This window comes from Haliotis rubra, unplaced genomic scaffold, assembly GCF_003918875.1.
Source record: "Haliotis rubra isolate DU_JTF1 unplaced genomic scaffold, ASM391887v1 Scf28, whole genome shotgun sequence".
In the NCBI taxonomy this organism is placed as follows: domain Eukaryota; kingdom Metazoa; phylum Mollusca; class Gastropoda; order Lepetellida; family Haliotidae; genus Haliotis; species Haliotis rubra.
Genome location: NW_025766891.1, coordinates 1,099,225 through 1,243,403, shown reverse-complemented (window position 1 = coordinate 1,243,403; position 144,179 = coordinate 1,099,225). Strand labels below are relative to the sequence as shown.

General features: G+C 41.0%; 2 protein-coding genes and 1 long non-coding RNA gene across 7 annotated transcripts in view; all 3 read right to left on the bottom strand.

Moving 5' to 3' along the window:
• LOC124281186 overlaps positions 1-16,885 on the bottom strand; it is a 17,237-nt gene extending 352 nt beyond the window's left edge. Inside the window, exons 1-2 of the long non-coding RNA XR_006899866.1 lie at positions 16,704-16,885; positions 1,895-1,899 (exon numbers count right to left, since the gene is read on the bottom strand). This is a non-coding gene — a long non-coding RNA (uncharacterized LOC124281186). The remainder of the gene's footprint in view (positions 1-1,894; positions 1,900-16,703) is intronic.
• Positions 16,886-42,857: 25,972 nt separating this feature from the next.
• Positions 42,858-117,385, bottom strand: LOC124281122. 3 transcript variants are annotated; one of them, XR_006899852.1, is made up of 8 exons: positions 117,275-117,385; positions 61,148-61,407; positions 59,500-60,704; positions 52,522-52,596; positions 50,353-50,442; positions 48,205-48,320; positions 44,201-46,078; positions 42,858-44,141 (listed from the first exon to the last, which is right to left on the bottom strand). XR_006899852.1 is itself a non-coding variant. In XM_046717138.1 (8 exons), the coding sequence occupies exons 3-8, from the start codon at positions 61,390-61,392 to the stop codon at positions 45,881-45,883; spliced, it is 1,929 nt and encodes a 642-aa protein (XP_046573094.1). In that variant the 5' UTR covers positions 61,393-61,407; positions 64,080-64,084; positions 72,791-72,794; the 3' UTR covers positions 42,858-45,880. The 3 variants fall into 3 exon arrangements, 2 of the variants coding, with proteins under 2 accessions (XP_046573094.1, XP_046573093.1); XM_046717138.1 differs by lacking the exon at positions 117,275-117,385 and adding exons at positions 64,080-64,084; positions 72,791-72,794 and having other exon boundaries at positions 42,858-46,078; XM_046717137.1 differs by having other exon boundaries at positions 42,858-46,078.
• A 12,336-nt stretch (positions 117,386-129,721) lies between these two features.
• LOC124281121 (sodium-dependent glucose transporter 1A-like) lies at positions 129,722-140,067 on the bottom strand. Of its 3 annotated transcripts, none has more exons than XM_046717135.1 (4): positions 139,994-140,067; positions 135,623-135,774; positions 134,390-134,681; positions 129,722-131,656 (listed from the first exon to the last, which is right to left on the bottom strand). In XM_046717135.1, the coding sequence occupies exons 2-4, from the start codon at positions 135,743-135,745 to the stop codon at positions 130,560-130,562; spliced, it is 1,512 nt and encodes a 503-aa protein (XP_046573091.1). In that variant the 5' UTR covers positions 135,746-135,774; positions 139,994-140,067; the 3' UTR covers positions 129,722-130,559. The 3 variants fall into 3 exon arrangements, with proteins under 3 accessions (XP_046573091.1, XP_046573092.1, XP_046573090.1); XM_046717136.1 differs by lacking the exon at positions 139,994-140,067 and adding an exon at positions 139,828-139,896; XM_046717134.1 differs by lacking the exon at positions 139,994-140,067 and adding an exon at positions 139,608-139,793.
• Between the last annotated feature and the right edge of the window lie 4,112 nt (positions 140,068-144,179).

Sequence of the window (144,179 nt, the reverse complement as noted above, 5' to 3'; positions counted from 1 at the left end):
ACGCCGAAGACCCGGGTTCGAATCCCCACATGGGTACAATGTGTGAAGCCCATTTCTGGTGTCCCCCCGCCGTGATATTGCTGGAATATTGCTAAAAGCGGCGTAAAACCAAACTCAGTCAGTCAGTACAATAAACATCAAAACTTTTAAAGCTTTGCCTAAAATTTCACATGTATTGTGTCATAAGCTAATGTATAACCATAGGCGTATCAAAAAACAAATAAAATTATTAAAATTTGTACTTGAGTAAAATAGAAATAGAAGATGTATCCACGAGCGAATACGGGTAGTGTAGTTACATTGTTACACAAGAGGCTTCATTATTGAGATGCAATATACATACTTCCTGCTCCAGGGTGAGCGGAGGCAATGACGAGAAAATCAATCGTCTTACAAGACACTGACAGACTGATGAGTTTCATGAGATTTTTGAGAAGGTGAAATAGATTTTAACGGCGATTTCAAGATCACTTCTCCTTGTCCTAGTTCAAAGCTATGTCCGTTTTTTAAGGTTGCCCACTGTGATTCCAAGCCGAAGGTTTATGATATTAGTACACGCAGACACCGAGACATCTTTTAAAGTTTTCGGGTTTGACCCCACCCTGGATCGAACAACTAGCGCTCTCTTTGCAGACGCACTCTCCATTACACCGGTACACCACAGAGGGGAGACAAGAAGATAACTTGTTCACTCGGTCCAAATACTATAGGTTATCATTTTGTACAACAGTCTGGGTGCAGGCGTGATTGATGTGTTAATGCTGCTTACATCTAATTTATGTTTACCATTAAGTGTTGTCCGAACTGCGGGTGTATGTGATGTGATAATTCGGAAAGCAGTTTCCAGTAATAGTAATAGTAATAGTCCATTTGTAATGTGCATGCCCGAAGCGCCCAATATTCAAACTCACACATCACAGGATTAAAATAAGTTCATTTGATACACTTCAATGTGTATTGTAGGCTTTTTGGAACAGATATGTTTTCAGATATGATCTGAATGCTGAGTATGATGGTGCAGTTAAGAGAGTGTGGGGAAGGCTGTTCCATTCCGTGGCTGAATAGAACACAAAGGATCTTTGACCAAACCTGATGGTTCTGACTCTGGGGGTTCACACAAACTGTTCTGTGAAGCGGATGATCGATCTGGTCAATGTCCAGTGAACATTTGCGCAAAACTATATCAGCCCTCATAAAATAGGCATTGTCCATTTAGCGATTCCGACCAGAAAACGAGCAAATCAGTGTTTATGAATCTCTCTCAAACAGCGAAACCCAACTGGGAACCGTTTTAATCATAAGAATGCGTGCCAAAACGTTGTTCTAAGTGTTATATTGTGGACTAAACCGAGTGGGTCTGAATGGGATTACGATGTTACTAGGATTACACAGAAATGTATTGAAGCTCATAAACTCACCCTCCAGCGAAACACGAACAATCGGGGTTGGCTCCGACGTCCCTGAAAATGAGCAACGTTGTGTTTCAGTCAGGTGTTCGTTAATGGTTGGATGAGTTCGTGGAGAAACGTTTACATAATCACATCAGTTGGCACAAGATAATAATAATAATAATAATAATGGCATTTATACTGCGCATTCTCCACGCCATGAAGGTATGCTCAAAGCGCATTAACACATTATCATCCGGGATAACCCAAGCTGCCTGTTAGGCGCTAGAAGGTTATAGTCACATGACTTATCCCACCGGGTACCCATTTTTTTGCTGGTTGAACAGAGGTAACTTTGAACAATCTAACTTGCTAAAGGTGAGACCACATCATGTATCACATGTGCTTCGTTGTGGGGCAGGACTGAAGTCCTGGAAACTCTCAGGAGTCAAGCTGCCAAACACGGTCACCCATCCAAGGACTCTCCGCGCCCAACGTTGCTTAACTTCACCTGATTTGTGACCTGAGCTATATGCACAGGACCACACACCAAGATGGGTGCATATTTCACCAAACTGGCAGCCCTTCCCCCCTCACACTCTCAACCACGAGTCTCTGGCCCAGATGGGGAACACTCGCACGATAACGATGTTTCAGCGTTATATTTCAAGCCTCACCTCAGCTCCACTACGCGACACCCGTTGTAGCGCTTCCCATACTCGCTGTCGAGAAAATAGGTATCCATCTGGAAATAAAATACGTTTGAACGCCAAATGATGAAAAGGTTTATCCCTCGACGAAGCAGCTGAATATTAATGATAATGATGTCAATAATAACATGGGCTGTTATCCGATTCAAGCTGTAGAAACAATTTTTAGCGGAGAGGTAATGGGCAGTTAGCTGATTCACAAAGTATTTGTACTTTTAGCAAAGACATTAGTGAACTAGACTGTACATTCATATCTTCCGCATTCTGTTCGCAATATATAGTTAGTGAGTGAGTGAGTATGGTTTTACGCCGCTTTTAGCAATATTCCAGCAATATCACAGCGGGGGACACCAGAAATGGGCTTGACACATTGTACCCATGTGTCGAATCGAACACGGGTCTTCGGCGTGACGAGCGAACGCTTTGACCACTGGGCTACCCCACCGCTCCTCGCAATATATTGAAACACTGAACTGTTAAATATGTACAATCAGCGAAAGCTCCTTTCTATTGTCGGAAGGGAACTTATTTCTGGTTTTAACGTTATATTTATGACATTTAATGGTTTTCTTAACTGGGTTTCGATACACTAACCTTCAAAAATACATCCTAATTAAAGGAAATTATTTTTATAACAACATTTTTCTCGACGACTGTCATTATTGTAAATCACTTCTCAGGAGGACAATAAAAGAAGTGATGCATTTTATTACCACCACTTTTGATTAAGTTTTCACATTTCTCATCTGACCAATTACTCTTCTAACGGACTAGTTTAACATATACCTTCCCATATAGCCCATGATTGCCTTAGGGGTGGTGGGGTAGCCTAATGGCTAAAGCGTTGGCTCATCACGCCGAAGACCCGGCTTCGAATCCCCACATGGGTACTATGAAGCCCAATTCTGGTGTCCCCCGCCGTGATGTTGCTGGAATATTGCTAAAAGCGGCGTAAAACCAAACTCAGTCAGTCAGTCATGATTGTCTTATGTGGTAACTAACATGGTCAGGTTCGCTGAGTGTGTTCACAATTGCTTTGACCGATGCTCATTATGTCGATCACTGGAATTTCAGATTCTGTTATTTACAGATTGCCTATTTTTAGTTCGAATGTTTGTAGGTGCATAGATAGAAATAGAAATAATAATTCGCCCACTGATCCTTATATGATCGTCCATTTCAAATAATCCATCAATAAAAAAAAATTATATAAAAGAATATACCATTATGATCAAATTGTATTTTACACGTTAGGGACATGTAGAACTAATTATCTGTAAAATTAACACCGTCCATGGTGCTTCACTTTTAGACGTAAGTTAACTAAAAGAAGTCACGAAAGAACTAAAATAGGCTCATCCTGTAAAGGATTAGAAGGTTATATATGGACATATTTTCTATACATAAGTACGCACAACCAGATCTGACCGGCGTGTTACAGGCGTGTTACAGGCGTGTTACAGCCTGCAACCTTGCATGTCAGCGTTCTCTGCAGGTGACGAACTCTCATCAACGTGACCTCATGTAATTTGTAAGCACCTGATAGTGTTTCATAATTGGCAGTGTGTGCCGATCCAGGCTTCGCAGCCGCTGAAAGGCATCCTCATATAGATTTACATATTGCCTCTGTACGTCCAGCCTACGCCCGTCTCTATATTAGGAGTCTATTATTGTGTACAATCCTAGGGGTAGAGTTCCTTATGTGTGAAGTTAATGTAATTTACGACCTGCGTCGTGCGGGCGAGTGGATGTGTTGACTGTCTACTGGCTTCATGCGGCGAGGAAATTAGTATGTTTTCTGAATATGCTGTTTATGGAATGAGAGACATATCCAGCTTGATGTCATGGCACAGTCATTAATTGCATGTGCGCAAACAAACATGACACAGAGTAAGGTCTTTGTTGACAATCTGAGTTTAGTTTTTCGCCGCTTTTAGCAATATTCCAGCAACATCACGGCGGGGGACATCAGAAATGGGCTTCACACATTGTACCCATGTGGGGATTCGAACCCGGGTCTCCGGCGTGACGAGCCAACGCTTTAACCACTAGGCTACCCCACCGCCCCCTTTGTTTGTTGAAGTGCCGTAAGTGCTTGATCAGTTGTCGAGAACAAATGACGAGCTGTCACAATGCTGTTATTACATGGGTACCTCTAAAGCAAAGCGTCGTAACTGTGTTAACAAGTGATTAAAATACATTATAAATATGTGTTCTTTTAACTCAACAATGGCATCGCAATACATTTACAATAGTTTCACTGATATTGCAAAAGTGCTGTTAACGATCCTCATTTATTAACAATAAGTGTACTTTTAACTCAATGATGTTATTAGGTTTTTCATTATAGTTACAATAGCAGGAGTGTAGCTACCATTAATAAAAAGGCCGGGCTTACACATGATTGTTGCTAGAAAATTCTAAATCTTGCCCAAATACCTACTAACACGGAATCAGACAATTTTAAACTTGGTAATCCCACCATGCATCATATTGACTACAATATTCTTTGATAACAAAGCATTACTAATACAAGCACCATGTACAGTAAATATACTTAGGGAAAAAATATGGGATCACATGAAAGCACATATGTTCCTTTATTTTTTTCCAGGTTTCTTCACAAGTGTGCCATACAAAGCTTGTGAAGAAACTTGAGAAAAAAATATAGGAACACTTGTCCTTTCATGTGATCCCTTATTTTTTTCCTTCAGTATATATTATTCTTCTTTCAATGATGATTGTTTTTCCATCGACATGAATGTTTTGTTACAGTCATGATTACATGTGAATCATAACTGAAATACAAATATTTACAGTCGTCATTCAACGAAAACTCCATTCTTTACTTATCTCTGCAGCCTGTTAGGTGTAACCTACCGGGCTTACACGAAAATATTAGCTTACTGCGCGCCTGAATAGGTGTACAACGAATACGTGTCTACAGTTATCATATCATTATTGAATATTATTGACAAAACTTTTATCGTCATCAAAATAAATTTGTTAAATATCTGAATAAGGTCAAGGTCATAACCTGTGTACTGTTATCCTTAGTATTTTAGTCACAATACGGTATGTGTACTGTTAGCTCTGTAGTGGTGGTCCGATTAATTGAAATAATCGAAGATTGGTCGCAGTGCCTAAAAGACCAAGCAATCGATTGTGTTTTCTCATAATCGAACACAACCAATTTTGCATCAACAATATTTTACACAAGATTGGTTTTTGTCTGTGTCATTAAATTAACATTTCATAAGCACTACAAACTCGTTCCAAGTCATGGTTGAATTTATCTTAAAGAATCCAGGAAATCTGTGTTCCTAACATACTAATCATCCTTTAAATATGTGACATTTGCCAATGGATTTTGTGCAATTTGCAAAAGACCCAAAGTACTACATGTGTTTTTCTTTATTTTTTTGTGTGTGCATTAACAAAGATAACAGTTACATTTGATAAATGACGCAAACCAATTATTTTCGATGATTGTAATGAACCAATCATCAATTATGAGATTTCAACCAATTCCCAACACTATAGCTCAGTAGTATCGAATCAGTGTTCTTAACAATCATAAGACTGTTGCATTACTAACAACCAACAAACAACCAATCAACAAACAACCAATCAACAAACAACCCGAGTGTATACACCCACATGGTTATCACGTGTATGAAATGCCATACCTCCTCACAGAACGGCTCTGCTATCCGTCTGAATGCCGGGGAGGTGTTGTTGGACATGGTGGGGGAGTAGGTCTCGTTCAGGATGCGGACGGAACCGTCTGCTAGAGTTCGATCTGAAGACAAACAGAAGTGCATTCAGTGTTGAGATAAAGGGAAATTGGTTAATCGGGTAAAAATTCGAACCCCGGACCAAGAAGTGTATTGGAACACTTGCACATTGATGCCACTGTGCTAAAAGTACGCGTAGTTGATTTAGTTGATCAGTGATTGATGAATTGATCGACGGACAGAATCGATAAACAGGTTCCGCTGGATATACATGTATGATGTTAACGCATGACGGTCAAATAATTATTGAGACTCTAAGGGATAAGGGAACATGTCTACCTTTACGCAAAGATGAGGATTCTACTGTATGTCAGTTAAAGCTAGAAGGCTCATATAATTGTCGGTTCATTCCAGCAAGAAGGTCATTTCATTCTCGTTCAGTTACAGCAAGTATACGCATTACACCGTCTGTCAGTTACAGCAAGCAGCTCATTTCACCGTCTGTCAGTTACAGCAAGCAGATCATTTCACTGTCAGTCAGTTACAGCAAGCAACTCATTTCACCATCTGTCAGTTACAGCAAGCAGCTCATTTCACTGTCAGTCAGTTACAGCAAGCAACTCATTTCACCATCAGTCAGTTACAACAAGCAGCTCATTCACCGTCTGTCAGTTACATTAAGCAGCTCATTTCACTGTCAGTCAGTTACAGCAAGCAACTCATTTCACCGTCTGTCAGTTACAACAAGCAGCTCATTTCACCGTCTGTCAGTTACAGCAAGCAGCTCATTTGACCGACTGTCAGTTACAGCAAGCAGCTCATTTCACCGTCTGTCAGTTACAGCAAGCAGCACATTTCATTGTCTGTCAGTTAGAACAAGCAGCTCATTTCATTGTCTGTCAGTTACAGCAAGCAGCTCATTTCATTGTGTGTCAGTTACAATAAAGCAGCTCATTTCACCGTCAGTCAGTTACAGCAAGCAGCTCATTTCACCGTCTGTCAGTTACACAAAGCAGCTCATTTCACTGTCTGTCAGTTCCAACAAGCAGCTCATTTCACCGACTGTCAGTTACAGCAAGCAGCTCATTTCATTTGTCTTTCAGTTAGAACAAGCAGCTCATTTCATTGTCTGTCAGTTACAGCAAGCAGCTCATTTCATTGTGTGTCAGTTATAATAAGCAGCTCATTTCACCGTCAGTCAGTTACAGCAAGCAACTCATTTCACTGTCTGTCAGTTACACAAAGCAGCTCATTTCACTGTCTGTCAGTTCAACAAGCAGCTCATTTCACCGTCTGTCAGTTACAGCAAGCAGCTCATTTCACCGTCTGTCAGTTACAGCAAGCAGCTCATTTCACCGTCTGTCAGTTACGGCAAGCAACTCATTTCACCGTCTGTCAGTTACGGCAAGCAGCTCATTTCACCGTCTGTCAGTTAGAACAAGCAGCTCATTTCACCGTCTGTCAGTTACAGCAAGCAGCTCATTTCATTGGGTGTCAGTTACAGCAAGCAGCTCATTTCACCGACTGTCAGTTACAAGAAGCAGCTCATTTTATTGTGTGTCAGTTAGAACAAGCAGCCCATTTCACCGTCTGTCAGTTACATCAAGCAGCTCATTTCACCGTCTGTCAGTTACAGCAAATTTCATTGTTCGTCGTCAGTTACAGCAGCTCATTTCACCGTCTGCCAGTTAGAACAAGCAGCTCATTTCACCGACTGTCAGTTACAGCAAGCAGCTCATTTCACTGTCTGTCAGTTACAGCAAGCAGCTCATTTCACCGTCTGTCAGTTACAGCAAGCAGCTCATTTCATTGTCTGTCAGTTACAGCAAGCAGCTCATTTCACCGTCTGTCAGTTACAGCAAGCAGCTCATTTCATTGTCTGTCAGTTACAGCAAGCAGCACATTTCATTGTCTGTCAGTTAGAACAAGCAGCTCATTTCATTGTCTGTCAGTTCAGCAGCTCATTTCATTGTGTGTCAGTTACAATAAGCAGCTCATTTCACCGTCAGTCAGTTACAGCAAGCAACTCATTTCACCGTCTGTCAGTTACACAAAGCAGCTCATTTCACTGTCTGTCAGTTCCAACAAGCAGCTCATTTCACCGTCTGTCAGTTACAGCAAGCAGCTCATTTCACCGTCTGTCAGTTACAGCAAGCGGCTCATTTCACCGTCGTCAGTTACGGCAAGCAGCTCATTTCACCGTCTGTCAGTTACAACAAGCAGCTCATTTCACCGTCTGTCAGTTACAGCAAGCAGCTCATTTCATTGGGTGTCAGTTACAGCAAGCAGCTCATTTCACCGACTGTCAGTTACAGCAAGCAGCTCATTTCATTGTTTCACAAGCGCTCATTTCATTGTCTGTCAGTTACAGCAAGCAGCTCATTTCATTTGTCAGTTATAATAAGCAGCTCATTTCACCGTCAGTCAGTTACAGCAAGCAGCTCATTTCACTGTCTGTCAGTTACAGCAAGCAGCTCATTTCACTGTCTGTCAGTTACAACAAGCAGCTCATTTCACCGTCTGTCAGTTACAGCAAGCAGCTCATTTCACCGTCTGTCAGTTACAGCAAGCAGCTCATTTCACCGTCTGTCAGTTACAGCAAGCAGCTCATTTCACCGTCTGTCAGTTACAGCAAGCAGCTCATTTCACCGTCTGTCAGTTACAGCAAGCAGCTCATTTCACCGTCTGTCAGTTACAGCAAACAGCTCATTTCACCGTCTGTCAGTTACAGCAAGCAGCTCATTTCACCGTCTGTCAGTTACAGCAAGCAGCTCATTTCACCGTCTGTCAGTTATTTCACCGACTGTCAACAAGAAGCAGCTCATTTTTTCACCGTCAGTTAGTCAGTTACAGTTACATCAAGCAGCTCATTTCACCGTCTGTCAGTCACAGCAAGCAGCTCATTTCACCGTCTGCCAGTTAGAACAAGCAGCTCATTTCACCGACAAGCGCTCATTTCACCGTCTGTCAGTCACAGCAAGCAGGTCATTCATTGTGTGTCAGTTACAGGAAGCAGCCCATGTCATTGTCTCTTCTAACAATGGACCACGTGGTCAGTACTTACGGCGCCATGTATCTGGAGCATCTGAAAGTACAGGGAATTAATGGGTCAACTTTTATAAAGTTATGTCAGCTGTAAAAGTTACACATTACAATTTCTCTATTGTTTAGTATCCCAGTTATATGACGGCGGTTTGTAAATAATCGAGTTTAGAACACACACTTTAGCGACAGACATCACATTTCGAGATACGATCACATGCATCAACCATGCCAGTCAGCCCAACTTCCCAATCACACAATTCACCTCTTACGATAATCATGGTTTCCTGAAGACAAATTATAACCAAGCTCTTCATCTGACAATAAGCAAGTCACAAAGCCTGATCAGCTGATCCGGTTAGTCCGCTTTTATGCCATTATCGCAAACATTGGCAATAGAATATCAATTTCAAACCAGAATTTCATTAATTTCATTCCAGCGTTGATTCATGCTTGCAAAAAACTCAAGAAATTCATTTTGTAGAATTACTTCCCTTCCCGCGTCCATTATGTTTCATCGATACCCTTAGAGAGTGTTCGAGGCAATTGGAACAGAGTATGTTTTTGGGTACTTACCGCCAAGGAGAAGATAATATATTAACACCCCAAGTCCAGCCGCTAAAAGAAGAGCCAGCACTAGCAACAGCAAGATCAATCCAAGTCTTTTGGCCGCCCTTTTCTCGGACCTAGCGGAAGCTCCCGAGCTACGAGACAACAGACTTGCAGTATCAGAATGAGTCCCTTTTCCAGTTGCTGTTTTACCACTTCCGGTCTCCTTGGCCTTTGGAAGACTGAAGTTATCGTACCCTGGTTTACCTCCTGTATACCGGAGAGGAAGCTAAAAACAGGAAAACAGAACATGTGAATGTTTAAACTTTGGATTAGACTTTATAATTGGTTATTGACATGGGCTTTTGTTGCTGACCCACATTCAGAAATATATCAACTACATGACAGAGGTCTGCAAATAATCGGTCGCTTGATACTCCAGTGGGTGACATCATGAGCATCGACCAACGGGACAATGAGGCGACAACATGCATCAACCAGGTCTTAGAATCTGACTGCACATTAAGACATTTTAACCAATATTTTATGCTTTGAAGACCAAGTTTGTATAACGCATTGCCGCGGCCCAGGTTATATTAGATTGGGTATCTTCCACATTCTCCTCGCACTACGTGTCGGTTTGCAAACGCATTCCATTACTGAAAATGACTTAAGATCCATGTCATCTCCCTGAAAAGCGTTTACACGCAAGAACGAAAGTAATGGCTGGGATTCAATTTGCTTACAGTATGACAGCCTCAAATTTCCACTCCATGACATTAAGATAAGCACTTCTTTAGAGTAAAAATATTAAGCTATATATTGGCAAAGCAGTGTCTTAATTTATTAAATGAGCTAAAATGACATAATTAAGGCACGTAGTATGTACATCTTTTGGCAGCGTATTAATGCATCATACTTGGAAACAAATCGTCCTATTCATGTACATGATGCTTACATCTACGTAGGCACTATTCATTTCATCGCTGGATGATACTTACATCTACGTAGGCACTATTCATTTGTAAATGGATAATACCTACATCTACGTAAGGCACTACTCATTTCATACTTGGATGATACTTACATCTACGTAGGCACTACTCATTTCAACATGGATGATGCTTACATCTACGTAGGCACTACTCATTTCAACATGGATATTACTTACATCTACGTAGGCACTACTCATTTATACTTGGATGATAGTTACATCTATGTAGGCACTACTCATTTCATCGTGGATGATACTTACATCTACGTAGGCACTACTCATTTCATCGTGGATGATACTTACATCTATGTAGGCACTACTCATTTCAACGTGGATAATACTTACATCTACGTAGGCACTACTCATTTCATCGTGGATGATACTTACATCTATGTAGGCACCTACTCATTTCATCGTGGATGATACCTACATCTACGTAGGCACTACTCATTTCAACATGGATGATGCTTACATCCATGTAGGCACTACTCATTTCAACGTGGATGATGCTTACATCTACGTAGGCAACTACTCATTTCAACATGGATGATACTTTTTACATCTATGTAGGCACTTTTCTCATTTCATCGTGGATGATACCTACATCTACGTAGGCACTACTCATTTCAACATGGATGATGTTTACATCTCATGTAGGCACTACTCATTTCATCGTGGATGATACCTACATCTACGTAGGCACTACTCATTTCAACGTGGATGATGCTTACATCTACGTAGGCACTACTCATTTCAACATGGATGATGTTTACATCTACGTAGGCACTACTCATTTCAACATGGATGATGCTTACATCTTTGTAGGCACTACTCATTTCAACATGGATGATACTTTACATCTACGTAGGCACTACTCATTTCATCGTGGATGATAGTTACATCTATGTAGGCACTACTCATTTCATCGTGGATGATACTTACATCTACGTAGGCACTACTCATTTCATCGTGGATGATACTTACATCTATGTAGGCACTACTCATTTCCAACGTGGATACACTTACATCTACGTAGGCACTACTCATTTCATCGTGGATGATACTTACATCTATGTAGGCACCACCTCGTTTCAACGTGGATAATACCTACATCTACGTAGGCACTACTCATTTCAACATGGATGATGTTTACATCTATGTAGGCACTACTCATTTCATCGTGGATGATACCTACATCTACGTAGGCACTACTCATTTCAACGTGGATGATGCTTTTACATCTACGTAGGCACTACTCATTTCAACATGGATGATGTTTACATCTACGTAGGCACTACTCATTTCAACATGGATGATGTTTACATCTACGTAGGCACTACTCATTTCAACGTGGATAATACTTACATCTATGTATGCACTACTCATTTCATCGTGGATGATACTTACATCTACGTAGGCACTTCATTTCAACATGGATGATGTTTACATCTACGTAGGCAACTACTCATTTCAACGTGGATGATACTTACATCCATGTAGGCAGCACTCATTTCAACGTGGATGATGCTTTACATCTACGTAGGCACTACTCATTTCAACGTGGATGATGCTTTACATCTACGTAGGCACTACTCATTTCAACATGGATGATGTTTTACATCTACGTAGGCACTACTCATTTCCAACGTGGATAATACTTACATCTATGTATGCACTACTCATTTCATCGTGGATGATGCTTACATCTACGTAGGCACTTCTCATTTCAACATGGATGATGTTTACATCTACGTAGGCACTACTCATTTCAACGTGGATAATATGTTTACATCTACGTAGGCACTACTCATTTCAACATGGATGATGTTTAGCATCTACGTAGGCACTACTCATTTCAACATGGATAATACTTACATCTACGTAGGCACTACTCATTTCAACGTGGATGATACTTTACATCTATGTAGGCACTACTCATTTCAACGTGGATGGTGCTACGGCCAAAGTTAACCAATATTTTATGCAGTTTGTATAACCGGTTATATAGATTGGGTATCTTCCACATTCTCCTCGCACTACGTGATTAGTAATTACAGACTTTACCCCAAAGAGCGTTTACACGCAAGAACGTGTACTGCGCTTACAGTATGACAATCCTCAAATCTCCACTCCATACATTAAGATCGGCCCTTTAGAGTAAGAACATATTAAAAATAGTTTCAAAGGCAGTGTCCCTAATTTGTGACAATGAGCTCAAAATAGCAAATAAGGCACGTTTATCCTGCATTAATAACACTATCAACATGCTTTTTGACCAAGACAACAAAATTGATAGTGTGTAAGACATTTGCAAATAACAACCTTTATAGTAACCACTTTTTAAGTGTAGAGAGTAATCCACCACTCTTAAAAGCAATAGTTTTCAAAGATAGTTGATGCGTTTCACATATTGTGTTTGAGATAAGTGCGACATCATCCGCAAATAAGAGAAGAAAACCTTAATTATATCTGGATGATATATCTAGGTTGATACTACTCATATCTACGTGGATAATACTTACACCTGCGTATATACGGCACTGTTCACAAGTACTTGGATATTACTTACATCTAATTGGCACTATTCATATGTACTTGGATATTACTTACATCTACGTAGGCATTATTCACATACTACTTGGATATTACTATTACATCTACGTAGGCACTATTCACATGTACTTGGATATATTTTACATTTACATAGACAGTATTCACATGTACTTGGATATTACTTACATCTACGTAGGAACTATTCACATATACTTGGATATTACTTACATCTACGTAGGCATTATTCACATGTACTTGGATATTACTTACATCTACGTAGGCACTATTCACATGTACTTGGATATTACTTACATCTACGTAGGCACTATTCACATATACTTTGATGATACATGTGTGTATCTACTACTCACATCCACGTTAATAATACATCTACATAGGCACTATACGTGGATGATAAGTACATCTAAGTAGGCAGTACTCACAATTACGTGGATGATACTTATATAGGGTCAGGTACTATTCACGTGTACGCAGATGAATCGTACATAGGTAGGTACTATTCACATTTACGCGGACAGATCTACCATGATACGTTGAGCAACATATATAGAAGTATGATGTACGTACTACGTACACTCTCTACGTAAATCTAAGTACACTACTACGGTTCCATTGCCATTTAATGCCAGACCTTCTCATGAAAGAAAGTAGTTGAATGAAAGTACACGAATACATCTCGAACATGGAAAGACGTCTGTCTCGTCCTTTATCGGAATACCATGTGGATATTTGCTTAATAAGTACCAGGTGTGGCTGCGTGATAATTAATTTACTCGTATTTGCTCCCTGCAAGCTTACCTCTCGAGGTTATATATGCAGCTCTGTCATTACCTGAACTCAAATAGTCAGCTGTTGTTATATTAACGTGCACACCAGGAAGGTGCCCGACAATTACAACTTTTACGTACGTTTTCTGCAAATCTAATGACTTATGCTAAAGATAAGATCATGTTTTCTTGAAGTATCACGGTATGACAAGTTCTAGGTATAGCTATATCTTTACAAAGTTTAAAGTTGTAAGGTGTAAGTTTTTAAGTTCACAAAGTTTAATGTTATATTCTAGAATGACAGTGCCTGAAGTTGAAGTTTGATATAAAATCTATAGCTACGTTCTCGCTTTACGATTTGAATATTTTATGTACAATTTGCTCATGATCGCAAAATATACATAACATGAAACACTTTACACATTTAAAACGTTTAATGTTTTAAGATACATAAGTCCCTTAAAATCAGTTCATATATATGCAGAAGGTTGTTAGTTATTAGTCTGTCACAGAAGTCCTATATATAATATACTCATGCCAATAATGGTTGTCACCCCTTCAATTTTTTAATTGAGAGGGGTTGTGGGGTGGGTGTGTGAGGGGTGTGGGGGTTGGGGTGGGAGAGGGTGACAACCATTATTGGCATGAGTATATATGTGGCGACAATCATGATTGGTGATTGTGCAGCGAATTCGGAATATCATTTTTTATTATATTTTTAAGGGTGAAATAAGGTAAATATTGGTGAAAATAAAAATGGTATTTTCACTGTGTAGAATAACATGTTATTTCACTGAGTAGAACACCACTTTGACCTGGAACTACTTTCTGCTAAAGGGCTAGACTGTAGTTGGGTTGCGTAATAAAATGCACACGTACTCGATGTCTCGATCATTTATAAACAATGATCAACAAATGATAAACAGAATATTTTGTTAATGTTGTCAATTAACATGTATATTTCAACCACGAGTGAACATATCAACTTCGTCCGACCTCTAAATGAAATATACATGTTATTTGACAACATTAACAAAATATCCTCTTTATCATCAGGATATATTGCTTGTGTGTAGATTTTGTAGGATTCCCTGACGTCATCAATTACATGACTCACATTGCTATGACGTCATAAATGTGAGGTCACTCTGCAATGTCTAATGCTGCACTGCAAGTCTACTGGCAGGACCGTGTTCAGAGATGTACACTTTTCAAAAGAAGCGACAAAAACCTTTCCACATTCATAAGAAATATCTGCCAAATTGTGACTATATCATGAGCAGATATTTGTTTCAGCAGTATTACAGTCCCTGTCCCTGTATCATTAGAAAATTAGAAATAAGTCTTGATTGGCCTGCCCCAGGCAGTTGAATCTCCGGGCTTCTTTTAACTGTGAAAATATTTTAATTTTATTTTTGTGTTGAATTTGTTTCATTTTAGCGACTAACGTTACACTGGTCGGTATAAGGGCAACATTCAGACATCAACCCGGGTATTATACTTAGATGAAAGCAAACCACTACGCTTTGAACTCTGAATATTAAACAGAGAACCTTTCTCGTGGCTCTATTAAAGTAAGTTATTTTGTACGTGAGTAATTAATCAAGATATGTAAGATAGCCTGACGCACGCAATCCCTCGCTATAAGTAGAATATAACTCAAAAACCAGCTCAGCCTGTTTGCTGGATGAAAACAACTTTGATCTTGTCGGTAAGTAAAACACTTGGTGACGGCGAAAGGCCGAGGGGAGCGTAATGTCTGGACTTGTTTACAATAACGTCGTTAACGGTTAACCTATTTATAAGTCAACGGACACAGATGTAAAACAGTGATCAGTATAGCCGTAATAACTGAACTGGGCCCCGTTCCTCAAAGCGATCGTAGCGCTACGACAGTCGTAAGTCTATGTTAAAGTATGGGAGTTACGATCATCGTAGTGCTAAGATCGCTTTGAGGAACGGGGCCCTGAACTGTATTTACACTCCGGTCGCGTTCTGCGGGATTAGAGGTACAAGTTTACATCAATGTACAACTTAAATACATGTGAGTGAGTGAATGAGTTTAGTTTTACGCTGCTTTTAGCAATATTCCAGCAATATCACGGCTGGGGACACCAGATACGAGTTCACACATTGTACCCATGTGGGGAATCGAACCAGGGTCTTCGGCGTGACGAGCGCACGCTTTAACCACAAGGCTACCCCACCACCCCTAAATGCATGTATGATACATAAAGTGATCATTTATACATATAGCTTTATTGCAAGAATAAACTGTCTGTACATACATTTAACCAGTTAAATGAACAATGTTACACTTAAACCCAAACAAATGGGCGGGTTATGTGTTTCTGATGAAATGAGTATGGGTTGTCATGGAAGGCGACCCGTGAAGATCCCGGTTAATTGTCCAACAGCAACCCATGCTTGTCGTAAGAGACGACTAACGGGATCGGGTTGGTTGACACATGTCACGTATTACATATATCCGATCGATGCTCATGCTGTTAATCACTGAAATGCCTGGTCCAGAATCAATTATATACAGACCGCCACCATATATCTACATTTCTGAGTGCGGCATTAAACAACAACCAAACCAAACCAATTGTAGGTAAGACAAACACGCCCAAATATAGTTCTGTTTCATGGTTCATCTTCTTAATAAGTTTAATCTCAATACAGATTCCCAAGCATTTACGACAATGATGTTTCTCAGTTACAAGTGTGCTGAATAATGTGTGCAATAAGCTGCTTCATCCGTCTTTGTTGTTTGAACTACCTGGTCAAGGAATACAATACCAAACCGTTGGGTCTGACCAAACATTACCAACGCCATCCCAAATTGAAACAAAAACAAAACACATCATTTAAGAAGCCAACTTTTAAAACTCTACACTGCTGTCCTAATACGTTCTAGCATTCTTTTCTTGTGTATTGACAAATACAATATGGGGGCGGTTGGGCAGCGTAGTGGTTAAAGCGTTCGCTCGTCACGCTGAAGACCCGGGTTCGATTCCCCCATATGGGTACAATGTGTGAAGGCCATTTCTGGTGTCCCCCGCCGTTATATTGATGGAATATTGCTAAAGGTAGCTTACAAACATACTCTCTCACAAACAAAATATTAATGGCACTAATATGATGACAATGGTGTCGAGGGAGAACCATCAGATACCTCTATATATCATTTCTAGAAGCCAAATCAGGGAACATAATTTCTGGATGTACAGTCAGGGAACATAAATCATAGAATCCATATCAGGGAACGTATTTTCTAGAATCCAACTCAGGGAACACAAATATCAGGAGCCAAATCAGGGAACGTAATTTCTAGAAGACAATTCAGGGAACACAAATATTAGGAGCCAAATCAGGCAGCGTAATTTCTAGAAGACAATTCAGGGTGTACACATTCTAGAAACCAAATCAGGGAATATAATTCCTAGAAGCCAAATCCGGGAACGAAATTTCTAGAAGCGAAGCCAGCGAACTTAATTTCTAGAAGTCAAATCAGGGAACTTCAATTCTATAACATGAATCAGGGAACATAATTTCTGGATGCAAAATCAGGGAACAAAATCATAAAAGCCATATCAGGGAACGTATTTTCTAGAATCCAAATCAGGGAACACAAATATCAGGAGCCAAATCAGGGAACGTAACGGTGTCGAGGGAGAACCATCAGATACCTCTATATAGGTGATAGTCTTCCATATACAGACAACGTTATAATTAACTCTAATTTTAGTTCTTTATAATCGTAGTTCGTTATATGCTTTTCGACTATGATATACAGCAACTGGCCGTGTCAAACAAACAAACCAACATAACGTCCGTTATATCCTTCAGTTCGTTATAAGCAAAGTTTCCTGTTTGCCAGGAGTGGGTTGTAGACAGTTCCCCCACTATCCTGCATATCAATTCGAGCTGTGTATGTGTCTATATGTTAAATAATGCCACTGAATAAGGAACGCCCAGAGAATAAGCAAGTTCTGCAGTTTATGATAGAATCAGTTGTACTGAACTGCCATGGCAAACAAAATTAGGAAAGATAATTTTCAAGATGCAAAATCAGGTAACATAATTCCCAGAAGCCAAACCAGTTAACATAGTTTCTAGATGAAGAATCTGGAAAACATAATTTCTAGATCCAAAATCAGAGAACATATTTTCTAGAAGCCAAATCAGGGAACACAAATTCTAGAAGCCAAATTAGGGAATATCATTTCTAGAAGCCAAATCAGAGGACATAGTTTCTGGATGTAAAATCAGGAACCATAAATCATAGAATCCATATCAGGGAATGTATTTTCTAGAATCCAAATAAGGGAACACAAATATCAGGAGCCAAATCAAGGAACGTAATTTCTAGAAGACAATTCAGGGAACACAAATATTAGGAGCCAATTCAGGGAGTACACATTCTAGAAACCAAATCAGTGAAGATAATTTCTAGAAGCCAAATCCGGGAACGAAATTTCTAGAAGCCAAGCCAGCGAACTTAATTTCTAGAAGCCAAATCAGGGAACTTCATTTCTATAACATCAATCAGAGAACATATTTTCTGGATGCAAAATCAGGGAACATAAATCGTAGAAGCCATATCAGGGACGTATTTCCTAGAATCCAAATCAGGGAACATAATTTCTAGAAGCCAAAATCAGGGAACATAATTTCTTGATACATGGTCACGTATTACAATTTCTAGAAGCAAAATCAGATAACGAAATCGAAGACATTGTCTGTACAGGAATAGTATGCGTCTGTTATCGAACTTCAGAAATGTGATAGTAAAGTAAGGTTAAATAGGTTGAAATATACCTTGTAAACCTCGTGACTATTCACTGACTCATATGTATGCACATAAAATATGCTTCTGTGATTAAACTGGGCAAAGTCAAAGTTAAGCATAAAACACAGTTTGTAATTAAACATCATAACTGATATTTCAGTTATATGTGTCTCAAGTCAATATACGTGTGTTTGAAACTGTGATGTCGAGGATTGAAAAATGACACTCAAGTTGCAGTTGGTTAACTAGAACACCCGTCAAAGTGAAACCCTGAAGATTTGTTTTCTAGGAACATCTGCTCAAAGGTTTGAAACCTTGACAAGATATGTTTTCCAGGTTAGGCCTTTGGGTTATTTCTGCTCAGCATAAGTTTAACATGGCTAAGTCGTTTATAACAGTGCCCAAACCATGCAAGGTACTGTAAGTCCCCATGGTCCCTAGTATGGTGATCTACCTTCTGTTGTTGGCAATCTATATCCTGTTTTTATATTGTATTGTTCTATACAAGGACTGAAGGGTTAATTTAATTGTGAATTTAGTTGTTTTACTGTCCTTATCGGGTTTTTATATTATACATATATTATCAAGGTCAAAGATGTTCTCGTCACGATATGGCTGAAATATTGCCGATGTGACGTTAAATAATAACTCACTCACTCACCTATAGCAGTGCCGATTTGGATAACAGATTGAATCTATTTATCGATTGTATGATGACCGAGTGAAAGATTTCAATTTTAGTCCCTCTACCTGAAACAAAGTTTCGTACAGAAGTACAGAGCTGTGTCTTATTGATTCCTTTACATATACTCCAGAGCAACAGAAACAGATGTATAACAAATGCTCCCTCCTATAGAGCACATCAATGTGTTTAGAAGCTTCGCTCGAAAAAGCCAGGTTTGATACCCAACATTGGTGCAACGTGCTAAGCCTTTTTAGGTGTCTTAGATCGTGATATTGCTTTAATATTACTTAGAACGGCATGCACCTATGCTCACTCGTGGTATTGTAATCGTCAGGCTCACTACGATCAACGCAAATTAATGTTACATAATGCCCTCAAGAGGTAAATATGTGGCTTGATGTTTCTACTCTGCCTCAATAGTCAATAGAAGGTAAAGTCACTCTGCTGTATATATGCCGTTATTATTGTTGATGTTTTTATTTATATTTCTACTATTATTAACCTCATTAGACCATTAATGTCCGTATTATTAAGTGTGAAAAAGAAGTAAAACAACCGCCACGAAGCTACTTTTACTTTCACTTTACATTCCGTGGCTATATTTTGTATTATTTTAATTTATTTTTTTTAAACCAATGATATATTAATGATCCTGATTGGTCACTATCAATTGCAGTGGTTGAAATAAAAAAGCTAATCAAATGGTGTTTATGGTATTTGGTCGTTTTGCAACAATTCCAGAAGGTTTCATTTATATACGACGGAAAAAAGCCATGTTAACGACACCCGAATGTTTCATTTGACCACACGTCGGCTTGTCTTGACATGGTCATATGAGCACCTCGAGTGTTCTTCAACCTCGTTTGAGGGGTATATTTTTCCTTTTAAAACCATATGGTACAGAACCATGAATGAGTGGTGAAACTATCTTGAACTGTATCACAGCGGTCGATATAGAGAATGGTTTATCAAATACGCCAGCGCTGATACGTGAAGCTCGGAATTTGAAGATTGGGGGCCTTAAACCCACCCTCCTCCTCCTAACACAAATCTCCTTTTCCAAATTACCATTAAAACGATGCTATTAGCTTGCGGGTGGGATACTGACTAATAGTGTTGGGAATTGGTTAAAATCTCATAATTGATGATTGGTTCATTACAACCGATAAATCATCGAAAATAATTGGTTTGCGGCATTTATCAAACGTTCCTGTTGTCTTTGTTAATGCACACAAAAAAAATAAAGAAAAAACATGTAGTCATTTGGGTCTTTTGCAAATTGCACAAAATCCATGGCAAATTTCGCATATTTAAAGGATGATTAGTATGTTAGGAACACATATTTCCTGGACTCTTTAAGATAAATTCAACCATGACTTGGAACGAGTTTGTAGTGCTTATGGAATGTAAATTTAATGACACAGACAAAACCAACCTTGTGTAAAATATTGTTGATGCATACAAGTGTTCCAAAATTGGTTGTGTTCGATTATGAGAAAACACAATCGACTGCTTGGTCGTTTAGGCACTACGACCAATCTTCGATTATTTCAATTAATCGGACCACCACAACTGACTATGTATGACCTCTGTCCAATACCACGAAACAATTTAAGCGCTAACATAATGTACCTTCCATGGTTTAACATGGTGTCACCGATCCCTGGTTCATTGTGTGCCATCTTGTTCGACCCATCAGTCGAGTCTGCTTGGTTCAGGTTTGATCACTCGGTTTGATTTAATTTACATTGGACAACATTGCATCTTTTCTTTAGCCTGCTTCAGCAATATCCACAATCGTAGTTGCCCAGGTCAACTTTGCAACCCTGTGGCGGGTTGCGCCTCTTTGGTACATCATGTACCTGTGACCGGGTTCGAATCCCGGTTTGTCTAGAATAGGTTTCTAGGCCTATCAGCACCATACCCATGCTCGTGTGTTTCCCTACAGCGATAAACCTCTGTGACCGTCAAGCTCTTCTCTCACATTAAGCGAGCTCGTTGTGATAATTCTGTTCAAAACGGCTTTAAACTCAATTCACTCACTCACTCGTGTGCTTTTGATTAATTTGTTAAAACAACAGACATGTGGACTTAAATTTATGTTATTGCGCATTAAGAAAATAACCAAAAGTACAAACTGTTTTCTTACGAAACGCTCCTGATCCACAGTGCTTAGAAAACAGATGGACATAACTCGAAAACATGTACAAGAATGAAAAAGATATATTACCGTCGACCCTGTAGTCTTCCAGTAGTCGCTGCCGGGCCGCGTCACCGTCCCCTCCATGTGCTGGACCCACAACGGCTTGTCCGACTTCATCGTTACCGTTGTCTATAATGCGTATCACGCACAAATAGTGTTTTTTAAACAAAATATTTGAATTCAATCCACTTCGTCACATCCCTATTCGATCCGTGATGAAATTCCAGTCCGACCACCTTTCCGGGTGTAAATCCGTATGTACAGTCAGAATCGGAAATATGTTACCAGACCTTCACCCCGTATACTCAGTCCACCCTTGTATGAACGTTGAACTCTTTATCCGCTTTGTCTGTAGACGGCGCTGTAAGTATCGCGAGATGACCACGTTGTCCGTGACGAGCACGTTAACACTCCGGTTGTGCAACACGCCCTGGTCCCCACTCCCCTTTGCAGATGCCCTGAGGGTAGACTTTGATTCCTCATCACACGGTACGGAGGCAAGTGCCCCATCAGGATCTGCTGGATGTTTAAACACGATCCGCAGGGCGGAACCGGTCGCACACCGAGTCACGTGATTAATGACTGTCATGGCGGCCAGCGTGCCGTAACTGCAATTTCGAAGTCGGAATCGAGAGCGGTGGCGTTTGATGCTGGAGCAGGCATGACTGCGGAGCCGATGTGATGGGGCTGCTGATGGATGAGGTTGTCGCAGTGATGCTGATAGAGATGTTGATGATGGTGACGATGATGGAATTACATACGTACAATGTCCGACATGACAACTGACAAGGAAACAGTGATTTGTGTTCTGGATGTAACAATGCTGACCAGGGATATGATGATGTTGAAGATAAGATGGGTCGTTTATCGTATCAATGTAACGGTTGAAGACAGATTGAGTGCGTTTTCATGTTGACATACTCTGTACACATCAGCTCTACATAACTTTATGTCTAACAGATGGAACATGATATCGATACTTGTTGCTATATCTGAACACGTAGAGAGAGTGAGTGAGTGAGTGAGTGAGTATAGCTTAAATTCGCTTTTAGCAATATTCCAGCAATATCACGACGGGGGACACCAGAAATTGGCTTCACACATTGTACACATGTGGGGAATCGAACCCGGGTCTTCGGTGTGACGAGCCAACGCTAGCTCTAACCACTATATTGCTAGGCTACCCTATCTCCCTAGACTAACAACTAGTCTCTGAAATGAACATATTTTATTGAAAAAAAAGTTTATAGTAACAAAAATATATATATAATGAAAAGGAGCCCTGAGACTTTCTTCATTTTCTGAAGCTGTGGAAATCTAGACTTGCCACATTTTCTAGACTTGCGTGGGCTTTCTTGGATATATTTGCTTCAGGGTCTGTACGACAGACTACTACCTCCCCTGAACATGGAGAACATTCGGCTTATGAACTCGACTACAGCTCCTTGACATAAGTTGAAGTTAAAAGCAGTAGTAATTTAATAGGATTCCATGACTGTTATGTAGCTTGAATATTGCTCAGTGAAGCCTATAGTTCTTCTCAGTGTTGTTGACAGAAGTATTGAAAAATGAAGAAAAACAAAACATGAAGCACTTGAAATAAAAGATCTTGTGCCTCATATGAAATGTGGAAAAGTGAAAGGCGTTAGTAATATCTGTTAAGGGGTACTTTCAGATCCAAATCGACCCGTGAAGATCCGGGTAAGAATTGATCTTCAGTAACCCATGCTTGTCGTAAGAGGCGACTAACGGGATCGGGTTGTCAGGCTCGCTGACTTGGTTGACACATGTCATCGTATCACAATTGCGTAGATCGATGCTCATGCTGTTGATCACTGGATTGTCTAGTCCAGAGTCGATTATTTACAGACCGCCGCCAAATAGCTGGAATATTGCTGAGTGTGGCGTAAAACTAAACTCACTCACTCATTCAGATTCATACCACCAACTCATTGCGGAAATACATGTAGTTATGTGCGGTAAACCACGGTTATAACGTACTGTCGGATATAACGAACTGTCGCATATATAACGAACTGTCGTATATAACGAACTGTTGGATTATAACGAACTGTAGCATATAACGAACTGTCGCATATAACGAACTGTCGTATATAACGAACTGTCGCATATAACGACCTGTCGGATATAACGAACTGTCAGCTATAACGAACTGACGTATATAACGAACTGTCGGATATAACGAACTGTTGGATAAAACGAACTGTCTTATAAAACGAACTGTCGCATATAACGAACTGTCAGATATAACTAGCTGTCGGACATAACGAACTGTCGGATAAAACGAACTGTCGCATATGACAAACTGGGATGATTGTTTATCTCGAATACTTGCGGTTTATTTAGTCGAACTGCTAATAACTAAATACGATTATAACAATTGAAATGAATGGTCCCTTTGAGTTCGCCATAAGCACAGTTTAGTGTACCAACGTTTCTCCAATCAGTAGATGTAGTGACACTCTCAAGCTGCAAACACTGAGCGCTATCCACATAGAGGCAAAATGGTTATATGTGTGTGTGTGTTTGCGTTTATGCACACGTGTGTGTGTGCGTGCGTGCGTGCGCATGTGTGTGTACGTGTGTGTGTGTACGTGTGCATGTGCGAGTGTATTTTTTGTTTAACGCCGCTCTGAGCCATAATCCAATTCTATTGAGGCGGCAAAATTATGAGGACTGTGTGATCTTGTAGTTTTCAATTAGTCTGAAATGACTACTTTCTGACTTTCTTTCTATTTACTGACGAACGGTGTCTTTTGTATAGGTGTAGCAGAGCAACAATGTGTGACTGTTTACCTAGAATAAAGTACAGAACTGTAAAATGGCCGTTTTATGAAGAAACGCAAACAGAATGTGAGGTCTCTCTCTCTAAATGCAAGTTATGACTGCTGCAGTTGAGCGAAATAATGTACATGTATATGAAATTTAGAGGATATTTCATGTGACGAGTAAAATATTATTTATTCCATTCTTCCAAATTTGCTTAATTAAATTTAAACATTATTTCTCACAGAAAATTGGATTAACGAATTCTCCCAACAGTAAGCTTAAGCCTGTTCTCCTTCTTGTTCAAGCACACAGATTACACATAGTACTTAATTGGGAAATAAAATAAAAATCGAGAAACGTATCTGTATTAGTTGCCATCATTTTATTTATTGTCATTGTTTGAATATGATTAGCACTCATGAAAATATCCATCAAACGACCCTTTCGGTCTCAGTTTGCTCGTCAAAAATCGGGGGCTGATTCACAAACAAACATGGCAAATAAAAACAACAAAATATTTTTGTCATTTGGAAAACCGAAATTATGTTAGCAAATCAATAAACAAAATTATTACAGATAATAAGGAGGAAATTACTGACAGTGATTTGATACTAAATGAGTTAAGAGATATTTATAGAAAACTTTATTCTTCTGATAAGAAACATGAGAATGATAATTATTTACTAAAGGTTTTAACTCCAACTTTGAGTAACCAACTGATGGACAAACTGGAACAGAAATAGACATAAATGAAATATCTTTGGCAGTTAAAACCATGAAAAAATAACAAAAGCCCTGGATTAGATGGATTTCCAGTTGATTTTTTTTTTAAAACCCAAATCACATTATTACACACTGGGCTAATAAAGGAATTTAAATCATAAGAAATTTATGTAATGAACAAGGTTTGTTATCTTTAGGGAGATTCGAAAAATAAATATGATGTAAGGGGTACACATCTAGATCTTAGATATATTTTATACATTTTACCTGAATCTTATATTTTATACATTTACCTGAATCTTGGAAAAAACTTAGAAGGATACAGACATTTACATGGCAACGATCTCATTAATAATAATCTACAAAGGGATTTTCTTACTCCAACAAAAGGCTCAAGGAATTTTTATAATAAACTGGTTTCTGACAGTGTAAAACCATATATATGTCTCAAATGGGAGAAAAATCGGGGCTGATTATTCACACACAACATGGCGGGCCCAGAGAAAGGGTAGAGTGCGATTGAATAAAACATCGGCTATTTACAGTCTCAATAAGTATAAATGCAGGTTATAACTGCTGCAATCGAGTGAAATAATGTCACTTGCACATAAAATGTCAGTTTTGGACGCTGCCAGCTCGTAACGCAAGTGTTCCGAACAGAGGTACACTCGCACGAAGCGAAGTACGGAGTACTCGCTCAGTGTGGGTGCACTGAATGATTCGGCGATGAAATTTCCGTCACTGCAGTGACATATCTCTTTCCTCAAACTGAGAAATCACTGCATTTCATACTTAAGTATATAATATCTATCTAAACGCACTCCATCACTAAACTCAAATCATCATGCTTTTTGTAGTATGTTTCCAAGAAACAGATTTAATTTAAATAATATGACAATAAGGGTCCGTTCATAATTAATTGTTAGGGTGTGATGATGATTTTAAGGGGGGTCACCCAGGAGGAGAGGGAGGGGTGTCATCAATTTTGAACAAATGTACGCGGGGAGGGGGATGGAAAGCAATTTTGTACATGAATCTAACAATTTTGCTTTTGCTTACAAATTATGGGAAGGGGGTGGCATTGATTTTGTACATGACATTGGGGAGTGGGGGCACTTACTTTGTACATAAGCTCTAGAGGGGTCAATCACACTGTACATGCTCCTCCATAAAAATCATCATCACCATACCAAACCAAAAAATTTTAACGGTCTATAAGGAGATATATTTGTCAAGAACTAGCTTTAGTATGTCAGTTACAGTGTCAGCGCACCGTGATACACACAGCATTCAAGACGCCAAAATGGCTGACACGATCAATGTCCCGGGGGAGATTTCCGAAGTCAGCAATGAATCTGTGGCGATTAGGCGCTGGTCATCATTGATCGATTGATCGGTCAGAAATGATAATAGTATAAGTTGAATATATACTGAAGTAATTTAATCTTGCGGTAGATTGCCGTCGACAGTATCTGTCAGCACACATCAACTAGGTAATTTGGATGCTTATGTCTGAGACGACGCGAGGATATTTGACGACAGGTATTTCGCAAACAGGTTTCCAGTCTATGCGAAAACGCTGAGTTAAAGATTGAGGAGTCTAATTCATCAAAAACAACAACGCTTCCGCATTTATTCATGTCGGAGAAATCCCGCGGGTTCCTCTGAAAGTGGAACTAGTTTGTCAGTGTTTACGTAATTTCAAAAATACCAGAAAAAGTTGAACGTCAATATGTGACGGTTATGAATGAGTGAGTAGTGTTTTACGCCGCGTGTAGCACAATTCAAGGAATATCGCGGCATGGCATTCGAGGAATGGTCTTCAGATATTGTACCCATGTGGGGAATCGAACCCGTCGAACGAAGGCTGTAACCACTAGGCTACCCCACCGTCATTAAAACTAAAGTATATCTAAGTATATCTAAATTATATCTTAAGTATATCTATACCCAAGATATCTGATTCTGTTGAAGATGTCGGTTTAATGCTGACTGACTTACTGAGTTTGGTTTTCCGCCGCTTTTAGCAATATTCCAGCAACATCACGGCGGGGGACACCAGATATGGGCTTCACACATTGCACCCATGTGGGGATTCGAACCCGGGTCTTCGGTTTGACGAGCCAACGCTTTAACCATTAGGCTACCCCACCGGCCCGTTTAATGCTGACAAAGCGGGAAGCCTATTCCTGATGACATTTCTGGGATGCTGTTTCGGCAGCAATATACTATACCACTCACTAAGTATTACCCTAATTTACCTAAAGTAGTATTGGCTATAAAACACATTAACAAACACAAGAGCACGTGTCAAATAGTTACAGCTATCAGCTTTGACCTGCTACCAGTCTCAGAGCGCCGGGAAAACATATCATTTCTGAAAGTAATTGCCGTTGTTATTTCCTTTGATCAAACCTTGATCTGTGCTAACAGACACAGTTTCGGCATCATGTGATCTCGTCCAATGGAAATGTGTAAAACAGAATAAATATTAAATATAAACAATCCTCCACACTTAATTCGAGCTGTCAAATATATTTCTTAATCGGCGCTAAACCCATATCACTAACTTATACCACCGCCATTTATCAGTAAGGCCGCCAATACAGACACATCCAATAAACATTAAACACCTCCCATCTATGTTAAAATCTGGACATCACAATTAATTCCGTTTTCCAAATTCCATCTCCTGCTGAAGATAAATCACCACATCCTGAGCCTAATACAGCAACCTTACAACCCAGGACAGCGACATGCGTGCAGAACAAGCAATTCCACTTGAGGATGACTGAAGACTGTTTGCATCTGCGTTTGTTATCTGTGCCCTCTGTGGCCAGTGTCCCCTCGTCAATCGGGGCTGGCCATGCTGGTATGTCTGGATCGATACTCCGACAATTGCCATTGATGGATTGCTGCAGACATTCCGGGATGACGGTCAGTTGTGGAACATCAGGAGACATGTCAGATGCAAATGCTTCAACTCTGCAAACGTGCAAACTCGACGTTGACATAGATGGTATGTTGAGTGAGTGAACGCCGCAGAAAGCAATAGTTCAGCTGTATCATAGCGGATTGTTAATACTCGTGTCCGGTCAAGGTACACCAAATACTTAAATAGCATTCCACTTCAGAGGTTGATAACTCCAAAATTTCATATTCACTTGAAATTTTGTCATTCTCTTTATTTGGCCTTGTAAAATGTCATGTCACTCAGAAGGTTTTCTGTTCTCAATAATCTTCATAAATTAGCCGTTAATTAGAATTCGACGAAACTGACCCAGAATTATATTATCGATTTTGCATAATGCATACGTGGAGCTGTACTTAAAGCTTGAGCAAAGCCGTGTACTCTTCGGGATACGATGACACATAATTTATCACGCCATATAGACGGTATTTCCTGATTTCTACAATAATGACATTCCACAAGGAGGCGGTGGGGTAGCCTAGTGGTTAAAGCGTTCGCTCGTCACGCCGAAGACCCGGGTTCGATTCCCCACATGGGCACAATGTGTGAAGCCAATTTGTAGTGTCCCTCGCCGTGATATTGCTGAAATATTGCTTAAAACGGCGTAAAAAAACATACTCACTCACTCATTCCACAAGAGAGGCATAACGTACCCTCATTCCTTGCTTGCTTGTTCTACGATCATTGGGATTATTCTGACGAGGAATCGCCTACTGTCGGTGGCAAACGGTCGATAAGGATACATCTTTCTGTTGTTTTCAGAGAGAGAGAGAGAGAGAGAGAGAGAGAGAGAGAGAGAGAGAGAGAGAGAGAGAGAGAGAGAGAGAGGAGAGAGAGAGAGAGAGAGAGAGAGAGAGAGACCCCATTTGTCAAATCTGTCATGTGACACACTACACGGGTGTACGAATGACCTTGACCTTAGATGGAATATGGCTGCCAAACGGCTGATCGCTTCGAAATTTTGAGTTGGCGCATACAATTACGAGTATGAACAGAGTAATAAAATTGTTGCCATAATTTCTATTTGTTTGTGTCAATAAGTATATCCCAAAATAAAATGTTTCTATATTTCACTTGGCCTTAAGCAAGATCTCAAATTCGATAATTCTTATCATAAGCTAAGCCATCCCTAGTTATCTCCCTTTATGGCCATTCAGGAAAAATGGCGAAATGTCTTGCGTCTCATTCTGCAGATGATTGAATGTTGTTTTTAAAGATCAGTTAACTAAAGATCTTAAGGGTAATAAATTGAATTACACGGTGTTTTGAAAGGTACGGAACTGTAAGACCATTGTAAATTCCGTAATTTAATATACAGCATTTACAGATGGTCTTACAGTCCCGTACATTTCAGTAAACACGTCTATTTGTTTGTGTACGATGTTTCTATATTTCCTTGGTACAAGATCTCAAAGACATTATACCCCTAGACATTGAAGGCATAATGGTTACAGTTATGACGTCACAATGCTAATGCCTCTGTCACAATGGCATTAGACCTTGCTTGATATGATAGTCATCATACTGAAGGCAGTTTCTATTAATTTATGTTGGAGAGTAATATGCAGAATACTAAACTCACTTCTGTGAAATACCATATTTTTAAACTCGTGAAAGATTTATCATCATCATCATCAACTAAGAACTTATATAGCGCAAGAATCCAGTCAGTATAACTGCTCAAAAGCGCTTTGAGAGGATGCATGTCACATGTATCAGCAATGTCCACTCGGTCTAGGCGCATGTCTTTGAGAAAAAGCGGTTATTGAGATTGATTTTAAAAGAAGCCATGTTATTTATAAGTTCAATTTTAATGGCAGATCATTCCAGAGTCGTGGATCTGTTCTGGCGAAGGATCGATCTCCATAGGTGGTGGTCCTTGCGTGTGGAACACACAGCATGCCTTGTCCCATGGATATAAGAGACCTCGTGGGCTTGTATTCCTGGAGTAGTTCCCGGAGAAACATAGGGGCTAGGCCTGCCCTTGCCTTGAAGGTTAACAGGAGCACTTTATAAGTGATTCTGTTCGCCATCTTCAGCCAATGAAGTTTCTTTGACACTGGAGAAATGTGGCTGACTTCCTTTGTCTTTGTCACAAGTCTAGCAGCACATTTCTGAACGCGCTGCAGCTTTGCTATCAATGCTTTGGTAGTCCAATTAGAAGAGCATTGCATTAATCTAAATGGGACACAGCACAGCACTGAACAAGAGATGTTACGGTCTTTAGATTTACTAATCGACGTATTTGGGCAATGTTACGGATGTTAAAATATGCATGTCTGCATACTTTGTTTACATGGGACTCTGCATTCATAGATGAGTCAAATACAAGTCCCAGATTTCGTGCTTCTGTCCTTGGTTCAATGATGCTGCCTCCAATTTCAAAGGTGGGCAGAGCAAGTTTGCCTCTCGTTGACTTTGAAGAAATAATCAGCAGTTCCGTCTTCTCACTGTTGAGCTTGAGAAAGTTCAGGGTCATCCAATCCTTGATGTCACGATACAGTTCATCAAACTCTCTCGTTTGGTACCAAATCATTAACTCGTTTAATAAACATGGTATAACATGGACGATTGTTAAGTATCCTCTATTAGGGCAAGGCGCCAGGGTAACAACAAGTACCATCTTCTAACGTCGCTAACGTCTAACGTGGCCGGATGTCGAACAAGCCACTTTCTGCCCTTCGAACAGACGTTAGACCACAGGACCATTGAGTTGTTCCTTTAAGTGGATGTTAATTAGGGGATGACAGACAGAAAATATCCCGGCAGGGCCTTTCAGAATGTTTTATGGCGTAAATTCATTCGTAACTACTCGTCCCTTTCCGGCTCTGTCTGAGGGCAAAAGCGCAGAGAGAAACAAATAGTCTAATCGCCGAACTATTTTCAAGGGCATGTAACACATGGCATCCACGCCAAGGAAATACCTGAAAGGGTGTGTTTAACATGCTTAAATACTTTCCTTAGCCATAATGTTAATATACTGTATATATCCTGGTTATAAAAATCCAGGAAACCCAGGAGCACTATGCAATAACTAGAATATACTTGAAGTGTCTGGGAAAAAAATTATGTAAGCCGAAATGAAAAAATATTTCAACTAACTATATATTTTGACCAAACTTCTTCTCTACATACGCGAATTCTGATTGGATGGGGGGAATATTTCTCCCGGACATGGCTACAAGAGGGGTACGAGTCTTCTTTCAGGTTACGGAAAGGGACGAGTAGTTACGAATGGCCGTACATTCTGGTTCAGGATTACACAAATGACAAGTGACTGGTGACGGTACCTGCCGTCCGATCAACTCTATAATTAAAACAAGCAGGTTCACCATCACTCAGGCCGATCCTCCCCAAAGTAGCGGCGATCACGTGTTGTCGTTGTTGACGTCGCGCTGTTTTCAAGGATAAATAAGTTCCCACTCAGCTCTAAACACTAATTATCTGGGCTATCGTCATTAAACACTCAGCGTGCTGCAACGTCACATTGCAGGTGCAAACGTCCAGACTAATCGCTGTTGTGGTGTGTTTGTGTATCGATTGTTCATTGGAAGTCGACGTCAGTGGAGATCTCCTTACAGTGATTTAGAACACGCTTCGCAGTGTGTTCGGGGTCGGGTGGTTCGTGTATTGCAAAGATTTTATTTGGCATTGTGCTGTCAAGTAATGGTTTGCTTGTGTCAAGATATATACGTGTTTTTGGTTACGTGATTTCGTGATGATAAGTAAAAGAGATAAAGATCACTTGCTTGACAACGATATCAGAATCTATATGTCGAAACGTCGCCTTTCACAGAATAAAGAAATAATTATTGTGTTTCCATGAAATTCTAAAACGCCTATCAAAGAAGAAATGGAGAAACTTGTGAAGCGAGGTGAGGTGAGGTGAGGTAAGGTAAGGTGAGGTGAGGTGAGGTGAGGTGAGGTGAAGTAAGGTTTGTTGGGTGATTGGCTGGTTGTTGTTTAACACCACACTCAGCAATATTTCAGCTGTATGGCGGCAGTCTGTAAATAATCGAGTCTGGGCAAGATAATCCAGTGATCAACAACATGAACATCGATCTATGCAAATGGGATACGATGACAAGTCAGCGTGCCTGACCCCCCGATCCTCTTACGACAAGCATGGGTTGCTGAAGACCAATTCTTTCCCGGATCTTTACGGGCCCTGTTGGGTGAAAGAAGCATTCAAGATTACAGACAGACTGACAGACACACAGACGGACAGACATGTTTGTTAAGTCATGCAGCATGACAACGTTACTAAGTGCCTCCAAGACAATCGCATTCCAACTCGTGTCATTCCGGGACAAGCCAAATATTGGATAACAACTCTTTTGATTAAATTTCGGGTAAGCGGCCTTCACATGGCAAACTAAAGTTTGACAACACGTGTTGTTGAAATTTTAAAAGTTGTCAAACTCGCATTAGTGCGCTATGTCTCTATCGGTGCGGTCATGTGACAATTTCGTTGATTGCGATTGGTTGTTTCTCAAGAACACGAGTTTGAGAACACTTCACGGGTCAAACTCGACTTTAACAACACCGAAAGTTTGATGGAAAAGTTAGTGAGAATAGAGACCGATCCTGTTTCTCGACAACAGTTTTACAACTCTGAAATTGGTGTTGGTGTTGAGTTGTTGGAATGTTCACACTCTCAAACTCGAGTTTAATTGACAACATGTGTTGTCAAACTTTAGTTTGCCGTGTGAGGGCCGCTTATAGATTCACGTATGTTTCACAGATGACATTCCAAACACACAGAACACAATTTGATATATGGTATGCCAAAACTAACTGTATCTTAGAGTATTTTAGATATATGACGTATGTAAAATAAGCAATTATTTTCGAAGGATTCTGTGACCACAGTACGCGCATTGTAATTAGTTTGTCGTATTTTCTTACGTAAAGTCTATCGACAGGTGGACAAGTTTGGTTACGGGGAAGGTCCAATGATGCCGAATGTCATTAACCGCTGACATTTAACTTCCCGAATATGATGAAACTAGCGCCGTATCGATCACCTCTAATACGACACGTCACCTCAGACAAACACTGGCAGACACACCAACAGAACCAGCGCAACTGACGGATTAATTGTATTTACCTTCCCCAGAAGCAACAATCAAGGTCAAGGTCACATGCCATGCTCGCTAACGTCATGGCTTATGGGCTGATGGAAGTTGTTTGTAAGGCCAGTTTGTATTACATTGTATTTCCCTGGCCATAAAACAAGAGATTTACCCACGGTAACTGAGCTAATAGCGGCAAAAGGCCATTATAGGATTTGATGTTCAGCGTGCAGATGTTCAACGGATCCAATTGGCGGTGAGGTTGAGGCAAGGACGAGGAAAACAATTCAATTAATCAACAAAAGGCTGTCGCATTAGCCCATTACTATTTAGGGCTACAACGTCAACGTCTTCGTGTTGGGTCAGCACGTTTTGGGTTCCGTCGTGTGGATGTGGTTATCTTAACAACACGGGTTCACATGACTCGTTAAAGCTGTTGTTATAATTATATTCTAATCTTACAGTGTGTAAGTCTGGATACAGGCTAACAATGAAAACAGCTTTGAAAACATTGAATCGGTACCGCAATTCTTAACACCTGTATCAGTCAGCTGCAGAACATCTTTCACGGTGTTCGCATAGCTAAATCATCATTATCGTCATCGTCGTCGTCATCGTCATCATTGTTATTATAATAAGTGTCGTTGTTCATCTCGTCATCATCGTTGTCCATATTCATCATCATAATCACCATCATCATCGTCGTTGTCGTCGTGGTCGTGTTCGTCTTTGTCATCATCATCATCATCATCATCATCATTGTTATTATAATTAGTGTCGTTGTTGTTCTTATCATCACTATCGTTGTTGATATTTATCATCATAATCACCATCATCATTAGGTCGTCGTCATAATCATCATGACGACGACCTCGTTATTATTATAATTAGTGTCGTGGATGTCCGGATCATCATCATCGTTGTTGATATTCATCTTTATCATCATCATCATTGTCGTCGTCGTTCTCGTCATCATCATCGTCGCCCTTGTCATTGTTGCTCTTCTTACTATTATAAACATGTATAACATGTATATCCACCGGTAGCTGATGACAAGAAGTCTTCATAACTTTCCTACTAAGCATTTCGTCCATACGAAAACCCTTTCACGGTCAGATAAGATAGTTAGGTATTTACTTTATTTAGCGTCGCACGCACAACTAAGGTTTTTCGGCGACGGGTCAGATAAGATAGCATGACGTGTTTGTTTATTTGTTTGTCTATCCAATGCCGCACTCAACAATATTCACACTGTATGACGGCGATCTGTAGATAATCGAATCTGGATCAGACCATTCAGTGAACACTGATCGCGATCTAAGCAATACAGAATTGGATGACGTGCATCAACCAACTGAGAAGCTGACCGATCCCATTGGTCACCTCTTACTACACGCATGGTTTGTTGTAGACCAATTCTTATTTCAATCTTCACGGAGGTACGGTCTGATTAGGATATACCGTTATACATGCTGTCTAGACTTGCTGCCGACCCTAGGATTTTATGGAACCATATTATAGAAAATTACCCTGGCTTATCCGTATCCCCTTGTTAAGAAAGACAAATCGACTAATCTGTCCAGTATCTTAGAACGTCGACTGGTCAATATGCCCTGATGATTGGTCATTTGTTTCCCACGTTTTCGTCTTGGCAGACGTCCCGCGATACAGTGCCTGGCCTTCAATGATGTAATCGACGACTTTGGATAGTGCTTTTTGTTGCCTCTGTGTCCAGAATCAAATATCAGCAAATTCACTAATGCGAATGTAAAATTGTATAATATATGTGTCCGAATACTACGCTGAGTCAGTGGTTTCTAGTTTTCTGGTATAATTTAGCTAACCTACGTTAACATAGGCTAGACACCTTCATGTATTTGTAAATCAAAATATTCTCTGCCATTTGAGAAAATTTTTAAAATACTTTTTAATTTTTACACATTTTTTCTTCCGAAGAATAAAGTTAACCTTATTTGAATTGTATGTCGCCTTCGCGAACTCATGCTTGTCCCCCGAGGCAACATACATGATCCAGTGGTGAGGCTCCCTGTCTTGGTTGATCCTATACAGCGTACAAAGAGCCGTTGCAGATCCGGGTTAGAATTGATCTTCAGTAAGCCATTCTTGTCGTGAAAGGCGACTGACGTGATTGGGTGGTCAGACTCGCTGACTTGGTTGATGCATGTCATCGTATCCCAATTGCGCACATCGATGTTCATGACGTTCATCACTGGATTGTCTGGTCCAGACTCGATTATTTACATACCGCCGTGATATAGCTGGAATATTAATTAGCTTGGGTTCAAACAACACGCATACAAAACAATGTATCGATGCTCAGGGTGTAAATCAGCGGATTGTCTAGTCCTTTATCTGCAGACAGGACTGACTGACTGAGTATAGTTTTACGCCACTTTTATCAATCTTCCAGCAATATCACGGAGGGGGACACCAGAAATGGGCTTCACTCATTGTACCCATGTGGGGAATCGAACCCGGGTCCTTGGCGTGACGGGCGAACACTTTAACCACTAGACTACCCCACGCCCCTCTGCAGGCAGGAATTCGTTTAAACATGATTTAAATAATGATTGTATATGATTCAATTAAATGATGGTATCATGATGGTCGTCCATGTTCATTTAACATGTTCTGCATTTTCCGAACTAATAGAAATCATCTCAAAATATCAGAGTTTAAATAGTAAGTCAAATATATTCCTTCTTTCAAAACACCGACACAATTAAATGAAGAGTTACTTTATTGAATATTCTTACAGAACCACAAAAGAGACACGTCAAGAATTAACGTCAAACGAATCAAATTACTTATTAAGGCGGAGGTTACAATACACATTGTTGATAACTCAAGCAAAGATGGTTAACATGTCAATAATTCGATACTACATGACGCCTGCTCCTAAACAGAAAGTAATATCACGAACGTAAATGTACGTATCAAGTAGATAGTAATATCATGTATATGGTACGTATCATCTACGTAGATAGTAAGCATTATCCATAAAGTTTGTTCTATATTGTACTTCCCAACTTCTAAAATGCCACTCAAAGAAGATAACATACGTACATGAAACTATTTTCTACGTAGAAGCTGAATTTTGTTTTGACTGCGGGACTAATACGCTACCACTATGGGGCTGTAGCCTTCAGTCCGGAGTTAATCAACTCCAATTAAGAGACTCCCAAACATGTCACGAAGGGGAGGGATCTGTAATGTCCTTGGTCAACTTGTACGTAGCTTCCCGATAAAGATGATCAATCCTGCAAGGTTCCGTTTTATCATCTGGATGTTGTCACGTAAGTGCCTGACCTTTCGATCAATAACTTGTGAGAAAATATCTTGTTGTTAGTCAACCAGACAATGTATACTGAACAGCAAAAGAAACGCAATTCTGTTTATTTTGTCAAGTTTTTAAATAGATCACATAAACATGAACGCTTACTTTTATAAGATTTCATTTTTTCGAAACTTGCGTTTGTTTAGATGTTCAGTATACTATAACATCATTATTTATTGGACCGAATTTCCGTCCTTTAACAAGAAGTATTACCTTTTATGATATATTCTATCAAGTCATAATGCTTATTGCTTGGCCATAATTCAATTGTTACGATTTAGTAAATACTGTGATAAAAGGCTTGTGAGTCACCTTGAAACCAGCAAAATTGAAAACAGAAACAGTTATATGATGTTCAATTATATACTCTCCCAAAAAAGAAATGCATCATGAAAATAGTAAGTTCATGTAGCAATGAATTAAAACGTGATTCATTTTACAAAAGGTTTTGCTCTGTTTATGAGTCCTATGGTGTTTATGTTTTGAAACATCACAACAAAACGCACCATCCGTAAAATACCCGTATTTAACAGCATGATTTTCAATTTCGGCGTGTAGTGTCACAGAATACACAATTCATATGCAATGCACGTGAAAGTTGGGGATCAGATAGTCTCAATGATGATCGCTGTCTGTCAATTATTCACTGTATTTGGAATATTGTTGACGAACGCAAAATGCCACGTCTAAGTGAAGCCAACCGTCATATCGCCATTGGTTTGCTTGAAGCTGGCCAGTCCCAACGTGCAGTTGCCCGACGCATGATTGTTCACCAAAGCACCATTTGACGGCTCTGGGAGAGATATCGCCGGCAGAATGCGGTAGCAGATGCCCCTCGTAGTGGGCGACCTCGAGCGACCACTGCGGCGCAGGATTGCTACATCCGGGTACATCACCTGCGTCATCGAACAGCTTCGGCGACCAGTACCGCTCGACAAATATACCCGGATTGAGGAGGCTTTCTGCACAGACCGTCAGGAACAGGTTGAGAGAGGCTGATTTACGTGCCATAAGATCTTATTTTAGCCCTGTGCTTCGACAACAACAGTGTCGACATCGAGTTCAATGGTGCACCAACGTTCAGGCCTGGAACCTACCGAATTGGCGTATAATCTGGTTCAGTGATGAATCACGATTTCTATTGGAACGACGCGATGGAAGAATGCGGGTGTATAGACGTCGACGTGAACGTTTCGCCGACGCTTGCGTTCCCCAGGTGGACAGATTCGGCCGGGAAATTGTTATGATATGGGGAGCGATCACCTGCCGTAGGAGAAGTGATTTGGTGATGATCCAGGGCAACCTGACAGCTCAACGGTACTGTGTCGAAATCCTACGACCACACCTCCTTCCAATCATTGATCGCCAGAGGGAGTTGTTTTAACAGGACAATTCCAGGCCCCACACAGCATGTCACACTAGAGACTTCCTCCAGAACAACAACATCAATGTGCTCCCCTGTCCCTCAAGATCACCGGACTTAAACCGGACTTAAACCCGATCGACTTAAACCCGGGTGCGACGCCGTAACCCTCAGCCCCAGACACTTCAGCAACTCGCACAGGCATTCCAGGCAGAGTGGGCTGCGATTGGGCAACACGAAATTCTGAGACTTATTCGTTCGATGCCGAGGAGATGCCGTGCAGTTCTGGATGCCCACGGTGGTCACACGAGGTATTGACTTCAGCACCACTACATGTCTCCATGTGACACTCACACTGACTTTCCTCGAGTTGGTGCCAAAGACGGATAAGTCTGCATTCCCAGTGTGCAATTTCGCTATATTTCATTGATTCATAAAGCCTACAAGATGTTTCAAAGTAAACATAAAAATACAGTTGAAATTCCTATATACGTTTCTTTTTTGGGAGAGTATATATTGAATGAAAAATAAACAAGGTTACAATGACTGACAGTTGAGATTTCTAATGCAATACGATTGGGTTACTAATCTAAAACTATTCACTAAATGTACATAGTCACCAAAGTCTTGATCCTTGTAGATATACTGATTGAAGTTTGTTGACAGCTGTTGAAAGTTCAATGAAGACGAGGTCTCTTGAGTGGTGGGTCTTGAAACGTTAATGTTGGCAGACAGATGAGCGTAAAGTCGTTCCCCTATACACCTCAACAACCATCTCTTATATACCTATTCTACAGTTCTTGATTTTTCTAACAAAAACCATGGCACCACAATCATCTGGGCGCTACCAGAATCAGACCGGAAGCAAAACAACAAAGGGATTCAACTCCTCAGCCCACTCAGGTGAAATAACATAGCCTAAGTTCAAGATGCAAATTCAAATCCACATTCAGCGCTTTGAACTTTTGTGACCCATTACAACCTAAAGTTAATTAATGTAAAATTATAATTAACAAAAGCACATCCTCATAACACAATATTCATGTAAAAATAACATTTTCATACTCAAAAGAGAGAAAAGGAAGAGTCCATTATGGGACTACACGTCTATGATCATGTGTTTAAGAATCAATATCGTGTGATCATGGTACCACTTGTTCGCAAATGGGTGAACATATCTTGTCCTAACGATGGCACCATCACAAACACATACACAGGCAAGTCAATTGTTCACCTGGAAATTACACGTGAACATATGGAACAAGCTAAATTGGGGAAAAAAAATTTTGGTCACGGATACGTCTGGTGCCCCTTTCATAAAACATTTACTGAAACTTTGAATGTGCTAACGTGGATGATACTGGCCCCCAACTGTCAGAACCATCCTCAACCAACCGTGAATGTGGTTAATCTTACAAAGGTGAAACTTGACGTCCCGTACATGCCCATATTATACCCTTACAACCTTAGCAAATCAGCCCCCAGACCACCAGGGGCTGAAGGATATTCATTACACACAGCAAGACAACTAACTGCCAATGCACTTAAATCAACACAAGCTAGTCTCACTTAAAACCATGTCTTCAATTCCCCTCTGTAAAAAACCCGTCTAATCCTCTCATCTGTATTTCAGCTGTCAATCATCGAACGCAGCTCGGCCAAGTATTTTCTGTACTTAGCCAGATCAGAAATGATATAGGAGTGAATCCCTCTCCCTCTGGAGTCTGGCGATATGATTGTATACTGCGCAGTGAAGATCAACTGGCCATCTGTTACTTAAATAGACTCGACATCCATTGTCTTGTGAAAGCCAGTTGATGGAATCCTGAGCTATGTTGATTGTATAAGACTGAGCTGGCGAGGATGATCCATTGATTTATTAGAAATTGATTTAAAGCTATATCTTCCAAAGAAGTTTTATTACATAGTCTGCAAATATATCTTTTTATAAAAATAGATATTATCGAGCTAAGATGTTTCATAGGTTAGGTGTGTGTGTGTGTGTGTGCGTGCGCTCGTGTGCGTGCATGCAGGCATGAGTGTATGTGAGTGCGAGTGTGTGTACGTGTGATTGTGTGCGAGTGGGTGTGGGTGTGCGTGCATGCGAGTGTGGGTGTGCGAGAGTGCTTGTGTGTCTGCGAGTGCGAGTGTGTGTGTGCGTACGTGCGTGTGAATATGTATGTGTATGCGCCTATGTTTATATTTGTATAGATCATTTATATTCTAACGTGTATGCTGTCCTATTTCTTGTTTCAAATATATTTTAGTTGTTGAGATATCACCATATCGGATATACTGACATTTTCCTATTCAACGTAAAACCACCGAAAAAGATACATCCAGCCCAATGTTTTATATCTAATCTGTCTATAAATACAGCATACGTGATCTCAGTCATGAGTCATGATTCTAATACACGAGAAACACGAGATAGTTCCTCGAGTAGACTGACATCTCTTGCTTACAGTTCTATATGTGGTTGTGGAAATGTCAAAATTCATTTTCTTGGATCCGTGGTGAGGTGCATCTGAATCCTGAATTGGCTCTCTTACTTCCCTCTTATTTCTGCTTTTGAGCTTTTTAATGACATTAATTTGTGTCTTAATAGTTAACAATTATAAATAGTAAATAGACAATAATATTTGATCTCCAAATGTTAGACAACCACAGTCAGATCTACAAAGTGAAAATAGTCATTCATGTGTTCAATGTGATCAATGGAAAAATAATACAATTCATATACAGCGCATATTTCTCTGTTTCAATGCACATATATCACTCATCTTTTTAAATGGCAATGCCATTTTTTTATCTCAATTGAATGGGTGGGTGAGTATGGTTTTACGCCGTATTTAGTAATTTTATAACAATATCACGACGAGGGACACAGGAAGTGGGCCACACACTGTCTTGGGGGACACTTTACCAGGCTAGCCCATCGCCCCCCTGATCCGTTGACTCAATATCTCAACACTATACTGTGTGGAATCGAACCCGGTCTTTGGCGTAATGGGGAACACTTTACTCGCCAGGCTAGCCCATCGCCCACTGATCCGTTGACACAATATCTCAACCTTATACTGTGTGGAATCGAACCCTGTCTTTGGCGTAATGGGGGAACGCTTTATCCACCAGGCTGGCCCATCTCCCTCTGATCCATTGACTCAATATGTACTTTGTGGAATCGAACCCGGGACTTTGGCGTGAGAGGAACACTTTTACCACCATCGCCTTCTGATCCGCTGGCTCAATATCTCCTTCCCACACATCTGCTCGTCCATGACGTCATTGACGATGTTGTCGATTGCAACGTCACCCCGTCTGTCAGTCGCCCACATGACTGGAAGCTGGAACAAAACCCTTTGGGCAACACTGTAGTTAAATTCGGATTCACTCGGGATTCGTCGGAAATTGATGTCGATTGATTCTCCCATGAGAAAGGTCTCTGTCCTCGGAAAGAGGACGGTTCATCAACTATCAGTCTTGATTTCCTGTTTGCGATCCCCCGGGTCTCCTTTGAAAACATGACCCCGCTCCGTCCACGCTTGGATGTCAACGTTTAAGTCAATATTTCAGCAATTATCCGAATACCATCAGTAAAGTGTTTAACAAAACTTCAGGTCGAAACGTATGTTTAGTTGGAAGGAGTACGTGTACGTCTGCCAAGCCAGAACTTGTGTGGGTTTAGAAAATGGTGAGTTGGATCATTAGATGTAAAGAGGCATAGTAGCACACGGAACTCGATTATATGTTGTAGTTTTTGCTGTTTGGTGTTTAAAGTACTCAACAATATTCCGACTGTGCTAAAATAGTTAGAAGCTTCACACATATATTATTGTTATAGTTTATTGTAATTCGTTTTCGTATGTTCATCTGCCATACATATGGCAATGACATGTAGGCTGTTTTGAACATGGTCTTGTGAATCACAACACGTGCAACAAGTCATGTGATCACCTTACTGAGCGCACGTGCATTGGAATGCAAGCAGAAGGACATTGCTAAACAGGAAAACGTATGGAGATTAATAACCTAGGATGTTGCGATTCACAAATCAGCAACGTGAGCATGCCGTGGGTTGGTTTTTGCTGGACAATCCGTTGCATCTGGGAAATCCTGCTGCCATACAACAAATGGACCAAGTCCTTCTATCATAATTGCGGCTACGTGGTCCTGGACTGGTATTTGTTGTCCAACTTCTACACACGATCAAGCAGAAATATATGTCATATATAAGCAAACAGAAATATCTGTCATACATGATCAAACAGAAATATGTCATACATGATCAAACAGAAATATGTCATTCATGATCAAACAGAAATATTTGTCATACATGATCAAAAAGAAATATTTGTCATACATGATCAAACAGAAATATCTGTTATATATGATCAAACAGAAATATCTGACAGATATGATCAAACAGAAATATCCGTTATATATGATCAACCAACTTCGATTCCCCACATGGGTACAAGGTGTGAAGTGCGAAACGTCATTAAAATAAGCACTTTATCACATGCGATGACAGCGTAATATTCGCTTTGTCCAATGGAACTTCCGGGAGCAGGATCCGCTGGGTGTGGATGTTATACTGCGGAACTCTATTACGTTCGTCAATTCATCCAGATATTCTGAGTACTTCTGTCCACATACACATTGCTACAAAAGGTGAGCGCTGTGAACGTTTTCCCGTTACATCGATTCCTCATCTCGATACAATGTGTAAATTCCACTTTTGTGTCCCTTACTTGAATATTGCATTAACTAGAGTAAAACCATTTGTATCTACAGTGGATTTGGTAACTGGATGGGAGGGTGTAATGGTAAAGGTGTTCGCTTGTCACGACCAAACCCGGGTTCGATTCCTCTCATTGGTACATTGTATCTGACATGTAACAGTACATTTATCTATAACCTTTTTCCATATTATTATCTTCGAAACAAAAAATAATACATACTGATCCAAAACACACGAAGTTCATTCACGCAGAAGCAATGATGCATATTTTTGGGAAAGTTTTTCGTGAATTATGGAAACAGGCTTCACGACAAAAATGTCCCCAAAATATTCACGATCTTTTTTTGTTCTGTAACATGACACACCATTAAGTTGACAAACACCAAGACGTTTATCACAGTCATTTATTTTCAACAATAATTTACAGATGTTATTTGATTGATAGACAGCAAACTTTGCAGAAAGAAACAAGATCAACAATCAACATTGAAGAATACCAGGAGCGTTTGGGTTGAAGTATAGGCCACAGCTGGACAATGGTAAAAGCGATACGGTAACTACTCCCCGTCTACACAGATATATCAATTCCTTAAACAAAACATAACGGAAAACCCCATCATAACAGTAAATGTGAACACCTTTACGTACTTGGCGCCACCATTGATGGTGCAAGTACCTGACACATATCAGAAAGTTTTCTTGGAATTAGCTATTGTTCTTTCCAGAAACAATATTTTTTTATAACTTAACTTACAGTTTCGGTGGGTTTATATACGGAATTCGGATTGCACACTGGTTCCAATATTCAGAATAATCAGGATCAGATTCCGGTATGGCACCACGGATTAACAAGTTCCAGTGAAGACCAGATAGGTCAAAGTGTCACCAATATCGTCCATGATATTTGTCGATGCATTCCTCAAAATGTAGTGGACATAGCTATGTAGATGAGTTTTTTTCAAGAAACATCTGTACTATGAGATTTCGGGTGTCAATATCAGGAATGATTGATCGGAGTTTCGAGAAATCTCTGGGTGTGTTTAGATGAAAGATACAGGATATATGTAACCACCTGTATACTGTGCTTCGTGTGTGTGTTTGGAGGACAGAGACACTCGGCCTGTAAACAGTTGTACCGTGGGTTTCCTTGTGTTTAGATGACAGAAATAACCTGCCTGTAAACAGCTGTACATTGGGTTTCCTTGGTGGGTTTAGATGACAGAAATAACCTGCCTGTAAACAGCTGTACATTGGGTTTCCTTGTGTTTAGATAACAGACGTACCCTGCCTGTAAACAGATGTACGTTGGGTTACTTGGTGGGTTTAGATGACAGAGGTACCCTGCCTGTAAACAGCTGTACATTGAGTTTCCTTGTGTTTAGATGCCAGAGCTACCCTGCCTGTAAACAGATGTACATTGAGTTTCCTTGTGTTTAGATAACAGACGTACCCTGCCTGTAAACAGATGTACGTTGGGTTACTTGGTGGGTTTAGATGACAGAGACACCCTGCCTGTAAACAGCTGTACATTGGGTTTCCTTGTGTTTAGATGCCAGGGGTACCCTGCCTGTAAACAGCTGTACATTGAGTTTCCTTGTGTTTAGATGCCAGAGGTACCCTGCCTGTAAACAACTGTACAGTGGGTTTCCCTGTGTTTAGATGACAGAGGTACCCTGCCTGTAAACAGATGTACATTGAAGTTTCCTTGGTGGGTTTAGATGAGAGAAATAACCTGTCTGTAAACAGCTGTACATTGGGTTTCCTTGTGTTTAGATAACAGACATACCCTGCCTGTAAACAGATGTACGTTCGGTTCCTTGATGGGTTTAGATGACAGAGGTACCCTGCCTGTAAACAGCTGTACATTGAGTTTCCTTGTGTTTAGATGCCAGAGCTACGCTGCCTGCAAACAGCTGTACAATGGGTTTCCTTGTGTTTAGATGCCAGGGGTACCCTGCCTGTAAACAGCTGTACATTGAGTTTCCTTGTGTTTAGATGCCAGAGGTACCCTGCCTGTAAACAGCTGTACAGTGGGTTTCCCTGTGTTTAGATGACAGAAACACCCTGCCTGTAAACAGCTGTACATTGGGTTTCCATGTGTTTAGATGGCAGAGGTACCATGCCTGTAAACACCTGTACATTGGGTTTCCATGGTGGGTGTAGATGACAGAAACACCCTGCCTGTAAACAACTGTACATTGTGCTTCACTGGTGGGTGTAGATGACAGAAACACCCTGTCTGTAAACAGCTGTACATTGTTTTTTCCTTGCAGTGTTTTGAAAACAGAAGTATCATGTATGTGAACTATTCAGAACACCATTCTGGTTGAAGGTAACCATTGCCGCATTGTGCATGTGTTTTACATTAATGTATTACATAGTCAGCGCATCTGATTAACCTAATGTCCGTGTGACTTGCGAGTGAATTAAGTCTAAATTATGAAATGACCACGTTCTAATTTTGTCTAATTTCCCAATGGTGCTTTCGGGCCAAATATGTAACATTTCAATAGCCTTGGAATTAATTTTACAAAGGAGTTCATGGCGCGATTAGATTTAAGTTGCAAATGTCAAAACAATCTCAGCATTTTACAGTTAAGTACAACAACGCCATACGATAAATAATTATTCTCGACCTTAAAATAGATACTGACAAGACATGCAATTGATTGTCTATATGAACATAACTGTAAGCCCAAGCGTATGGAAATCATGTTCTTGATAATTAAATGCAGAGTAACTGTGACAATGTAACTGAAAGCTTGTTACGTACTTGAAACCCATGTTACGACAAATACCTGACACGTATATAATAAACGTAATTATTTCAAATATGTACGACATCAGAAACCAGTATAAACAAGACTACGAAACGACATCTAATGTGAGAATTGTCTATCAACATTATAATGAAAACGTTTAGCTTGCAAAATCATCTCTGTTAAAATAAATATATCTTTAAGTATTCTATCGTTAACCCAACGCTGTAGCTAGCACCAAACAGTCTACCACCAAACTCAATTTGAACACAAACCAGGACCTTCTACACTTTGCTTTAGAAAGACACCTAATGATTAAACGAACACACCAATGAGTGATTTCTGGTTGTCGTGATGTAAAATGGTTTTGAACCCACCGTGTGTTACAAAACTACGGCTAATATATTCATATCACTCCGTCTATTGCCACCACACGGCGGGACGTCCAATCTTGCTGATGGGTTAAATTCTTTGTCCTTCGTCACCTTCTCAAGCCTGTCAGTTTTATACGATCCTTTCAACAATCAGTCATATCCTATGATATCCGCAAATTGCTTCTCGTCACCGGTTGGTCGGGCAAACGTTTGTTTCGGCCAATCAGTTGTAAACACTCCCGTCTCTGGGAGACAGGGTAGGTAACTCTGCAGAGCCCTCTAGAGACCAATATATTCCGCTGTGCAGGAATTGTCGCAAGCTGGTTCGTAATACGTGCTGTAACGGTGTTTTAACTTGAGTTCCCGGAGGAATAGTTCGGCCTCTATCACACAGTCGCCATCATCGTCACATAAGGCTTCAGCATCGGCCCGGTAGAGGCTGTCACACTCGCCCTGCTTCACGTGGGTAGTGGCGCCCTAAGGGGAGATAATCATGGATGTTAATTATACCAGTCTCAACATTGCCAACAACGCAGCTATTTCTCCTCCGTAAAGAAATCAACACAGACAGAAAAAAATTACAACAGTCTGATGACTTCCAACTATTACTATAACTACCACTACGACTACTGCTACTGCTATTATTACTCCGGGGTGGAATAGCATTGTGGATAAAACGTACCCAGGCTTAATTCCCTCGGTACAATGTGTGAAGCCGATTTCTGGTGCCCCAACCGTGATATTGCGAGAATGTTTCACTCACTCACTCACTCTACTGTTCATGCTTCTACTTCTATCAGTACTCATATAGACAGGGGGCGGTGGGGTAGCATAGTGGTTAAAGCGTTTACTCGTCACCCCGAAGGCCTGAATTCGATTCCCCACATGGGTACAATGTGTGAAGACCATTTGTGGTGTCCCCCGCCGTAACATTGCTGGAATATTGCTAAAAGCGGCGTAAAATTAACCTAATTCTCTCTTATGGACAGGGCTGCTTATACTACTATTAACGTAAAGAAATCTACTACTATTAACAATCTAATTTCTACTACTTCTGGTAGCGTAAAGCAATCCATTTCTTCTTCTACTATTAACATAAATCAGTCTTCTTCTACTACTATTAACGTAACACAGTCTTCTTCTACTATATAACGTAACACAGTGTTCTTCTACTAATACTGTTAACGTGACACAGTCTTCTTCTTCTACTACTATTAACGTAACACAGTCTGCTTCTACTATTATTAACGAAACACAGTCTTCTACCTCTACTACTATTAACGTAACACAGTCTTCTTCTACTATATAACGTAACACAGTGTTCTTCTACTAATACTGTTAACGTGACACAGTCTTCTTCTTCTACTACTATTAACGTAACACAGTCTGCTTCTACTATTATTAACGAAACACAGTCTTCTACCTCTACTATTATTAACGTAACACAGTCTTCTACCTCTACTACTATTAACGTAACACAGTCTTCTTCTACTATATAACGTAACACAGTGTTCTTCTACTAATACTGTTAACGTAACACAGTCTTCTTCTACTACTATTAACGTAACACAGTCTTCTACTACTATTAACGTAACACAGTCTTCTTCTACTACTATTAACGTAACACAGTCTTCTTCTTCTACTACTATTAACGTAACACAGTCTTCTACTACTATTAACGTAACACAGTCTTCTACTACTATTAACGTAACACAGTCTTCTTCTACTACTATTAACGTAACACAGTCTTCTTCTACTACTATTAACGTAACACAGTCTTCTTCTTGTACTACTATTAACGTAACACAGTCTTCTTCTTGTACTACTATTAACGTAACACAGTCTTCTTCTTCTACTACTATTAACGTTAACGTAACACAGTCTTCTTCTACTACTATTAACGTAACACAGTCTTCTCTACTACTATTAACGTAACACAGTCTACTACTATTCAGTCTTCTTCTCTACTACTATTAACGTAACACAGTCTTCTTCTTCTACTACTATTAACGTAACACAGTCTTCTACTACTATTAACGTAACACAGTCTTCTTCTACTACTATTAACGTAACACAGTCTTCTTCTTGTACTACTATTAACGTAACACAGTCTTCTTCTTATTAACGTAACACAGTCTTCTTCTTGTACTACTATTAACGTAACACAGTCTTCTTCTTGTACTACTATTAACGTAACACAGTCTTCTTCTACTATTAACGTAACACAGTCTTCTTCTTGTACTACTATTAACGTAACACGGTCTTCTTCTTCTACTACTATTAACGTGTGTCTAGGCTTGGACCAAGATACAGTCCTATTCACAAATATATATATGCACATGAAACTAAATCATCTAAAGCTCCAGGCGTTCACATCTCATGCAGTATTAATCATGTAAAAACCTTTATAGAACAGGTATTCAAATTATAATTTAATGTAATGAAGCATTAACGAGTGTAGACGTCATCAAACTAGTTGAACTGAAATTAGCAAATTAAACGTTAATTTCTCATTCTCAGTGACGAAATGACCTAACTGCAACTAGCCACATTTCGGTACAGTTGCACTGGGCAAAGATCGCACATATAGGGCCTCTACTTACGCAAGTATAACACATCTCATGTCTGTTACACAGCTCCCTTGCCTCGTCGTCGATAGGCAGGCCCTGCAGGTCGGCAAACTTGCAGTTGGTCAGCAGCTCGTCAGAGGGACACACACCTGAAGGAATGTCAAACAACGAGTGAGTGTAGTTTGACGCAGCTTTTAGCAATATTCCATCTATATGACCGCGGGGGACACCAGAAATGGGCTTCACACATTGTACCCATGTGGGGAATCAAACCCGGGTCTTCGGCGTGACGTTTGAACGCTTTAACTACTAGGCTACCCCACCGCCCCCTATCGGATTAGACCAAACAAAGTATAACGTCATCATTACGTTACAAGGCTGAAACAGTCGCCGTGCCACACCATGTCTAAACGCAGCTATGACATTTCACCATCGAAAAAACATTAAGTTTCTTTTAACATGATTTAATTGTGTTATATACTCATGCCAATAATGGATGTCACCCCCCTCCCAACCCAACCCCACACACCTCACACCCCACCCCACGGCCCCTCTCCAATTAAAAAAATTGAAGGGGGTGACAACCATTATTGGCATGAGTATATTTGTGTACTCGTGTACCCCACTGACACGTGTAAATTGGAGCGGTTCCCATGAACGAAAGCTGTGAATACACAATTTAAAAAGTGGTCAAATGTAACAGTTATATTTGGGATTACATTTTCTAAGTAATTTACACAAACCACGTGATCTGGACTACTAGTTGTCAGACTTCCATTTTTGTGTAAGTAGCGGTGGCTGATTGGGTTAGATCGCTGACTTTGTGGACTAGCGATTAGATGCTTGACTCTGAGTGTGAGTGCTCGAATTCAGGATGGGATTCAACCCAACGAAAGTACTAGAATCTGTCCCTCATTGATAAGGTGTAATCATAACTATAACATTTGTTACATCTGTCCACTTTCTAAATGGCATTGTGTATTCATAAATTTTCTTGTTTGCTCAATATCATGTCCGACAGTTCATATGCTTTGTAACCCCCTGGTCATGATTTAATTGTTTGTATTTGTTTATCAAGCCGTGGGTCAAGTGCCCTTGGGTCAACTGTCCGGTTTCTGCTAATGTAATGAGTTGACTGTGTCCATTACATGAAATGTGTCCAGGCGTGACGCATTGATGGATTCGGTGTGACGCACTGTCCCAGTCAATGTTTCCCCAATTAACGCTTCAAACAAACACTTCAACCCATAATCGATAATTGCACCCAATGGCTGTTTCTTTGAAGTTCCATAGTACAGAGGCTGTTAAGTGTACTCCAGTGATGGTCTATACCAGCACGGCAAGGCGTCAAAGACATGCCAAAAGAAGCCAGAAGTTTGTATTCGACAGTGATTTGGTGTCGGGAAGAATTAGTGTAACATTTGAAAGAGTTCCGTCAAGTCTGAATTTCTTAAGAACACAAAAGGTAAGTCCACCTTGAAGGGCCCATGGTGAGGTGATTGGAACTCGCACTATAAAAAATACTAAAAGGTTTTGAAAGAATTTCCACCGGCCGTGTTTCCCAGGGGAATATTCCTGAGTGGTTCTGAAGCAAGAATTGGTTGTTTAACGCCGCACTCAACAATATTCCAGCTATATGGCGGCGGTCTGTAAACAATCGAGTCTGAACCAGACAATCCAGTGATCAACAGCACGAGCATCGATAAATGACACCCCAATATATTAATGGTCCCTATAATTTATTTTTGTAAGTATAGGCATCAATTTTTATGTGTTTCACGTAGCCACCAAATTCTGAACATTGGTTGGTCGGTCGGTCGGAAAAATATATAAATAAAAAATAGAAAAAACCCTTAATAAACTCAAAATCATCTGAAAGATATTCTCGATTTACATCTATAGTAAATCTGATTACAATTTCTCGCTTTTTTGGGACTTGTGGCAGCGACTGATTATAAGATAATATAAGACAATATTTTTATATGACGAGGCGGTACGTTTTAGGTTTGAGTCGGCGGTGTTGGAATTGAAAAAAAAGTTTTTGTTTGTTTGTTTGTTGTTGTTGTTTTTGGAGTGGGGGAGACGGCAACAGAATTAGGAGGGTCGGTCGGGCGATGAGAAACACAAAAAAGTAAACATGCTGCCCTATACACCGATACATTGTAGTCGGTATAGTCGTACCTGAGTTGGGCGGGGTGCTGTCTTGGTAGCTTGCTACTCTCTTGTCCGTGTTCTTGTAGTAAGGCGCCATTGCCATCCTGTTGTAGTTGTCTGGTAACACCGAACATGTTACAGTTAGACTCATCGTACAGGATTTGGTTGATAGTTTGTTGTTTAACTCTGTTTAACATCAACATTTCAGCTACGTACAGCGGCCTGTAAAACATCTTGTCTGGAACGGGCCAGTGACTGATACAGACACGTGCCAGTTATATTCCGACACTTGATGTAACTTCCATAGACTTACATGTTAATTCAGTGTAGCATAAATAATTTTCATGAATTTAATTTTCGTATGATCCAGGTCAAATGTTGCACATTTGTGAGGAATCATCTTACCTACAATCACATAATTTCTGTTTAATTTTCCGTTGCTTATTCATCGAATGGCAACAATTTAATCAACATATGTACAGTGCCCTGAACTCATTTAACATGGCGGCCTATGGGATTGTGCATTGTGGAACTATACGTAAGTTGAGAAATGTGATGTCATTAGTTAAAAAAGTGGTCGGAAAAATGAACTGAAATTATGTGCGCACAGCAGGGATGATTTCAGATTTGCCTGTCAGATTTTACAAAGATCTAGCCTAGACTCACCTCATGAAAATTATTTATGCTACACTGAAATAACATATAAGTCTATGGAAATGACGTCAAGTGTCCGAATATAACTGGCACGGATCTGTATGGTATGGTGAGTACAGATTCCCACGATCTTGGAACAAGAAATTTTACCACCGACCACCCTATCCACTGCGTCGACTTTTACGACTACAATGTGCTGTCGGGGAGTTATGCTAGCCGATCATCATCACGGGGTCTTGTCAAACCTATGGCTCTTTACAAACAAGAGTCGTAGTGGCGTACAAAGAATGGTGGGTTTATTCTCACAGTATTATAACTACTGTGCCTTTTTATCGGTTTTTAAGCAACGTCTTCAATACATTTTCTTCCAAGAATGGTCTATGTCAATGAATAATTCTAGCTTTATAGAACTTTACATTATTCTTCTCGTAAATCTTTGTTAGAACCGGAGTTTGTATGTAATGAATCCACAAGATAAATAGTTAATACGGGCATTGTATAAATTTAGAATTGGTTTTAATGATTTTAGAATTAATTATTTACTCAAATCAAATAGAGCTTTGATTGATGATAACGAATCCATTTGTACAAATTGTAATAAGGTAATATTGAAAGCGCATTTCATGTAATATTTTTGTGTACCAAGTATTCAGATTTACGACGTAAGTATTTATCATATATATCAGCACCTGTAAGAGATCAACAAATATTGTTCAGTCTGTTAAACTCTAAGAATATTAATGTTATCAAATCTATTGCAATTTATTTAAAACATGTTTTTCAATACAAGAAATGTCTCCGTCGCCACGTGCATGTATTTGCAGCAATTGTACTTGTACTTGGCCAGAAATACTGAATAAAATTAATCTGAAATACTGTTTACACAGAGTTCGACAGAGTGGTGAGTTCAGTTTTAAGCCGCTTTTAGCAATACTCCGGCAATATCACGGCGGAGAACACCAGAAATGGGTTTCACACATTGTACCCATGTGGGGAATCGAACCCGGATGTTCGGCGTGACGCGCGAACGCTTTAATCACTAGGCTACCCTACCGCCCTTAGATTGCGACTGACACTACCGCAGGACGGCTGCAAAATCAGGCTGAAGATTGGTGTCTGTTTTAACGAGGTGCACTGTTTTCTCTGATGCTGACTCGCTTTATATTCCAACTGACTCACTCACTCTTTTAAGGTTTCAAAATGTTAATCATACTCTTACAATAATGGCTTTCGTTTATGTACTTTTCATTTCATCAGTTAAGAGATAATTTAACCCACGCAGAACATATATTTAGAAGCATGGACTTATCATTTAGCTTTATAAATAATGTATATGAACCACCGATCCTTTAACGGTTAATAGCTTATTACGCAGTGCGATATCACGCTCATTGCCTCATTATAAATTTAACATTCTCCTTTCGTCCATTAAACTATCGATTAATCGATAAACTCACTTCCTTGTCCAAAAGCAATAAATCAGTAGTTAACAATCAATTAACCATTTCAACACTTTATCACGTGTATCATATCATGACCAACCTTGACTCTCAATGTCATCGTCGGTGAAGTCGTTCTGTTCCGACTCTGCCAGCCGTCCTACCATGGCATCGATCGCTGCAACAGAACAAACAGCCATTAGCACATCTGATACTCTCGTGTTTGCCAGTTACCCTCGTGTCTGCCGTCTCCATCCCCTCTGTCGAGAAACTGCATTGATCCAGTTGTGTCAATACCCACAATGAAATAATCCTTCGTGTAATTGCGTTTATCGTTCATCCAAACCGCTTTGCTTTTAGTGCTGTTACAACGTGTTTAAACTTCTACCGCAATGTTCCGTTAGTTCACCAATAGAGGCGCGAGTGTGTATTTTTACAGGACAAATGAGCGAAAATGTGCATCGGTGCTGTTCGTTCATGCTTTGATATTTTAGGCGTGACAAATGCCTGTACTATACCGTCAAACGCCGTTGTGTTGAACATTGATGTGTCGAACTCTCGGTTATCTCGAAGTAATGTTAATCAGAGCATATTCCTTTTTTAGTCATCTAATGTTCGATACAATCGCGAAATGCTGACTAAAAAAGGAACGTACGTAAATATTTCGAGTTATCTAATGTTCGATACAATCGCGAAATGCTAACTCGAAATATTTACGTACGTTCCTTCAACATAACGGTGTTTCACTGTATTTGCGAACTGACCCTAACATCGACGCAATCTTAGACATGCGACCTATGCTTACGCATTGAGATACGATAGTCGTAAACCTGAAACTTTTTCGTAAACAACGTCCTTGTTCCGCAGCAAAAACGTAGTTTGATGACACTGTAAGTCTTACTTAATGTATGGAGTTGCGATGGTTACGAAAGATGTGGTGCTAAGTTAAAAGCCGCCTTAGTTTTACGACTATCGCAAATCAATCTTAATGTATTGTGTTACGACTATCGCAAATCAATCTTAATGTATTGTGTTACGACTATCGCAAGTCAATCTTAACGTATAGTGTTATGAAATTTGTAAAACAAACCTAAGCTATACATGTACAATTGTCTGTCGCAATACGACAGTGGGTCAACATTTGCACAAACATCACATAAAACATCACATAGAACAGAATAGAGGTCGTTCAATCATCGGATATACACTAGTCGTAACCCAAAGAAGGTTTTATGCAAGGCGCCTCGATTTAAGAATTTACGGTATGCACTCCAGGACAACATCGATTAACAGTGTATAGAAAACAGATGTAATATATACGTTGTTCTTGTCAAGAGATAGTATAATGTTGTGTTGTTGACGTTACCGTTCAACGATAGCCATCGCGCCCCATTACACAGTGTTCAATGTTCAGCTTAACCTACCATACACCATCTCACTACCACAGCGCTATAGATATGGCACACTCATCGATGGCAATGTTAACACACTTCCTGCGGTTATTGATCTACAGAAGGGCGATTAGTGGATCGTATCAATTTCAGAGATAACTATCAGGATGCATCAAAATAATTTTATTTGATGCGGTGGGATTGATTTGATGGAACTGCTTTAGTCACTATCAAACATACGTGTTTACTTTCTTTTCTGCGTCAGTTTATCACTGGATTTTTAAAATAGGGTTTGTTGATGGAGGTTTTTATATTGTTACTCTACGGAGGAACGTTTTTATATTGTCACTCTACTCTCAGGCATTACTACAGGATATAAGAACGCAGGGTGGCTTAGTGGTGTAGGTTTTCGGTCATCAGGCCGGAGGCTAGGGTTTGATTCCAGTGTGTACAGTGTGTGAAACACGACTGTGTAGACTCATACTCGGACCATACTCACTCACTCACTCACTCACGCACGCACGCACTCTCACTCACTCATAATGTCGTGGATGAAACAGAATTCTAAACCGGTAGTATACCAGTACAGTATCTCGCGATACGAATATCGCGATATGGTTCAGATTCTGCAATATATTGGGTCATCCAGAGTTGAATTATCTTGATTTCTATATCAATAAAATGGCGTATACCCCTGATATCAATTTATCATAAAGGCCTAAGTCTTATACATTTTGTAGGACTGTATAATGACATTCTAGTCAATTTTCTAGAGATTTTAAGCTGAAGAACTTCACCTAAATCATGTTTTTGTTTCATTTTGCAATAGTTCATGTTAACACATGTTTATATTGGAGTTGAATCTGAATGAATCACTGAACTACAGTAACAATAATTACATGCTGCATTGAAGTGCATTCTGTTGAAGCAAGCAACACTGACCATGAAAATCAGGTTATACTATTACTTTTATCATTATGTTCGCAAACCTTTGTTGCAATACTTCAATTTAACATTCCACGTTAAGGCTCTATATCATTTTATTCACCAGTACACCATTGGCGTACAGCCATGCACAATGGGGACGGGGAGGCTGAAAGTATGGTGTAACAGCAACTAAGAAGATGATGTCTCACATAGAGAACTATTATTAATTTAAGATGTATGCACTTGGGCAGAAACCTTCCAGTCAATGTATCACAATACGTATTGCAACATGTCTTAAATTAATGCAATATATGGCAATATGAGAATCAGGGCAATATCCAGCCCCAGTAGATAAGGTTGCTCCACTCACCCCATGGCAGCCATTTCAAGCATATTCCATGAACTTATGTGGACACTATCCAGGCTAAGTCTGTATGTCAGTGTTACCTTAGAATACGAAACATAAAACCGATTCATTACGAACAAGAGACACACGTGCAACCGGCTGTGCTGTTGTCACTGCCTGCTAGCCATTTTCGCCTATCATTAGTACAGTCCATTTTAAAATGTGGGATTATTTCGCTGCCAGGGATCTAAAAGTAGTCTGAGGACGAAATAATTCTAACCGAAGGCAGTGGACAATCTGGGTGGCGAGATCTGGTCTCTGAACAATCCTCATTAGCGTTTCGTGGACTTTCCCCGAGGACCTGTTTATCCATACTAATTGTGGACACGTCTGGTGGACAGGGTCTACTAAAGTGCAACATTCGGCACACACGGTCATTCACAATTTACAGCCGGGACGATATCTCGGTAGTCATAGGGACTATGCGCAAACCGCAGCACTCCTACTCTAAGCGATGATAATGCTGCAGGCGATTTTAATCGACATTTATTTGACACAAAGGGCCACTTCTCACCAGAGCAATGGAATGAATGGAAGCGAGTGGGTTATGTTGATCCATGTCAGGTATTCCGTAACATGAAAGGCGGAAGTTATAGGGAATAATGTACCCTTTGTTTTAGCTTCCCAGGTAGAGTAAGTGCCTTGTCAACACTGAATACACTGTGGGCTCTCTGACGCAGGGTAAATAGATGGGAAGACAACAAACGTTAATGCTATATCTGTACGGAATGCACCACCAGAGTGCTTAGATGACCGTGCATGATGTTATAACCACTTTCACAAAGAGGATGTCCCCACAACTCATCTTTAACGCATAGAAAAGCTAAAAGGTTTCATGAAAAAAATCTTAAAACTGCAATACAATATGTCAACTTGATTACATGTGTTAAAGTCTCCAAACAAAATGGATTTTAGCATTATATGACTTTCTTGTGAGGATGTTGTTCAAATAACTGTATCTGAAATATCATAATGCGATTTGTTTTCATTACAACTGGACTACGTATTGTCAGACAGGACGTCAAGAGACATGCAATCAGAGTGAGTGAGTGTGCGTGTGTGTGCGTGTGCGCGTGTCCGCGCGCGTGTGTGTGTGCGTGCTTGTGTGTGAGGTGTTTCGAGTGTGGGTGTGTTGGTGTAGGTATTGGTGTTGAAGAGGATGTTGTAGTGGGTGTTGGTGTGGATGTTGTAGTGGGAGTTGGTGTGGATGTTGTAGTGGGTGTTGAAGAGGATGTTGCAGTGGGTGTTGGTGTGGATGTTGTAGTGGGCGTTGAAGAGGATATTGCAGTGGGTGTTGAAGGGGATGTTGCAGTGGGTGTTGTTGGTGTTGGGGTTGTGGATGTTGGTGTGGGTGTTGGTGTGGATGTTGTAGTGGGTGTATGTGTTGGTGGTTGGATGTGTTGGTGTTGGTGTGGGTGTTGGTGTGGGTGTGGGTGTGGTTGGATGTGTTGGTGTTGGGTGTGGGTGTGTTAGTGTGTGTTGGTGGGTGTTGGTGTTGGTGTTGGTTGTGGTTGTGTGGGTGTGGGTGTGGGTGTGGGTGTGGGTGTGGGTGTGGGTGTGGGTGTGGGTGGTGTGGGTGTGGGTGTGGGTGTGGGTGTGGGTGTGGGTGTGGGTGTGGGTGTGGGTGTTGGTGTTGGTGTTGGTGTGGGTGTGGGTGTGGTGTGTGTGTGGGTGTGGGGTGTGGGTGTTGGGTGTGGGTGTGGGTGTTGGGTGTTGGTGTGGGTGTTGGTGTGGGTGTGGGTGTGGGTGTTGGTGTGGGTGTGGGAGTGGTGTGGTGTTGGTGTGGGTGTGGTGTGTGGGTGTTGGTGTGTGGTGGTGTGTGGGTGTTGGTGTGGGTGTGGGTGTGGGTGTTGGTGTTGGTGTGGGTGTGGGTGTGTGGGTGGGTGTGGGTGTGGGTGTGGGTGTTGGTGTGGGTGTGGGTGTGGGTGTGGGTGTGGGTGTTGTGTGGTGTGGGTGTGGAGGTGTGGGTGTGGGTGTGGGTGTTGGTGTGTTGGTGTTGGTGTTGGTGTTGGTGTTGGTGTTGGTGTGTAGGTGTGGGTGTGGGTGTGGGTGGGTGTGGGTGTGGTGTTGGTGTGTGGGTGTGGGTGTTGGTGTTGGTGTGGGTGTTGGTGTGTGGGTGTGGGTGTGGGTGTGGGTGTGGGTGTGTGGTGTTGGTGGTTGGTGTTGGTGTTGGTGTGGGTGTGGGTGAGGTGTGGGTGTTGGTGTGGGTGTGTGTGGGGTGTGGGTGTTGGTGTAGGTGTATGGTGTTGGTGTAGGTGTGGGTGTGGGTGTGTAGGTGGTGTGGGTGTGGTGTGTGGTGGTGTTGGTGTGGGTGTGTGGGTGTGTGGTGTGTGTGTGTGGGTGTGGGTGTGGGTGTAGTGTTGGTGTGTGGGTGTTGGGTGTGGGTGTGGTGTTGGTGTGGGTGTTGTTTGTTGGTGTGGGTGTTGGTGTTGGTGTGTGTGGTGTTGGTGTGGTGTTGGTGTGTGTGGTGTGGGTGTGGGTGTGGGTGTGGGTGTGGGTGTGGGTGTTGGTGTGGGTGTTGGTGTGTAGGTGTTGGTGTGGAGTGTTGGTGTTGGTGTTGGTGTTGGTGTGGGTGTTGAGGTTAGTGTTGGTGTAGGTGTTGGTGTGAGAGTGTGGAGTGTAGGTGTTGGTGTTAGTGTTGGTGTTGAGTGTGTGTTAGTATTGGTGTGGGTGTTGGTGTGGAGTGTGTGGTGTAGGTGTAGTGTGGAGTGTTGGTGTGGTGTGTGGGTGTGGTGTGAGTGTGGGTGTAGGTGTTGGTGTGTGGGTGTGGGTGTGGAGTGTGGAGTGTGGGTGTGGGTGTGTGGAGTGTGGGTGTTGGTGTGGGTGTGTGAGTGTAGAGTGTGAGTGTTGGTGTGGTAGTGTGTGGGTGTTGGTGTTGGTGTGGGTGTGGAGTATTGGTATGTTGTTGTTGTAGGTGTAGGTGTTGGTGTTGGTGTTGGTGTTTGTGTTAGTGTGGGTGTTGGTGTTGGTGTTGGTGTTGGTGTTGGTGTGGGTGTGGGTGTGGAGTGTTGGGTGTGTGTGTTAGTGTGTGGGTGTGGAGGTGTAGGTGTTGGTGTGAGTGTGGAGTGTGGAGTGTAGAGTATGGTGTGTGGGTGTTGGTGTTGGTGTGGTGTGGGTGTGGAGTGTTGGTGTTGGTGTTGGTGTTAGGTGTTGGTGTGGGTGTTGGTGTGGGTGTTGGTGTGGGTGTGGGTGTTTAGTAGGTGTGGGTGTGAGTGTTGTAATAGGTGTGGGTGTGGGTGTGAGTGTTGAGTGTGGGTGTGGGTGTGGGTGTTGGTGTGGGTGTGGGTGTGGGTGTGGGTGTGTGGAGTGTGGAGTGTGGTGTGTGGGTGTTGGTGTGGGTGTGGGTGTGGTGTTGGTGTTGGTGTGGGTGTTGGTGTTGGTGTTGGTGTTGAGTGTTGGTGTTGGTGTTGGTGTTGGTGTTGGTGTTGGTGTGTGGTGTTGGTGTTGGTGTGGGTGTGGGTGTGGGTGTGGGTGTGGGTGTGGGTGTTGGTGTTGGTGTGGGTGTTGGTGTGGGTGTTGGTGTTGTAGTGGGTGTTGGTGTGGGTGTGGGTGTTGGTGTGGGTTTGTGTGTTGGTGTTGGTGTTGGTGTTGATGTTGGTGTTGGTGTTGGTGTTGGTGTTGGTGTGGGTGTGGGTGTGGGTGTGGGTGTGGGTATGGGTGTGGGTGTGGGTGTTGGTGTTGGTGTTGGTGTTGGTGTTGGTGTGGGTGTGGGTGTGGGTGTGTTGTAGTGGTTGGATGTGTTGGTGTTGGTGTGGGTGCGCGTGTGGGCGTGTGCGTGGGTGTTGGAGTGGGTGCATGTGGTTGTGTGTGGGTGTGAAGGTATGGATGTGGGTGTGGTGTGGATGTGTGTGTATGGATGTATGTGGGGTATGTGTGTGTGTGTATGGATGTGTGTGCGGGATATGTGGGTGTGTGTATTGATGTGTGTGTGGTATGTTTGGTGTGTATGGATGTGTGTGTGTTGGGTTATGTGGGTGTGTGTATGAATGTGTGTGAGGGGGTATATGGGTGTGAGTATGGATGTGTGTGGGGGTATGTGGGCGTGTGTATGGATGTGTGTGGTGAGTATGTGAGTGTGAGTTTGGATGTGTGTGTGTGTATGTGGGTGTGTGTATGGATGTGTGTGTGAATGTTGTAGTTGGTGTGAGTGTTTGTGGTTGTGTGTGGTTTGGGTGTGTGGGTGTTGATGTTGGAGTGAGTATGGTTGTTGGAGTGAGTGTAGGTGTGTGTTTGTGTGTTTGTGTGGGTGTGGGTGTGGGTGTGGGTGTGGGTGTGGGTGTTGTAGTGGTTGTTGGCGTAGGTGCGGGTGTTGTAGTGGGTGTTGGTTGAGATATCTAATGAAGACTTAATGACTCACCGTCCTGGGCATCAAGATAGCGCTGTTCTTCCTCCGCCTCCTCCTCCTCTTCGATTGGTCGGTCATACCAGCGGTTCACCTCCTCCTCCTGCACACGCTTGGGTGACCTCTTGTTACTAGGCAACATCAACATCCTCTTGGCCGCTCTCTTGTCACTAGGAAACATTGGGTAACTCTGTTCCAGATCCGCTTCATCCATCCTCTTCTTCTTCTTCCACACCGGTTCTCCACGCTTCTCCCCTACATTTCCCCCTAAGGCATTAGCAGCAATCAGCTCCACGATCAGAGGATCAACCTTGCCGTTTTTGAGATCCTGAAGAGCTTCCTCAAGCTTAATGGCCTGTTCCAGAGAACCAAACTCCTTGTCTGACACTGTGCCTTCCATCTGCGACAGGGTGGCTTCATTCAGTGTCTGGGTCAAGGCATCATTTTCCAAATCCTCCAGCTCTGAAACCATCTTCAACTGCTGGATCTCATCCCGGAGCGTCTGGATCTCCTTCATGTATGTTTCCTCAAGAGGAACTGAATTTGGGGGTTTGGCTACAGGTGCCCGTTTTGTAAATCTCTTCTTTCGTTTCTCGTCGCCGTTAAAGTAATCCTTCAGCAACCAGTAGTTCTCTATAGAAGTCAACGGATCCTTTTCGCCTAAAACCTCTTCGTTTGCTACCTGGTCATTTGCCTCCTGAAGCCTTTCTTCCTTGGATGGAGTAGGCTCTCCAATGGCAACGTCTGAAACTTCATGTACGACAGCATCAGAATCAGGTTGATTGTCATCCTCCGAGTCATCAAACACTTCACTCAACTCCTCTTTACTTACAGGGACCGGATCTGTGGTGGTGACTTTAACTGCACTGTTTTTGATGTCCTTTTTACTCAAAGCTCTTTTTTGTAATTTTTCTACTGCGCTCATTAACGCTTTGAACTCGTCTTCAGTAAGGTTATCTAATTCGTTTCCTTTTACTTCACTTTCAGATGTTTCGGTAACTTCTTTTCCATTGTCTTGTTCTTCATCTACTGAATCCTCCTCCTCAGCATCCTTGTCCGAGTCTCCAAATATACTTTGTAACTCCTCTTGAGATGTTTCAACTTTCTCAGGTATAGGACCTTCATTCGACTGATTGGATTCGTCCACAAGTTCGGGCACTGCATACGAGTCCTCATCATAAGGCGATAAACCATAAGCATCTTGCAACCACTCTTCCTCCCTGAAAAAGAAAGTACAAGAGTTATATCATCTGCTGGTTCATTTGTTGCAAAGCAGCGAGTGTGTGAGGGTGGTTTTACGCCGCTTTTAGCAATATTCAAGCAACATTCTGGGGACACCAGAAATGGGCTTCACACATTGTACCCAATTTGGGAATCGAACCCGGGTCTACGGCGCGACGAGCGAACGCCTTAACCACTGGGCTTATCCACCTCCCATGTTTCAAAGGAAGACAAGTGAGGATCTATGATCAAAATATGAGCCTCGCTGTTTCCATGACAACGTACCCAGAATGCGTAGCTCATTGTTATGGTAACAAAGTTTGATTTGCCTGCTCTTCGCTTGACTACTTGTATGCCGCCATGATATTACTGGTAATTACTGTCTGCGGCGTAAAAGAACAATCCTTGACTCACACAATAATAATAGTAATAATCATCGTACCTGCTTGGTACCCCCTGACCCCAGTCTTCTAGATCTGAGGGTGAGAGCTGTACCCGGGGCTCGGGCAACCGCGAGGCCGCCAGATAATCCTCCTCTCGGATCCGCCGCCGCTGACGCTCTAACACTCGGAAGGCCTCGGAAAGATCCGTGCTGGGCGACTCGCGACGCCTGATGGAGAAAGCACTGACGTCACAGCACAGTACCGCCAGCCAGAGAGCCACGACCATGGAACTGCGGGACTGCATCTCTGCTACAACATCCTTAAATGGGAAGAAAAGTGAAAATATGTATAAACAAATTGTCAGTGATTCCAAGGCATTGGCTGACTAACGAAACAATATATCGGCGTTTGTTTCCATGAGCGCAAACAGAATTAGGCACTGCTCACCAACGCAGTCATTGTCGTGAACGATTACGATTATTGTTGTTGTCATGCAAACATACGCACGCACGCACGCACGCACGCACGCACACACGCAAACATACATACACCCATTGTGTATATCTGTATGTGCACATTTTATCGTCCTCGAGATACCAGCCTTTACACTGATACCTAGGACAAACTACATCTTTAGTGAAGAGTATCATTTGTCTGGTGTCATAAGACCATGATCTAATCTTTCAACACATTCTGAGTCTAAATCTAATGTGACGAAATATGCAAGTGTTGATATTTACTTCCAGGTGATTAAGAGAGTTATACGTTTTATCACAGCCATAGAACATATAGAGAATCTCCTCCAAGTGTCTTTTGATATCAAATATATCACCACGAGTTGATAAAGTTTCAAATATCCGAGACTTGCCGACTATATGTTTACTTGTATCAACGAGTGTTGATATATTTGATATCAGAAGACACGAGGGTGTTACTCTATTTACCATCCAAAATCATTCTTCATCAGTTATCAGTAAAAGAATGAATTTATATGAACACATAACTGCCATTAGGCTTCTTGAACAGCTATCCCAGTGAGGTCATAGCATTGTGACGTCATCAACTTTGCGTGACGTCATAACATTGTCTGCTGTGTTCTTAGTGATGTCAAAGCACTGTGAGGTCATTAACCGATGACGTAATAGCATCATGACAGTTCAATTGTAGATGTCGCTTGTGTGGGAGTCAGTTTTTGATGATAAATTCTGTTTGACACTGATGGTCATTGACTGAAGCAAAATTAATGACCAGCAGACCAGTTGTCACCCTTTGTAACAATGAAGGAAAAAATACTGATTTCACGTGTATTCCGCTACACCATTTAATAAACGTGGACCTAACGTATTAACCTGTATTAGTCTCACTATCACGAGTTTAATTACTTCTTTCAGCCACCCTCCAAGACATTAAACTCCCATTTCTTCTCTCCCAGCTCCCCTTCTTACCATGCATTATTAATGCCATGTGCACGTCCCAAACGTCCTTGAATTGAACAGTTTAATGTTCCGACAAAGCAGTTTGGATAGGTAAAGTATCAAGGGATCATTCGCCGTCTAAATTTGCCCGCAGAGCCTTACAAATGAACCAGAGGGTATAGACGTTTGTGAATATCAAATGAGAACAAATGAATAATAGCCATCTAATGTACATGTGTTATGAAAACACAGTCAATTTAGTCTTGTTTTTGAGGAGTTGGGGTGAAGTAGAGTTTAACATTCGATTAAATATATTATTACTTGTTGTTGGTAAATTCCAACAAATTCATTTAAACTTCATTTAGATTGTATCAAATACTTACGGACCTTATTCAAAGCAACAAAACGTAGATGTTAATTCATTCTAAAATATCATTAAAAGTAATAATCATTTTGTCAATTTATTGCTTAAAAAACTACACATTACCTCTCAGGACCTCACGTTGAATATACAGAACAATTACTCGTACAGTATGAAACTGGAATCTATGAACTCGTACTGGTTGAATACACTACGTACTCCATTTCTATTCAGTCACTTCCACGTCTAGTCTCTCAAGCACCCATGCTGGATGAATATGTAGAACACTTGCTGATACAGAACAAAGCAAGCATCACGCGTATGGTTGAATAATTTAAGTAGTTATATATTCAGTAATTACCACTTTAACCTCCCAAGTGTCCATATCGACTGACAAACAAAACTCTGCCACTCTTCCAGACCTGCCTCTGTGATACAACGTTGGTTGAATAGATTTAACACAAAAGTCTTAAGACCTCAAACTGGTTAATTTCAGAACGGATGCTGACACTGTACCAAAATAGCATCCATGAAACTCAACTGGTTGAATACACTAATAGTTGTCTACTCAGTAAACGCCACAACAGACCTCGGTAGACCTCACAACAGACCTCGGTAGACCTCACAACAGACCTCGGTAAACCTCACAACAGACCTCGGTAGACCTCACAACAGACCTCGGTAACCTCACAACAGACCTCGGTAAATCTCACAACAGACCTCGGTAGACCTCACAACAGACCTCGGTAGACCTCACAACAGACCTCGGTAAACGCCACAACAGACCTCGGTAGACCTCACAACAGACCTCGGTAGACCTCACAACAGACCTCGGTAGACCTCACAACAGACCTCAGTAAACCTTACAACAGACCTCGGTAGACCTCACACTAGCCCACCCTGAATATACAGAACTATTGCTAATACAGAACGAATCCTACATTATGAAACTTGACACTAAATAATTCTTTAATCAGTAAACACAAAGCCTGACCTCATAATAGTCCATCTTGGATAAATGTATAGAACAATTGCTCTCACGGAATAAAAACAGCATTTATGAAACTATACTCAGTCCACATACTTGTTTATTTGTAAACACCAAGTCTTACCACATAATAGCCCACCCTATCTATATCTACTGAACCCTTGCTGACACAGAACAAAGCAGCATTCATGAAACGTTACACGAAATACTTGTTCTTTTGTAAACACCAAGTCTGACCTCAATCAGGTTAGCCTGCCTAAATTAACCGATCAGTTGTTAGCAGCACCGAATAAAAACAGCATTCATGAACCTATGATTGAAAACTTAGTTATTCAGTAAACACCATGCCTGACCGCGCCAGGTTCCACCTTGACCATATATACAGAACAATTGCTAACAACACAAACAGCATCCATAAATATACCGGTGAATATACCAATTAGCAATATACTCTGTAAACATGAGAACCAGCGTCTCATGACGTCATGCTTATACAGAACACCCACGGAACAATGACTTTTGAATACTAAATATATGCCAACCATATGCTTTATTTACCATGTTTATTGATTCAACTACAGAATCAATGGTCAGAGATGCCAATCCCAGTACCTTAACGCTCCAGCTAGGTACCATTACACCCATGTATAGAATACATGAATATTTAAACCTGTTTATGCACACCATATCCCCCGTATTCTACCCTTTTGTTCGAAGCTGTTCTAATGTTAGAACGTCAGATTCTTTAGATTAGTGCTCCAACACAAGTTGATAAAGACGGCGAAGAAATACTTTATAACCTTCACTTTGGTTGCCTCATCGTCGCAGACTGGTGCGGTATTCACGTCAGCAATACTGGGAGATGACTTCATCAGAAAGAGATATCTGTGTGCTCTGCTCGGTTTTGATCAAAGGGAAGAACAACGGCAATTACTTTTTAAAGATCAACTGGAAGAAATGCCATGTTTCCCGGAGCTCTGAGACAGGCAGTTGGTCAAAGCTTGATCTGTTAGCTGTAGCTATTTACCACCTTTTCTTGTGTTGGTAAATTTGATTTATGGCCAATGTTACAGTAATTTGTCGTCATTCGTAGTGATTGGTATACTTTTTAGCGGTTTTTAAACAATATCCATAAATTGCCATCAGAAATGGACTTCCGTACGTATATCATGGATCATAATCAAATTGACATCTTCAACCGAATCAGACATGGTTACAGTGAGTGAGTGAGTTTGGTTCTACGCCGCTTTTAGCAATATTCCAGCAATATCACGGCGGGGGACACCAGAAATGGGCTTCACACATTTTGTCCATGTGGGGAATCGAACCCGGGTCTCCGGTGTGAAGAGCGAACGCTTTAACCATTAGGCTACCCCACCGCCCCAGACATGGTTACAGGAGCGTTGGGGTAGCTCGGTGGTTAAAGCGTTCGCTCGTCACTCCGATGGCACAGATTCGATTCCCCACATGGGTACAATGTGTGAAGAATTTTTCTAGTGTCTCCCTCCGTGCTATTGCTGAAATGTTGCTAAAACGGTGTCAAACCATTTCACTTGCTTTAATATTATTCTGGAAACTGTAGTTTCGTTTTATCGGTAAGGGAAAGAGAAAAACCATTCGTCATAAGACATTACGATTTGAGACGACACACAGTCTAATACGGAAGCTACTGCCACGTGTTTCAATCATGAACACAGCAGTCTAAATTTATTCAACGTCTGTTTTTGGCATCGTGTCATTCGACCTGAATGAATCTACGTTGACGAATGTGTCAATTGTAGTCATGGAAAAGAATGAGACACACAACCCTTGATATTCAAGTATGTGCTGCATCTAGAACCAGGCGCAACGTCCTTGTAAGCACCTTATTCCTTATATAACTCAAACAATCTGTAAAGTATACACCACCATGAGTGAGTGAGTTAGTTTTACGACGCATTCAGCAATATTCCAGCTATATGGCGCCGGTCTGTAAATAATGAAATCTGGACCAGACAATCAAGTGATCAACAGAATGAACATCGATCTACACAATTGGGATACGATGACATGTGTCAACCAAGTCAGCGAGACTGACCACCCGATCCCGTTAGTTGCCTATTACGACAAGTATGGGTTACTGACTACCAAATCTAACCCGGATCTCCACGGGTCGTATACACCACAAGCAACAAACCATTTACGTGATCATAAGAAATCTTAGTTTAGAGCAATGCCCACAGCACGATTCCGACCATTTCATAAGCATGGGTTTCTGTCAGATGTCAGATGTTAATGAAAAGGTGAGCTACCCTTCCTCACCGGTGACATACGTCATAAATACGTGCAAAGGCAGGTCAAGTAATCGCCTAAAGAAGCACGGGTAAACAGATGCATGTGTTGGATGTTATTTTAATTGCTAAATGACCGGTATCAATTCAGAGCCTTGGGGAGGACTATGAGACACCGTGGACATCCGACATCGATAGAAATAGCACAGAACGGAAGACAGCGTTTGGCAGTGGGAGGTAAATAACGTTTCATCGATATCTATCAGACGGCCAACTTTAAGATGATGACTACCAAATGCAAGAAGAATTCTGTTGTTCTGGTTTCAGTTATTCTGAAATGTCAGTGTCAAACAGGGTTTTGTCCCACGCAGAAGTAGCACCAGGGTATCGTACTAAGCATGGTAATCTTGCACGACAATCCAGAAATCAGAACTCTACCTTTTTTTGTCAAGGATCAACTTTTAGGGATAGTCCCCCTTTCGGATATCTTAATAATGAAATATTATCTGTGAGTGAGTGAATTGGATTTAAGACCGATTTGAAGAGCGTTCCAGTAACTTCAGGTCGGGTCTGTTTAACGTGGGAGGAAAGTCCGATATGATACAGGCTTCAAACGTATACACCTTTGACGAAAATCCGACATGAAAATTCACCTACCTAGTCCAGTTACATGGGTTGTATTTTCACTAGCCGGACAGAAAATAAAGTAACCACGGCTTCCAGGCAGGCATTTATTTCACACTCTGGCATATTGACAACAGGAAAAAAATATTTTTACACCCATCCCATCAATTGGAACATCAATCGGGACAAAAGAACCGATAATACCCGAATCCCACGACGGGATGTTAGATTTCAATCACATATTATTAATCCATTATCATCATACATCGATGTCTTTCGCCCAGGGGTGTTAATACATTGCAGACTCGGTGAAAACATTCACAAAAGGCAACCAATGGGAATATCATTTATTCACGTCATGTCATCTTCTTCTCATATGGAACACATGTAACCTGAGGGTAAATGTTCGTGTGTTGTATAAAGCGAGCCTCGGGTGGGTATGTGTTAATTTACTTGGAGCTATTGTCCAGAAATATGGCGTTATATTTCCATTACGGTGTCGTGCATGAATACATTTATGTCGTTTGAAATCGGATAGAGAAACGAATGTGATAAAACATGATCTGAGTAGATGACGTGTCATTACCTTGGACTGCTGAGCAATATGCATTCATATTGCATTTTCAGCTCCCTGAGGAACATACAACCCAGGTTGCCAATGCGCTGGAAGCTTGCATTAATGTTTCAACCAACCAGGTGCATTGTTACTATTTGCTGAACTGTGGTGAACACAGTCACGTATCTGAGTTGACAGAACTTTTATTATGCTCACGTCGTGATACTCGGCAGAAGAGGTAAAAATATACAGTTAAGTGAGTGAGTTTAGTTTTACGCCGCACCCAGCAGTATTCCAACTATATGGCGCAGGTCTGTAAATAATCGAGTCTGGACCAGACAATCAAGTGATCAACAGCAGGAGCATCGATCTGCGCAATTGGGAACCGATGACATGTGTCAACCAAGTCAGCGCGCCTGACCACCCGATCCCGTTAGTCGCCTCGTACGACAAGCATGGGTTACTGAAGATCAATATTCTAACCCGGACCTTCACGGGTTTACAGTTAAGAGTACATAGAATGGCGGGATGGTTTACATGGAAGATTGTACAATTTTCATGATGGTATTACAGAATATACATAGTCTTTTTAAAGCACTTATTTGTTTACAATAGAACACTTCGATAACATTTTAACACATTGGGATTTTTAACAAAATGGTTTGGGACATAAGTTTTCCGATGATGTTTGAAGAAAGGACAGAGAAGAATGTAATGAAATTCATCGCCAACATCACACGTGTCGCAGAGGTTACACTTATTTCTTCAAGTGGAATTTTGTGCCACCTACCTACTTCTATAGGTAGACGATGGCAGGAAGTTCTAAACAAGAGAAATTTAAGAACCAATGGGAAAGGGATATATATGTCATTCAGTGCAAGACCAGACCGACCCCTTAAAACTCATTGTACAACTTACCAGCTAAAGCAACAAAACCCTTTCAATAATCATGCTATATGTTAAGACCATCCAACTACTCTCCGCCGCCAGCTTTGCGACCTTAGTGCGTTATGCTATCAATGATTAATAACGTGTTGCGGAAAATTACTGATAATTCTATGTATTTAATACTGTTTCAAGTCTCTCGGGCACAGTGCCTAATTGGTATTTAATGCTCAATATATGCTTTTCATAAGAGTGCCAAATTTTCAGAGCGTTTGCCCGCCAAGCTGAAAACCCGGGTTAGATTCCCCACTTGGTTACAACATGGTGTCCCCCGCCGTGATATTGCCGAATAGTGCGTGGTAAAACTATACTGAATTTCCATAGGAGCTAAAAGCTATGCTATGATGTCTCTCCCCCTTGAGAGGAAAGCACGGGTACAAAAGTTACACACACACACCTTAATACTATACATTTTCATTTTACATGTATCTAATGGCGTTTACGGCTTTCTCCCAACTTTTGAAATTCTGTACATACAGGAATTGATCTTGAACTTGCCCCTTGAGACTATTCCGCTTCACATAATCTTTCTTAAATATTTGCTGACCATGCACCTTCTCATAATATTTGTCTCGCACTGCTACCAAAAAGCGCCTGTCTACACTGTTTATGAAATGTGAGCTAGCTCGCGTTACTCTATCATTTCCGTTTTTCAAAGCCGACATATCGTCGACTGTGGGCTCACACATATGACGTCACGCAAAGTCCTTTGGGTATCATTAGGTAAGTGAAGCGATCACATGACATCTTCCTGAGCTGCAACTGAACAGCGGTCACCTCGAGCAGGCAGACATACGGGCAATTAGTCTGACCGCTGACGTCATAGGACGGTACAAGTGGATGTGAAGACTTCAAAACGACAACGTCTTTGACAGAAAACATCGAAACAATGCAACCTCCACTACAAAGATGAAGATACAGAACAAATAACATCACATACATAAGATAACGGTCGCGCTCTGTAATATAAAAAATGAATGATAAAACTCAATATTAAATGACGCAAATATTTATATTTAATCAAGTTGCAGCAAATGTCAGCGCTCCGACGAATAAATAACTTTTTAGTAAATATTGTATTAAAATTTATGGGAATAGGTTTTCAAAGCGAGAAACATCTATTGTACACGACGTCTTCAGCCAGGGGAGAGGTGCCCGACTGCCGGTTACCACGTTACTGACGCTGTCTCGAGGGGAGAACTGTCTGAAGGTGGTGTGAATCGTGACGTTAAGCGAACCACACATGGTATTTTTTAAAGCAATGTTTTGCTCCGTCGGGATCAAGCTAACCAAATACTCCGAGTCTTTACAGAAGGTTAAAATCTGTCTGGCGCGCTGGTGATTAATGTCTTGCGGTGTCTCTTCCCATGTAATGCGGTTGTGGACATATTTACTAGATAAAATGGCTCGAAGGAAGAAACCGAATCACCTTATCGAAATGACATTCCTGCTTCGTTCTTTCTCGGAATAATCTCCTAATAACATTTCAGCAGTTTGATATAGCCCATGATAAAAAACAAGTACAATTATACACACGAAACGAGAGTACGAGGTTAGACTAGACGAATACCTAGTCTCTGAAATGAACATATTTTTCATAAAAGAATAATCATAACAAGATAATCGTAAAATATAACGAAAAGGAGCCTAGAGGCTTCTTCGTTTACTGAACTGTGGAAATCTAGACTTGCTACATATTTTAGACTTGCATGGGCTTTCTTGGATATATTTGTTTCAGGGTCTGTATGACAGATTATGGTTCAACGTGATGCGATCAGTCGTCACTTCTCGTCTCTTTCCGTAACCTCCATGAAGACAAGTCGGCTTGTCCCGGAATAACACGAGTTGGTCAGGAATGGTGATGAAATTTTACATCTATCTGACATCGCCTTTGTTAGGTCTATAATTATAATCGTAACCTCGTAAACTGCTTTCGGGTTTTTCAGGAATGACACGAGCTAATCGCGGATGCTCAGATTTGATTTCAAACTAAAGTAGATTTTAATTTGGCGAACTATCAGCACCCAAAAGAGTTACCTCCCCTTCACTAACCAAGCGATTGAGTGAGTGAGTATGGTCTAACACCACTTTAAGCAATATTCCCACAATGTCACGGCGAGGGACCCAAGAATAAGGCTTCACACACTGTACCAATGTGGAGAATCGAACAAGGCTCTTCGTTCTAACAAGCGATCTTTTTAACCACTAGGCCATCCCACAACCCTACAAAGCAATTGTAATTAAGGCTGCAATTAATATACCATTCAACCATTTCGCTTGTTACAATAAAATTATAAATAACCAGTCGATATGTATTATTTGGAAACAATTGGATTTGTTGAAAGGTTCTTTCAGTGACGATAAAATCATCTATCGTGCCAAAGGTGTCAATGTTAATGGACACTAGAGCATACCTATGGATCCAGTTTGTCTCAGTGCTTTAGGAAGTGTCTGCCCGAGCCTGGTCAACGCAGCGGTGTGTTAGAACAATCTGGCTTCACGTGAGCTTTAGGAGCTTTATATGCAACAGCACCACTAACTATCGGCGTAAACATCACTTCGTCAAACAGAACCGGTTGATATACTACCCATCAAAAGTTTAGACTCACGAGTGTAAATGTAGCCACTTACTTCAGTCAACTGTTCACAACTAGATTTTGCTAAATATTCCATACCGTTTAAAGGTACTGTTTACACATGAACTGATGTATTGTAAAACAAATTCGTAACGTTGAACAAATTGTCTCAGTGAAAATTGGCGAATACTTAACAAAACTTTACATCAAAACGCAGCTGTTCACATGCACGATATTTGCACATGCTTTTTCAGAAAACTTATGCATGATCCTCGTACAATTTATCTGCATAAGGTTTGCAGATGGTTCCCCTAGGTTTGTGGAGAAATTCATCTTCGATGTAATCATATATATATATACTGTATATATACATAACATATAGTGAGCGCTTTAAGTGAGTCTAAACTTTTGATGTGTAGTATATACTAGCTGCCTATGTTGCTGCATCATCCATAAACCAACCAGCCAACCAGCCTACAGTACAACCGACCAGCCAACCAGCCTACAATACAACCAACCAGCCAACCAACCAACATGAATGAATGAATTACATCCTACAGCCCACCAAATTCGTGCTTTTAAGAAATGATTGCCGTGCTTTGGTTTAATGGTGCAAAATAAAGGATAAATAATTTTGATAATAATTGCAGTAATAATTACATAGTATGACATCATCATCATCATCATCATCACCACCACCGCCATCACCATCATCACCACCACCATCATCATCATCATTATTATCATCATCATCATCATCATCACCACCACCACCACCACCACCACCACCATCATCACCACCATCATTATCATCATTATCAACACCATCATAATCACCGCCATAATCATCATCATCATCATCATCATCATCATCATCATCATCATCATCATCATCATTACCATCACCACCACCGCCATCATCATCATCACCACCACCACCATCATCACCAACAACATCATCACCACCATCATTATCATCATTATCAACATCATCACCAATCATCACCGCCATAATCATCATCATCATCACCACCACAATCATCACCGCCATAAACATCATCATCAACATCATCATCATTATCATCATCATCATCACGACCATCATCATCACACACGTTGTTGAGTGATTGAGTAGCTGACATATCTCTCTCTCATTATTAGCAGGAAGATGGAGTCGGGTTTGATCAGGAACGCGATAAGCTGTCGTTATGACGCATGTTTATCAGCTAGTTAATTATAACCCCACGCTGAGATTGTGTATATTATATCAGTCACAGTATGGACCCATCGACCACTGCCCACAGTAGCATACAGGCGACAATGGTCTTCACCAAGACTTCGATGCCTGAATGCGTTTTGAAGACTATTTGTCATCAGGCTCGATCGATACTGTGTGTCGTTCAGTTTAAATCATGGCTTCATTACGACACCGTGGTGTAACATTAGAGGATATTTTTATATTTGACATCTCTTTATTCGAAACGGCATTGGTTTCTTTTATAGACATCACGAAGCTGATAGATTAAGGTGTTTCCGTAATTGCATCGTCACAGAATATTTTTCTTGAATTGCTTGACTTTGGTAAGAGAATGAGTTCTGTGCATCTTGAAATAAACGATGTCAAACTGGCATGGGTGAGAGAGGGAATGGTTTTACGCCGCTTTTAGCAATATTCCAACATCACGGCGGGGAACACCAGAAATGGCCTTTTCACATTGTACCCATGTGGGGATAGAACCCGGGCCTTCTGCGTGACGATCGAACGCTTTAACCACGAGGCTACCCACCGCCCCTGGGTGAGTGAGTGAGTTGGGTTTAACGCCGACTTGAACAGTATTCCAGTTACATCACGACGTTTTGGAGGAAAACCCCAAATAGTGGAGTTCCCAGACACAGACAAACACGTATCGAGGGGAACCGGTGTTCGATCACGGGGTTCTGGCGGCCCAGTGGACGCAGCTCCGCACAGCGAGTTATGACCACTCGGACAACTGGACCACCCGTGGCCGTATAGTGTAAGAACACAACTGCCCCAGATCAATAACTCTATTTTCCTCGTTTCCTAGCCATGATGGCGACGTCGGTACCCTATTTGGCCCCTAAACATATTTTTTTCATAGCTAAATTTGATGAATTTTGTTGCACATAACAATTACACATGTCTGTGTACATACAGATCTCATGCGTGGTCGCGTGGACATAGCGTTCCGCCCGTAAGACGGAAGGTCTGGGTTCGATCCCGTCCTACGTCATACCAAATGACGGTAAAAGATGTTACCCTTGGCGCTGTGAATGAAAGACATTAAAATAGAAATGGTCGGCTCGGAGTCGGAATACCGTGTTGGAGTTTGGCATGTTAAACTGACTCATGGTATCTCGTTGGTTTATACCCAGCACTATAATACCGACAAAGCTACGTTCTTAGTTCAGTAGCCACACCCACGTTAATGCACTTAATGTACGTATATAAACGCAACGATCTTGAAGAAGACGTTTAACCACATTTCATACCAAATGTTGACAGTATATCATTACAGTGAGTGAGTGAGTTTAGTTTTACGCCGAACTCAACAATATTCCAGCGATATGGCGGCGGTCTGTAAATTATCAAGTCTGGACCAGTCAACCCAGTAATCAACAGCATGAGCATCGATCTGCGCAATACAGTGTCAAAACACCAAGAACAATTGTTAGCTGTTCAACGCCGCATTCAGCAATATTCCAGCTATATGGCGGCTGTCTGTAAATAATCGAGTCTTGACCAGACAATCCAGTGATTGACATCATGAGTATCGATCAACGTAATTGGGATACGATGACATTTGTCAACCAAGTCAGCGAGCCTAACCACCCGATCCTGTTAGTCGCCTGTAACGACAAGCATTGGTTGCTGAAGACCAGTTCTAAACCAGATCTTTACAGATTGTACCAATAGAGATTACATTATTGTGGAACAATAATCTATACATTCCGGAAGATGCTTGCCTGTGGAGATCCCGTGATTTACAAGGATTCGAGTGTCACCAGGATTTCCAGAACTTAAAACACATCCTAACTTTTACATATATGACAAATTACCTCAATTTGAAACTCGATACACGTGACATATTGTAACATACCATGTTTTATGTAAGTTTTTAAGGATGATGCAATATCTAAGAATAAAGTTGCCATCACTCCTTTGTTTCAAGTGTTGGCCAAGTCATAGGTTGACATGACACGTCCAAATAATACGTCGAATGCCACTAGTGACCAACGTTTTCCGACACGATATGATAATAATCAGTTAAATGTGAAAATATAAAGAGAACAGTTTCTAAATTTCACGGTTGGTTTAAACACTGAGTGAGTGAGTTTAGTTTTATGCCGCTTTTAGCAATAATCCAGCAATATCACGGCGGGGGACACAAGACATGGGCTTCACACATTGCACCCATGTGGGGAAGAGAACCCGCGTCTTTGGCGTGACGAGCCAACGCTTTCACCACTAGGCTACCACACCGCCCCGTTAAATAATGAAAACAATAAAATGACGTAAAATGTCTTTTGGTCTACAAACCACAGACACAACCAGGAGGCGTGTTAAAACTCTCGCTCACAGTAACAAAAACAAGTCTTGTGTCTGTCAATATTTGATGATAAGGCTTAAAACGTATAAATCTTTCATAGCCTCTGAAAGCCGTATCCATACACAGCTATATCAGGACTCTAGCGTTACGTCAAGAAGCCTGGCAATCTGAGACATGATGTCGAGGAGAATGAAGCCTTATAAATCCTGGATGAATTGGATTATTGCCCTTGTTTTCAATTGCCAAGAGCTCACGCAGAGATTGTACTTTTTCGTTCTTTAAACATACGTGTTCGTGACTGAGCCTTGATTAAGACCTTGTCGATTCCAATACTATCTGATTTTGTACTTCGGGTTTTGGTACCCGATTATTAGGTATTAACGCACATAAAGAGGCATGTATTCTGCAATGGGGTATTGATCTTGCTTTTAATTTTTTAATTCACATTTGAAATATTCACTTAAGGTTGAAAAAAGGAAGGAATTGGAAAGAAATCCCCTGTTGGTGAGTGAGTGACGTCACATAGTCAAACTTGCAGGTGGTGTAATTTAAGCCCATGAAAAAGATGATGTGCAAGTCATTTTGGAAATCGGAGAAAACTGGGATTTGCTTTTAGCAACATTTTAGCAATATTCCAGCAATATCACAGCAGGGGACATCAGAAATGGGCTTCACACAATGTACCCATGTGGGGAATCGAACCCGGGTCTTCTGCGTGACGGGCGAACGCTACCGCACCGCCTCTCGTCAAAAGTGTTGTTCATGCTGTCGACCAATGGTCGGTTAGGTCAGGACTTGACCGCCTCCGTGGTGTAGTTGTTACAGCGTCCGCCCGGAGAGCGGAAGGTCTCGGGTTCGATACCGAAAGACGTTAAAATATAGTACTTGTTGGTCCCTGCCTGGCGCTCGGCATTAATGGATACAAGGACTGGTCAGTATAATGTGTCTGAGTGAGGTATTCATGCTTTACTGCATGATATCTCAGTGAGCTAGCACTATAAAACCGGCTTAAGCCTGGGCTAGTACAAGCAGCCACACATACACACGCATGCACGTCGTCATATAAGCGAAATATTCTTAAGTACGACGTTAAACCCTATTTCACCCCACTTGATCATTTACGAGTGAAACAGCTGGAATGTCCGTTTTGCCACTATTTATCGAAATTGAAGTTAAATGAATATGTTAAGCTGTATAAAAATATTCAAAGACTCTTCCGCGAAGCAACACATTCCTAACAGCATGAGGCGTCTCAATAATGCAAGAAAATATTCCATCAAAACTTTAAATTGCTTTCTCAAAATACGGGTCTTCTTTTTCAGTTTAATGAGTATCTTAAGTTTACACAGTGTGAGGACAACAGTGTTACCAGGGGGGCAATTTACAGAGGAGAGAAGACACACGCTGCTGCCTTCCACTGCTCCATCTGTTGGTGAATTGTGAGTGATTCTGTTTTAATCAGTTTTCTGTATACTGTCTCGGTGTGAACGATGAGGGGCGGTGGGGTAGCCTTGCGGTTAACGCGTTCGCTCGTCACGCCGAAGACCCGAGTTCGATTCCCCACATGGTTACAATGAGTGATTCCCATTTCTGGTGACCCTTTTTGTGTTTACGTAAACATAAAGGCAAAACCAACTGCTTGGTTAGGAAATTTAATGCATTAGAATAAAAATATAGATAGATATTTATAGATACATAGTTATGCATTCATTGAAAATGAGAGTAAATGGAGAATAATTTGATTGATTGATTGAAAAATAGTGTGTAAGAAAAAAGATGGAACGTCAATATTATGAGTAAATAGTAAAATAAATGTTGTTTCGCTATCGACAGGAATAAAATATATTAAACAGCTGATTTTGTTTATGATACTGTGATAGAATATGATATATAACAAAAACTTCGTCAGTATACAAGTACTTAACATTTTCGCTTGTTGTTTAACGCAGCAATAGGCATTATTCCAGCTGTATGACAGCGGACCGCCTCCGTGGTGTAGTGGTTAGAGCGTCCGCCCGGAGAACGGAAGGTCGCGGGTTCGATCCCCGACCGCGTCATACCAAAAGACGTTAAAATATGGTACTTGTTGGTCCCTGTCTGGCGCTCGACATTAATGGGTACAACAAGGACTGGTCGGCTCGGAGTCAGTATAATGTGTCTGAGTGGGGTATTCATGCTTCACTGCGGCATGGTATCTCAGTGGGCACTATAAAACCAGCTTCAGTCTGGGCCAGTACAAGCAGTGGCACATACACATACACACGTATGCACGTCGTCATATGAGCGAAATATTCTCAAGCATGACGTTAAACCCAATTTCACCTCACCTCACTTCACCTCACCTCACCTCACCTCACCTCACCACCTGTATGACAGCGGTCTGTAAGTAGTCAAGTCTGGATCAGACAATCAAATAATTGACGTCATGAAATCGACTCATGCAGTTGACCAATTTGAGTCAAACTGTCTGGACAGTCAAACGGTCTCTGCTTGGTTCCTCTTTAATGCCAATATCCTCAGGCAACAAGGAAATAAATGTCACACTCGATACAGGTATATCAAATAGTCTCCGCATACATATTAACCTCACATCTGATGTAGTCGACGGGAGACTCGGAATGACCACACGTGAACGTCATCAGCCCATTGGGGTTTGAAACAGGCTAGCAGTTAGTTGATTAGCGGGAGCCTTGTTTTACTGGTTAAGCCGGCGACGTGACGGGATTGTGGCCAAAGCCAGCAAATTGTCCCCTGTCCCCCGGGGGTGTGTGACTCATAGATACAATTAGCATCTGGACGAGACTGGCTTCCCAGTGATGGCATACTGACACTGTTGCTGCCTGTGTAGAATGTAGGCAGTCTTATTGGGAGGATAACACCCGGAGCTTGTCTCCGTCAGTGACGGCAGACTGACACTGTTGCTGCCTGTGTAGAATGTAGGCTGTCTTATTGGGAGGATAACGCCTGGAGCTTGTCTCCGTCAGTGACGGCAGACTACTGCATCAGGAGAAGTGATGATGGAGTGAGTGAGCATAGTTTTACCCCGTGTTCAATATTCCAGCAACATCACTGGGACACCAGAAATGGGTTTCGCACATTGCTCCCATGTGGGGAATCGAACTCGGGTCTTTGGTGTGACGAGCAACAGTTTTAACCACCAGGCTATCCCAACGCCCTTGTGATGAAGGAACGAATAAGTTGTACGACTTTACACAAAATAGTCACGAGTTATAACTAACTCTCAAGATGTGAGTGCTATGAGAACATATGGACCAGGTTCTAAAGAAGCTCACACTGACAAGTTAATCTCGAGTCTCATAAAATTAGTACTGTGTTCCTGTTACTGCTCAGTCTTGGTCACGAGCAGGTAATTCTCTGTCAAAACCAATTACAGCTGAGAACAAATTAAATCGGAGTATCAACATGTTAACACTGAAAGGATACAAATATTCAAATTATGTTAATACTGAATCTAAGTCGGGTAATGTTGGGTCTCAAAACATTTATACTGGGTCTCATCAAGTCAGTACTGGCTCTCAACAAGTTAAGGCTGAATCCTAACAAGATGATGCTGACTCGAAAATTGGCTCGCAAGAACGTAATTTTTCAACACAGTCGGAAGTGAATGGTCCTGAAAGGCAACAGACAGATTTCTGTTGAACCTTTTGGGGCAGTCGATGTCCTCCAAGTGAAGGACTCGGAGGGGGGCCTTCGTCTTTACGCGTTGCACATAAATTCAATGCAGTGGTCTTTTAGATGCCTTTCCCTAGACTGTGCTGAATTATTTTTGTTTGTTTGTTCGTCGCACACAGCAATATTCCAGCTATGTGGCAGCGATTTGTTAATAATCTGGACCAGCACGAGCGTCGATCAACGCAATACGATGGCATGTGCCAACAAAGTCAGCGAGTCTAACCCATAGGCGGATCCAGAGGGGGGTCGGGGGGGTGGGGGGGTGTGTTTGCAGGTGTGCGCACCTCCCCTTTTTTGTCCTGAAAGTTTATTAAATGACCATTGAAACTCGGGTGAAAATGAAGTGTGCACCCTCCGTTTTCTCAATTGTTTACCACCCCTCTTTTTCAAAAAGCTGTATCCGCCCCTGTGACAACCCGATCCCATTAGACGCCTCTTACGACAAACATGGGTTTCTGAAGACCAATTCTACACCGGATCGTTACTTGTCTACTGATTTGAAATGATAGTTCACTAGCTGGACACACGTTTCTGTAACCTCCTGTAGCACAGAACCATCAACAAATCAACATTGACATTGAGATTATGTCCTATATCCTTGGCTGGCTTAAGACAACTGAGTCATGGCGACTTTTGATGTGCGTCACAAGAGGATCACCAGAAACGTAGATGAGTGCACAATAATGTTCGTTGTTGTCGTCCATGTTGTTGTTTTCATGGGAAGCTGTCACAAATCCTCCTTTGTCTGATTTGTGTTCAGCCTCCCGGCATCACAGACACTGAGAGTGGTAGTAAACAAGAGGATATTCCTGCAGATGTAGTCAGGCTGTGGGAACTAATGATACCCCGGGGAGCTCTTCCTGAAGCTTGGAAGCTTGTCCAGAGTCACGCCATGGAGCAGTTGCATGCAGATGTACTAAAACACACTCAATGACTTGCTTCGGAGGAAGGACTACTGGACGTAAGATACCATCAAACTGGAAAATCAATCTCCGGAAACATACCATGGCATTTGGGCTCTCTCTCTCTCTCTCTCTCACACACACACACACACACACACACACACGGTAGGAAGGACGGATACAGTGTTAACGAAACAAACTGGAAAACTGGAAAATCAATGAATTGAAATGAACGATAGTGTGATGAATGCCGTTATTTCTTTAAAATGTATAGGCTTAAAAGAAGCTCGCTTCCTGGGGAAAAATACTACCGCAATACTGGAAACATCGTACCAGGGAAACAAACTGCAAACCTCAGCAATCACGCCATGGCGATTGGGCTGCAGGTTTACACACAATCACACACATACAAAACACACTGACTCGCGTCATGGAAAAGACCGCTAATAACACAGGATGCAAGCTTCACCTTCTTCATTTTGTCTCCTAATTAAGATGATTTAACCTAAGGGATGGGCAGTCGTTTTGGTGGGTCAATCCGCTGTGCAGTATTTGTCCTCTTGGGACGCCATGGACCTATCGTTGTGGATTCGAATCCCGGGTGGTTGTGTCTCTAAGTTTGTCGGCAACATACGTGGGTTCAAGTGGTACCTGTCTGCAATCTGAGGCACCTCGGGCATTCCACACTGGAATACTGGTTAAAGTGTCACTCATGTTCCCAATAGCTTTATCCTCTTCTCTTCTTATCCGATGCCTTCTCGCATCTATTCATTTTCTTTGCCACTTCGAGCTCTTCTCTTATATCCTCACACTCATCTTAACCATTTCCACAGCGTCCTTCTTTCACCTTCTTCTCGTGTCTCCTCGTCTATTGTCCCCTTTCCTTCTTCTCCGGAAACTTATCTCCAGAAAGTTTCCAGATTGAAGCCCATGTCTTACATACGGTGTCTCCTCAGCAACAAACATCCAACTTAATGTGCCTCATCCAATGACGATGAACAGTTCCAGATCGTGATGCTCTTCTCTAAGAAACGTTTATCAAAATTCTCCGACACATAAAATAAAATCCCCATCTATTATATAATCCCCTTCAAGCGGATCGTCGTATATGATGTCATGTTAACAACAAATACCGACGCATCAGGACGTATATATCAAACTCACTTCATCCGTCCAGTCATGCCTCATCCAATGACGATGAACAGTTCCAGATCGTGATACACTTCTCTAAAAAGTCGTTTTTCAAAATCCTCTGGCACATGTAATAAAATCACCAGCGGATCGTCGTATGATGTCTTGTTGCCATGTTCACAGCAGATATCGACGTGCCATGACTTACATATCAACGATTCATGAGTTCTGTCGTCATTCAATCCTATTTGTGTAAAATCTTGAGCGTGGCGTTATTAAAGCAAAGGGTGTTACTTCTATGCATGTGTTTAGTTCAATAGTATTAGTTGTAAGTGTAATGCCGTGACGTCACGACAGTGGAATCTTTGCCTTATTGAGACAACCTTTCAGAACTGCGCCACGATCCCGACAAGCGACTATCAAAAGCAGCTGGTGTGGAACTACCGAAACAGGTGTTCGACGGATTTAGAAGATTATTCACTACTGTACAATATCTGCCTCCCACGCTTGACCTTGAACAAGACAACATGACGAGCTAAACGAATTCGAAGTATACGCTTGAAAACTTGATCTGCCAAAATCTTGAACGCCGCTTTTGACAGTCAACTGATTATATTATATGTCAGCTTAATGTGGGATGAAACCCCGAAATATATCAGGTCTTAGAAGTGTTCCTATAAGAATAATTGATAGCCAGATCTAAATATGAATTGTGATGAAATTGTAATTGTTGCAGATAGGTCCGGATAAGAGAGACCCCTTTCTGAACACACGATGAAACATCGCCTACACGAAGCCCAAGGGGCCATCAAAACACATCGATTTATCCATTGTTCGAGACAATGGTGTTGCCAACACGTGACCATTACAAAGATAAGGATCCCCGAGGGACCACAAGGGTTGTCTTGGAAAATGTGTAATGGTGTCCTATTGCTGGTATTTTGCTATACGGGTAATATCTGAAATTGATCAAATTCTACTCCATACTCAAATTCTACTCCGTGCTCAAGATCGATATCAGTTACCCTTGGTGACATCGATTGTTATCGAACAGTCCAGGACATAGAATTCCCTATAGATCAACTTTGAATCGTAGCTTGTTTGTGTAAAATATTATTATTGCAGAAGTTTCTTTGATGCCAACCTTTTGCAGTCCGTTTTCTTTCTACAGATAAAAAGAAACTTTGGTTGTCAGGAGCAAAGGTTTGATGAATAGACCTATTGGCGGATAGATTGAATCTCCCTCGTGAAATTGTTCACAACTCCTACACCCTGAATGCTGAATTTGCGAGTAGGATTCAAGTTTACATGATTCATCTTCATGTATTTTCTCGAACAAAGTGCCCCCTGTTACGTATCGAAGTATGTTGGTTAATAACTCTATTTATTGACTGTTGTGAGCGTTTGAGCACATAGGTGTAAGGGTTAGGACAATATAAGAGACTATGTTATTATTCATTTATTATTTAACATAGTACGTAAGGCAGCATCAAATGAGAATGCGCACGTACAATTCTCCATGCGAAAAACACGCTTACAAACAGGTTGTCAAGAGGTGGGCCGATAGGCCTTCAAATAGATAATTGTGTTTGTGATCGATTTGATACGCTCATAGCTCCACGCCACTTTTCAATAAGAGTTCATGGAAACTTTGACATGCGGATGACATGTTTGATTTCGCTCGCCCACCTTCTGAAGGATGTTTTTGTTTCGCTACCCACCCACTAGATGCAATCTGATGGTATGGATTGAACCTATCCCTGATCAATTCCAGTCCGCGTGAGGTCCTGCTGTAGCGTTCTCAGCCTCTGTTGCCTTGGGGCGACTTGTGGTACGATATGATCAAATCTTAATTAGGCCTTTGATCCCATAGTCTCATCCATCACATTTGCAATTAATAGCCGTCAATCTGATTCCATTCACACTTGCACCGACGGCTGTGGTATCTAACGTCGCCAAAACACGGAATCGTAGCCTTATTGCGCGTCGAACTGCTTTCTCATGGAGAAGTAAGAGTGCCCAGTACCTGCATTGTCACATTCACAGTGAGTGAGTTTAGTTTTACGCCGCATTCAGCAATATTCAAGCTATATGGCGGCAGTATGTAAATAATCGAGTCTGGACCAGACAATCCAGTGATCAACAGCATGAGCATCGATCTACGCAACTGGGATACGATGACATTTGTCAACCAGGTCACCGAGCCTGACCACCCGATCCCATTAGTCGCCTGTAACGACAAGCATGGGTTACTGAAGACCAGTTCTAACCCGGATCTTCACGGGTCTCACCATTGACATTGACACAAACCATTATCATAACGAGCACATTATGTATGTGGAAGTTTTAATGTATCTCGAGTGATCTGATTATATGAGCGGCACTACTGTCGATGGCAACGTGGCCTTTGCGCCTGTAGTTTGGTCATTTCCCAACGCCTATTTGTGGCACTGATGGGTTGCAGTCGGACCTATATCAACATCTGTGGGGTCCCAGAAGTACAACAACACACACACACTGTACACGCAGTTAAGTGCTTTTCGAATCTATTTGGTGAAAAAGAGCATTAACACGAATGGCGAAAGTGGAGAGATGGAAATAATTTGCAAACAGAATACCGCGGAATGTGTTACATCGTCACACAAAAAATAGCATCGTAATATTTCTTCGCATCATATGAATTTTAAAATATTGTTTTTCTGAACTCATTCCGGATCTATAACTGAGCATTATTGTCTTCCAGCAAATGGGATTGGCTTTGCTAAAAGCTGTAGAGTATAATCTCCCGGATCTAACTCACACGGGACTAATCAACGGTAACTGTAGCGCTTAAATACCTTCAGTTGCCCGTCAGCATTTCCACTGGACATATGTCCCTAAACAAATGGTCGTATTACATCAAACAGTGGCAAACTGAATATTTAAATGTAATGAATGCCAAAAGAGAGAGAAAACCATCACCATTGTTACGTATGTGTCACTACCATTGTCACATACACAATACCTAATCAAGATCTCTCTCCTTCCATTGTCACGTACGCAAAACAACTTTTCGAGAATGGACAGTCATTACATACCTAATTCATCTACACTGTAGTAGTGCAAGTGAACCAATCTGTCACATCATATTTCCCCTCAAGGCCTCAGCTTGACCTTCGTAGTTGACACGTGACAGAATCAAATTCATTACCAAAAGGACTCTCGTCACAAATGGAACTAGAATTTGCTTTCGAGTTGATTAACGAGTGTGCAATCAGCTACCGTCAGCAGGAGTCGAGTGTGAAGCCAAGCGATGAGGTGAACAGATCGAATATGTATTGTATATTTCTGCCAGTCACAGGATTGATTTACGACATGGCGGAAATGGTGCTGACTGACCTTGCAGCGACTCTGACCTTGGATTCGAACCCATACCAGAGAATCTAGGAGCCAATGGGCCAAAATATGACAAGATCATCTTTATCTTTATAAAAATATTATTGCCTTGCTCATGCCATGGGGAAATAATTTAAAGCCTTCGCTCCTCGCGCCTAAGAGGGTTGGATCGACCACATGGGTACGACTGGCGCGTCTCCTGTCGTGATATTGTGGGAACCGTGAAACAGATAATCTGTTATTCGTATACTATTCCTTTTTGTCCACAATCTGTCAGTAGATAAAGTAGACCTGGAACTGTGACAGATTAAGAGCAGTCAGTCAGCGACAGTTGAGTGTTTATTTCAGATATCCGTTGGCCTTTTCTTTTCAAAGCAAATTACTCTGACGACGTCCTACAGGGAGACAAGCTCTCTGATGAAGTGCAAAAGATAACAATACTGGCTACTGATTGACGACGAGATAGTATTTAGTCTTGACAGTCTAGCCGTGGAAGTATCTAGTCATCAAAGTATCTAGTCGTGACAGTGTCTAGTCGTGACAATATCTAGCCGTGGCAGTATCTGATCTTGACAGTGGCTAGTCGTGACAGTATCTAGCCGTGGCAGTATCTAATCTTGACACTGTCTAGTCGTGACAGTATCTAGTCGTGACAGTATCTAGCCGTGGCTGTATCTAATCTTGACAGTATCTAGTCGTGACAGTATCTAGCCGTGGTAGTATCTAATCTTGACAGTGTCTAGTCGTGACAGTATCTAAACCGTTAAGCACTGGAGAAGTCCAGACCAGCACAAACATTCACATGTGCCACCACTGTGCTATAAAAGAGCATTAATCATGAACGCGACCCTGAAAGCAATTTCACCTCTACTGAATTGTGTATGAGGCGGTAAACCAAGGCAATTATCTCCCTTTGTTGTCGGGATTGGCTTCAGCGGTGAAGGTTTGGGTATCGGTTAATAGTGAGTGAGTATGATTTTTCGCCGCTTTTAGCAATAATCCAGCAATATCACGGCGGGGGACACCAGAAATGGGCTTCACACATTGTACCGATGTCGGGAATCGAACCCGGGTCTTCAGCGTGACGAGCGGACGCTTTAACCATCAGGCTACCCCCACCGTCCCCTATCGGGTTAGAGCTGGTGTAGATTGGTCGACTGAAAGATGTGGACTGGCAAGATTCGGTAACTCGGTTGACTACGTGGAATTCTTGTTGAAATGGCCTGGAGCTTTAGACATGCCTTGACACGGTCTTCTGGCCAAGACGTAAATCTGGAATTTATCCAACTGTGGCATAAAACAACATTCGATTTACTTGTTTCAAGAATTCGTCCATGTTGGACGATCATCCGATCAACACTGTATCCCTATTCATGCGACACTAGTAACATTGACATACTTTATAATGTTCCACGTTTTGTTCGCTGTTTAACACCGCACTACACGATGGCCGTATGTAAATAATCGAGCCTGGACCAGACAATAGTAGTGATTGACAGCGTGACGCCATCCAGTTCTGCCGTAATCGAGTGAGGCAAATGATCAACACCATGACATCGATCTGCCGTGAGGCAATGTTGACATGTGTCCACCAAGTCAGCGAACCTGACCATCCGATCCCGTTAGTCGCCTCTTGCGAAAAGCATGGGTTGCTGAAGACCAATTCTAACACTGACTGCGTCACTATTGAATCGACTGGATTGAATCTATAGGGGGTACTGTTCAGACTAGGTAGTATGTAATTACACATGGTACCAGCATACACGTTCATTCTATATAGTTCCATCACTATAGGGGCGGTGGGGTAGCCTAGTGGTTAAAGCGTTCGCTCGTCACGCCGAAGACCCGGGTTTGATTCTCTACTTGGATGCAATGTGTGAAGCCCATTTCTGGTGTCCCCCGCCATGATATTGCTGGAATATTGCTAAAAGCGACGTAAAACCATACTCACTCATACTCCATCGCTAGGGAGGTAGCGTAAGACTAGCGTCTAGACACCTGCGTGCATTGGTGTTCTCATGCATCTTTAACAACTAAAACACATCAACGTAAATGTCAGCATCCGACTCCTCAGTGATCCAGAGAAGCAGAGGGAAGCCAGACAACTATTGTCAGATGAATCAACCCTCAATTCATCCCTAATTTATATCTTTACTTCGCGAAATAAAAATGCAGTTATTTTCTCTGATTCTGTGTCCCCGGCACCGTGGAATGAATTTAGCAAATAATGCCATTCAAAAACATTCGGGAGAGAATGGAGCCAGCACTATCGAACAGTGTCGGGCTAAATTCGTCAGAAGCAATCACACGCCATCGGTGGGTACGCGAATCTCATGCTGTAAATCATCCAACGGACATTGTCCAATGCGACTTCAGGGCGAAAGGGAAGGCTTATGACCTAATCATATACACATGATGGGAATTGAACTACAGGAAATCCTCGTTGGGATTTTCGTTGGAATTTTTTTTGCGAATAATTGAAATGTTGGCCTTTTCTTTTGATTGATTGTGTATGGTTTCATGCCGCTGATAGCAATATTCCAGCAATATTCCAGCAATATCACGACGGGGGGACCAGAAATGGGCTTCACATATTGTACCCATGTGGGAATCGAACCCGGGTCTCTTTTGCGTGACGAGAGAAAACTGTTCCGACCCCCAAATGCCTATTTTGTCTACAGTATGTATTCCGACCTCAAAACGTCTATCACAGCCCCCAACATGTCCACTCTGTGCTCAAGGTGTCTATTCTGCCTCAAACGTGTACTCTGGGCTCAAAATGTCTCTTCCATCACTGACTGACTGAGTATGGTTTTACGCCGCTTTTAGCAATATTCCAGCAATATCACGGCGGGGGGACACCAGAAATGGGCCTAACACATTGTGCCCATGTGGGGAATCGAACCCGGGTCTTCGGCGTGACGAGCCAACGCTTTAACCACTAGGCTACCCCACCGCCCCCCATCACTAAAGTATCTACTTTCAACCGAAGAGGTCCATACTGAATTGGTTGATCGGAGGTTCGTTATCATGGTGATTCCACACCACATCACAACTGATCCACTGACTGACTGACTGAGTTTATTTTTACGCCGCTTTTAGCATTATTCCAGCAACATCATGGCTTCACGCATTGTACCCATGTGGGGATTCGAACCCGGGTCTTCGGCGTGACGAGCCAACGCTTTAACCACAAGGCTACCCCACCGCCCCACAACTGATCCACCGTCAATCAATCTTGATACATTTTACATTGGATTTCGACGTCGCCGGATACCAGCATCCCTAACAAGGAGGTGCAAAATGAATCGGAAAACGCGACAGGTGACCAAATATATACATACCCACCTGTATGTGCATGTACATGTAACAACCTACATTCCATGGTACGTACGTACCTACCCATATCTCTCAGCCTATCTACCGATTCCAGAAGATCCAGGTTAGAATTGGTCTTCAGCAATCCATGCTTGTTGTAAAAGGCAACCAACGGGATCGGATGGTCAGGCTCGCTGACTGGGTTGACATATGGCATCGTATCCCAACTGCGTAGATCGATGTTCATGATGCTGATCACAGGATTGTCTGCTCCAGCTTCGATTATTTACAGACCGCCAACATATAGCGTGAATATTGCGGCGTCAAACAGCAAATAATAAACAAACAAACAAACAAACTATGTACCAACACGATGTGCTTATCTTCATGTGCCTACCTTCAGCACTCAGTCTACCTTCCCAGATACGTACCTGCCTACCTACGTATGCAAGCAAGTTGGTGCACTGCAATGTAACTGGGTCGCACACAAAATAACATTTACCTACCATTTTTGTAGTAGCTTAGACAGACACTGGGGCAATGTCTCATTACTGTCAAAGTGTGAGATATGTATGCCCTGTTCTTCAAGGTCACGTTGAATATGAATCAAAGTTCTATATCATTTTCTGTCAGAAAAGACATGAGACTGCAAGACCTAGAGAAAAATACATAGCTTAAAATTGCATCGATCAGCTTTCGATTTTAGGTCACTTCAAGACTATGGCATTACCATAGAATTATTCCATTTGCACAGATCTGTTTCACTGATTATGCCTGATGTCGAAACCAGATGCTGTCATCTGCGGGTCGAATCCTGCAGGTCTAAACACGGAGTTTTCAAGCCGATATCTGTCATAAACACCCACCGAATGACGTAAAAACACGTCACTTATTGACAGCTCAGGTGACTTACAGCCACGTGATTTCCAAACCGTATCGACCAAAGTGTTGGTACCGTTAGCTTGTCAACACCATCCTCCTTGTTGTAAGGAATCCAAAACTTCATCAAATCAGGACTTCAGATTCTGTATCGTGAAGGAGATGTCATTCCCGTGTGTCGCTAAGATTACCGACGTCGTAATAACGGCTTTTCATGGCATTAGGTCCGCTTTTATTAAGGTTTTATTAGCAGGAGATTAGTGTCTATGGACCACAACAACCACCAGTTATCTGATCAGGTTGGCCTGATTGGCGGTTTAATGCCTTGGCTGGCTCCTAGCTCTGAGTCCTCTGGCTGGTAAAGGCATGGTGTTCATTTAAAGTAAAAGATGGTGTTGGTAGCTCTGTCAATGATCGGCTCGGCGGCTGAAATATTGCCGACGTGACGTTAAGTATTAACTCACTGACTTAATGATCAGTGCCAGATGTTTGGTTGTGGGATCGAAGTCATAATGCTTTAGGATATGCTTACTCTTGCCCGAACACCGGGTGTCAACGTTCAAATCATATATTGTTCACTGCTACTTTGCCTTATTTTGCCCAGTGAATGAATGGCTTGACTCCTGAGAGTTTCTAGGACTTCAGTCCTGCCCCACAACGAAGCACATGTTATATATGTGGTCTCACCTTAGGCGCGTGAGTTTGTTCAAACTTGCCTCTGTCCACCTAGCAGTAAATTGGGTACCTGGTATGATACGATGGTAGTCTCCACAGGGAGTGTTCTGTACTCGTTGACCAGGTATAATATGTCAGCTCTTTGAGCATGCAATGTGCATGGATAAATGTGCAATATAAATGGACTATTATTATAGGTGAGTGAATATGATTTACGCCGCTTTCATCAATATTCCGGTAATATCACACCGGGGGACACCGGCAGTGGGCTTCCTACATCGTGCCCCTGTATCGAAACAGCGTCTTCAGCGTGACCAGCGGACGTTTTAACCATCAGACTGCACCCACCGCCCTGTTCTGCCCAATGAAATGTGTATCAACGTATGGCGGAGACTGGTTTTTTTCTGGCATTGACGTTATATATACAGTCAAACATTAATGTGTCGAACCTTTATTCTTCCTTTATTCATTAAGTTTCAGTTGTATCCTCGGATAAGTCGACGTATTTCAGAAAGTCCCTTCAACTTCGACACAGCGGTTTTTGACTGTATTTACATACCTTAAATTTAATATGTTTTCCTGCATTAACTACATTTGGCATGCCATCTAAATCTAGATTGTGGAATAAAAAATAATTTACCCTTCAACAAGGTTACATTTGCCTTTTCCTAATTTAACGTTTACGCACAGATTGTTCCACGGTCTGCACGGGCTACACTGCTATTTGATGTGCAGAGTTGCGTCCCTTGGGTTTATGATAATTTTGGGTTTGAATAATGGTTCGATTCGATTATGTTTCCAGGTCTGTCAGCCCCATACCCTCATGGGTTCCACCAAAGTAGTAGAAGCCTGAAACCTGCATCACTTAGCACTTATCTTTCTCGCTCATTATGTTGACATATTGATGCACCTGAAACATTGTAATAAGCAGCCTTCAACCAACTCTCTGAACGTACTGTGACTATTATGTCACGTATCAACCTACAGAAAATGAGATACAAAACTATTTCCATATTCTCACTTTCAGACAAACAGCGTGCCAAGGATGTATCGCGATTCGTCACTCGTCACCAGAGAACTGCAATAGCAGGAGAATTCACGTAAAAACACCAGTGGCTCTTTACAAAAACACGCTTACAGCTTCACAGCCAACTCTTCAGAGCACTGATGGAAACTTGCAGCTATGCCCAGTCTTTGACAAAAACAGTATGTGGGTTTAATTGAATTCCGACCTCCGTCACCATGCTGCCATAAGTGGTTGGAGTACAGAGATGCAAGCCAAGCTTACCGGGGATACAGAGACGCAGCTACATGGCTGAGATGCTACCTACTGGAGCCTGGACAACAGACTCTTGTGCAGATGCTTCACCCAACAACGGAAATCATCAACTTGAGAGTCAGCTCCAGAGCATCGATGCTGCAAATGGAGCGAGAGCTGAACGGGAGGTGATTCCAATTTAGTAAGGAACAACGCATGTAGTTCTGGCACAGCGCATTCTCAGAACTCGAAGACTGTTGGCGCCTGATTTTGGTATCGCACATTCTTCATGGTCTGTTGCTTGTCATTGTATGTGGGAATCGGATTAATACGGTCCCGATGAAACTGGAGTTGTTTTTGTGAGGCAATCATTTTCAACGTAAAGATAGAAAGGCTTCATGAGGCGTCAATAGTATCATATTTTATCACTGTCATGTTCATTTTTTTTTTTTCAACAGATCATAGAAAATCTTATATCAGCTAAATACTTTTTGGTAAATGCTATGCATGAATCTGAACCCCTTTAGGGTGATTCAAATCCTAATATCATTTCTGAAAATGATGCATTCCGATGCATTCACTTACTGGCTCTTAAATATTTTCAACAATATAATTTCTGTCTATTGAAGTTATTTTGCAGGCCAACACTTATTTATGACGTTTGCACTCCGTTCTTCAAGATTCCAGGACGAACGACCAGTTTCGGTATTACCATTCCAGCCTTCCAGGCGAGAAAAAAATGGACAGATGGTCAAAGGCGAACGTGCTACTTTATAGGCTACGATTTATCCTCATGAGCGAATAAGAAATATAATTTGCTAACATGCTATAACTCGTCAGTGAACGTCAGGTTAATAATAAAATCACTACTACTATCAAGTAACAGCAAATCGTAGTTGCACCTGAACATGCTTCAGAAAGATGATGCGTTCTAAAGGATTAAAAATTGCTAACATCAGCTTAGAACTGGTATTCCGAAGCCTGACAATGCTTGACAGTTTCAAGATTCTTATCAATACCGATCATTAAAAGATTTTCGCCTCACAATCCTTTTACAATCCTAACAATCAGCTAATCTCAGATTTCACATTCATATTACGTCAACGCTGACAGAAGACTTCAAAGACCACAAAAAACATATTGATTCCATGTGATAACCATTGTTCTGGACAATCGGCACCTTTAACACAGTTTGGTTCTCTTCTCTTGGCATCTTTAGTGGTGAAGAGTGCCATTAATGCTGTTTATCATCTTCCTCTGATTAATTCCTTCTACATCCCTATAGCAACACCTATTACCGAGTCTTTAGCATGTTAAGGATGCGACAAGAGCACAGGAAGGTTGATTGAAAGTTCACTTATATCCTCGTGGTAACGAGCTCTGGCGTTTGTAAGGAAACCATGGCTAATATGTACTCTACGTGGAATATTAATGAATGGGCGATAGTGTCACCCTGGATTACATACAAGGAGAATACAGCTTTGTGTCTCACCATGTTTTAATCAGCCGAGTCGATAGCTGGGCATATGAGTTCAATGACAAAGCACGAACAGGTATATTAGAAACTATACATCTCTGTTAAGATTTCCGATTTGAATTTTATCTCGTTTGATTGTAAATTATAAATCTTAAGTCAGAAAATATATTTTTCATTTGAATTTTATCTCGTTTGATTGTAAATTATAAATCTTAAGTCAGAAACTATATTTCTCATTTGAATTTTATCTCGTTTGATTGAGAATTATAAATCTTAAGTCAGAAACTATATTTCTCATTTGAATTTTGTCTCGTTTGATTGTAAATTACAAATCTTAAGACAGAAACTATACTTCTCACTTTAATTTTACCTCATTTGATTGTAAATAATAAATCTTAAGTCAGAAACTATATTTTTCATTTGAATTGTGTCTCGTTTGATTGTAAATTATAAATCTTAAGTAAGAAACTATATTGTTCATCTGAATTTTGTCTCGTTTGATTGTAAATTACAAATCTTAAGACAGAAGTATGTAGTATCATATACATTGGTGGAAGGTCAAACATTCGTATAATACACAACTCACGTTATTCCACCGAATTCCGTTTATCAGGTCCTCGTTAAAACTAAACTCTCCGGAAGCCAGTTTCTCGTTAATAAACCAAACTCATGCTATTTAGTATTACTATTTACGTCAGTTGGTGAGCGAGTTTTGTGAACGACTCTTTGAACTGTATTTCAATAAAAAAACACACGGTGTGTCAACCCATCCTCTTAATTTGAATTAATTGCGTAAGTTTCGTAAACCTGGGAATAAATAACCCAGACTAGAAAGAAAACAATTCCAGGTTACTGAGGTTTTACACTATACACACAAAGAACATCTACCATTTTCTTGATTTAAAGGGGGCGGTGGGGTAGCCTAGTGGTTAAAGCGTTGGCTCGTCACGCCGAAGACCCGGGTTCGAATCCCCACATGGGTACATTGTGTGAAGCCCATTTCTGGTGTCCCCCGCCGTGATGTTGCTGGAATATTGCTAAAAGCGGCGTAAAACTAAACTCAGTCAGTCAGTCAGTCAGTCTTGATTAAAAGAAAAGAAAAGAAAAGAGCAGAATACAGGCTTCCACCGGAAAATGTATACTGTAAAAACTCGTGAAATGCGTTTTCTGCAATATTTGACTAATAAAAAAAAAAATATTTTAAAATATATATTTCTTGATTTTGCAGATCATCTTTAGTGACGGTCTTGGTGGCGAGTTTCATAAAATCTGTTTCTACTTTTTCTAAAAGATAATGAAAGCTTTCTGTACCTACTTTGAAACATCAGTTCATCTAAGGCTCGAGAATAGCGTCTAATGACGTCAATTTATTGCCTTCAACGTCACATTCATTATTCATTGGAGTTAAACCTTCATGGAATGAGTCTACCCGTGAAGATCCGGGGTGGAATTGGCCTTCAGTAACCCATGCTTGCTGTAAGAGGCGACTAACGGGATCGGGTGGTCAGGCTCGCTGACTTGGTTGACACACGTCATCGTATCCCAACGATGCTTATGATTGTGATTACTCTGGTCCAGACTCGACTGTTTACAGACCGCGGCGTTAAACAACAAACCAACCAACCAAAACAGGGGGTGAGTCAAGCGGTATAAACGAACTTTTGTCACTATTTTGTTCCTGAAACGTGCACGCCTAGTTGGGCCGGTGGGGTAGTCTAGTGGTTAAAGCGTTCGCTCGTCACGTTGAAGACCCCGGGTTCGATTCCACACATGGACACAATGTATGAAGTCCATTTCTGTTATCCCCACCGTGATATTGCTGGAATATTTTTAAAAGCTGCGTGCAACCATACTCACTCACTTACACACAGTTGTATCTAGGAAGTGTGTCTTTATGTTTGGACTGACATGGAAACACATCTGTATCACAGATTAGAATAGTTCTGCAGGTCGGAGACGTAATGCGCACACGTAAGAACAAATTGCTCTAAAGTAACATAGTTTGTAGTTCGATGAAATCAGCTATGTTCAAACAGATCATTAGATGAGAAATGTCTGCTGAGAACTACCTAAGTAAGTCAATCACACCGACAGGGCCATGTGATACATTCACATCAAGTGCAAGGCTTCAAAATGGCAGACACGATAAACGTGACTGAGATTTCCGCAGTAGTTAATAAACCTACGGCGATAACAAATCTTGAAGCATCATTGATCGGTTGGGCGAGTATTGAAAACTGTGTCACAAATATTCAGTTCACAGGTTGCTGTATCCTATAAATGGATCTAATAGAAAATTTGGATGTGCATTTCTTCGTTCTATTAACGACTCTCGCGAGAATTTGCGCGACCGGACATGCAGTCAATCTGTCAGACTTTTCCCAGTCGCTGAGATTAAAGGCTCTAGGTCGTCAGAAAAACGCTTCTGAGTGTATTATGGCTTGGGAATGCTGGTCGTTCCGAGGAATTTGAAAGTAGTCCATCAGTGTTGTAGTCATTTCAGAAATACAATATCGTAAAAAAATCCCAATGCATTGTGAAACGTGACGTTCATACGTTCAAGTCACCGGCCCCTCGCCCACTGGAATACTTCTTTGTGCATTACAGTAAAGATGATAACAGATTATAGGTTACAACTAAGATATCGGTGAGCGTTTACTCTACAAACCTATTAACAAGTATCGAGGTTACTCGCAGTTCGAGACATCCGGTCAAAATTAAAGAATTTTGCCTAGACCTTAAAGAGAAACGATATGTCGAGGTATTGGAGGTCAACTTCGGTGTTCAGGGTTCAGGGTTCGGTGTATGTAATTGTAGCCTCGTCGGACATGTCGAAATAAAAGGCATTTACTTAAGTGTTTTATTGATGGATAGTTTGGAATAGACCAAATTATTCCATTCTTCCAGGCTTTTCATATCTTTGCAATGGAATCACAAGAAAATGATATTTGTAATGTCTAACCAGAATGTTAATTTCATAAACAGATTTAGCAAATATTTTAATTGAATGTCTCTTTAATGCAAGTGACTCGTTGAACATCAAGGAAGCCCGACCATATAAAGATACCAAACACTTTGAACACTGTTGGATTCCAATTTAAAACTAGTCCACCAAAACCTATGCTGACGCGACGTAAAGGATCGACGAGGTTGGCGGGAGTTGTGTGGGTGTAGTGGGCGTTTGGGGGGTTTGGGGTTGGGGGTCGGTGCCTAAAACAATCAACGATGTTCTGACTCCAGTATTTACTCAAATATCAATATCGATTACCGATATTTGTCTCCTCAGTTGATATTTTGAAAACCTAAAAGATATCAGTTCAGTAACATGTTGAAAAAAATCCAAAATGTTCACTCGTAAGAGAACTACAGAAAAGATAAATTGATGTGACCCGGTGACTTTTAGTCCAAGTTAAGAAAACATATCATGTGATAGGAACTTTGCAATTAATGTAAGCGGTCTATAAAACTGAATTCTTGAGAACGACTTAATGGCTATGCATTTAACGATGTGTATACTTCCATCAACCATGGATGTAGCAATTACTCGCATGTCATGCTGGAAGATCCAATACTCTGCTCCCTGCCTCTCAAACTAAATGATCTTGTCAAGAACCCAGATGTCACTATAATACGGCAAGATAATGGTTGTTTATAGATGATTGATGAGGTGCTCGTGTAGAAGGATGCTGATGCTGTATTTGGAAGTTTAATGATGGAAGTCCATTACTATCTCTCCTGATTGTAGATGTATCTGATACTTAAAATTCTATATAAAGGTTGCATACCTATATATAAAACTCCAATATTCTCCAGTAAATAGGTTGCATACACAAATAACAAGAATAGGCAAAAATAGGTTCTTGTCAGAATAACCTAGGGGCAGATTTACATCAGATATAGATTAATAAAAGATTAATTGTGATCATTTCTTTGAAATATCCGTGAGAGTACTCATTCCATATTCAGAAATCTCTAAAATCAGAGACATCTCTGACTGTCTTTGAAATAACCGCAGATAACTGCAATAAAAGCAGAGACATCTCTGACAATCTTTGAAATAACCGCAGATAACTGCAATAAAAGCGGAGACATCTCTGACTATCTTTGAAATAACCGCAGATAACTGCAATAAAAGCAGAGACATCTCTAACTATCTTTGATATAACCGCAGATAACTGCAATAAAAACAGAGACATCTCTGACTATCTTTAAAATAACCGCAGATAACTGCAATAAAAGCAGAGACATCTCTGACTCTATTTGAAATAACTGCAGATGACTGCAATAAAAACAGAGACATCTCTGACTGTCTTTGAAATAACCGCAGATAAATGCAATAAAAGCAGAGACATCTCTGACTATCTTTGAAATAACCGCAGATAAATGCAATAAAAACAGAGACATCTCTGACTATCTTTGAAATAACCGCAAATATAAACAGAGACATCTCTGACTATCTTTGAAATAACCGCAGATAACTGCAATAAAAACAGAGACATCTCTGACTATCTTTGAAATAACCGCATATAAATGCAATAAAAACAGAGACATCTCTGCCTATCTTTGAAATAACCGCAGATAACTGCAATAAAAACAGAGACATCTCTGACTGTCTTTGAAATAACCGCAGATAAATGCAATAAAAGCAGAGACATCTCTGACTATCTTTGAAATAACCGCAGATAACTGCAATAAAAACAGAGACATCTCTGACTATCTTTGAAATAACCGCAGATAAATGCAATAAAAGCAGAGACATCGCTGACTATCTTTGATATAACCGCAGATAACTGCAATAAAAGCAGAGACATCTCTGACTATCTTTGAAATAACCGCAGATAACTGCAATAAAAACAGAGACATCTCTGACTATCTTTGATATAACCGCCAATAAAAACAGAGACATCTCTGACTATCTTTGAAATAACCGCAGATAACTGCAATAAAAACAGAGACATCTCTGACTATCTTTGAAATAACCGCAAATATAAACAGAGACATCTCTGACTATCTTTGAAATAACCGCAGATAACTGCAATAAAAACAGAGACATCTCTGACTATCTTTGAAATAACCGCAGATAACTGCAATAAAAGCAGAGACATCCCTGACTCTATTTGAAATAACTGCAGATGACTGCAATAAAAACAGAGACATCTCTGACTATCTTTGAAATAACCGCAGATAAATGCAATAAAAGCAGAGACATCTCTGACTATCTTTGAAATAACCGCAGATAAATGCAATAAAAACAGAGACATCTCTGACTATCTTTGAAATAACCGCAAATATAAACAGAGACATCTCTGACTATCTTTGAAATAACCGCAGATAACTGCAATAAAAACAGAGACATCTCTGACTATCTTTGATATAACCGCAGATAACTGCAATAAAAACAGAGACATCTCTGCCTATCTTTGAAATAACCGCAGATAACTGCAATAAAAACAGAGACATCTCTGACTGTCTTTGAAATAACCGCAGATAAATGCAATAAAAGCAGAGACATCTCTGACTATCTTTGAAATAACCGCAGATAACTGCAACAAAAACAGAGACATCTCTGACTATCTTTGAAATAACCGCAGATAACTGCAATAAAAACAGAGACATCTCTGACTGTCTTTGAAATAACCGCAGATAACTGCAATAAAAGCAGAGACATCTCTGACTGTCTTTAAAATAACCATGAAAGTACTCTTTCCATATTCAGAAATCTCTAAAAGTAGAGACAATTCTGACTACAGCAGGGGCGGTGGGCTAGCCTAGTGGTTAAAACGTTCGCTCATCACGCCGTTTGCCTTACCGCACGAGACCCCTTGCGGGGTCAATGTGGGACATCATCACGGCCGTTCGATGTCCCACATGGGTACAATGTGTGAAGCCCATTTCTGGTGTCCCCCGCCGAGATATTGCTGGAATATTGCTAAAGGCGGCGTAAAACTAACTCCCTCACTCACTCTGACAACATCATGAACATTTGTTCGTGAATCGCTATGTACTAGCTATGTTACCTGATGTTAACGAAAGGATTACCGGAGGCAAACAAACTCATGCAAAGGCGAGTCAATTGTTCAGGATGATACAATTAATTAAGTCCATTCGGTGCCTCTGTTGTGGTATTGCTTTAGTGTTGAGAATATTAACGGTAAACCCAGCTTCAACTCTTACTTATATAACTTACCTTTGCATCACACCTATGTCATGAAAGTAATTAACACATTCAGAAGCCATATGCAATGAGGGAGGTACGTAGCGCTGAACCTCACATTATTACAGGTATTAATTTCAGGTGTGGTTTGTGCCATAACATGTCGTGTCTCATTAACGTGAGTTTTGGCGAAACGGAGATAATGTCGGATAATTCACTTATGTCCATATAATGACGTACATCATACGCACAGAACTGTTGGCGTTGCGTAAGTCTTAACTGAATCAAGGTTGGATTTGCCTCAGTGAAAATTCCATCTCGCTAGGGATCCTTTTAAGTTTAAATGCAGTTGCTTGCTTCAATCAAAAGTACTTTTTTTCAGAGACTAAGGGTTAGCCTTGGTATGTATCCACTGTGATACAAGCAGTTTAATGTGAATATCTCACACAGACATAGTAACCTGACTCCATACCGTCCAGGTCTTGTTTTAATATCTACTTAATGTCTAGTGACAGGCAGGGCAACAACATGTAACTTACAGACAGTTGAACCATCACATATATTGATGTCAATTTGCATAGGGATTTTATGATAGAAATAATTCTATCAGAGCGATAAAATGGAGAAAATATGTATTATCGTACTTTTTGAAAGTTGATAGCGGTTTCCTATGTGTCGGAGATGCACAGACACGCCCTAAACCTCGGTGATTATCTTTTCACTTTAGATACTATTTCCGTCATGAAGTATCACAACGTTTATTTAAATTACATCAAACTGCATCACAAATCATATTGTGACTTCTAAAAGAGGAAATATTACTTTATTACCTCATAATATCCTTGCCAGGTCCGGCTGAACGGTGTCTGTGTCATAATGTTGATCATAATGTTGATCACTGGATTGTCTGGTCGTTTATTTACAGTTTGCCGGCATATAGCTGGAATATTGCTGAGTGCGGCGTTAAACAACAAACCAACCTACCAATCCGTACCATGCTGGAGTTACAGATACGGATAAGGTGCTTAAAGACACGTGGCCGACAATACTTCGCGAGTGACACTTGAAAATGCTTTGTCAAGGCATTAGAATAAACAGTGTACGACATTTAAGTACATGTATACAGTATCGCCAAGGAACCCTATTTAGCTATGGTCCAAAACAATGCCATGGCATATGACTGCAATGTGGTTCAGAGAATAGTCAAATGAACCAACCAACTCAATCCACTCACTAGCTCATGGGCCCGTGAAGATCCAGGTCTTCAGGTACCCATGCTTGTTGTTAGAGGTAGCTATTGGATCGGATGGTCAAGCTCACTAACTGCATTTCATCGTATCCAAGTGACCCGTGAAGATCCGGGTTAGAATAGGTCTTCAGCATCCCATTCTTGTCATAAAAGGCAACTTTGCTTGTCGTAAAAGGCGACTAACGGGTTCGGGTTGTCAGGCTCGCTGACTTGGTTGACACATGTCATCGGTTCCCAATTGTGCAGATCGATGCCCATGCTGTTGATCACTGGATTGTCTGGTCCAGACTCGATTATTTACAGACCGCCGCCATATAGCTGGAATATTGCTGAGTGCGGCGTAAATCTAAACTCACTCACAAACACTCGTATCCAAGTTGTAAAGATGTATGCTCATCACTGGATTGTCTGGTCCAGGCTCGATCATTACACAGAGCGACGTTACAGAGAGGGAACATTGGTTACCGCGGCGTAAAACAACAATGATTCATAGTTGCAACAAACACAGAACGTCAAATAATCTCCTCTACAAAAGATATATTCATAAATTACTTAAACACCTAAAAAATAACATTAAAAAATATATGAATTTAAATATAAGCTAAAATCTGCCAACAGGGAAATAAATGCAAGGTTTCAATTCCAAGTTTAATTATAAGTGCAGCAGATAATATGAGGTTAGCCTTGCAGATGGGAATTCTATACTTCCGACCGTGGTCTCAGATTTCCAGGGATATCGTAGCCCTCAGGGCTACGTAACTGCCATACTTAAACATAAACCCACCACAACCGAAGCTCCACGACCGCTTTGTTCAGCGAGGACCAGACTTCAATTCCAGAGCGTTTAACTCTGAGTTACTCGAAGCTCGACAGTCCACGTGACATCAGTAAGATTCGTGGCAATGCATAATTCGACGTGATTCGAAAGGTACTCTGGTACTTCGCCGAGAGAGACCGGGGCATGACGTGCCAGCCTCGCTAATGTGACAATCAACTGCTATTGTCGTGTAGTGTCAAAAGCAGGCTCCAAAAATTTCAAGACGCTCCAGTCTTAACAGGACCACGCACTTTTCACCGCGATGTACATTGCATGTTGATAGCAATCAGCTGATCGGACACATGCATATTTCAACTGAGCCCAACGTCATAAAACGCGAAGAAGCGACATTTGATTGATTAGTCGAGCACGTGCTGTCAGAGTGTGGCTGGTTGACACGAACATGCTCTTTTCTTTATAGTCATCCGGTGCAATTTCGGAATAAAATCTCACTTCTTACATCGAATTTAGTGTGCAAAAACCAAAAACGGCCTGTACTGATGTTGAATCAATCAATTACAATCCCCTAACCCAACATCATCTGAGATGAATAAAATATTTCAGTGATAAAGCGTCTGTGTTTCGTGTTTGAATTCTCTAATTCTCACCCACGAGGAAGCATATAGAAAAGATAAACATTTATTTTGTTTGATGGTAGAAATAAAAGACTGTTATCTGACAGACACATGGTTGTAATTGTATCTCTAGTCGGACTAATCAAAAGAATTGCTTGCATGGATACAGTCAACTAAATTCAATACAGTTCTTCGTTGCCTGAAACGCCATAGGTCCATATACAAAAATAGATGCATATTAACAAACACATAAATATAATAAACTTCTAACTTACCAATTCCCTTCTTAACAAATATGCATTGTAAATAAATGATTAATTATCCGAAAGGACTTTCGATCAGCGTACTGTAAAATTATATCTTCTACTCCCTTGGAAGTATTCAGCCCAAGGTGCCATGTTAGGCTCGAAAATGTTTAGTGATATATTACGATCTCATCCTCCCGGGTACCCGTTGACAACTGAGTAAATGAGACATGTTTATAACGTTGTCTCAGTTCAGTCGGTTTACTGACCTGCGTACACTACATAGGATCCAGGCACGTGGTTTCTTTATCTTAATATTGTTATGATCTCAGTGAAACTCAAGAGGACGGACTGACAACATTGTTAATATCAACCAGTGCACTACTTGACATCAGTGTGTTCTAGGTCCTGCTTGCAGACAGAGGATAGTCTTGTCATTATTCATCATGTTTACCTGAAGTAGAGAAATGTCGATAGCTCTGTTTGTGTAAATAAAACCCAGGAGAGCGAACACTAAAACAATGGGCCATTGAGCAGCTGTACACCATAGACCTATGAAGATCAGGGATACAGTTCATCACCAACCCATGCTTGTAATAGGTGACTAACGGGACTAGTGAACTGTAACACAGTTACGCCCGGAGAGCGGAAGGTCGCGGGTTCGATCCCCGACCGCGTCATACCAAAAGACGTTAAAATATGGTACTTGTTGGTCCCTGTCTGGCGCTCGGCATTAATGGGTACAACAAAGACTGGTCGGCTCGGAGTCAGTATAATGTGTCTGAGTGGGGTATTTCTGCTTCACTGCGGCATGGTATCTCAGTGGGCTAGCACTATAAAACCAGCTTAAGTCTGGGCTAGTACAAGCAGCCGCACATACACATACACACGCAAGCACGTCGTCATATGAGCGAAATATTCTCAAGCACGACGTTAAACCCAATTTCACCTCACCTCACCTCATTTCATTTGCGAGTTTGTTAGCAATTTTCGAGGACATGACGATATCCGCAAAAAAATTGGGTTCGATGGGTACAATGTGTGAAGCCCATATTTGGTGTCCCCCGCCTTGATATTGCTGGAATATTGCTAAAGGCAGCAAAACACTAAACTCACTCTGGCTTCGAATCCCTGTCCTTTTCATGGTCTGGGCTAGTTGGCGTGGGTTAGTGCTCGTGGGTTCCTCCAAACCAACATGACTTCTGGCTTTACTCAAACATTAAGTTGTTACAACGCTAATCTATCTTTCTATCTTAACGTCTGCACGTCTTTCCGTCAGTCTTTCCGTAAACATTCGAGTCTGGGACAGGCAAGCCAGTGGATGATATCAAGACCAACGTTGCACTCATTCCATCACCCCCACCCACCAACCAACCCCCCTTATCAATCACTTCACCAACCCACCCCCTTCTCAATCACTTCACCAAACCACCAACCAACCCCCTTTTCAATCGCTTCACCAACCCACCCCCTTCTCAATCACTTCACCAACCCACCAACCAACCAACCCCCTTCTCAATCACTTCACCAACCCACCAAACACTTACCATCAGTACTACTAAGTTTGCTAACCGTGAAGATCCGAGTTAGAACTGATCTTCAGTAACCCATACTCGTTAAAGGCGACTATCGGGATCGGGTGGTCAGGCCCGTTGACTTGGTTGACACAAATCATCGTATGCCAATTGCGCAGATCGATGCGCATGCTGTTGATCACTGGCTTGTCTGGTCCAGACTTATTACAGACCGCCACCATATAGCTGGAATATTGCTTCGTAAACAAAAAAGAAAAGAAAAAGCGCCCCCCAAAAAAAACAAAAAAAAAAATTTATGTATAACGTTGTATACCAGTTGAGTAAATCGATACTCAATCACTGAATTGTATGATCTAGACGCGATTTTTCACAGACGGTCGTCATAGAGTTGCACGCTTATTATATGCGGCGTTAAACAACATACAACCCTGTGCACCAAGGTCAGGTTGACCCTGACTGTAACATGAATACTGGAGACATTCCGCACTGTATTGTTTCAAAATGAATTCTAGTAATATGATGGTATACTCAGACAATCTCACCTCGGTGATTGCGCTCCGAATACATCAAAAGACCGAGTGTCTATTTTGGCGAGGTTGTTCTAGTCGAACCTGTTAGTTAATTTGATTTGTGGGAACACAAGCTCCGAATTTCGAATTGAAAACTGAAAAATAGTCTACTGCAAAATTTAAATTCTTTTTGTCAACTCTATGATGGTATTGAACCAAAATTCCATTGCATTATTAAAACTACGCATTTGCAAAAGGCTTTGATGAAGCGGTTTAGACCTTCGGACTACAACAATCCTTACGCGTAACTATGTTATCGACATTTGTGTTCGTCAATGGTAACAAAAACTACTAAAATCAATGTAACAAACAAACACGTAAATAAAAGAAAATATTACGGAATGTTGGGTCTTTCTGTGTCAAGCAGAGAAGTGAAAACGTATTTTACTCAAAATATGTTAAGGAATGTCCGACATTTTCATATCACCATAGCTGATTCGTCATGCTATGAAGTTAATGTACATCTGAACGATAGTTATCTTTAAGTTAAAGGACACCAGATTATTAATAAATTATGACAATAGTTAATCTGTCTTGCTATGAGTTAAAGAACGCCATATTATTGCATATGACTCTAGTTAAATCTGTCTTGCTTTGAGTTAAATAACATCTGATTCTTTCATATTGTTATGATTAATCTGTCTTGCTATGAGTTAAAGATCATCCGATTCATTCATATTGCTATAGTTCATCTGTCTTACTTTGAGGTAAAGTGGACTATAGTTAATCTGTCTTGCTTTTAGTTAAAGATCATCCGACTCTTCCATATTACTGTAGTTTAATCTGCCATCATATGAGTTAAAGACCATCCGATTCTTTCATATAACTATAGTTAATCTCTCTTGCTTTAAGGCAAATAGACCCGTGAAGATCCGGGTTAGAACTGATCTTCAGTAACTCATGCTTGTCGTAAGAGGCGACTAACGGGATCGGGGGGTCAGACTCGCTGACTTGGTTGACAAATGTCATCGGTTCCCAATTGCGCAGATCGATGCTCATGATGTTGATCACTGGATTGTCTGGTTCAGACTCGATTACTTACAGACCGCCGCCATATAGCTGGAATATTGCTGAGTGCGGCGTAAAACTAAACTCACTCACTCACTTTAAGGCAAATACATTCGATTCTTACATTCGAATATAGTTAATGCCTTGCTTTAGGTTGAAAAAAACACACCAGATTATTGCATATCTTTCAAATTTATGCCTAAAGTTCATCCGATCTGCCATGCCATGAATGTGAGTTGAAGATCATCCTATCCTTCCATCTTCCTATAACTGATCTGTCATAAACGACAAGAGTTTAACCATGTCTTGGCACGACACATTACCCACAAAAACATGAAAGAATCGTATGTTTTCTTTAATTTCTATCGAGTGGTATAATCCAATCAATTGCCCGGTTGCGAGGTAACGTGTATTCATCATGTCGACGTGTTTGACTGATTGTTAATTACACAGGCTACGGAAATCCGATCGATGACATTTGCTAAAGTGGCGTTGATAAACATTGCTTATTGCAGACATGTCAATCAAGGTCCAATCGGGCCGATGTTTGTTTCTCTCCGGGCTCTCCGTGTATCTATGCATGGACACGTCTTGGACCCAGTGTTCATTGCATGCCAATTCTGCTGACATGGTGAATAGGATTGTGTATGAATGAAGCATTCACTGTCGCCTGTAGGTTAATAATGAATGTCAAGGAGCGGAATTACCTTTTCAATATTCAAATAAGAATTGTTGTTAGAAAATATCGACTTGTTCAAAACTAACTTTTACCGATGTTGTGTCTGTACAGATATTTTTGAAAATGATCACCTTTCGTCGAATAAATGTTGTTCGGGTAGGGAGTTTTAGGCGCTAATTCGCTATGCAGAGTTATGCCCCTTTGGCTAGTAAGGCTCCGACGCTAGTGAGCTCCAAACTAGCCCTAATTAGCCCTAATTACGATCCATTGTTTTCTAAACGCAGACGGTCATCTGACCGACTGACTGACTGACTCGGTGCCTGACTGACTTGATGACTGAGACAGACTGACTGGTGCACTCACTCACTCACTCTTCCCAACAGTTCTATCCTCGTCTGTCCCCTCGCACTAATCTTAACCTTTCTACAACTTCCTTCTTTTGCCTTTGACCAAGACGATCATTCACTCACGCTGGTCATTCATTCACGCTGGTCTTTCACTCCATCTGGTCATTCACTGCATCTGGTCATTGGCCCAAGCTGGTCACACTTATGGTATTTGTGGAACACTTCATGTCACATCGGACATTCTGCTTGTACGTAATGACATCGATAATACAAATCAACATTTGAAAATCGATCAAGAAGGCAGTGTGTGACAAGATTATAGTGCTACGACACTCTCACCGTCTATCAAGTTAACGGTTTTCTTGCCAGCGCAGACTGCTGTTATTACTGTATCAGCTATTGAGCAGCTGTTGAGGGCAATGATGCATGGGTGGACTGCAAGCTTCGTGTAGAATGTTTGAGCCATGTCGTCTACCTTCTACCTTCAATAGCAAGCCCTGATTAATGATGTAAGTTGACAGAAGCTGTTGTGCCGAATTGTGCCCCTTACCTGAGACAGGATCCGCTAATCATGGGCTCGAAACCTAGAATCCCCAGCCTGTTACATTCATACCCTTCCTGGAAAGTTTCACGAGAGTTGTAAACATCCACCGCCTGCTATTACTGCAGGAGTGTTTTTTTTCATATTTAGCCCACATATCGTGATGCAACAGAAATACTCCCCAAAGAGGCGTTTAAGTGCGACACAGGTCACGGGTTTACAATTCTGAGAAGTGGGAACCCGGTATCGTTGATGTTGTAGTTTCCATTGTACTTTGTCGCTCGTCACGCCGAAGACCCGGGTTCGATTCCCCTCATGGGTACAATGTGTGAAGACCATTTCTGGTGTCCCCCGCCGTGATACGTCTGTAATATTCATAACAGCGGCGTAAAACTAAACTCACACCTGTGTACTTGGGATAGAAAGCAGAGGTGATGCGCGGGGAAATATCAAGCTCTGCAAGATTTCCCTACACTGGTGTCGGTGGGTAATGCATGTGATTGTGACAGGTGTGAATTGTGAGTCGCCTTGTATCCCATCGACACCTGGTGTCGCTCTTTGATATTTAATAGTGATAGTAATTCATGATATCATGGTTATGATATTGATCATGGCTAGTTTATGTAATCCACATCCATCCAACGTTAAGTCCACCCACTCATCTATCAATCCATCCCAAACCAGTGCATTCATCCTACAGTCCATCCATCCATCCATTCATCCACCAGTCCATCCATCTATCCATTCATCCACCAGTCCATCCATCCATCCATCCACCAGTCCATCCATCCATCCATTCATCCATCAGTCCATCCATCCATCCACCAGTCCATCCATCCATCCACCAATTCATCCATCCATCCACCAGTCCATCCATCCATCCACCAGTCCATCCATCCATCCACCAGTCCATCCATCCATCCATCCATCCACCAGTCCATCCATCCATCCACCAGTCATCCATCCACCAGTCCATCCATCCATCCACCAGTCCATCCATCCATCCATCCACCAGTCCATCCATCCATCCATCCATCCATCCATCCACCCATCCATCCATAAACCTCCCATCCTCACACCCGTCCACCCATCTACCAGTTTCCTAATCTATCCTTCACCCTAGCGTCTATAGTCCATCCATCCATCAACATACCATCCACCCACCCACCCATCGACCTATCCATCTACACACACATATATAGTACACACCCCTCTAAACTCTTCACAGTATACTGACTGACTGACATATAAACATCAGTCAGTTTAACTAATCCAGGGGTTAACGGTAAATTTCATCAAACCAAGCTATATCTGTACATCCGCCTATACATCTGTCGATGTTAAATGAGTCTCATCCTCAAAACCAAATAACATGCATGTTTTTCAGCCTTGGTTGACTCATAGGCCTCCGGTCATGTCGTGCGCTGGCTGACGTAAAACGGGGAACCTTAAACAGACGGGATTGTATAAAAGCAGGTAAATTAACTTATTTCCAACTGAAGATGGAGACTTTGGGCGGCTTAGGCGATGCTGAGGGCTCTCACAGCTCCAAGAAGCAGCTTGCCGCGGGGTCATGAGTAATTGCAAGGGGAAGGTACAATGAACCCAACTAATGATGGCTCCGCTCACATTGACAAACACATTTCCGAAGAGAGCTGCAGTAGGCGGGAGGATCCGCGCTGTACGCTGAGTGAGTGAGTGAGTTTAGTTTTACGCCGCACTCAGCAATATTCCAGCTATATGGCGGCGGTCTGTAAATAATCGAGTCTGGACCAGACAATCCAGTGATCAACGGCATGAGCATCGATCTGCGCAATTGGGAACCGATGACATGTGTCTACCAAGTCAGCGAGTCTGACCCCCCGATCCCGTTAGTCGCCTCTTACGACAAGCATACTCGCCTTTTGTGGCAAGCAGTGGTTGCTGAAGACCTATTCTACCCCGGATCTTCACGGGTCCGCTGTACGGAGTACAGAGGCGGGGTAATAACAAACACACCGGCCAGGAATGTCCGAGATGGACTGGTATTGACCGTAATGAAATTTGTTTCCAGTGCAGAGGGATCGTTTCTGCGAAAGACGGTACTGTGTAGGAAAAATCTTTTCAGGAATCTGTGGTTTGGCGAATTTATGGATCTGATTTTTGTATGTACAATCATTTGTGTTTGTGAGTCCATGTGAACCGTCGTGAATGTGGTTTCGTGTGAAACATCTTGGATGTGGTTTCATGTGAAAAATCTTGAATGTGGTTTCATATGAAACACGGTGAGTGTGGTTTCATGTGAAATATCTTGAGTGTGATTTCACGAGAAAGACTGAAGCGTCTTGAAAGTGGTTTCATGTAAAACAACGAGAGCGTGTTCTGAATGTCTGAATGCGGTCTTCTGTTAAAATTCGCGAATGTTGTTTCATGTAACCCATCGTGAATGCGGTATCATTATGTACATAATGATTCTGCTTTCATGCTAATCGCCGTGAAAGTAATTTCAGGAGAAACGTGGTAAATGTCGTTATAAACATGTTTAACTGTAATAGCGAGTGCCGTGCATTAAACTGAAAGGAACATTGCCACTATCACCATGGTACGTTTTCAGATAAATGCCGTTACCAGTGGTTGGCGGTCTGTAAATAATTGAGTTTGGACCAGGCGATTCTGTGACCAACATCATAAGCATCGATCTACGCAGTTGGGATACCATGACATGTATTAACCAAGTCAGCGAGTCTGACCACCCGATCCCGTTAGTCGCCTCTTCCGACAAGCATGTGTTGCTGAAGACCATTTCTAACCGGATCTTCACGGGTAATAGTTGTTACCGAGTTAAGCCCAATAGGTCTAGCCCAATAGGTAAAGCTTTCACTCATCACAAGCATTTTGAAAGCATTTCTATCTGGGACAAAAAGCTAACAACAACTTAAATTGTATTTCATAAATATTAGCAGTTAGAGTTTAATTGTGATATTATTATCTGTAGAAATATTGTCATTCAGACCATCAGGATATACGATGCCAAATAATCAACATACTTTAACAAATGTACCACCTGATCTCAATGACTATATGCGTATAGTGCTCACAAGAGGTTATGGAATACGCGATTTTTTTTTTCATATTACTATAGTTGACACATAACACAATCATAACACAATCATAACATAATCATCCTGTTGTGACGACCCCTAACTTGTACCTGCAAACCTTTCTAACTAAACTGTGAATCTTAATATCAAATATACATGCAATTTTACAAAATGCCTTGAGGGGAAGAATGGAACGTGTATCAGAATTGGAATTCATCTACTCCCTTTGAATAACACAAACACTTTGTATATTTGTAGAAAAAACAAAACAAACGTGGAATCGTATGCTAAGTTATTGACAGAATTAGTGACTTCATGTCGGCGGCGGTCGATAAACCACAGAATGTAAGAGAACTAATTGTAATGAAAACAAACGTAAATATTTTATAGCTTGAAATTACAGATAGACAAATAGCAAAATTCACAAGAGGCTTCGCACGATTCTTCCCTTACTGAGTGGTGCATAAATTATATATTTGGCTGTGTTCCGTTGAAGTGTAAAACACAATTATTAACATAACCTTGATAACTTAACGCCTGACGTCCGAGCAATGAATTAGGAAAACTAATGAATAAAGTATTTTGTATGTGAAATTTTCTTTGCATACGGATTTGCCATTTTACGGGAATCCGTTCACGTGAACACAAACGTGACGTTCAAAAGCGTATGGAACGGCACTTTTTTACGTTCAACCGTTGTTTAAGAGACTGTATTCTTGAAACGACGTCGAAAATTACGGACTTTTTTTCCATTTAAATACGGAAGCATCGTGTATTCAGCTGCATTTACACACTGTGAAATGTTCGGTGTTATAGATTGACACAGTCGGAGGTTCAACGTCAAGAAAAATCTCCGCCACAATGGACGCTGCTTTGATACTTGTATCTATAGCGGTACAGATGATTCCAAAGGTCCAAATGTGGTATAGTACAACCAGAAATTATTGAGAATTTAAAGACTGTAAATTTATTTTTTTCACTCATTACTCACGTATTAAATGTGAATATAAGCAGAACATAACTCCAGATTCAAAGACAGGTGAACAGTTAGTATTTTGTCAAGTCACAGTAGGCAGTAATGCAGGCTTCAATGCGGCGGGGCATACTACTGATCAAAGTAGTTAGAAAGTCGTGGTCCATGCTGTCCCAATATCGGACCACCTCTTCTTTCATTTCAGCAATATTTGTCAGATTTTTCTTATTGACACTTTCCTTCATAAGTCCCCAAACATTTTCTATTGGATTTAGGCCAGGGCTATAGCTTGGCCAATCTAATAATGCAATATTTTGGGTCCGAAACCAGGCCTGTGAATGCTTTGAACGATGTTTCGGGTGGAAAATCCAAAAATGTCCATAGAACACGTGAGCAGATGGAAGTAAATGTCCCTCGAGAATATTTGTGTACCGCTCACTGTTCATATTCCCTTCAAATACACAGAGGGGCGTTGCCCCTAACACAGATATGCGACCCCACACGTTAAATTTCGGACTGTACTTTGGGCGCTGATACAAAGGTTTTTCAGTTTGTTAAGTCCAGAATTTCAGTGTATTTCATTTGAGAAAATCACATTGTCCCAGTTAAAATGTCTATGCTGTAAGCACCAGTTCAACCTTCGCTCCTTTTGTTCAGGTTTCATGATCGGTGATAGAATTCCTCGACTTTTCTGCCAGCCCATTGCATGCAGCTCAGTTCTAATTGTCTCCTTACAGACAGCCACAGTTCCTCTATCAATCATATCCAGCCTTAACTTTCCTAAACCCCTTTCGTTTGTTTTTATAAACAAAAATACCAAGCCGCCTCCTGTCACCGACAGTCAATTTTCTGGGCCTACCTGCGACTCCCTGGTGCTCAATGCCATATCAATTTGCAATGTTTTTCAAAACACGATAGACATTGGACGAGGGGTGGCTGTTCTACTTGAAATCACTTTAGCTGATCTGATGTCCTTGTTATAATACTCTAAAATCAACTTCCTCGTCTCTAAATCATCCATACTGAGGATCACTGAAAATGTCGTCTGCTAGCAAGTAAACAAAGGGGGATAACTCTTCACAAACTAATGAAAAAGGATTAACGGAGTTGTCTCTCTTGAATGAAACCAAGCACTTGATAGCTGGTCGAGGTTGTTTATACTAGAAATCCAATTAAACATATTCCTAAAATTCTCCATAATTTCTGTTCATACTATATAACATTCGTTCCAAGAATGAGTCCTGCAAGTTGATGATGACGAAGTTTTACACACCAACGTGATGTCATCTTTTACCATGACGTCACAGTCAAGAGAGATGACTAATCTCACATCCACGGAAGCTGGCTTTCTGTAATTTGTACACCAAGGAAACTGTTACGTTTCCAAACTGCAATAACTGCAGGAATGGGTTTGGATGAAAAAGTTAATCTCAACCTCCTGCACTTGAAATGATTTTATTTGAAACGTGTTGAGATATTTCAAATGAAATGGCACAAGGGTGAGAATGCCAATACATTTGAAAGTCTAGTAGTTTCTCACACACACATGGGTGAGAACCCCATGTGAGAAATTTGGTATGAAACATATGTGTCAGATCGATTTCCAAGCCCGTGATTGGCTACTCCATGGTGATGACCTGGGGTCAGATTATAACGGACTACTTTCCCGATTTCCTCGCTTGCGCTCGTTAAATACGTTTTGAAACAACTCGTTGTAAGATAAGTGGTATCTGACAGACACTCGTTTTGTAATCTCTGTGTCTTATTAACCAAAACCGAAATTTTAATTTGATCTTTAGAGCATACACGGTGAGTGAGTGAGCGAGTGAACGTTGCATCGTCATTGTTTCAGCCAAGTTGTCAGTAAAACAATCGGCAATGATACTGGGGAGTGATACAGCCTACAGTTGTACCAGACATCGTTATGCAGGAATACAACGTATATGCGCATAAATATCCCGTATTCTGATAGCAACGCAGTAAACACATTTCATACTTAGCTATATGATCGAATTACATGGTAATATTAAGCCCAAAGGCACTAACTATATGGGATGTGCTGCATATCAGTGAAACCTCCTTTTCAATTACCATTGCTTCAAGACCTTTATGTTATGTCACCTCTAAATTGAGGCATGTGGTGCTGCGTTCTCCAGTTCCATCACGACATATTAGCTGAAGGTTGGAAGAAAGACAAAAGTGATGGTATAGAATATGGAGCTGTGAAATGACATGGCCACTCATGTCCTTCAAGACAAGAAGAAGAAGAAGAAGAAGGAGTGAGTGAGTGAGTTTTCTTTTACGCCGCTTTTAGTAACATTCCAGCAATATCATGGCGGGGGACACCAGAAATGGTCTTCACACATAGTGCCCATGTGGGGAATCGAACCTGGGACTTCGGCGTGACGAGTGAACGCTTTAACCATTAGGCTATCCCACCATCCACACGAAGAAGAAGATTTCTTCTATTTCCATTGCTCATAAGTGTATATAAATGCGGTAAATCTTTTAACAAACGTTTATTGTAAATTAACTTCGGGGTATTTAAGCTATAATATTTCCTGAATCGTTCTGACAGATATACTTTCATAAGATCTTTATAACAATAATTATGAACAAATCAACGGAAACTAAATCAGTCCATTATATCGGAATATTGATCTTGACATATTAGTCATATTTTATCTTTTACAAGATTTCACAATACTGGCTTATAATAACCCAATATATAGTCAAATATCTGCCTTCATTGTCTTTCATTTAATCTAACGAAAACTCATCTGCTGGCACCTAAAGGTTAAATGATCAAGTTATTTAGATCCAGTTACAAAATATTCGAGTTGGGAATGTACACTGTACAGTCCATGTTTCAGCAAGGCTTGACTATGTTCAGATGTCATAAAAACTTACCACCTATAAAGATGGCGGTCAAATGTGAATAACGAACACCGGATATAGCGAACTAAATTTCTTGGTCCCTTGGAGTTCGTTATATCCGTGTTCTACTGTATGTTAGAAGACCGCTTATTCAAAAGAACGCATGAAAGAAAGCATGTACAACTATTACTTCAGTAAACGGTCCTGTATACATTCAATTTGCATTCTCATCTCCATGGGGAGTATCCTGCCAAAATTTAATGATTCTGCATTCGCATTTTCATTTGATCATTTCAGATACTACTTCACTGGATTGACGAGGTGAAATCTTTCCCTGAGTTATTTGCCTGGAGATAGAACTCATGTTAAATAAACTGTTTCAGTGCGACAAAAGCTCAAGCTTACTGAGCGGTTAACCATACACCTCCTCTCCGCTGCCAGCGCTGATGCCTTTGCCATGAATGCTTGGTTAATGGCAGTTAATATCCCATAGGGAAGAATTAACAGCTTTCTTTTACATCAGCTTTATGATTTATGTTCATCAGATGCTCCTTATGCTATAAAGTTGCTATATTTCCATATGGATCTACTACAAAGAGCGCCACACGGACTATTTGTAAATAGCAGTATTGATTCATTGCCATGTTCCTAAATGGCACGGATGTAATTTACTATCTGTCCAACGCAGGTTGTTTACCTTTTCGTAGCCTGTCATCTGTCAAACGCAAAGATTTAACGGCAAACCCAAAGCCCAAATACTTTCGTGGATAGTATGAGTTGAATTGGAAATTTCTGCTAGTTTTAGTCCTAAAAATACATATAAAACGAGTATGTGGATGTCAACTTCTTCTTTTTTGTATAACACGACGTTTCTGGGCTACTTCTTGCCCTTTCTTCAGGTGATTAAAGATAGATGTAGAAAGCAAAGTTTAACTTTATAAATTATGTATACCAGATTTCTAGGAAGCCAGACATGTACATGTACATGTATATACAATCAATGAAAATACATGACGTTCAGCATCTGACTTTGCGTGCGATTAGATACCAAATCACATCGAGGCACAAAATATATGGTTACAAGACAGTTTATGTCGTGTTTTTGCAAATCAAACCGCCATCATAAAGTTTAACGACAAAAACCACAGACATATATATGTTTTTCTAAATTACGTTTTGTCATGTGCCATAAAGCTACAAATTAATAAACATGGAAGATGTGCTAACCGCCATCCCTTTCCCCAATGTCCTGCAAACCATGGATATTGGACATAAACACGGTGTTTGGAGTCGCTTGTGTTTAATGTCCTGGTTATTGTTGCTGATTTATCACTCGATAAAGCCTTGGCTTCATATAAATGTATTTCCATCGTGTCTTATTGTCTCGGCTTAGGGTTAATGCTTTTCTTTCATGGAAGTGTAGCCGACGTGTCGTACTCTAGGCGAGGGGCAAATTATATGGAGTATGTCCCCTCGAGGGACTTCTGGACAACTAGCATGCATTGCGGTATTGATATTCGATAAAGCCCGATTCTAACTTGGGTAATAACACACGACGGGATATGTGTTATGATGAACTGACCGCCATCGTATGTGCTAATACATATACATGTTTCTCCTATAGGTGTAATTGAATAGAATTAAGAACATGGATACAAACACTTCACATTTCGATGATTCTTTGTAACGTGTAAATTACATTTCACGAAAACATTCAAAGTGCATTTGAGATTTTAAACGAGTATGTAAGAGTTATTTTGTATGTGTTTAATGGGAATTTTAAAGTGACATGAATTGGAACTTGTCTCTTCCGGACGATAATTACAAAATGAATTTCTTGAAGCCATTTCAGTTTTATTGATCTATGGGTTTTTTCGATGTTGTTCGAAACTTCTGGAATTGGGAGTAGAAGGACGTCATTTCCCTTGGCGATTTATTCCACATTTACTGGAGTTGAGGAATTGGTTAACAGGATCAAGTTCATTTCGGAAACCATACCACTAAGAACTAGAATCTGGTCCGATTTACATAACGGGAATAAGATGACTATCGATCGGGTTACACTAATGCCTAGAGAGTGTTGCTACTCTGGCTGACTATATTACGATGGTATTTCTGCTGTTAACGAAGCCAGTATGGTTAGATTGCCTTTCTGATTACCAACCATGGTGCGATATGGCTTCGATAAAGGTTTTTGTTACTACCAACGGGACAATGTGGGATTGATAATCTTTTCCAGCTACTCACAATGATGTGATATGGTTTTGAAAACTTCCGATTTATCTTAAGAGAAAAATTAGTTTCATTAGCGGAATGGCCAAAACAATTGGTGGTACGTGCTGTCGCGCTTCTCGCACGCCCCATTACGACATTTGGTGAGTGAGTGAGTTGCGATTTACGCAGCTTCTAGCAATATTCCAGCAATATCACGGGGAACACCAGAAATGGTACCCATGTGTGGAATCGAACCTGAGCATTCGGCGTTACGACATTGGAAAACAGGTACACTTGCCGGTGCTATACTCAAAACATTTTCTAAATTGGTCATGAAGAAAAATTCATGAAATGATATTGATAAAATTTAAAGACTTGTATTGTATTATAGAGAAATTTATACACAACTGCTTAAAACCGTTAAGTGGTGTCAGACGGAAAGCTGACTCGATGTTCAGCCGTGTCAATGTGGCGTACAATGAAAGAAAGAAATGTTAACGGTCAAAAATAGATGTATGGACGGTTAATAAATGAGTGTCCTCTCCAGTTGACTAGACAATCCAGTGATGGACTAGACAATCCAGTGATGGACTAGACAATCCAGTGATGGACGAGACAGTCCAGTGCTGAACTAGAAAATCCAGTGATGGACTAGACAATCCACTGATGGACTAGACAATCCAGTGATGGACGAGACAGTCCAGTGCTGAGCTAGAAAATCCAGTGATGGACTAGACAATCCACTGATGGAATAGACAATCCATTGAAGGACTAGACAATCCACTGTTGGACTAGACAATCCACAGATGGACGAGACAATCCACTGATGGACTAGACAATCCATTGAAGGACTAGACAATCCCGCGGCATGACAGTGCCAATAATGCCTTTGTTGGAACTAAGGCCAGCGTGTAATTTAGTGCAGAAATTCTGCTGCCTAAAAATACTGAGAAATACTCATTAGACCATGTTGTTTACAATATCGGTAAGGTGGGTGGACTGGTAGGTGGTGAGAGAGAAGAGGTGAGAAGGGTCGGAAATCGAACGGTTAGCGGGTTTTAGGGTTATTTTCGCTCATTAGCGACTCTGTAACATAATGGATTTCTATGTCGGATAATTACTTTTACACACACTGTCGAAATAGACGTCACTATCGCCGGCGTGTTGATCACACAGCACACTGCGCATGCCACCAGGTGTGATGTCATAATTGGCTGTCCTTTCCAAACACCTAAGCTAAAACAGACTGGAGCAGTCGGAAATATACTCGAGGTTTACCAGCGATGGTAAATACCAGATATTGCACCGCATTGAAAATTCTATCGAGACCATAACGATACAAAGACACATAATGATAACTCTTGCAAAGCCTCAAGAGGGAAGAAAGTTCGTCCGATGAGCGGAAGGTCTGGGTTCGATCCTTGCGTTAAAGACAGTTTAAAGAAAAAGGTACATGTTGTTTCCCTGCCTTCCACATGACAATGAATTTTTATTCCAGAACTTGCTGGTTCTGAGTCAATATACTGTGGCTTGAGTATTCATGTAACACTAGGGAGAGTGAGTGACTGAGGTTTAGTTTTACGGCGATTTTAGCCATATTCCAGCAATATCACGGCGGGCAACACCAGAAATGGACTTCACATATTGTACCCATGTGTGGAATCGAACCCGGGTCTTCGGCGTGACGAGCGAACGCTTTAATCACTGGACTACCCCACCGCCCCGTAACACCGCGGCATCTCAGTTGGCTATTACAGAAAGACCGACCTGGGAACGGATTTGACAAGCATACACACAAGTATACCCACGTCGAAATAATTTTGAACGTGACGTTTTTTCTGTATTTTACCTAACTCATAAAATAGTTTTAAAGATGCCAAAAAATCGACAAATGCAACACGTGTATATATGATGCATTATTGTACTTCTCTCTAGCAAATGTAAATGTGTGTCCTGTATGGTAGACGGCAATGTTTCCTTTAAAAAGTTCATAATTTGTACATTCCATGAAAAATTGCCCGTTTGAATGGAGATAGCTACCAAACTTAACATCGCTTGTTGAATAAACACGTTGAAAATAAGGACTTAAATATGACGTCACTGTACAGTTCTAATCTGCTCATCTCAAGCTCATCTCAAGCTACACACTTAAACGCTGTTAGTATGGACACTCAATAATCCAGATATTTAGTGTCTAAATTATCAATGTCAAACTTTAAGGTAAGCACAGGCATTTACATATATCTACTATTAAATAGTAACAATGGTTATAACGAAGCTCCGAACTATTCCACTGATAGGTTCGATTTGCCTTTGAACAAGGTAATTTCTGAAGTCTTGTTTAACGGATACAATGTTAACCTGAATAGAATCCTAACTACACTCTCAGATAGGTCAGCACAAACAGGTAGAAACAGAAACATGAACGAAACAGGGTTAACGGGTTATAATGAAAGCAACATGATGTTAATCTGTTATATATAAAAACACTGTCGAAGTCTTTTGGAAAATCGTACTAACCACACTTCGAGACAAACCAAGTGTCGATGGTAGGCCAGAGAAGCGATAGGTCTTTGAAGAACCATAACGGGACATCGTTTTCAACGAGTTCTTGGACGAAAGTATTTTGTATACAGCCATAAAACATTGAGAAAATAATGAAATGCACAGGATTTCAGCACTTTCACACTCTACTCTGTGCCGAGTTCATTCGACAATACTGAGAACAAGAAAACAATTTCAAATCTTTTTAACACATCCGAATTTCATTTCGCTTTAGTCGAATGAGGAGTTTTCTTTTTGTATGTACCACATCATCTGCGTTGGGATATGGTGTATGTTGTTTTCAGTTCAATAAATTAAATACACACAGTAAATATAGTATGTATCAAAACTGAAATATTCAGTTCAGAATATGTCAGAACTTCACCATATCAAAGTGAGTTAAAATTTAAGTATATGTTATACAGTAATATCATACCCATATAGAGAAACGTATTGGTAAACATCTTAATAAACACGTGAACATGCCATGAGTCTTATAACAGTCATAATATGCAACAAGTATATTCGACACACATATATAAGAATCATGTTTCAATAATTATAAAACATATATCACTGACCACAAGAGAATAAAACAAGTTATAATCCTCAAAAAATACATCCCCGGTCTACTCAGACTGGCCAAGATATGTCTGTTGAATGACAACGTGACAACGGTGCAAACAGACATCTCGATGGCCAAACCAGATGCTAAACAACGTGATGCACGGCTGCAGTTGGAAATATTACAAAATGGTCAAACCTACCAGGTAGCAAGTTATCCCAATATGTTAAGTCCCCGTATCTCTGCCGTGCTGGCAGCAAGGCAGGCAGTAGGCAATGGCGGCCGATCCAGCTCGCAGCTTAAATCCAGCACCGACTATCGATCTGCCCATGATGTCAGATCCACAAGCCAACACGATGATGCCAAGCCGCATCGTCGCGTGCTGTATTGATTCTGTTGCTATGGCGACGTGCGGAAGCTTGTGATTTTAGTCATATGACTCGCGCAGGTTCGTGCAGGGTGGAAAGTAACGTTACATGTCAAGATACCCCGATAACACTTCCACCCGTTTCATAAATATTTTAAAATTCTTTAAGTCTTTGTAGTTATTCATATGAGCTGTTTGGTGATGTCGTTTGGGATTATTACATTTGCATTTTCGCGTGGGTAAAGTAGGTTCGGTGTTTATGTTTATGATGATAATGGATGTGAATATAAGTGTTATAACCCTTATCGACTGCTTTGACATTTGCATATAATGAATACAAGAAAATATAAGAGGTTTTGTTTTGTTCCACATCGAGACTATCATATGTCGTGTTGGATGGTCACACTGGAAATGATATCGCTAATGGAAGCACAAAGTGCCAGGTACAAATACAAGATGGCTTGTTAATGTGTCGATGGAAGATATTTTTTTGTGAAATCAGAATATAAACGAATCAGACAGATTGTAGGCCAACAGAGACGGGCAGGAGGTTGCATAGTCAGGCAGTCATACAGGCTAACAGATAGACACGCAGTCAGGCAGACACCAGTGGAGTTCAGCCTGAGAATCATATACATGGAGTACAGTGGAGTACAGCCTGAGAATCATATACATGGTTTGTGAGTTGGTTTGTTGTTTAGCGCCTCATTCAGAAATTTCCCGGCGGCGGTCTGTGAAAAATCGAATCTGGACCAGGCAATCCAGTGATCAACAGCATGACCATCGATCTACACGATTGGGATACAATGACATATGTCAACCAATTCAGCGTGCCTGACCACCCCGTTAGTCGCCTTTTAGAATTAGCATGGGCTGCTGAAGACCAATTCTAAGCCGGATCTTCACGGCCCTATAAATGGACAGACAGACTGACGGAAAGACGTGCAGACGTTGAGACAGTAATTCTCTTTTTAACAGATTAGCGTCGTAACATCTTAATATTTGAGTAAAGCCAGAAGTCATGTTGGTTTGGAGGAACCCACGAGCACTAACCCACGCCAACTAACCCAGACCGTCAAAAAGCGAGGGATTCGAAGCCAGAGTGTGTGAGTGAGTTTAGTGTTACGCTGCGTTTAGCAATATCGGGGCGGGGGACACCAGAAATGGGCTTCACACATTGTACCCATGTGGAGAATCGAACCCGGGTCATCTTCGGGTACCCCACATCCCCCCAAACCCAGACAACAGCGATAATATATATCAGTTGCTTTTGTGCCATATGAACCTGATGACAATGTCCATGAATATACGGAACCTGATGTATGTGGGCACATTCCTGGCCATCGATTATCTTAAGTCAGTCGTCTCAGTATGATGCATTTTGTATGTCATTTTTGCTACTGTGTGTAGGAGATGAGATTGTACGTGAAGCGAAGTTTCCAATGACTGTAAGTAAAACGAGGTTTGTCCATGGTTTTCACTTCAGCAATATTTTCACAAGTTTTCAAATTTACTCCATTGTCACGGCAAAGAATTCGCTCAGCTGCTGAAGGTTGTGTGGCTATAACCCTGTGACTTCATGTAATGTCCGGGCGGTGGGGTAGCCTTGTAGTTAAAGCGTTGGCTCGTCACGCCGAAGACCCGGGTTCGAATCCCCACATGGGTACAATTTGTGAAGCCCTTTTCTGGTGTCCCCCGCCGTGATGTTGCTGGAATATTGCTAAAAGCGGCGTAAAACCAAAATTCAGTCAGTCAGTCAGTCATGTAATGTCCACATAAATGATGTCACTATTACACATGAGATAACATCACTTATTTTTCTAGATAACTGGTTGAAAAAGAAATATATAAAAATTCACAAGCGCTATCAAAACGTTACCAGGCTCAAAACAGTCCGCGAAACGTTGTAAACGTATATCAACGATCCTGATCAAACACAGGTGTATACTTTCTTTTGTCCGTGAGTATATGCGAGGCTCAGAACTTGTACTCCAGGAACAGGTACTCCATCCAGGAAGATATTGTCCTTTACATCTACTTATAACATGACTTGATCCCACCTCCAGCTGAGCATTATCTGTTTTCCAAGGACACGGCAGAGGTCATGCTGTCTTCATCCTTGGAAGCCTGGTGCCGGACATAATGATGAAGTACCTCTTCAACCTGATGACTTCATCCGCTTACGCGATGGACATTCTTGGTTATGGCCTTCCATTACAGAATCACATATAGAGAATGAATTGTTTCCTTTTACAAAGGTTTCTTTGATGAAAATAGCTTCCCCGAAATGCAACTGCATCGGACACGAAATACATCTTCCCCGAAATACATCTTCATTGAATGCGAAATATAGCTTCCCCGAAATACACCGGCATTGAATGCAAAATACATATTCCCCGAAATATATTTTCATTGAATGCGAGTACAGTTTCCCCGAAATACATCTGCATTGAATGCAAAATACATCTTCCCCGAAATACATCACCATTGAATGCGAAAAATATCTTCCAGAAAATACATCTGCATTGAATGCGAAATACATCTTGCCCGAAATACATCTGAAGTGAATGAGAAATACATCTTCCCCGAAATACATCTGCATTGAACGCGAAATACATCTTTCCCGAATTATGCCTGAAGTGAATTTGAAATACATCTTCCCCGAAATACACCTGAAGTGAATGCGAAATACATCTTCCCCGAAATACATCTGCATTGAATGCGAAATACATCTTGCCCGAAATAAATCTGCATTGAATCATCTAAACGGGGTCTCATTATAAAGCAAAGGACGGAAACATACTCACAAATGTATTAATGTACAGGCGGTCGAAAACATACCCGTGCATACAATACAGATGATTGCTGGAATGAACGTGTTTTGTGAACAGATTCATTACGTGTGATGTATTCAGGCTACCTATGAGTATTCTGAAAACAACGATAATTGCATCAACATGAGAAAGACTCCTGAGATGTGTGTGGTAAGGTTCTGAATACCCGAGTATTCATGGGTCGAGACAAGCCGCTTATTGATATATAAAGGCATACAATCTACCATAATGGGTCTCTCGGAATCACGCGTGGCCTACATTTGGAATTGAAAGAATGGTGATCGAGTTCTGACAATTGATGACCTGGAGTGACCAGATGCCGGGAAATGACCACTTCCTGTTCTGATTGCTTTTTATAATTAGTTGTAGATATTCTGTGCAACATTTAAGAGGGATATCTTGAAGATGAACATTGTCTTATGGATAGACGTCTTTATTGCAGGATATACATGAAGAATATTTGAGTTTATACAATGAGGTTGATGAACAGTGTAATTAATGGCATTACTGAAGTTGTTGTGAGTATGGCCACTCCAAGAGAGTGAGTGAGTGAGTTTGATTTTACGCCGCTTTTAGCAATATTCCAGCAATATCACGGCGGGGGACACTAGAAATGGGCTTCTCACATTTTACCAATGTGGGGAATTGAACACGGGCCTTCGGCGTGACGAGCAAACGCTTGACCCCCTAGGCTAACACACACACACACACACACACACACACACACACACACACCCACCCCCCTCCAAGAGAGGATATCTTGAGTTTACAACAGGGGATAAATCAGACTTACTTTAAAGAGATGCAATGTGATTTTGGCTAGAACTGACGCATCTTAATCTTAGTTTCAAATATACTCATGCCAATAATGGTTGTCACTCCCCTCCCCAACCCAAACCAGCACACACCTCACACCCCAACCTCCTCTCCAATTAAAAAAATTAAAGGGGGTGAGTATATATAAATACACACATGTGAAAAAGCTCCCAATATTTTATTTGCTAATTTTGGCTTAAAATGAACCCTAAAATGCACCATTTCGATGCCCAAACACAACGTCAGATTTATTTTGGTCTTGGCACATAGCAACCCCATCAATGTTTAGCCGTATGGGGTTGCTTTGTGTAGTGCATATACACTCATGCCAATAATGGTTGTCACCCCACTCCCCACCCCAAGCCACACACACACCCCCACCCCCACCCCCACCCCGTCTCCAATTAAAAAAAATGAAGGGGTGACAACCGTTATTGGCATGAGTATATGTCCCTACGGCTGAAAAAGCCATGAGACAGCTCAGTTCGACATGGACTTTCATGAGGTTAATATATGGATTAACGGTGAAAGGATAAAGACTCCTAATGTATCTAAACTATTTCCGTACTTTCCCAATATCGTTGCTGCAACTATTTCGTTCAAAGACTCTCAGCCTATATAATTATCAAAGCAATGACACACTAGCAACACGTCTTTGTCCTGTATTCTCTACTGAAGAATATACAGAACACACATCAGAAGCGTCCTGTGATCCTGTCCCCATATGATCATTGGACGTTATGATTCTTTAAGCCCCTTAACGTACACATCACACAACCACAAAAGATAAATTATTAAGAAACATGGTTCTTTTGACCATCCATTTTTGTAGTATAAACGCAAAATGGCATTTAAGTCTGTGAGGCTAGGTATAATGCTTACGGCGTTTGCTCATCATGCCAGTAACCAGTGTTCTGGGTGTAACGCGGTGCAAGTACCCCATCTCTATCTCGACATGGTGAGTCCTGGGTGTAACAAGTCACCACTACCCCATCACTATCTCATCATCTTGAGTTCTTGGTATAACAAGTCTCCAGTACCACATCACTATCTTATAATGGTCAGTTCTGGGTATACAAGTCCCCAGTACCTAATCACTATATTATAATGGTGAGTTATGGGTATACCAAGTCCTAAGTACCTCATCCCTCTTTCACCATGGTGAGTCCTGGGTATACCAAGTCTCCAGTACCTTAAATCCATACCATCATGGTGAATCCGTGGTATAACAATATCTCTGTTCTCAAAGTCTTTAGTGATGATTCAAAAAGGATTGCTGCTTCATACATTAACTTCTGCTTAACTTGTACTCATGTGTATGTGTGCAGTGACGGCAGAGTCCTACGTAAGCTGTTTACGGCATATCTTGTTGATGAATGAGAGTGGACGTTGAAGAGAATCCTTTCATGTACGGACTTGTAACCTTCACAGGTACAAGTTGATTGATCAGGCAAGTCAAGGTAAGACAAGGCCTTTCCTCTTGGTCTTGATAGCTGAGATAAATATATGTGTACCATCAAGTCCGTTCAGTTCGCGACCACGGCAAATATCCTGCCGTATGTCAACGGCATAATGTGCATGTATTAATTGAGTAAGGGAGTGAATTGAGTTTTACTCCGCTCTCGGCAAAAGCTTTGTAAAATCGCAGCGGGGAAGACAATAGAGACCCATAAACATTGAAACCATGTTTGGAGTCGAACTTGAGCTTCTCTCACTCACTCACTCGGTGTGTGTCTTATACTATTCACATTTTGCTAAGGATCTAATCATGGATTCACCAGAAAACTATGATGTGGGGTCAAATTTGGTTTCAATGTGTAAGCTTATAGTATGCATGGACCGTAGGTTTCATTATGTCATTGCATCTTGTGAACCCCATACCTACTACTGACAGATGTTGTGTACTTGTCAATGACCCGTTCCATGATTTGCAAAATGGATGATTGGTGCCATGTAAACCATGTTTATGGTTGCTCATGTATCAGGTGCATAAGGTTAGATTAAAGTGTCTGTTTGCCTAAAGAGGTGTTACCATATCATTATTTTTCCAGTTTTAAATAGACACAATTTCAAATTATAAATCTACGTATAAGTAAAGTTGTGAATTTTTGTGATCCTTATCAAAGTATGAGTAGTATATAAAGATCACGTGTATCAGGTTACAATTTCGGTTTTGCTTTAGACAGTACTAGACTTTCAAACGTGTAGGAGCGGTGAAGTAGCCTAGTGGGTAAAGCGTTTGTTCGTCGCGCTGAAGCCCCGGGTTCGATTCCCCACACGGGTAGAATGTGTGAAGCCCATTTCCTCCGCCCTGATATTGCTGGAATATTGCTAAAAGCGGCGTAAAAAACTAAACTCACCCTCACACGTGTTGACATTCTCACTCTTGTACCCGTCACAAACGTAAATCTCAACCAATGGACAACCCCGTCGACCGTCAACGGATATATACTGGCTACATGTTACTTGCAGCAATCAGTATTTGTTCATTTCGCGGCGTCGTGGCGCAAACAATTAAAGCTGGACAAGACATCCCAGTGGTTGATAACACGAATCCATACCTCATTCCTTAAACGATTCATATCTTAGGGAATTTGCATCAAACAAAGCAATATTGGGTGAAACAGGTCGCTGCAGTATATTTGTGTATACCAGAATGACAATAATCAAATACTGGTTGAAACTACTACGAATGGACTCCAGAGCTCCAGATAAGATTTAGCTCATGTGGGTACTGTACCCACTGTATTTTTTTGGAGTGGGTATTATGAATGTTGAGTGGGTATTTCATTTTCCGTTACCCACTGCTTTCAAATATGTGCGATTTTCAGTCATTTTACTCACCTAAGTAGTAAGTAAGTTTTCTTAGCAGGTATGTTCTGCCTTATGTCATACCTAATCAAAACCATCTTAAATATAATGGAAATGATTTCATAAAAAATCACTAATTCTATACTGGTAGTACAACACTTGTCCTATACTAACAGTACAACTTGATAGCAATCGATGTCTTTTTCATTACACAAGCGATTTTTATAAATATATTCCGTACGCATTTGTTTTAAACTTTTTGCATATCTAACATTTTAAATGCGTAATTGGTACGCAACAATTATTTTTCAATGCGTAATTTGAAATTTTCTATGCGTATTTTACCCGGATACGCAACTTACCTTGGCCTCTGGGACTCCTTTAGATATCTAAGGCAGAGCTATCTTCTTCTCAAATCTTTAGACGATAACGGAATACATAACTGGGTGTTCAACAGATTTCGCATGGACCTGGATATCACAACAAGTGGGTGACGGAAGGTATTTATCAGCACTTTCAAACAAAGGTTACAGAATATCTTTATCCAGGATTGGCATTTGTCTATTTCTACCTCAAGTTATCTGTCATTATACTCTGGATTTAAAACTGATTTTAACTCGGAAACATGTACTATCTCTCTCTTTAAGACACGTCTTTGGTACGTGCATTCTGTAAATTCAGAATAGCATTGAACAATCTGAAGGTAAATGCATACAGGAAGGAGAAACAACAGTACGACTATACCATCTGCTGTGAACATTGCATGGATCTCAACATCGAAGATGACGTTCACATACTATTTTCCTGTCCAAAATATTCTGCACTCCGAATGAAATATTTACCTTGGTTGACCTCTGTTGTGCCAAACTTATTTCTTCACAAAATCCACAAACAATCAAATTACTATCATTATATTTGAAGCATGTATTTAATGCACGCCGTTCTTAATTATAAGTTTTGTTTATTATATCACATCCACGTGACAAAATAATATGTTCTGATGTAATTGTACCTCAGGTCATATGGCCTGCAGTATTGAATAAACGAGTCTGAGTCTGAATCTGAGTCTGACAATACGAGTACCATCTGTCACAGAGCATGTCCATCCGATTGCAGCGGTGTGTGGTCCGGTGCATAGAGCTCAGCTCACGAATCAGTTGAAGTTAAGCAACACCGGTCGCGGAGAGTCCTTTGATGGGTGACCGTGTTTGGCAGCTTGACTCCTGAGAGTTTCTAGGACTTCTGTCCTGCCCCCTTAGGCAAGTGAGTTTGTTCAACATTGCCTCTATTCACCCAGCAGGAAATGGGTACCCGGGGGGATAAGTCATTTGACTATAACATTCCAGCGCCTAACAGGCAATAATGTGCTGCGGTTTGATTGTTAGCGCTATGAGCATTCACCTAATGAATGGAGTTTAGGACATTATAAATGCACTTATTATGATTCCCATTTCGGTTTTGTCTTACGACCAGCATATCACTACGGGGGACCGTATCCCAACCATATTGACCACTTCTTGTTATCTGGACAGCTTTAAATTCTACAGCGGGTTACAACCTGGATAAGTTAAATTTGGAACATGATTATGTCATACTTAAAACGGGGTGGTGGGGTAGCCTCGTGGTTACAACGTTAAGGACTTGGGTTCAATTTCCCCAAATGGGTACAATGTGTGGATTCCAATTCTGGTGTCCCCCGCCGTGATATAGCAATATTCCAGTATATCAATATTCACTCACTCACTCTCACACAAAAAAAACCATTGCTGTTTAACCGCATATGATCATTTCCAAACATGAATTAAGACATCTTTAAGAAGAAGATCACAGACAGAATCGGTCTTGATAAAAATGGGAAACATCTGATTTTGATACATTTGCCGTGAGAAAAGTTTCGACGCCATAGTTGACTGAACACAATCTGTCAATCCTGGACACATTTATTACTGTGCACTGAGATCGCCAACACGATTGTATAAGAACATCCATCAAAGTTCTTCACAGTGTTTTTCCATCCTGTGTCTTTACAAACAAATCCTCCATGTATATTGTTTGTCTGTAAATCCACAAGATTAAGGCAACAACGCCTTGTAAACAGGTTATTTAAATGCATGTTTCAAAATATTTTATAAAATATGTTTCCAAATATATTTATAAAATGTTTCAAAATATTTTATAAAATATGTGTAACGTATTGCACGCATATTGTACATGTACGTCAAAGAATGCGTAATTACCAGTTAAGGTGGCATTACCTGTAAGTGTGTTTTAGATTCATAATTCACCCACTGTCTGTGAAATTGTTTGCATTGACTGTTTTGTTTTCTCCTTTATGCATTTGGGCGGCGGGGTAGCCTAGTGGTTAAAGCGTTCGCTCGTCATGCCGAGACCGCCTCCGTGGTGTAGTGGTTAGAGCGTCCGCCCGGAGAGCGGAAGGTCGTGGGTTCGATCTCCGACCGCTTCATACCCAAAGGCGTTAAAATATGGTACTTGTTGGCATTAATGGGTACAACAAGGACTGGTCGGCTCGGAGTCAGTATACTGTGTCTGAGTGGGGTATTCATGCTTCACTGCGGCATGGTATCTCAGTGAGCTAGCACTATAAAACCAGCTAGTACAAGCAACCGCACATACACATATACACGCATGTACGTCGTCATATGAGTGAAATATTCTCAAGCACGACGTTAAACCGTATTTCACCTCACCTCACCTCACCTCGTCATGCCGAGGCCGGGTGATCAACAAATACTGTTTGAAACTGCTACGAATGGACTCTTTTAGATATCCAAGGCAGAGCTATCTTCTTCTCAAATCCTTAGACGATAATGGAAGACATAACTGGGTGTCGGAGGTCAGATCTCTGCTCTTTTGAACAGGTTTCGCATGGACTTGGTTATCACAACAAGTTGGTGACGGAAGGTATTCATCAGCACTTTCAAACAAAGGTTACAGAATATCTTTATCCACATGGGTACAATGTGTGAAGCCCAGTTCTGGTGTCCCCTGGTGAAGCCCATTTCTGGTGATATTGCTGGAATATTGCTAAAAACTCATTCACTCACTCGCCGTTATGCATTTAATTCTGATAAAGTATAATAAAATTATATCTACGAAGGTAACCATATTTTCCAATAGCAAAATTCTTGTCGCTAGGGAATCTGTACGAAGTAACTGCATGCGTTGTATGTAGTCGAGTGCAGTTAAATATACCTTCGTACAAAATTATACAATATTTCATACATGAAGACAAAAAGTTTGAATGTGTGCTGCCTGCAGTGGATATTATTTCACTGCATACCGAAGAGTCGCTTTGTGATTTTATGAACGCTTCAAACAATTTAAAAAAAAAACAGGGTTGTGTGTCGTTATTGGAAAACACGTGACGAATAGGAATGAAAAGAATTTCGAAAGTGTCATTCCGGACCACGTTATCTGAGACACCCTTGGTCAGAGATCCTGTTATTCCGAGCACCGTTTGTCGGGATCATGTTTGTACGGACCAAGTTATCTGAGACACCCTTGGTCCGAGATCCTGTTATTCCGAGCACCGTTTGTCGGGATCATGTTTGTACGGACCAGGTTATCTGAGACACCCTTGGTCCGAGATCCTGTTATTCCGAGCACCGTTTGTCGGGATCATGCTTGTGCGGACCAGGTTATCTGAGACACCCTTGGTCCGAGATCCTGTTATTCCGAGCACCGTTTGTCGGGATCATGCTTGTGCGGACCAGGTTATCTGAGACACCCTTGGTCCGAGATCCTGTTATTCCGAGCACCGTTTGTCGGGATCATGTTTGTACGGACCAGGTTAGAGACACCCTTGGTCCGGACCACGTTATCTGAGACACCCTTGGTCCGAGATCCTGTTATTCCGAGCACCGTTTGTCGGGATCATGCTTGTGCGGACCAGGTTATCTGAGACACATCATGATCAACATCATGAGCATCGTTCTACGCAATTGGGATATGATGACGTGTGTCCACCCAGTCAGCGAGCCTGACCACCCGATCCCGTTAGTCGCCTCCAACCTCAAGCATGGGTTACTGAAGATCAATTCTAACCCGGATCTTCACGGGTACGACAGCGAGATGTGGGATCGGATCTTATTGCGAGTGAGCTTAAATCCATACATAACGACTCAGAGTGACAAAGCACTCTCCACAGGGCTGTGTGACAAAATGGAAAATTTCAACTTTCCCATAGTTTTCTTTCCCTTCATGTCAGGAAATATTCCAACATTTCCAGCTTTGACATTTCACAACTTTTGAGGTACAATCGAGCGTGTTCTTTTTACCAAAGAACGTCATGCTGTTCATCAAGGTTACAGCAATCGTGGCCTCCAAAAAGCTTTCAAAACCATTTTATGACCGACAAGTGGACGGAATTTCAGCATTTGACGCATCAGTGACAAATACCACGCTGACAGGATCTGTCCGATGTAATTTCCCTACTTTGAATTGTACCACGCGTTCCTGATTTTTTTCAAATGAACAGCTGACTAGCCTTTGTTCAATGGATGTCACCAGTGGATCTGGAGTACCTGAGTGATTTTATATAATTAGCTTCTCGCCGCACTATTCAAGCTATATAGCGTCGATCTGTAAATAATCGAGTCAATCCAGTGATCAAAAATCACGAGCATCAATCTACACAATTGGGATACGATGACATGTCAACCAAGTCAGCGAGCCTGACCACCCGATCCCGTTTGTCGCCTCTTACGACAAGCATGGGTTACTGAAGATCAATTCTAACCCGGATATTCACGGATCCAGTGGATGATGAAAGCCTCACCGTTCGTCATGATATAGTCGGAATTGTACAATCGATTTCTTATGGGTGTTGAAAGGATTTTGTCGCTTTTATTTTCACGTTTGATGTAAACACAGTAAACATGTGTCTACATTCCGTTCCAAACTGTAACACATGGCGTAGTATTCGATAGGCTGTTACGATAAGGTTCAAGGTGAATCTAATTCCGAATATATGTCATCGTACTGTGCGTGATCAATGTGAACTAAATGAAAGACAACTGAAAGGTGGACAACATTGTATGCATGTAGTATTTTCGGTACTTTACAAATGCCAACATACCAAGCCTCCATATGTCTACCTGTTATTTTGAAGAATTTGAACTCCTTCTGGAAACAGACAGCGTTCTTATGGCAGTTTTTTTAGATTTACATAAACGAACGACCAAGCCGATAGAGGTTACTCACAGAGTTGGCTGGTTCCACTCAGCAATATTGCAGCTAGATTGTCGGTCTGGAAATAATCCAGTCTGGACCTGACAATCCAGTGATCAACATCATGAGCATCGATCTGCGCATTTGAGATACGATGACATGTGTCAACCAAGTCAGCGAGCCTGACCATCCGATCCCGTTAGTCGCCTCTTGAGACAAGCATCGGTTACTGAAGACCAATTCTAATCCGGATCTTCACGGGATCTAGACACAGTGTGCTCATGTACAGTAACGGTACAGTGTTTAAAGATATAACTTCAATAAGCGTTTCTTCTTTGATTTGATAATAGTTCATTACAGAGGCTCAGTAACTGTTTGGTAGTCCGAGACGTACATGTTCCCAATACTAGTTCTTAACATTGTTACAAATTTTCCAAGTTGGGTACAGGCGCGAGGTCATGGTGAAACCCTTTTGAAAATGCTATACATTCGTAAGTCATCTTTACCGTTTTCGAAAGTGAAGTGTATGTGGATTTCACGTAAGCCAATCAGACTCGCGTACAACAGGCTGGGATCACACGAACTGTTGTAATTTCACGCATGGCGTTCCTAACATATATCAAACCAGGAGTAGTATTTGACTAGACCTTTATACCAAATGAAATCCTTTCGATGACGTCAGTTTCTTTCGCAAACACCCTTACACTGGTTTAAAGGCTGAAATTGTTGATGAAACATGTACGATATCTGTAACCTTTCATCAGTTTTATTAGAATCCTATTCTCTCCCAGTGCCAGTTTCCGCTAGAGTAGTCCACGTCTAGCCTGAACACCAGAGTGAGTGAGTGAGTTGGGTTTTACGCCGCTTTTAGCAATATTCCAGCAATGTCACGGCGGGGGACACCAGAAATGGGCTTCACACATTGCACCCATGTGGGGAATCGAACCCGGGTCGTCGGCGTGACGAGCGAACCCACGAGGCCAATCCACCGCCCCCTTGAACGCTAGAACTTTCACCATGACAGACAGCTAAGAAACAGACCAATCAATAAACGACTCAAAGACATATCACCTCCTCATAATTCATTAAATGAGGCCATCGTATAATGTTAAAGAGGAGCGGTGGTGGTAGCCTTATAATTAAAGCGCTCGCTTGTTACTTCGACGACCAGGGTTTGATTCCCCAAATGGGTACAAATTGTGAAGCTCACTTCTGGTGTCCCCCGCCGGAAAGTTGCTGGAATATTGCTAAAAGTGGTGCAAAACCTTATTCACGCACTCACTCACTCACAAACTTTGGATAAGATCAAGGCGTATGTCACAAGCTATCTCTGACGCTGCTTTCTTCATCAGCATATTCATCATCGTCTTTTCCACAATAAATTTGAAGTCTCGTGTACCCTAAATAATCTTCAAATGAAGTCAATGTCTTCCTATGTTTGTTAGGATAACTTCTTACGTCACAAGATGCTACCCGTCATCCGTAACGCTTTCATCAGTCTTATCTGAATCCTTCTCCCGTAGTTCCTCAGCTTCTAGCCGTGGTTCCCGATCCACGCCGTACCTGGACACCAGGACCTTCACCACGATGACCAGCGCAATGACGGCCAAGAAACAGATGACTTCATCAATAAACGACAAGTACACATACCACATCATGGACACCTCCTGCATCAGGTAGCCTAGCAACAGGGGATTCAGCATCCCCTGACAGTGTCCGGCGATCATGATGATCGACGTTACCACACCTGTAACCTTCATTATGTCATTCTCCACGAAGCAAATCCCGGTTGGGAAGATAATTCCGAGTCCAACAGCAACAACAATGATACAGACAGTGAAACCAGAATCACTGTCCACAACCACGCTTAGCCACAACGCTGCCAAAGTCAGTGTCACAGTGGCGTTGCAGATAAAGAGAAGCTTCGCCGGAGCCAGAAATCGGATGATGAAGACGCCCAGAAGCCTAGCTGCAGCTACGCCTGCCCAGAACCCGGATGCAAGCTGTGCAGTTCTGTCCTTACTCCAACCTCGTTCAGAAACACAGAACACCATTAGGTAGCCAATAATGACCATGCCGCATGCGCAATGGAAGAAGTTCATCAGAGCTAAGAGAGCAAGGACAAGACCTGTCAGCCATCTTGGAAGGACACGAGGGTTACGGTGATCGTCCTTGGCCTTGGAATCAGAGGTCATCGTTCGCCTATTTAGACATGATTCCAAGTAGATAAGAATACCAGACATCAGGGAAAGTATTCCAGCAATTAAATAGGCAAACTGTACACGAGTCTTTGGTTGTGGGCAGCCACTGGAACTAACTGTGTCATTGGATGCGTTTAAAGTTGAATACCTCAGGTACATACTGTCTGGCTGAATGTCATTTAACTTTGATATATTTTCTGTCATGATGGTGTGATGGCATGTGGTGTTGATAGCTCCTTTTTCCAACAAGAAGGGTTCCACTGTGAGGGGAGATATGACAGTTCCAATTGCAAAGGAAAAATGGAGAAATTGCATATATGTTTTGCCTTCAACACCCCAGGTACTCATTAGGTCCGAGTTTCCACCTGGAACAGAGAAAGAAATTGAATGAGTGAGTGGATGAAACGACAGGCAAACGCTCGAATTTAGCAGATCTTGTCGCTTAGCTAAAATCCACCTGATACAAGCATTATCAAGGGAGGTAACTATGCACAGTGGATTGCGACATGCTAATATATTGAGCCAAATATCCACATAAACAATATAAATACTTAAATCTTTGAAACACAGTAACATAAAATGGAAACTATAAATGCGACATATTTAACTGTTGAGCCAAATGCCTCATACAAATATTATTAACATTTTAACCTTTGAGACACAATAACATGAAATGGAAAGTTTAAATGTATGCTAAAATTTTCATGAGCTCAAACGTAAACGAAGTCTTTACTCTCAAGATAGTTTAAGCAGATGTATACCAACAAAAAACCTTGTTGAATCTGTACACCGAAAATCATAAATTGTACATGGATGATAAGTATTATAATAATGTCGTCACAAAGCGGAAAAACTAAGGGGCTTAATCAGGACGATCCTAACGCACGGTCACAGAAGTCACTTAAAGGACGCAACGAAATATTTACCAAATCTGTTCTTTACGGTGTCCGGGATCGTTAGGGTTGTGAGTAGAAAGAATCGACCCTACGTTAAAGAACGGCCACGTTCATTATGTTACTATGTCGATGCCAAGTGGGAAGACGTGTGCATTACCGTGTCGGTGGTTAGGAGGAACCTGTCTCCACATCTCACACCTAATGTACAGCTGTCTGCAATGTCAATACTTCTGTCAGCTTCACTTTTACTCTTTGGCGAAAGATGCTTAGTGTAATGTTTGACGATGAGGAGGAGAAAGGGGGGGGGGGGTGGTTTGAAGAAGAGGAGGAGGTTGATGATGAAGACGACGATGGCGATGAAGATTAGGAGGAGGAGGAGTTGGAGTCGATGGACTGACTGACTGAGTTTGGTTTTACGCCGCTTTTAGCAATATTCCAGCAACATCACGGCGGGGGACACCAGAAATGGGCTTCACACGTTGTACCCATGTGGGGATTCGAGCCCGGGTCTTCGGCGTGAGGAGTCGATGGAGGACGACGAGGAAGATGACTACGATGATGGATGAATGAGTGACTTCAGTTTTACGCCGCACTCAGCAATATTCCAGCTATATGGCGGCGGTCTGTAAATAATCGAGTCTGGACTAAACAATCCAGTGATCAACAGTATGAGCATCGATCTGCGCAATTGGGAACCGATGACCTGTGTCAACCAAGCCAGCGAGCCTGACCACCCGATCCCGTTAGTCGCCTCTTACGACAAGCATGGGTTACTGAAGGTTCATTCTAACCCGGACCTTCACGGGTCACAACGATGATGATGAAAATGACGGCGACTATGATGATGGTGATGATGAGGAAGATGATGAGGCTTACATATCAGGAAAAATGCCAACACTTCACGACCGGGTGACTGCCTAATCGTATAACAGATAAACATATCGTAAAGTAAATAGTGGTTGCACAAGCACTACAGGTCGAGTGTGCTCACAATCCTAAACCACGTTTATGCAAAAGTCCGGCGGTGACAGACAGGAGAAACAGCATTGGACCTGTAAGTCGCGCGAGGCGCTATTTCCGGTACTAACCTGGTTTCCAGTTCCCTTTGCGCGCGCCAAAGTGCGATATGCGAGACGGGCCCAGCGTACTTCCGGTACCAGATTTCCGGTGACAAGCGTATATTCAAGAGCCAGTTATGGTTCCAAATTGCATGAATATGACTTGACTAGACCGGACCAATCGTACAACCATGCTTGACAGTCGTAATAGTTAGCTAATTTGGGAATGTTATATAGGAAATGTGTTATTCCTGTAAGGATTATCGGTTCCTTACTGTCAACAGGCAAGCATAAGACCATCCGAAATGGTATGAAACGTTGGTTGTCACCGGAAGTACTAAGGTCTCGCGAAGTGCCTTTTATATTTTCCATGTATTGGTTGCAAACTATGTTCTGTGGCCTACTGTTAGTGTGTCACAGTGACCGGTACTTTGTCGTACTGTATTGAATAGAGTTGTGTACTATTTGTCAATACGTCAGGCCACTTCAATAAAAATTCACAAGGTGTGCAAGTTCACTCGAGATTTCTACAGTGACGTCATGCAGTTGTTTGTTGTTCTTTTTTCCAATGACTCCGTTTTTGTAATGAACATCAAATGTAGCCAATATCCTGTAAGAATGCCTCGGGCATTTAGTTTGGATTTCTTGATTTCTTGGATCTTGTCTCTCTTTGATTTTCTTTCATTATTGGGAACCTTTCGCGAGAACTGTATAACACTACCAATACAGCTTTAATGCGAACATTAATATGCATCAAATGTTGACTTTTCACTGGGCTTTTCTCTTGCTCAAGGCATTACACTTTCAAACCAACACCTGCCAGTCGCGTTTACATTACAACATATACGGCTTAACATAATGGGCACTCTGTGCCTTTTGATGTTTACAAAAATAGGGATGCATTTATACTTTATTTGGAAATTTTGATTAGGACTTCAGAACACGTCGTTGTTGAGAGATTACTGTAAATGTCAGTGGTAGATCGCATGAATTATATTCACTGGTTAATAAAGCTCTCATTCCAATACATTTGAAAGCTTAAATTTCTTTATCTGTGAATTTGATTAATTTAAAGCTTAACTCTTGTATTCTAGAGCCTAGAGGCCTTCCATTTACTAAGTTGATGTAACAAGTTTTGATTTACCTGTGTCGAAAGCTGTACAGAAGGTAGTGTTCAGAAAGAATATAAATATTGTCAGGAAATAGTTGGTGCTCCACGGAACAGCTGCAGTGGTGACGGCGGCCGCGATGTTGGCGCTGGCCAGCAGGAGAGGTCTGTGATTGGTCAATCTGTCGAACAGGAAGCCCATGGTTATGGTCCCCACGAAACTGCCCACTGACATGGCAGTGTAGTAGACGGAAGCCTGTTCCAGGTTGATGCCAGTGATCTGTGCCATGTCCAAGAATGCAATTTGATGTTGGGCAATGCGTAAACCCTGAAACACAAGTGCAACATTACTCACTTAATTATCTAAACTGACGTAGAAACGAAAGTACTCACCTGCTGCTTTGGGATTATTTTCCAAAAATACAACGTACATATTTGAAACGTGTTAAAGTCACAAACGTTTTGTCGCCAAATCCCAAAATATCCGATGTGTAGTATTTTGTGCGGCATTTTATAATTTTGGCTTGTTTGTCTAACTGCTTACTCAGCAATGTTCTGACCTTATGACGGCGCTCGGAAAATAATCTAGTATGGAACAGACGATCCAGTGATTGACACTATGAGTATCAATCTACGCATCACTGGGATACGCATCAAACGTGCACTGAACACTGGTATTCAATGAGGAACTACTCGTAATTGCGCACCTCAGATAACAGGAGCTGAGTTCACAAGGACATCGTAACTTTACGACGGTCTTAAGTCTATTTTACAGTAAAGCATTAAATATACAGTCGTAGTGTGAAACAAGAAACATGATCTCCATTTAATGCAATGGAATCTCAGGTTAAGCAGGAATATAATATTTGGTCGACCACCAAAGTATAAATAGAAATTAAATATATCACTCACTTCAGTCACTGAAAATACAATATTAAATTACTGACATTGTAATGTTTAGAGAGGAATAAGGTCCAATTCTACTCACATACAAACTCCAATACATTTTGGCCTGAGATTGCATGGATGCGTGAGAAAGTTGTTCGGGAAGATGAAATTCATTCTCTGTGTGTGTGCGTGCGTGCGTGTGCGTGTGTGTGTGAGAGAGAGCGTGTGAGCGTGAGTTTGAAGTAGGGTGGGGGGACTCGAACCCGGGTCGTCGGGACAACTAACTGACGATTAAAATAACTGATATACCCTCCTACCCTTTAAGAAGAACATTGCCTCAGTAGGTAACACGGATTAATCATAACGGTTTTTTTGTCTTACCAGAACCATGTGCGATATGAACAAAACAATAGAGTGGACGAATTTCCGTCGGTAGTCTGGCTCTTTCAGTCTTTGGCGGAAACGGATACATATCTTCCCCTCATGAGCAGCTTGATCTGCCATTTTGCCCGTCTATCGCATCATTTTTCAATCTGGAAAATTTGAGAGAAATCGGATAAAATATATAAGAACATTCACAGTGAGTGCGTTTACAGATATGTTGTTTTCAAAGAGTACTCCAGCTATACTGACCTACAAAAGAAAGTAAACACTTGAAAATTGTACGTGGCCAAAACAATGTCAGACTGACTGACTGAGTTTGGTTTTACGCCGCTTTTAGCAATATTCCAGCAACATCACGGCGGGGGACACCAGAAATGGACTTCACAAATTGTACCCATGTGGGGATTCGAACCCGGGTCGTCGGCGTGACGAGCCAACGCTTTAACCACTGGGCTACCCCACCGCCCCAACAATGTCAGAACGTTAACAAGAAGGCGAAGCACAGCGGCTGAAATACTGCAAACACACGGTTCAAAACACAAGTACGAAACTCGTATCAATTACATCACCATCGAAACAATATTACTTGATAGTCTCATTTTTCAGTCACCATGTGGTTGTATAAGTTCTTTTGCCTGACAAGTAGATCGATGCTCATGCTGTTGATCACTGGATTGTCTGGACCAGACTCGATTAGTTACAGACCGACGCCATATAGCTGGTATATTGCTGAGTGCGGCATAAAACTAAATTCACTCACTCCGGATCCACTTTACCCGACAGTTTTTATCGGCGGGTCGGTGTGTCGGCGCAATGGTAGTGGAAAGTCCAAAGCGATGTGGATGCTGACCACTCAGGTGACACTCCTTGTCAAAATCCAACGAGCAAACCACAGGGCGAACATTGGATACGAACACGCGGATCCTGGCACAGCAACGGGGCGTAAATCGGAGGTGCCCGTGCCCCAAGCCATTCAGGAACAAAGCGTACATTTCACGTCGGGTAACATTCCACGAAAACATCCGCCAAGTTGACGATAACAAACAACGCCTTATCCATAATATCGGTCGACTGGTTTAACGAGTCTCCATGGTTCAATACACACACTGACACTGCGTACACGGCAATAAATCAAAGTACCTCCACAACCTTGACGTGAAGTCTTAACCCTAGCTGTGTCATCTATTTATAGTTGGCCTGCCTATCGATATATGTTCATCAGGGTCTGCTCGGCCCGGGAGTGCTGTTGTGCTTGACAGTAAAATATTAACTCATTTGACGTGTGATTAGACATTCATCCAAACGTACAGAGACACCCCATTAATCCGAACATAATGTGTCTGGATTAACGAAATTAAGAAGACATTGGTATGTAGGAAGTGTCCAGAAGGCTGGGTGTCCAGATAAAGGGGGTTCATCAGTGTAGATCATTGTTAACCTGCCTGCCTGCCTGAGTTTGGATTTACGCCGCTTTTAGCAATATTCCAGCAACATCACGGCGGGGGACACCAGAAATGGGCTTCACACATTGTACCCATGTGGGGATTCGAACCCGGGTCTTCGGCGTGACGAGCCAACGCTTTAACCACTAGGCTACCCCACCGCCCCTCATTGTTAACGCTGCAAGTAAAATCGCTGGAGTCGGATTTGAATGTTTATCATCAATATATGAGCGGCAAATCGTGAATCAAGCTGTCCAAATTATATCTGACCGAACTCACTACTTAAATTCGGAATACAACCTCCTCCCCTCAGGCCGCCGCTACAAAGTTCCAATTGTGAAAACTAAGAGAGCCCGTACATCCTTTATTCCAAGTACCATATCTCTCTTAAACAAATGTGAAGATACCTAAATCAAAGAATTTATGTAAATATGTTTGGTATCTCTCTAATGTGTCAGTAGCTCTGCTGATGTAACACAAATTCCTGAAAAGGTATTAAAGTATTATTCTATTCTATTCTAGATCATTTACAAAATATGAAATCAACATATGGTGATTTGCTATATAATGTAATCCCTTCCACATCCAAAGCTGGTGGAATTGAAAACTAAAATAGATTGATATGTTAAATTAAACAATGAGTACTCAGGGACCCTTCATAATTTATGGCTGGGGGGGGATGATGATTTTATAGGAGAAGCATATACAATGTGAGTGACCCCCCCTAAAATTTATAAAGTAAAAGTACATGACCCCCCATGTCATGTACAAAATCAATAACCCCCCTCCCTCCTATGTTCTTAAGCATAATCCTTTAAATATTTTATGTACAAAATTGCTGACCCCCCTAGTACATGTGTACAAAATTGATGGTCACCCCCTACCTCCCCAGAACAAAAAGGGTGAACCTCCTTAAAATCATCATCAACCCCCCTAGCCACAAACTATGAACGGTCCCTTATCGTGTTTCTAAGATTAATACATTGTACCAACCTCCAACCCCACAACACTCTCTCCCTCCCTCTCTCTCTCTCTCTCTCTCTCTCTCTCTCTCTCTCTCTCTCTCTCTCTCTCTCTCTCTCTCTCTCTCTCTCTCTCTCTCTCTCTCTCTCTCTCTCTCTCTCTCTCTCTCTCTCTTTCTCATGCACACTCTCACACACGCACACATACTTTCTCTCTCACACACACACAAACACACACACACCTTGAACATAAACATCTTGGAGTAACATTTTCTTCTGATTGTAAATGGAACACACATATTGATAACATTGTAAAAACAACGTCCTTGATGGTTTCATCAATGAGAAAATTAAAGTTTATGTTAAACAGAGACACTCTTAATAAGATTTATATTGTATTCATAAGACCACATCTTGAATATGCTTGTGAATTGTGCGATGGTTGTTCGGTAGATTTAACCGATAAAAATGAAAAAATTCAGTTTGAGGCCGCCCGGATAGTTACTGGTTTACCAAAATATGCTACTAGAGATACTCTGATATATGAAACAGGTTGGCAAATGTTAAAAGAAAGAAGAAGATGTCGTAAACTGTCTTTATTCTATAATATCTACAACAAAAATGCTCCATCCTACCTTTGTGATCTTATGCCTCAAACTGTTGAATCTAGGACAAATTATAATCTTAGAAACATTCGTGATCTTTCCCTGTACTATTCCCGCACAAATCTCTACAGTCAATCATTTTTCCCATCATCTGCACAACTTTGGAATAATCTCCCTTTATATGTTAGAGAATCAGTTTCCCTTAAAAGTTTTAAATCGCATATAAGCTCGCGTAAGTCAAAAGCACCAGGATATTTCTCATTTGGTAATAGAAAACTCAATGTAATTCATACCCAGCTAAGATATTCAAATAGTAGATTAAATGGTGATCTATATAGGATCGGTCTCATAGAGAACCCCGAATGTAATTGTAAATTTACCTGTGAAAATTCTCAACATTATTTTATGGAATGTTCTTTGTATTCTGTTATTAGACAGGAAATGTTTCAAAATATTAGCAGAATTTGTAACATTAAAGCACCAACAAACCTAGACGTACAATTAAATGGCAGTGCAGCTCTTCTGTATAGTGACAATATTCACATTTTTAAAGAAGTTCAAAAATATATATCAAATTCCAAAAGGTTCAGTGATTGGATATAATGTGTATGATCTAAATAATTCATGTATTCATTGTATTGTATATATCATTTTGTATATATCTTTCTATCAGTGTACATATAGTTTGTTTCACTTTTGCATGTAAGCACTGTAAATAGGAGAGGGTTTCACTAAGTTGGCATAACTTGTACCCAATCCATTCTCTTGAATAAATATGTTTAAATCAAAACAGGTACATGTGTACTACGCTTGAACATAAAATTATGTGTATCATAAATTGATGCACAGCTACATTGAACATGCATATGAAGTACCCCAATAGTACAAAGAAACAATATGCCCCCTTTAGGTTATAACCCTTACTACCGCCACTCGACAAATCAGAATTCATGATATCGGAATAAATTGTTACCTGAGCGGTTATCAACACAATCCTTTACTCTCAAGGCGTCAACACAATGTCAAGGTCATGCGCAAGCAGTACAAAACATGCCCTCCTCCAGTCTAGCCGGACCGGAGCCGGTTTGCCTTGACAGTCTGTCCATATCTGACTATCAACCGTGCAGTCTCACTGTAGGGCGACGGAAATACACCAACTATCATTTCTTACACTTTTCAATATATATACGTACCGGTTGTACAGTTTGACAGTCAGATGTTCCGAGTAACGTTATAATTCACAACATCGGGTTGTATATACATGGTCAGAATTATAACGGGAGGTCTAAACACTTGGCAATACTGTAGGATGGTTAGATTACCTGCGGTCTTCTTGAAACCATAATAACGGTCTCTTACCTGTAATCATGGTACGGCCAGGTAAATGCTTGATTACTTCGCTTGAACGGTCGCAGTTGATCGAAAACACAACAGAGCAGATATGCGCACTGATACACTCCCAAACACAGAAACAGTTGAAAGGTCAACCAAGGGTCGACATAAAAGTCGGAACGTTATCTGGTTGTTGTGAATTAGGATTAGTCAAGAATGACTGGTTGATTAAATATATTGAACGTCTTCATACAATATAGGTGTAGAATATTTCTGAAAAGTATCACTATGTGGTTATATTTAATAAACTGTCATGATGGAAGGATTGGTTGATTGGTTCATTGGTTGGCGTATTGGTTAGGTCGATGTCTTCTCTCCATTAGAATATAACATACGTTATATTTGGGATTACACTTTCTCAGTAAAGTACAGATTCTAGTACTTTTTTCCTTTTCCCATGCGGGATTCGAACCCACACCCTCAGAGTCAGGCACTTAATCGCCAGCACACAAAGTCAGACGCTTAGACCGCTCAGCCACCGCGGCTTCCACAAAAATTGAAGTCGGACAACTGGTAGTCTAGAATGTGGGCTTTGTGTACCCCTCTGATAAGTGTTAATTGGCACGGCTCCCACGGCCGAATTCTATGAAATACACAATGCCATCGAATCCCTCGTGGTTCGAATCCCGCATGGGACTCAAACACACACACACACACACACACACACACACACACACACACACAAAAGAAGAAACAAAGTACTAGAATCTGTACTTTACTGAGAAAGTGTAATCCCATATATAACATATGTTACATTTGACCACTTTCTAAATTGGCATTGTGTATTTTGTGTATTTCCATTAGAACAACTAAAAATTTACAGTCAGTCATTCCATATTTCAGATTCATTCATTCATTAGCTATTAAAAAAATGGGAATTGTAAATGAAACAAGCCCCGTATTCAAATAACCAAACTTAAGTTGAAATAATAAGAATGAAAATGTACAAATTATAATATACACCCGCGCATTAATTAAGCACCACCGTATTTTGAAAATAAGATGTGTTGCTACAGAAAGGATAGGGTATAGCCGTCAATTTAATCAACCTGTAGTTAAAGAAACCTTATCCACTGACAGTTTTACAAATACCATAACCTTTTCTATTCTTTATGAAAGAATATGTTGATGAAAATGTGATGGGTCTGAATTTTTACCCAATATAACTATTCCTCTCCTGCTAAAGGTACGCAATTAAATTAAGTTTAGACTAAAAATAACAATTATGTTATATACCAAGATGATATTTACACATCAAGTAAGATTTAATTATGCATAATCAGGAAGAACCCGAATGTCAAAGATTCAGACCTTTTTCCAAAAATTCAGATTGCTAATTGACAAAAAAAATGAAAAAAGCCACATTAATAAGATTTTGGTATAAATCTTTTATGATTTTGAGTTTATTGTATCGAATAAAGTTAACACTTAGCCTTGTCGGATATTAATAATTACAGCTTAAATCTGGTTGTTTTGTTTGTAAAGCAACTTTAACTTCATTTTAAAATTTTCTTTTTGACTGTAACTTTTCCTAAATCTTAGTTTACAAACTTTCATCCATTCACAATAAACAACTTTATAGGCCACATAACAATCGATTATTACTTTCAATTTTCAAAATAAAGTAACTTGTTTTAGGACAGAAAAACACCTGTTTTATAAATAGGCAATTATCCTAATTAAAGTACGTGGTAATTTCAATGATATTTTCGTTTTTGAAATGTTAAATGCTTGCTCTATCAAATTATAAAGGTTATTTTTTGGAAAGAATTTCGAATTTCATTTCAGACAAAATTACTAAGTAATTGGTAAAAACACAGGGTGGTGCTTATTTTATGGACAGATGTATATATATACAAGTATATATATATATATATATATATATATATATATATATATATATATATATATATATAAACACAAACAATAATGGTAAATTATAATGGTTGGTTAGTGAAGCTATTATTTCAGTCATATGACACGATGAGAGTGATTGGTTTAGTTGGCTGGTTAATAAGTTATTTCTTTCGGGTAAATCACGGCATAGTTCAATGAATTGTTAGACAGTGTGATATTTCAGCTATATCAAGGTGTTGCTGACTGGTTAATTAGTAAATCATGTATTTCAAAGTCACGGTTGAATGGTTGGTTGTTTGGTTAGTTAGTCACTTGTTACAAGTATATGAAGGCGTGGTTGAATGGTTGGTGTGTCATTTAATTGATTATATGGTGTGTGGTTGAATGGTTGTTTGCTATGCCATTTATTTAATTTATATGATGTTTGTTTGAATGACTGTTTAGGTAGTCATTTATTTCAAATATTGGTTGGTTGTTATTTATCAAATGTGTGTTTGGGTGATTGGTTGGTTAGTCAAGAATTTACCACGGTGTGGTTTAGTGGTTGGTTCGTTTTGTGGTAGTTCATTTATATCAAGTCGTGATTAATATTTTTTTAGTTAGACTGTTATTTCAGTTACATCACGGCGTGTCTAAATGGTTGGCTAGTTAGTCTGTTATTTCAGTTACATTATGGCGCGGTTAAATGGTTGGCTTGTTAGTCTGTTATTTCAGTTACATTATGGCGTGGTTAAATGGTTGGCTAGTTAGTCTGTTATTTCAGTTACATCACGGCGTGTCTACATGGTTGGCCAGTTAGTCTGTTATTTCAGTTACATTATGGCGTGTCTAAATGGTTGGCTAGTTAGTCTGTTATTTCAGTTACATCACGGCGTGTCTAAATGGTTGGCTAGTTAGTCTGTTATTTCAGTTACATCAGTTACATCCGGTGTAAATGGTTGGCTAGTTAGTCTGTTATTTCAGTTACATTATGGCGTGTCTAAATGGTTGACTAGTTAGTCTGTTATTTCAGTGACATTATGGCGTGGTTAAATGGTTGGCCAGTTAAACTGTTATTTCAGTTACATCACGGCGTGTCTAAATGGTTGGCTAGTTAGTCTGTTATTTCAGTTCCATCACGGCGTGTGTAAATGGTTGGCTAGTTAGTCTGTTATTTCAGTTACATTATGGCGTGTCTAAATGGTTGGCTAGTTAGTCTGTTATTACAGTTACATCACGGCGTGTCTAAAATGGTTGGCTAGTTAGTCTGTTATTTCAGTTACATTATGGCGTGGTTGTAATACAGCTAGACGTATGACGTCATAATGGTTTACAGATGTGACGTCACAATGCTAAAACCTCTGTCACAATGGTATTAGGCCTTGCTTGACTCTCGGAAAGCTGAGAGCCATCACACTGAGGGCAGTTTCTATCAGTTTTTGCTTTCGCTCGTTTGATAACAAATCTTTAACTCGTTTAATAAAAATGGAATTACACGGAAAATCGTTTAGTATCCTCTATCTCAGTTACATCAGTGGATGGGTGACAGTTTAGCTATATCACGGCATGGATGCCTGTGGTGCACTTATGCAGTGGCGTGTTTGGGTCAGTGTGATTCTTCCCAACGGGACTACGTCAAAAATCCCTACATTGATCACCTTCGCAAACAGTTATGTCAATGACATCCTTCGACTGGTCAAATTGGTCTTTAGATGTCGGGAGAATGCTCAAGGGATAGCTTTCCGGTCTCTTGTTTGCCATTTAATGCATTCGGTGTCACTCACATGCTATGATACCTGTCCACAAATACAGATACTTTATCTCCAGGTCTTCAAACATATAATGATGGACATATTGCTGGACATCTTTACTGATGGCAGTTCCCTAAGAGAGGGAGTTTGTTTCGCACAGCCTTGAACGTTACACCACGATGGGCCAACTGAACGTCAGAGGAGTTGATTGATGGATGGAAGTGTCTATGAGTGTCGAAATGTCTCACACAAACCTTGAAGCATCAATATGGAAAGGAAAGGTCCAAGTGGCGCATTCTAACTACAGGGGCGGATACAGTTTTTTAAGAAAGGACGGTGTGTGTGTGTGTGTGTGTGTGTGTGTGTGTGTGTGTGTGTGTGTGTGTGTGTCTGTGTGTGTGTGTGTCTGTGTGTGTGTGTGTGTGTGTGTGTGTGTGCGCGCACACTTCATTTTCACCCGTTTTCACGAGAGTTTCAATGTTCATTTAATAAACTTGCAGGACAAAAAAGGGGGAGTGGGGCACCCTTGCACCCTCCACTGGATCCGCCTATGAACTATACTATCC

Bases quoted from the DNA above. Each gene is read 5' to 3' on its own strand.
- LOC124281121 (XM_046717135.1), bottom strand. From the start codon at position 135,745: ATGGCAGATCAAGCTGCTCATGAGGGGAAGATATGTATCCGTTTCCGC. The intron at 134,682-135,622 runs GTAAGACAAAAA...CTTGTGTTTCAG, and splicing joins TCATATCGCACATGGTTCTG to GGTTTACGCATTGCCCAACA. The intron at 131,657-134,389 runs GTAAATCAAAAC...TCTCTGTTCCAG, and splicing joins CTGTACAGCTTTCGACACAG to GTGGAAACTCGGACCTAATG.
- LOC124281122 (XM_046717137.1), bottom strand. From the start codon at position 61,392: ATGCAGTCCCGCAGTTCCATGGTCGTGGCTCTCTGGCTGGCGGTACTG. The intron at 52,597-59,499 runs GTGAGTCATTAA...GTTCTGTTGCAG, and splicing joins CTATCTTGATGCCCAGGACG to CGATCGATGCCATGGTAGGA. The intron at 50,443-52,521 runs GTTGGTCATGAT...CGGTGTTACCAG, and splicing joins CGATGACATTGAGAGTCAAG to ACAACTACAACAGGATGGCA.